Below are 138,219 nucleotides of genomic sequence, written 5' to 3'. Positions count from 1 at the left end.
TAAAGATGCTACAACATTCCCTCCGCCGAGGAGCTGCTCTCCTCTCGCCTGTTTAACCAGCCAGTTTGACAAATCCTCCTCACTCCGCCTCTAAAGAAAGACATTCTTCAGAAGCCATTGTGGACATGTAAAACAGATACTTTGTCAAAATTAAAACAAATCAATCTTTCACTTACCGAGTGTTTTAGCTGCTACATAACAACATGAAGGATGCAGGATGTGAACTCCAGCCTTCAGTGTCAGAGACCTTTGCTTTATACGCCCACCATCCTCTCCAGCCTGTCTGCTGTAGGGAAATCGAGCACTTCATGCTTTGGAGGGAAAAAAGCGTTTCTAGTGATATAACCCAGACAGTTTTTTTGCTTGGTCCACATCGTGTTTGGCAAAAAAGTTAATAGATGTGCTTTTCAGTAGATAGGAGACTTCTTCTAATTCCCTCTCCTCCTCCTCCTCCTCCTCCTCTTCACATCACACTCCTACTGCATCTCTCCACCATTTCCCAGCCAGTTATTCTACAAGGACCTCACCTGAATACTGTTTAACCAGTCTGGATGTTTACTGTGTTTTGCTGCAGCCCAAACACCACCCTTTCAGAGTTGCCCACACCACTGAACTAGCCAGCGTGTTACATGACACAAAGTTAGGCTTTCATAATCCTTTATCTAACGCGACCTTCCACCGTCTCCTTCTTTCCGCCCACTTCCCCTTTTCCCAGTCGATTCCCTCACCCTCCGTCTCTCCCGCTCGCTCCACGCCGGTCCCCTGGGCAGATGCAGCGCTCGGTGCCGGGCCTGAGCTCTTGCATGGCTGGCCCTGCCAGTGTGTATTTTAAGACAACCAGCATGTTCCTCCATGGGTATAGAGGCTAGGTATGACTCACAAATCAGATATTTGACCAGGAGAGCCACACAGTAGAGTAGAGCCGAGGCGTGGGTGGAAAGTGTGGATAGCTCACAAAGGGAACCTGACCGACCTCCATCTTTCCATCTGGTAAACAGACTGCTATTTCAACTCGATTGGTTTTTCAAAGTAATAATCGTTTCCCAACACCAAACACGCTGATCAGAGATGAGTCTGTCGCTTTGACGGATCCGTGTTTTGCAGAGTAAAGGTGTAGAGTCGCTGCTCAAACGCGTCATAAAAAGGAGCCTTAAAGGTGTTGCCTTTAAAGCCGGCGTGACAGTCGCGCTTTCATTCTGTCGCTTGTGACAGCTATTTTGCTCAGATCCGGTTTTTCTTTAAGTCATTTTGCAAAGCTTCTCCTCGGCTTCACACAAAGCGAAGCCCTGCAGAGAACAATGGAGATCAGCAGAACAGCCTTGATCATCGCGGCTGTGCTGCGTGCTCTCTCCAGGTGCGACGGAAAACTCACAGAGTCACGGCAAGAATAAAACATAGCCTGCAGGTTTATGACTAAGTGTTATCAAATGTATTCCTTTATATCCACGGGGTCTCACATTACAGAGGGCTGTATCGATTTTTCCAGACTGCAGAGTGCACTGGACGCAGCTTTGTTTTTCCTCTGCTGTGTTCTTTATTTGCAGCATGCATCATAACTTTATTTTTCATTCTGCGTGAAATATGAAATATCAATAAACCCCATGCTGAAATATGCATTCCATTATGCTCGGGAAAAGTGGAAAAACAAGTCTATTCTTCCTGCAAACACAAACGTCTGTGTTTACGTTTTGGGAATTATTGGTGTGTGCAACATCCTTACATCTCTGCTCTGCCTCATTGCGTTTTCCAGTCTGGCTCTGGCGCATTATTCACCACAGAGCGATCATAGGTACATCTTTTTTCCCCCCACCTACACCTGGAGCATGCAGGGTCTGACACATTCTTTGTCAGCCGTGCACCTGCAACACTCTGACCTGCATCCCAATGATTCCCTCTGTACTCTCCCCCTGTGCAGCTCTCTCCTCAGCCTCGACAGAGCGTCATCACCGGGCCCATTTCTCCCCTAATAGTGCAGACAATGCGGGTGAGCCTCCTTGATCTTATCTGTCCTCCTCTGTCGGCTCCTCACAAAGAATTCTTTAGCAGGGCCATGTAATTACGGAGTGATCACAGCGGTGAAAAATATCACAGATATCCTATTCCTCGCGTCTGAGCCTGCACTTGATGTCGCGCACTTGAGATATACGTACTGGTTTAGAGCAGAGCAGAATGTTTTACCAGAGAGTTATCTGCTTGCTTTGGCATCGCCTGCAGTGCTGCCTTGAACCGCTCCCAGGGTTGAGATTTTTTTTGTATCTTATCACAAACACCTGCATGCGCAACACACACGCCAAAATCCTCTGTCATCCCGCGTGGATCTGTGCGTCTGCGAGAGAGGTGAGAAATGTGCAGATGCATACGCTTCCCTGCAGAAGTCTCGAAAACTTACTGAAATAGCTCAAACCGACGTCCCGCCTGGTGTTTTGTTTTTACATTATGCTGTGCATTGCAGTAACTGCAACGATTTACACAGGAGGGGTTTGGAGATGAAGCTCTGCAGACAAAGTGTTATTCATGCAGGCCTGATATTCTGATTTGACAGGAAAATAGGCAGAATGTGCCGCTTAAAGTACCATTCACAGTAAAATATTCGCTCATCTGCTGGGGCTTTAGAATACTGGCATTATAATAAAGAACATTAAAATCTATTAAAAAAGCAATAAAATGCAAGAAGCACATCCACGAGAGAAGTAGTTAAAATAAAATGGAAAACAAAGAAGGAATAAATGAGTCACAGAAAGAGATTAAACTTTTAAAACACGGCAGCTTAAAGCGTGACAAGACAAAAACCCGACTATAAAGGTGATAATAAAAGACAACCTTGAGTGTCGTTTAAGCTAGGGCACTTCACTATCAACACAGGAGTTGATTTGAGTTTAGCAGCACAGGCAGACCTTCCTCCAGGGCTTTATACAAATATCACCTCCATCGCTGCGACTCTAACCGGCCCTCACATCGACTATCTATAACCCGAAGCATCTGATTGTTGGAACTTGATGGTGGAGGTACATAGCGGCAGCCTGGGAAATAAAGTCCCCTCTCCTCTGCACTCAGCTTTTTCTTTCTTTTGTCAAGAAAAGGGACGGCCAGAACAGCCCGAGGATCTCCGGGCGAGTGTGACTCATGAGGAAAGTTCTGCTAGAGCCGCTCAGGCCGCGGCTGTATGACTCCGAAGTGGTCAGGACGTCAGCAGGAGATTAACTTTAAATCTCGGAGCCAATGAGCCGACGGTAAAATCAAGAATGTATGGTCTCGTAATGGATACGGCTCTGACTGCTGCATTTTAATGAGCTGTACGCTCGAGGCAAGAATACAGAAGGTGAAAAGATCTCTAAATGTAGGAGGCTAAATGTCGGAGAAGAGATGAACCTGGTTAGTTTTTAAACTGCAGTTTTTCTTTGAGCCACTTGCTCGTGGCATGGCCCAGGGGGACAGCAACATCAGTAGTCAGCCAGCAGTCCGGCACTTCCGTCTCAGACTGATATATCTTTACAATTGTAGAATAGATTAGCCACAACATTTTGAACTCTCTTTCTTTGCAAGGAAATTTGTGTAAGATGAGGATTCACTTTTTTCTCTCATATAATTGGGCTCATAACCACATTCATATTTACATGGTATTCTGCTCCTTCATTCAGAAAGAGTACTATTTAACATGGTGCACTTCGCCTGTAATATAATGATAGTATAGACTGGTGGAGTGATGTATCACAGTTGTTGGTTGGTGTTGCGTTGTCCTACGTTTGAGATGGACATTGAAGTGACACACAGCAGAAGTTGTGCTCGAGCTTTAGCAAAAACTCAAAGGTAGAATTAATTAAATAAGTTTATAGTTTATGTCATGACTTATTCATGTTTTGTGTTTTGTTCAGGTTTCATTTCCTGTTGTCTCTCGTGTTGATCTACTTCCTGCCTTTGTGTTTGCTTATGAACCTGCTCCTTGATTAGTCTCCCCTCCCCAGTGTTTTCACTCTTTGTCTCCCACCGTCTCCGTCGCCTTCGTCTATCTTTGTGAAACCTTTGTCAACCCTGCTCCTAGTTTCCTTGTGCGTCCCCGTGTGTTTCACCTCTTGTATTTTTCCTCTGGATTATTTTTGTCCTGGCTCCCTCAGTTCATCTTCTGCTCTGCCTTTTGACTCTTTGTTCATTATATATATTTTTTGTTAAGTCTGCATCTGGGTCCTCTTCCTTTTTGTTAAATCTCAAACGTGACGGTTTATAGTTAACGCTAGAACACCACAGTGATTTACTATTTAACAGCATTACATTTGGGAAAGTGCTGTTTAGTGCTAATAGGCAACTGTTAGCATGCTAACATGCTAAACTATAAAGAACTTGGAAAAACATGACCTGCTAAACATCAGCATAGTCATTGTTAGCATGTTAGCATGCCTGCTTTAGCATTTAGCTCAAAGTGCAACTGTACCTACACTACAGCTTCACAGAGGCATGACGGTAGATGCCTCGTCTTAGTAGATATTTTTTTGGGCTTATTCTCGGGGTATTTTTACAAACTACAACTGACTTATGATTTAGGCCGCTTATTGCAATCTTTTGATTAATTGCACATTAAAAGCTCACGAGAGGATTTAAAAGTTTAAGCCTGATTACTACAAATCACGACGCTGTGACCTCTGCTGTCCTCTATTAACTTCTCTAACTTATAGAAATATATAAGAAGACTCCTGAACTTTTGAGTTCTCCGATCCAACTCAGCGGACATCAGGGCGGCACTGTAATGGTCATGTTATAATGTAGACTCTCTATATCGATCAGCACTTTAACATCCTACCCCATTAGGGATACTCACTGATCCTTATCCTTTGAAAGATGTATACACACTACTATCGCCTCCACTAGTACTATGGGTCAGAAATAGCTCCTGAGCAGTGACGTATAAAGAGAGGCAGCTGTTTCATAAGCTTCAGTTCAAGGTTTTTCTGGTCTCTGTATGTGCTACCTTGAAACCCTGCGGTTCACTCTGATGAAAACGATCTCGCGTCCAGTCGTGACCTGGCTTTTCATTGGCTCCTCGCTGATGTAGTGCATCTCTGAGGGCATCTGACCTGGTCGTCATGTCAGCAGCACGCTGGCTGGCTCCACTGCACAGCCCGAACAATGGACGATTGTCCACTCAACGAGCACAAGCATCTCTACTGGCGTATAAAATAAACCTGCCAACTCTGGAAGAACTGGACACAATCTCTCCGATGGAGCTCTTCTGTGTAAACAGACTCTCATTCTCACTGAGATTATGATTCATCACAGCAAGTGTCTCGACTAATGGACCGAGAAGATTTATGTGGAATGTGTTTTTGTGACATGCACATTTCGCATAACTTCCTCTCGCAGTGAGACAAAGTGTCAGCAGGCTGCACACTGACATGTATTTCAGAGCCAGAATCAGAGATGCGAAACAGACGCCAGATCAGACAATTACCCTCAGACAAGTTAACCAGCCGAAACAGGAATGGGCACGGTTGAATACAATGGAACTGTCACACGTCGCAACTGAAGGGTTATCTTTATTTTCTAAAAGAAAATAGTAACATGCAAGCTTCTCAAAACAGCTCGCGTGGATCTCAAGAGTGCTAATAAAAAATCTGTCAAAGGAGCTGAAGGAAGATATTTAGAACGTCTGAAAGCCAAGTTTGTTCACTGATCATCCAAACGGTTCGTGTGTTTCAATGTCAGAAATGTAGTCCAAGTAGCCCCCCCAAAAAAGGCTGTTTTACAAGCGCTACATGTAGCCTAAACAGATACAATGCTAATATCATTGTAGTGTGTGTTGGTGCTGAAAAACGCATCAAAGTCTGTCAGTAAACGACGCTGTTCGAGCCACTTGTGCTGCGACTGGCAGACTGAGTGTGCCTAAGTGCCACGTGTCTAATCAGTGCTTTATTTTATATTCATTAGAGCACACACACACGCCACTGTTTGCTTGGTTTGTCTAAATAAAAAGGTGTGATGTGTTTCCAACTGTGCACTGGAACTGGAAAATTGCTTGAGCACTGAGAGTGAGGGATTATTGCCACTCTAAAACACACACACGCACACACATTTTATGACTTAGGAGGACATTGCTCTCGACGTACACTTATACCCCGGAGGATTAAGCCTGCCCTCAACCCTTCCTCTAAACTTTACCTAATCGTAAGAGTAGCCTTTAAGGATATTATGATAAAACAATCCCTGTCAATCATCATTTATGAACCACTAGTGTGTGCTGCTGTCTGTATCTGCAGGCAACCTGCCAACAGCCTTACTCTTCTTATTTTCTTTGTGCCGAGGTTTATCGCCCTCAGCCAATATAAGTGTGCAGGTCAGGAGTCAAGTAAACATGGCGACGAGGTCACACCGCTGTCTTCATCTTTTGCCTCTCAAAGAGGCAGAAGGAGGCTGGAAGGAGGAAGCTTGGATTCACACGACATCCAGCGGCAGCATGGTGTTGCTAATATATGGGCGTTCTTATTTTTTGCTTAAAGGGCCAGTTCGCTTATTTTCAACCTCAGTCCCATCATGCTTTTATGGGGAGCTAATGCCATTATGGTGGGAAATACAATACCACTATCCGCGTCTCCAATTGGCCCAGGAAAACCTCCGCCAGATGATACGTTTTATGTAGTCTGGCCAGGGAGCTCGCTAAACTACACTTCCTCAATCGATATAGGACGCCCGCCTCCGATGCCTGCAGTGTTTAGTTGAAAAAAATCACATACCGTAAAATATAATCATTTGTTCCGAGGTGTCTTGAAACGCTGCCTGCTCTCCTGTTCTCCCTCCCAGAGACACTTATAACTGAGTCATGTCTCGTTCAAAATCGGCAGGTTTGAAAAGTAGACTAAAGTCCCAAAGGTTTTTTTAGACCCTCGACCGGTATATTCTCGTCGTATTTCGGATTCTGTACCGCTCTGAGACATTGCCTGCAGCGAAAACAGTAGTATTTTACTCCAGCGTCTCTCGCTGGGCCGTTCCTTTCAGAGGGAGGGGCGCAATGCACGCTGGGTGTTGTAGGAATGTAGAATAGGCGAAACCACGAGCTGTTTGTGCGACTTTCTCCACAGTTTTGGCGCCAATTTAAAATATTATTGCTTCTATCGATTACAGAGAACACCAGCTTTGACTGACAGTGGCTTTTTCCAGGGGTGAACTGCTCCTCTAAGAACCTAAATGTGACAAAACAATCAATATTACTATTTACCTGACTTATTGCTAGTTCTTGCTAATGCCACTCCCTCGCCTAACTCACACACTAGCTCACACAACCAACCCTTTATTTCCTCACAATTGTTGAGCCCAAGAAGAGCACCCGACTTTGAATGGAGCATTTACAAACAGCATGTGATTAATCCTACTAATTCTGCCTTGGACCAAAATCTGAATCCAACAGCTAACAACGTGCGGACCAGCTTTCTGTCCCAAGAAAGGCAAGTCCTTGTAATGAAAACTGCAAGTGTGAACACACGTTTTATACGGTGATAGGTGGTTTGTTCTGTTAAATGAGTGTCTGATTGTAGTGCAGATTGTGGATACAGAAGACAGCTTTAAGTAAGTTTAAGAAAGACTCAGTAGTCTTCTGGAGCAATAAAAATCAAGCAAAGACATCTCTACTGCCGCTCTGCGTCCTAATAAATTAATGTAATCACGACAAACGCAAAGGGAGAAGTCTCAAGTGTCGTAATGAGAAAGGTTAACTAGGCAGTTAATCTGGATATAACTCAAGATCTATTTTAGAAGTATTTTTGTAGCGCACAGGCACTCGGCTCGACTCAAGGGGATGAAAGAATGTAACAGTGACTGTGGGGAAAACCGATAAACATGCAGCCTGAACAATACAACACAATACATGTGTCAGGGGCTGCTGTGGAGCCGTCAACGTATGAAATCTGACACTGTATTATTAAATCATGACCCAAGGCGTAGGTGTCTACGGCAGGGCCACAGTTGGCCCTCAAACATAAATCATGCTTTAACATCAATTCTCTGGGGACTTGCCCTGACCTCAACCACAACCGATACACCCTAACCAACCCTTACGCTCACCTCAACCAGAAACCAGATGAATCCTACTGGTTAACCTTCCAGTGAGGTCTTACTTCAGGTCCTGAAATGTGAATAATTGAACAGACTTATGTCCCGACGGCGCGATGATCCAAACAATAAACACATACAGGCTTTCAAAGGAGAACCGTGGACAATAGTATCAAAGAAGACTTATTTTGCCTCCTAAATCTAACATCCATTTTAGAGTTGTATCTTCTGGCAGCATAATGTTTGACTGAAGCAAGCAACACATGGATGGTTTGGTCTCCCAAACGCCTGAGTATATTTATGTGCAAATATCATTTGATTGGCCTCTGACCTCCAGGTAGAAGAGCGCATGACAGCTCTATGCATAATCCATTGATAAATGACAGGCTATTGATCGTCCCAGCCTCACATGTGAGTGCTCACACACTGATAAGGCAGTTAAAAAACACTATATTCTGTCATCGGTAGCTCCTGTGTGGCGCTCAATCGGACTTTAAGCAATCCTATTTGAAAGGAAAGAGCTTCCCTCATTTGCGAAATGTCAATGGTGATTGAGGTCTTCCCCCAAATCAATGTGGCTGTCAGATGCAGAAGCTATTCGGAGAGCACTTGAAATCTCACGGGATTTGCATCTGAAAACAGCTGTCCTGTCAACTGATTTTTTATGTATGCGCCGGCTGCAGCCGCACTGTATACATTTCAAGCTCAAAAGAGCGGAGACACACAAAATTGTTCAAACAGCGCTCACACACCACTGCACAGCAAGCAAGAAGAACAAAAAACACGCACACGCTCGCCAAACATCATCTCAAGGGAAATACAGACAAAATGAAAGTGAAGCTAATGAAACTGCAAAGTTCCACTCTTTCATTTCCACATTAAAATCAACAGGTGTTTTAGCATAACTACCTGAGGCCCTGGCTGCACTCTAATAATTTAGTCTCTCTATAAAGGTCCACACTGTGCCGGCTGATATCATGGTTATATATTACCTTTAGTGTCTTTTGTTAGCAGCTGATGTACCCTCAGGCTCTGCTGTAATAACACAAGGACAAGGAATGAATCCGGATCATGTTTATAATTCACACTGCGAGAGCGCACACTCGACCCTGACATCGCTGTGCAGGAGTGAACTCAAACACACGAGCACGCTTTAACACAGATGTTCAATTTAACATATTTCATACGAATCAGTATCACTACAAGAGGAATCTATCGAGCCATGGAGATTTGGTTTGGTCTAATGTGTAAAGTTGTAAAATATCTGTAATTATTATGTGACTAAATACAGCTACTACAATCACTATAAATATCAGTACTGTACTAAAGCATTTAAGCTGTTTAATCGTTTCGTATAACCGTGTCAGAGGGTCATATTGTACTTCCTACTTCAGTTTATTTATTCAAAGGTTCTAATTACAGCGACATAACTTATTTAAGGTCTAAAATAAAAGGCATTATAAAATATGGTTCTGTTTACATAGATTTAAACTAGACAGCAAAATATAAAGTAGTTTAAATTGTCTCCACCTCCACTTGCTAATACTGTTAAATGCTACCTTAATAAATGACACATCAATGCTTCATAAGTAATAATCCCACAATGTAATACATAACAATATAATGCAGGACCAGTTTTTCTTCATTATGAGTACTATGTGTGTTAATACTTCAAATGCCTGCATTTATGTACACCTATACTGCTGTATAAGGAGGTTTTAATAGATTATAGATTATTTTCTGCAATGAATAATTTTCCACCACTGTCTGCCACTATGATGTCTGCCTCCAACCCAGTGACTGATTTTAGATGGACGCCGTGTCTCCATCTGCTCTCATTGTACAAAAATGAAGCCAAAATACCCCCCGTGACGGGGGCTGCCATCTTGCGATGGTAAAGTCATTTGGAGCCAGAGCTGCGCAGTAGCCATCGGCTGGCAGAGCCGCTGTAGCCACCTCCGCTAACCAAAACACACTTAAATTACCGAATAAGCAGGAACAGATCGGCTGCAGGAGCCGTATTTGTCAACAGAGCTGTCAATCATCATTTGAACAGCATCAAATAACTAATTAAAAATAAAGTTGTCAGAAAAACGAGTGCTTGGACATAAATCAGCATGATGATAACTAACTATAATGACAGAAACCATGTTTGAAAAACATTTATTTGGCCTGTATTTAGATTTTATAGTTTGCCATTTCTCATGTCCCATCTGTTAACATGGAGGAGGCGGGCTTTATGACTTAAACTGCAGCCAGTCAGCAGGGCGAGCTCGACATGTTTTGGCTTCACTTTTAGGGAGCTGTCATGTCGTCCATCTTTTTATACAGTCTATGCCCCAACCCCAAACAGTTCAGCTGGATAGGATTTTCACTGTGGTGCTGACTGCATTACCAATGACCCTTTTTAAGGAAATCAAGAATTAATATCTCTCTCCAGAAAAATGTTGGCACATTTATATAAGATGACTTCATGCCTCGCTGTCACTCGAGGTTACTGAGAAAATATAAACACTATATATAGAGGGACCATTGTGCTTTCTCTTCCCTCTCTTGCAGCTCAAGCTGGCGTGCGATGACTCCTCGTCTATTTCTTGCAGCTCTTCAGTGACATGACTGTCTACATTAGAGCCCTCACATGGGCATGCAGTCTAAACAGAGCCTCGTGCCACCGGCCTACAGGGACAGCACGACGGCCATGTGAGCAGTTCACCTCCTGTCCCTTTTAACTTGTTGGCTGACTGCACAAAGTTGATTGTGTTCTAAGTGTATGGTTGCATTCATCTTTGGCATACATGTGGCCCTGAACAGTCTAATCAGTGTGAGTGAGACACTAAAAGTGTTTTAATCCATGTAGGAAGATGGATCATTAAGCTACTAATTATTAGCCATGCTAGTAGCATTGCTTCAAAGATGGCAATGTCTATCTAGCAATTCGGTTCACATTAATATAGATCATTCACATTCTGATGGAATTTAGTGATTCGTGGTCCCAGGAGAAACCCTCTGTGCTCCCCTGACTTTAATCTGGCCATTGTTGTGTGTAATTACTCAACAGCGTTTTTATGGATTACGGTGTAATTTGGAACACACCTTTGTGTCCCCCACAGGATTGTAATGACTTTTGTGATCCCCAGACGAATCCTCTAGGGCCAATATCTTGTTAAAAATTGCTCCAAGACCAAATAACTGCAACACTATAAAGGCATTCCAATTAACCCCAGATGTACTTTGTTTCAAGCTATAGTTATATTATCATGCTAACATGCTAAACCAAGATTGGGATTGTTAAAGGTAAGCTATACCTTCCAAAAAAGTGCTTTTTTGTGCCATTGTAATGTTGTTAGCCTGCTGTCATTAGCATTTAGCTCAAAGTATCGCTGTGCCTGACTACAATCTCACTGAGCCGCTAGCATGGCCGTGGTTCTTTCATTTGTGACAACAGCTTTAGGCTATCTGTGGTAAATAGTGGTCAACTAGTCATGCTTTTGGAGGTAATGATAACATGCTAAACTAAGAGGGGTATCATTAAACATCAGCATGTTAACATTCTTCTATTGTTTAAAAGTTGCCATGCTGATTAGCATTTAGCTCAAAGTATCACTTGTGCCTAAGAACAATCTCACCAAGCCACTAGCATGGCTGTGCCTCTTTGATTTGTGACAACAGGTTTAGGCTAACTGTGGTAAATAGTGCTAGCATGAGAGCATGCTAAACTAATAGGGATAATTAAATGTAGGCTTTAACCTCTAAAGATCAGCATGTTAACATTGTGCCATTGTGATGCTTGCTGACGTTAGCATTTAGTTCAACATATCACTGTGCCTTGGTACAATCTCACAGAGCTGCTAGCATGGCTGCGGCTCTTTGATTTCACAATGGGTTTGGGTCTGTTGTACAGAGTGGTCACTCGTGTTTTTAGAGGTAATGAGCAAATGATAGCATGATAACATGCTAAACTAAGATGGTTACCATGGTGAGCAGCAGCATTTTAGCACTGCCACTGTGAAGCATGTTCACAAGCAGTTGTTCACATTCAGCCGAAGCACTCTCCTACTGTACAGCCTCAGAGCAAATGTAGGCACTTAGCCTTGTTATTTCCTTTTGGCTCCCTTTTTCCTTAAATTCCACCATCTTTTATGTGTTGAGAGGGAATTCTTCCCGACAAGTAGATCCACAGGATTAGTCTTAAGTGCAAAATAATTTCGAAGGTGCCGTGTGATTTCAGAGCGGAAAAGGGAAAGTGTCGAGAAAGCGATAAAACAGAGAACAAAGCACAGAACCCAGGTCTAAGAGGAACCACAGCAGATGTCTCCTTTTGAAGCGGCAGACACGCTCACAGGCAGCACTGAGAGAAGCCTTTTAACAAATTCACTTAACTCATTTAGCAGCATTTGAGGACCTGTGAGAAGAGTGGAAAATGCCTGGTAAGAACAGTCCACATTGATCTATGGAGACGTTTGTGCTTTTGTGAAGACTAGACTTGGATGTCATTTAGTCATACAGCTCCACTATGGCTGAGTGACTTTGTAATCCAGGCTCTGTCCAAAATGCTGCATGGAAAACACATCACTGCGTTAAAACAAACTACAATGAGCCCTGTGATAATGCCTTTCAGCCCACACTGGATCGTTTTCTCCTGAAGCTATGGGGACATTTTCCCTTTTTGGAGGGATAAGCGAAAGGCCGACCAGCAGCCAGCAGAGACCTCCTCATGCTTCTCCACTCATCCCCGTAAGAGGATCGGACGTAATGGGGTTTCCTCTTCTCTCGCTCCTTCTGCTTGCCAGATTAACTGCAGAAAACTTCCAACAAAGTCTCAGAGTGCTATTCTAGTCACATTTTACAGTCATACCGCCAACAAGTTTTGCAGGAACACTGTTGTGACCCCAGTGTGAGCGGAGCTAAGCCTTTAAGCAGGTGGCCTCTTCCCTCCTACGATGCTGTGGGACAAAAAGGGGGTAATAGCCTGAGTGGGAGAGACAAGCTCCAAACGCATGTATAAATGAAGGACGGCACTTCGTTAACGATTCTGTATGAATATTTATTCGCTTTATGTGGAGACAAAACAGAAACAAAGTGGAATAAGTCTGAAAACAAGTGAAGAATGAAGTCAGAATGTTCTTGCGGTGTTTCCATTGGAAAACATTTAGTCATACAGTCTTGCACGCTATTATGGAGCCGAATAATAAAGTGGACCACCCCCTCCAGTCCTGTGGGAATAGCCAAGACATTAATATCAGGCGCGCATGGTTTCTCATATTCTCCCTGTGGCAGGCTGCTGACCTAATGACCTCGTGTCAGAAGCAATGACAACACGTCTAACACGGGGATATTTTATTCAGTTTATTAATATTGCATCAGTAGTTCACACAGCATCGTGTTTGGGTGTAAATATACACCTGCTCCACTGCACACAAGCGCCACAGCGCTCCGTCACAACACAGCTCCTCTCAAAAAAAAGGCCAAAGGGACGGACATTTCAAATATCACACTCTCAGGCCACATTTCTCTCGGTAGTTAGCAGCTTAATTGTTGCCTTTGTGGGTCTGTATTTTTCCTGGAGTACAGTTCAGGCTTCTATTTTTTTAATACCCCAATTAGAATTTAAAAACACTCATGGCTGCCGTCCCGTCCAGCCGGATCATTTCATTTAAATGCATTCATCTGCATCCCAGGTTTACTGCAGCAATCACGCCTCAATTCACTCCACATCATTTACAAACAGTGGTCCTGTCACCAATTGATCTTGCCTTGTTCGCTTCTCGCACAGTTCAATCTGATTGAACTCTGACCTGCAAAAATAGCGTCCCACTAGTGACCAGATGATTTAAAAGAGCAGGTGGGATTGACCTCTCCTTAACTACATATTGATTGTTTGCATCCTTGTTTGTTTAACTGCATGAAGAACAGAAGCAGCAGGTGAAGGTTCACGCTGTGTGAATGGCCATTAGTAAAAGGACAGGGATGCTGGAGTAAAAAAAAAACATATATAAATATATATTTCTCAGCTTGTGGAACGCTATTATTAGCCTGTTAGCCATGCTAACACATGCAGCGAATGCTTGTAACCCCGCCCAAGTTATTTCCTGCTCCACCTGCTTGTTACCGCAGCGTGTGAGTAAATTTCACCTCGCCAATTCTGGTCTTACCGGGGCAGAAGCCAGCATCAGATTAAATGGCTGGAATTGAACCAGCAGGGTTTGGGTTAGGGGTCAGTCTCAAGGACCAAAAGTGAGAATCACTGGACACTGGACCCCACAGATAAAATAAAAGGTACCTCAAACTACCTTCATCATTTCTTCTTAAGTTTATTGTAATATTTAGTTTTGCTTGATTCTATAATCTGTTTCTGCACAAACCAGCACAATTATGTGCGACTGTGCAACTGTTTCAACCTCAAATTGTCCTCCACAGGGACTCAGGCTTTATGTATTTTTAATGTAATGTTGTTGTGATTTTATCTGGGAAAGACCGATAATGCTTTAATGATATCATGTCAATAAGAAATAGAAGGCAAACTGGGAACCAGATCGCAGTTTGTGGGTATTTTTTGTTGATTTTGCAGATGATTGTTGCCCTGCTAATACTGAATTCTTCTCACTGTGCCTGCGCCTCCTGCACAAAGACAAACAACTCTACAGTATCGTTTGTCTTCATGAGCGTAGGGGTGAAATCAAACTTAAATCAAAAGCCCTCAGAAAGCCAGGAGGGGAGAACATTTGGACTCTTGTTCAGTATTTCTCTTGTTCTACCGTAAATAATTCAGGACTTGAAAGAAGGGTGGTGTGCTGATCATTTTATTAACATCATTTATATTGAAGTTTTACATTTTCCATCTACAAGAAAAATCCCCCGTGCTTTCCTCTAAATCTTACATTGAGAGAACTTCACACTTGTCTTCCTCTGTTCTTTGTTTTATTTGTTATCCGGTCGGACACCTTTTTTTGTGTGCAAATATTTAGCCCAGCTTTCGTGACTTAAGTAGTCGTGTTTATTCACTTTACTTGGACGTGTATGCGAGTTATTTGATTATAGATTATAGGAGATTATTACAAACTGCAGCTGGCCTCAATGACAAAGCCTGGAACCAGGAAATACTTACTCTCATACTCACTGTCGGTTTGTATATCATTAGTGTTCATATGAGGATGAACACTACAAGTAAGTTAACTGTACAGTCTTTATATTTGATTAAATGAGTGACATTAACGCACATTATTTTGGATTATTGTCTCTGCACACTTATTAACTTATTCTTTATGCCTTATACAATAAACACTTGCACACTTCCTGGTCATCATTCTGCACGTTCCATGCTCTTTATTCAGTCCTCTTTTCAATCTGAAAACAGATGGATTTGAAATATTTTATTTATTATATCTTCTTTATGATTCTTTTGTTGTTGTTGTTATTAAAGTTTTTATTTACTTTAAGATATACAAACCGACAGTGTCATAACTTTGAGTTATAAAATATTTAAAGCCTGTGATAAATGTGCACAGACAAAACAGCCAAAATAAACAAACATTAAGCAATTACAGTAATTCAACTAGATCCCCACAGACGTCCCATGACCTCTTAAAGACCTCACCATCATTAATTCTAGTTAACATCTGTTCATATGATATTATTTCTAACATATATTCCATCCATTTTTTAAGATCCGGAGAGGATGTGCTTTTCCATAATCTGAGGATCACTCGGGCAGCCGTGACAACCCCCACCATTATGTTACAATGTAATTTAACAGACGCTTTTGTCCAAAGCGACGTACATCTGACAGTTAATACAACCCAAGCAGCGATCGAGACGGGAGGGAACGCAGTCAGTGAGAGCCAACAAACAGCTTCAAGTGCGACCGGACACTGGTGCCGACAGGCCGTGTAATGATCATCATCAGCAACATCAACAAGTTCAATATAGTCATCCTCATCATCATGAATATCCTAATCAACAACATCCTCAATACCATCATCATCAATATCATTAAGGTCAGAGGTGTTCATAAAGAGCTGGGTCTTTAGCTTCTTCTTAAAGGTGAAAGGGACTCTGCGGACCGAGTGGAGTTTGGTAACTCATTCCAACACCAGGAGACTACTGAGGAGTCTAGTTGGCGACTTAGGGCCCTGTTGTGATGGGAGAACCAGGCGCCTTACATTGGCAGAGTGCAGTGGGCGGGAAGGGGTGTCGACCTGGATGAGGGCGTTCAGGTAGGCAGGAGCCGTTATCATTGCAGTGTTATATTTTGATATATTGGGCAATCATGCAACAAAATACCAAGGCAAAATCCTTCTATATATGAAAACCTGCTTGGCAATAAACCAGTTTTAAGTATGAACATTACATCCAAAATCAAACTAACTCTCTCCCACTATCAGCAACATCATCATTATCATCTTCACTTTCTATGCAATTATATGATTCTAACAAAAACTCAAATCCATTATTTATCATTATTTCTGGCTCTTCGTGAGTTATGTGTTTACTAAGCTGCTGAACCTGGTTAGGAGAGAAGTGTCAAGTCGGATGAGAAAGTGGAATACCTTCCTGCATCATCCGTGTGTCTGATGCTTGTTATAAAGTTATAATGTAGTGAGAGGGGTCTCTGTGTCACACTCGGGAAAATAGCCAATTAGCAAGTGATGGAGAGAAAATGCAAGAGGCAAAAGCACTGAGACAGTTTTCATTCCTTCAGCTTTGGGTGGGAGTTCTTTGTGTGAGCGGGTGTGTGTGTGTGTGTGTGTTCACATGCCGCATACTTGACATCCAGGCCCTGTCTCCTATCATGGGGCTGAATGCAGGACTGGATATGTGACTAATTGACCCGAGCTTCTGCATGCATCAATGTACAAATGGCAACCGTGTTTAGAGAAACAGCCATAATTAACCTCTGCCATTTTGTGTCACTTTGAGAGCTTGTTACGTAAGACACACACGTACACTAACACACACACACACACACACACACACAGAGCTCTCATATTCCTCTGGTGTCCGTCTTTACCAGTGTCGTTGAATAGATCACACTGCAAGGCTTCAATCTCCTTCAAATCAATCACAGAGATGATTCTTTGAAAAAAGCAGAGATAAAAAGGCGACCGCAGCCTGTCAGGGCTGTGAGAGGCGAGGACGTCAATGCCTCACTTAGACAGCTCGTCTGAAGGGGCCTCTTCCCCAGACAGGAGGACAAGACCGAGTTCACCTGCATTCAATACAAAGTTTTTGCCTCTTCTATGGGAAAAAGAGATGCGACAGAGAATAGCGTGCCGGACTCCCTGATGTAAATGTCATCTGGAGAAAAATCAATTCCATGATTCATTCAAGAGGCCAGGACTTACAAATGGACAAAGTCGCTCCGTCTTTTCAACCACGGAGTCGTCCTCCTCCCGGAGATTGACTCATAAGCAAAGAGTGAGGATTGGGTGATTCTTCAAAATGCGCTCAACATCGTCGCTCCTGGTAACAATTCAAAAGTTTGGATAATTGATTTTTCTTCCCCCTCCTGTGGCATTGTTGCTTCTCATTTCCAACACAGCATGAAAGGCAGTGAAATAAAAACATCTTAGCAGCAAATCGGCCTCACCATGGAAACAGTATCGATCAACCCTCCTGGGCCCCTCAGAAAAATCCATCCCCCATGTCAATTTCCCTGCATTAACAGTTCAGCAGCTACTCGTGTCCCGAATACACCGCCATGATATTTAGCGTCTGGCAATAAAAATCTACGATCACTATTTAGCTTCCCTGATGATTCATTTATCGCAGGGGTGAGACACCAAGTGACCTGATGGTATTCGCCGAGGACAAAGCAGGAAGTAGGCCAGGAGGACGGCAACGGGAGAGGTCAGTAGTGTAAAGATTTAACTTCAAAGCTTCTTATATTGTGCAGTTATGGAGCATATCCAATCATTAAATATAACTTTGTAAGGAGCTCTATCTGCTTTGATTAAAGAAAAAAGGGCTTTGCCTCTTTAATTATACCTGAACAGGTCTTTCTTCTGAAGCTCTTGACTTGAATTATGTGATACTTGATGGATCGCAGTTAAAAACAATCTCAGAAAGTTGGAATTGCTGCCACACACTAATCAAATGCTGTAAAACTAATGAGGCTAAATGGGCTGGGAGCTCTCACTTCTGACACGTATTGATTATACACTATCATGCAGCCTCACATTTAAGCCATCATCGTTTATTATCAGCTCTATCATCACCACTGGAAGGAGGGAAAAAAAGCGATGTGCTGAAGGGCAAACGGGAGCTGGATTTATCTTGCGTGCAGATTTTTTTTTACTGTCGTGATTAAATCCACCTGTCTGCCAACACTTTGGGGAAATGAGAAGAAATGCAGAAGTGACGGATGGAGCCGCACGACAACAGCTGTCAATCCACAGAGCTCGGATGCAGCATCACACATGGACTACACCTCACACTCCCACAGCTTTACGCTTGCAGCAGGCTGCTACACCTGGCGTGAGGAGCAAAGAGGAGAGAAAGGAATCCTCGCTCTCCCCTTAAATCTTTTAAATTCCACAACTTCATACATGTTAATGTTGCACAGCTTTGAGAAAAGGGAAGTCTCGTAGCGTTCAGCAACAAATAACGAGCCTATTGAGGATGCTTCAAAGTATGACTCGAGGGTTTTTACCAACTTAAGAAGATAAAATATTAATTGGTTAACACAGCCTACAAGGAGGGAAGAGGAATCAAAGGCAGGGCGAAGGTTGTGGTGTGGACCGTCACTCTAATTGTCCGGCCAATGGAGCCATAAAACCACAGAGGATGACTGCTGTGTAAAAAACAGGAGTGTTGCATGCTTCAGTGTGAGTGTGTGTGTGTGTGTGTGTGTGTGTGTGTGTGTCTGTGTGTGTGTGTGAAAACAAAAGAAAGAGGATGAGGGAGGAGGAAGGGAGGGGGGGGCTAAAAGCATGTTAAGCACTTTGATGGTCTTCCAGTTGCAGTTAAACAGCTACTTACAGCCAGGCCCGTGGTTTGTCTAATTGAACTGAGAGAAAACACACAAAACGACAGGAGTGTGTTACAACGTGCGACCACAAATCATTAGCACCAGCGCTGCAGCTCAGAACATCCTCCCCGGGTGTAACACCACTGTCCTCACATGAGAACAAACTGCACAGAAGTCTGCACATTTGCATCCGAGTAATTAGATATTTTGCTATGGAGATGATGTGATTTAAATAATTAATCGGCTGTATTGGTGCCCTGCTGTGTTTCCTCATTCCACTGCAGCAGCAGCAGTGGGTCAGCTGAGACTCAGCCAGCAGACAGCAGAGACGTGCTCCTGTAGAAACGCAAGCTAACTCATTCTGAAATTAGTAGTGCAAATTTATTTTATTTACACGCCGCCAATCAAGCTCGATTAGGGTGCAAAGAGTTTGAAACAAGCTCCTTATCTTTAGAACCCAACCCTCGCCACCCCCTGCAGATAAAAGCAACTCAACCATAAATCTCAGCCTTCACGTTCAAAACAATTCATAAAAACGCCCGCAGTCTCTCTCCCGTACAAGGGGCTCATATAATCATGTGCAATCACATGAAGCGGGGCCTGTTATTCTCAGGAGGCGGTTGTTGAGTTTGGGTGTGATTGTGTCAGGCTGTCAGTGCCCACTCATCCAGACTCTGGAGTGAGACTGGAACAGACGGGAGCTGTTCTTTCAGCACCACCGGGGACAAGCAACAGCACACTCAGCTGTCTCATTCGCACTGTGAAGCGGAGGGGAAAAGCACCCAAACTCACACCACCTTTTCTTTTATTGCTCAATTTCAAGGTAGAGAAAGTGTGAGACTGCGAATTGAGGCAAAAACTATGTTACATCACCTGAAAAAAGAAGAGATTTGTTAATAAAGGTGTCCCTCTATCGGATGATTTTTCTGGTTGTTTACTACTTACAGCATCCCTGTTACATCTGCTTCCCTAAAAAGCGGATGTAACCAGCAGCATGCAGATACATCAGTAAAAACACTATTTCAGAGCCACAAAACTATCCCACACGCTCAGAGACTTGCCTGAAAGAGGCGTAGGATGTTGGCAACCATGATCGATACTGAACTCGCCGAGGCTCCGATGACTCCCACCACTTTTTCAGGCTTGACAAACACCGGTGGCTCCCCGTTCGTGCACCTCACGTCGGAGGTGTCCTTCGTGATCAGGGCTTGCACGAAAGTTAACGATTGCTCCAGTGCGTAGGTATCCCTCGAACAAGTGTCCAGCACGCGGGCGCCTAAGGTGATGTTGGGTAGGAGTTGCTCGTCCTGGTTGATCTGGTCCAACGCGTACATCATGGCCTCGAGCCTCTGGATGCCGTTCTCCTTTTTCAAGTCCCCGCATGGCATGCCGTCCGCTCCCCTCGCGTGCACCGGGAAGAGTCCACCGAGGGTCAGGTGCCCCTCAGTCCGTATTGAGTGGGGTGCATAAGTCTCCTGAGGCAGCGCGAAATCCACCACAGTCCTCATGAGCCAAAACACTCTCCAAATAGAGCCCAGCGTCACGCGCACAGCGGGACGAGCCATGATCAACTTTTAGGGAAGGGTGGAGAGTGCAATCCGCGGAGAAAATAGACCCAAATAGGCAAGGGAAGTTTATTGAAATAAAGCCATTCTTCTTTGTCACCAGGGAGGAGATTCAACAAGCTGGGCTGAAGAAGCAAGACGCAGAGGATGGCTCAGGCAAACTGCGCCCATCGCTTTGCTGCCTGGAGTGAGCGCTGCAGCTTGTTGAATAGTGAAGCGGTAATTCAGTTCCTTTTTAGAAAGCGAGGCTTCATCCACGAGTCAGAAAATATCAGAGCAAGAAAAATGAACAGCAGCCGTGGATGAACTGGCCTGATTTTGTCCATTTATGCTAAATCCAAACGCGCGAGAGGGAGCACAATGAAGCCGCAGCTGAGAGCCTAAAGAGGACAATGTGAAACAAGAAATATAGTATTTTTTTAAGGAATTATCTCTTAAAATCAATACTTAGATGTCAGGACCGGCAGAAGTGGGTGACATTCTTCTTGCTCACACGAACTCCATGGGAGCGCAGGGATGGCTCGGTCGGCTGTCTGTCTCCCACGGGTGCATATCATCTCCACAGTCTCCATAAAAGGAAAAGAAAGAAGGAAAGAAAGAGAGGAATGGACCAGGGCGAGCTGAGATGCGTTCTCCGAGCAGAGGACTGAGAAAAATCCAGCTAATTAAAGCCCCAGCTCTTTCTCCGGCGCTGCAACCGGTCGCATTTATACAAAATGAATGAGTCACAGCGAGGGATTCACTGTGTGCGCCGAGTTTTCAGCCCCCTTTCCTTGCGAGACGTCATTCAGCAGGCTGAGAGAGAGAGAGAGAGAGAGAGAAAAAAGAGGAGCACCACTTCGTGGCATGGTTTTCAGGAAGTTGGCGTTCAGTGTCTACAGACATCAACTGAACGAGTAGGTAAACAAGGCGAGCAAATGCACTTACAGACTTTAATAGTACGACAATTGTTCCTCTGAGTGCCTCTCAGCGCGCTGCGTCTCCGCATTCATAATCTCTTTCTCTCCTTTCTTCTTCCCCTCCTCCTTCCTTTATCTCCTCGCACAAACACAGAAAAAGTGTTTCCCCTTTCTCTTTCCTTTTGATGTAGACGGAGCCAGGCGCGAAATAGAGATCTGTGGCATTATGAGAACACAGCAGAGCTGCAGGTTGGAGCCTGCCGACTGGAAAAGTGGATTTCCTGAAATAGTTTTGGATTCATTACTGATGCACCTTTAAAACGGAGGAGGAGGGAGGAGGAGGAGGAGGGAGAACAGACACGTTTGGAGGGGTCCAGGCTGGTCTCCCAGGCAACCCTTCTTCAGAAGACACTCCTGATTCATCCTGTGCACACACACACACACACATCAAGCTGGCACACACACTGGCACACAGGCTGGTGAGAATTAACCACACCTCCAGGAGCAAAAGGAGCCCTCACATATTCCTAACAAAACGCTATCATCATCAGCAAACTATTTAATTGCACAGATGGTGCTTTTACAAACAAGCAGATTATGATAATTTGCTTTCGTGGGCAGGCATTAGCCAGGGACTCGCTTGGCAATTTTGTGGAAATTAATGTTAAAAAAGGTGTGCACAAAAAATCCTATATTGGAAAAAAATGCAGCGTTAAAGCATCTACTGGAGTCACTCGGAGTGTTAGAGTTTGATAAAAGGTGCCAACTGAGCAGCCAGCAGATATATAATTCATGTGTAAGCTTCTATTTTCAAGTTACCTTAGAAACTGACCACCTTCTCAACCAGCCGCCGCACATCCAACAATAGCCTCCACAGGGGCTGCTGCTGTTGGAAAGTTAGAACAGCGCGCTGAGCAGTGAATGGATTACGGGATAAATCAGCTCGTTGGCCTGATCTTTGGGTAATAAACAGCCTGCGAGAGTTATATGCTGAAAATGATTATGAGGCATAGAATCCCAATTTATGAACATGTTCGTTCCGTTCGTCTCTGTTCAATTAAAAGATTAGAAAAGGCGATGAAGGCCTAATTGAAACATGTCCTATTGACACTACAGGCTCGGATGGACACATTTCTAATTAATTAAGTTGAATAGAGATTAATTCAAGCCTAATCCGGCCATGTAGTGTGTTTATCTCCATTAGCTGCTTTGATTGCATGAATATCTTTCAAAGGGGGAATCGTCCATGTCTGAGTCTAAGGGTGTTGATGTGGTTTTAGCGGGAGCACAAACTGCACACTGGGGCCGGAAATTCATGAGATGCACCAAAAATACATTTGAGGAAAGTGTGTGGGAACTGCCGGGGAAGAGACTGCTGCGGAGAGAAATGAGGGATGTGAGAGGGGAGGGAGGCAGATGGTCTCCACGACTGTGAGCAGGCAGGCAGGCAGGAGAAAATGCAGCAACAGCCCCTACAAATGACACCCTGAGAGACTGGTGTCGCCACGCAAGACACTAATTCCACTGGCCGCACTGTACGGTGAGAGCCTGACTCCCACTTACACTGTCAACGGAAAGGTTACTTTTGAAAAATGGGGCCCTCACTGTGATTTAATTCACTGACTTACCCCGGGAAAGAGGGGCCTTTCCCCATGGGAAGGCCGGGTGATTTAGACTGAGATTACACTTCGGTTTGGATCTTCTCCGTTTGCTCCATCCTCACGTCCGCACAGTCACGTGCGCGCACACACACACACACACTGGGATGAATTCCATTCCACTTTCATCATTGGGTGAGCTAGGAAGCAACAAGAAGAAGGAGAGGAGTGAGGATGGATCCCGGAAGAGGTTCCGTTTTCAATATACAGCCGACCGAACCAACTAACACAGCCAGTTTCCACATGCCAGGGGTGCACTACATTTCAATGCATCCCACTTGGTAAATAATGGACTGTTACGAGAGGCCTGAGCTTTTGTTTCAAACATTCAATAACACGTCTGCTGGATGCAGTCTTCTTCAAGTCAATTACATGGCAGGCAGCGCGCACGCACGACGAATCGCAGAACAATAAAAAGTCAACCTGCAGGACAAGAGGCAATAAGGTTTCCTTTTGGGCTGACACCAGGCACAATGGGCTCTGTCTGTCAAATTAATTAACCTGGAAACCTGTTTAATTCCCGGACTCAAATGAAAGGGGCTGCCGCATCCACGGGAAAGAAATAACTCCAGAGCAGGAGGTAATTGCATGTCTAGGTGATTTGTTGGAAATAATGCGGGGCCACCAGCCTGTTTGGAGTCATGCATACTCTGTGAGGGGTGAGGAGTTAATGTTAGATCAATGTAGGGGTGATGTTAGATTAGCAACATGAAGGTCACTGAGCTGCTGGGGCCCCTTGTCTCATTTTGCGCCATCTGCTTTGGAATAATAAAATCAGCCTATACACGCTTTTTCTTCGTCATTGTAAGCAGAAAAGAAAAAACAAGTATTGTAATTCTACAGGCGCGCCATATGAAAAGACATATCCTTACCTCCTCTGCTGTTTATTCCAAAGACAAAGCAGGTGCACCGCGGCTAGACTGATAGACTCTCCACGCTCCCAGTTATGATTGTAATCCATCTGTCATACCTGCTCCTTTCTAATTACGTCTCTGTAAAGTTGCCGCTGTGAGCTCAGTGCCCATTCACTCTCTGAAATGTGAAAGATAGACAGATAACGCACAAGTGACCACTGGAATATATAACTGCAGCAGGCAGAGCCCTTTTTTCTCCCCGGGCTGTCTTTGGAACGGGTTATATGACAATGAGCCAAGCGTGAATGGTTGTACAATTATGTGGCCTGTGAGACGAACAAAAAGTTAAAGCGAGAAAAAGGAGAGCGAAAAGAATATTACCCCACGACTGCCGCTGTTTTTCTTCCTTACAGATGTGACGAGTAGCTGCCTCTGATTGGGAGCCGGCCTGGTTTGGATAATGATCAGAGGTATTATATGTGGCAGGGACGGGGCGAAAAGGTGCTGACCTCACACCCCCGTTCTCCTGGAATCATCCTGAGGCCCTATTAGTGTGTGACTGGGCCTGTGTTTTGATGGCTAACCTCATGGTCCACTGGACTTACGTGATAAGTGGGAGCAGCTGTGTTAGTTAGCCAGAAGGACTTTCGCCACAAATTTGATTGTGATAGCAAATGTCTCCCGCCTTGTGTCTGTTAATTAGCCGACCTTCGCAGCAGCTCTGGACCTCTGCGAATTATTCTATCACAAGTGTCTTCATGGAGCATTGTGATGGAGGAGATGTTATCCACTGTCATTGTGAATGACTCATAACAATCCCTCTCTGTGTGTGTTTGTGTGTGGGTGCACGCTGATGTACATGCCTGTGTGAGAAATACAGATGACTAGAGCACCTTTCATAACTACTTATCTGCCAAAAAAGGAGAAATTTTAGCTCCAATAAATAGATTTCTAAACTGTTTTATTGGTAACATTTTACATATGATTCAATGGTGGTTAGCAAGAAACAAGCGAGGAGCTGGAGGAGATGAAAGATTGGCTCTGCTGTCATGTCCGTATGGTTTGTATGAAGCTACAGCCAGCAGCTGGTTAGCTTAGCTTAGCATAGAAACAGCTAGCATGGCTCAGACCAAAGATAATAAATTCCGTTTAGCACCTCTACAGCTTACTTATTAGCAATTTTGAAGTGTAAAAAGTGAAGTGCAAAGACGGGGTTATGACTTTTTCTCTGCTGGGTTCATTAACTTCCTCGAGTCGTGTCATCGCAGAGAGGTTGCCGAGCAAGCATGCAAATAAGAATATTTACTCCAATTTCAAACTATTCCTTTGTGGAATTGTGGAAGATTACAGGGCTAAATGGACGGTACTTATATAAATAGGCTGTACTTATATAGTGCTTTTCTAGTCTCCAGACTCCTCTAAGTGCTTTTACACGACATGTCACATTAACACTCACATCTACACACCGATGGCAAAGGTTAAGTGCCAATCTCCAGTCAGGATCTACGCACATTCATATAGCCATCGGGAGCAATTTGGGGTTCAGTGTCTTGCCCAAGGACACTTCGACATGTGACTTTAGCAGTCAGGGAATGAACCACTGAGCAACAGCTGCCTAAGGCTAAGAAGTATTAAAAGTTGATGTTTAAAGAGCAGCTCCAGTCATGTTTTAAGACGTGTAAAATGCTCTGCTTGAAATAATAAATTGTGTCTGATGTGTTTTTTCAGAGTTTTTTTTGTGTGCAAAAAATGTTTAATTACCTTGTAAAAATCCTCCCAAAGCATCTCCTCCTTCTCCCTCATTAAAAATGCATGAATCTGCATAGTCCCCGCCCACTATGCACATTTACAACCGCACCAAACACGTCTCTGCCATCGTTTAGTGGCAACTTGTTGAAAGTTAGCTAGCTTGAAATGTAGTAATTAGTAGTAATGTTAACGTTAGTAGTCAGTAGCGAGTTTGCAAAAATTACGATGACGGTTACAGCTGGCGAAGTGGTTGCCATAGGTTACATAATGATATGCATAGCGTCACCTTGTCCATTAACGGGATTGGCTCCTTAGGTTTGTGACGTCACAAACCTGCCAATCTGAAAACGTGTTGTTCAGCCTGTCCTTGGTACACTGCAGTTTAAAAGCAGACAGGCCCAGCCATGGAGATGACTGCTTATGTTGTCCCTGATATGTCTGGTAGCACCATGAAGAACACCACATGGAGATGTTTTCAAGGTTAAACACTTTTTTCACTAGAGGGGGGCTTTAAGAAAGAACTATCCTTCTAACTTTTAGCAAACAGGCAAACGAGTAATTCTAAAAGTCAATCAATCATCAATCAATTTTAATTTATAAAGCGCCAAATCATAACCAAAGTAATATCAAGACACTTTATTAAAAGAGCAGGTCTAGACTTGTTTTAATATTATTTACATAGACGCAACATTAACTCACCATGAGCAAGTGCTTGGCAACATTTAAATTGTCTCACTATCAAATATGTTCAAAGTAAAACGTCTTACTACTCCGTCAGTGAAACTGTTTAATATTAAATCTTAATCAACGTACTGATATGAATCAGGGGCTGAACCCTCCGTTTAATGTAGAGTCCACATTTCCTTCTTCAAAACAAACCGGGGACAGAATATTGAAAAAAGGAAGATAAACATAAAAAAAGATGTGGTAAACATCAGGAGATTTTTTCCCACACAGCCGAACTGTTTTGATCTACGATTACCATTTTTATTCAACAGTGGCTTGTTCTTGTTTTGAATTGATTTCTCTCTCCATGGTAAACATTTTCCTGAAATATAGGCATTTTTGTGAAGTACAGACTGCGGCTCCAAATATATAGTAGCTCTGCGCGCGTGACGGCACATAAATTACAGCTACACTGAACTGGAAAAGAGGCACACGTGCAACAAAGTGAGCGTTAAAACGGATCAATTTGAGCAGTTTAAAATCTTCATATTAATGAGAGTGATAATAGTCAGGCAACGCACATGCTGCAGATGGACATCATAACACCATCATCATTTCACTCTGGCAGGCAGACCTCCTAGTTTGTAATTCATGTCAATTTATGTTGTGGCAGCTGGTCGCAGAACCTCCACAGTGACTTAGCGTGTGACGTATTTGCATCGCCTTCGAACTTCTGTTTTTCTATTATGAAAACACAAATGAGCTCATTCTTCCCTTTTTTCACGTGAACTTTACTCTGGGAGAAATGTTGCTGCCGTTGAAAGTGTGTGAGTGGATTACGCCTGTGCTGCTTGAATTAACTGCAGTGCTGTTTGTGTTGCAAATAACACATTTTCTTCATCTTACACAGCTCATTACCATATGGAGCTGCTAGCGAGGACTGCGGTGGAGGGCAGGCCTACTTATTCCAGATAAGTGCCCCTGCAGTCTTTACTAGAGTTTGAAAAGCATCCATAAAGGTACACACACACACTCACACATTTGGAGAAAGTATTTGCTTAGCCTGACTGCCTGCTGCTATGCAATCCATCATGCACATGAATTAATCTTTCTCGCTCATTAGGTGGAAATTAACTCTTCAAAGAATAACCGCACATAGCTATCACATAAGGTGAAACAATAAATCACCACTTTTACGTACAAAAGCCGTCCGCTTAAATTGACACTCGTGGTGTCTGACTCATCCACTGTACATCGCCTCCTTAAGCTGGAGGCCGTACTCAATTAAAAGAGGTTCAAGCTAAACCGCTCCCCATTTTGACCATGTGCGAGCCTGAGGAGCGTGCAGTTTGACAGTAATCCCCTGGGTTTATCTGTTCCCTGAGCTCAGTGCTTCCTACAGTCCCTCCTGTCTCTCTCCCAGCCACGGTCTGTCTCTCTTTGGACTTCCCGTGTCCCACAGGACCCCTGTCCCTGGAACTGTGGGTCACCTAAGCCGCCTCCTCCCCAGGGCCTTTCCACTGTTTTAACACTGGGTGCCTTTTCTGAGCCATTCCAGCTGATCTCTTCAACAGAGGATGAGTCAAGGCGAGGGAATGCATATATTCATGCCTGCTGGGTTACAATATCATGGCATGTTTTGAATGCACTATGTAGATGAGGGAAGTCATGGTCAAGTCAGGGTGCCTGTCCCTAAATGACACCTGCTGCTGAGGCATCACAGCTCAAAGGAAGGGCGAGAAAAAGAGAGCACACTGTGCTTACAGAGTTTGGAAAGAGGAATGATTGTGTATTGTAGCGTTTAATGGGTGCCCGCCAGTGTCAAGTGAAAGTGAGTCCTGTCGACACAGGGCACAGCACAATACAGACAGAGCAGAATGAGACTTCTTATGGCTGCTATGGGATTGAATAAAGCCCAGTTCATTTGCTGCATATCACGTTTTGTTACATGGTTGCCAACAATTCCTCATATTTCATCCATGGCGCCAGCAATGGGAGTTTTATATCCTTCCTATTTCCTCCACCTTTCAGCTCGCTTTAAGCTCCACCATGTCATGATGGTGTTTTTTTTTTCCCTTGTTGGAATTTCTCCCTTTTTGCTTTCAAGCTGAAAATCAAATCTATAAATCAAAGGCAATGGGAGAAAGACACGGGGACTGAAGGGCATTTAAATCCTTTCAGAGTTCCCAAAGCTTCAGCGGGCGAAATAAACAGGAAATTAAAATAGAGCTGGAAATGGTAGCAATCCCTCTTTTCAGGGGATTGAATCCAGGTGCATTTCTTAACGCGTCTTCCTGCTTTATATTCTGTTCTGTTGGGAATGGATCCTCATCTCCCTTATTGCTTTACCTGAAAGAGGACAGGAATTGTTGTCTTTGAGAAATGTTGAAATACCAAAAAACAGAACTGGTTCTTCCTGCTGAATTGTTTTTGATAAAAACACTTTCATGCATAATGTGCAAATGTACACATGATGATATTACATTGTATCCCATATGGGCTCAGACATCAGGCTGAACATAGGCTCCAACTGTGCTCACCTGGTGCCGTGTTGTACTGAAATACTGCTGCTGATTTAAGTTGTTGGCTGACCTTCAGACTGAACCTCATTTGCATAAAAGCATATGATTAGACTCAGGGCAGCCACCACCGAGAAAACTAATTTGTTCACACTTGACACGAACAGACAAAATCTATGAATGGGTGACTGACCACAATTTCCCACCGAAAGGGCAAACCTGTGGTAACAGAACTCTACAGCCACGACAGCACCTTGGACCAAGTAAAGCTTTTAGTTTACACGTTTACCATATTTGTTCAGCGGATTATCATGCTAACATTTGCTAACCAGTGCTAAATACAAATTACAGCTGAGGTCGATGAGCATAGGAAACCTGATGTTTCAGCTAGACTTAAGTCGGATGATTGATGATGCAGACATTCAAATTCACCTGATGAGGACATGAATGTTCGTACCAGTATTATGGAAATTCATCCAATTCATCATTTTCACACAGCGGCCATTTTCCTCTGACACCAAGCTCAAGGCAGGAAGCTCAAATGTTGTAATTATTTCAAAGCTTCCTCACTGATCAGAAACTGAGAAGTGAATTATGAAAATCCAGAGGGTCATGTGCCAATATTTTAAGAGAAACTAAATCTTTGCTAACCCATTAGCTAAAGTTAGACTGCAGCTAATGTTAGCTAGCTAACATTACCATTTTGTATTATTTCACGATACGATAGGAAAGGCGTAAATACATGCTAACATTAGCTGTTGTCCAGGCTAATGTTACAAAAGAACAACTTTCTAGCTAACATTACTGTTTTGTATTGTTACACGATACTATAGAAAAAGCGTTTTGCTAACATTAACCATGGCCAGGCTAATGGTACAAAAGAACAACTTTCTAGCTAACATCACCATTTCATATTTATACATGATACTCAAAAAAAGGTGTAAATAAGCAATACGATAAAAAAGTTGTAAATAAATGCTAACATTCCCTGTTGTCCAGGCTAATGTTAGAAAAGAACAACTTTCTAGCTAACATTACCATTTCATATTTATACATTATACTCAAAAAAAAGGCGTATATAAATGCTAACATTAGATGCTGTCAAGGCTAAATGAACTTTCTAGCTAACATTAATGTTTCGTATGGTGACACAAGACGATAGAAAAGTTGTAAATAAATGCTTACATTACTTGTTGTCCAGGCTAATCTTAGAAAAGAACAACTTTGCTAATCAAATGCTCACATTAGCTGTTGTCTATGCTAATGTTAGAAAACAACAAATTTCTAACTAACATACGGTCTTAATGCCTTTCCTATAGGTTAGTGTTACACTGCCAAACAATGATATTAGCTGTTGGCTAAGGGTAGCTAATGGGTCATCACATATGTTGTTTAAATATGGCCCAATTTCCCTCGGGATTTTTACTCTCCATTGTATTTTCAAGCGATGAATACCAAAGCATCAATCAAAACTTTATGGTTATATGAATGGACAACCTGATACAAGGCATTACGACATTAAATTAGCATTTAAGCTTCCCATCCTGAGTGTAACAATGGGTAAAAATTGCTGCTATATTAATATGTCAAGATATTCACTTAAAACCACAATAGCCATCCTCATGGTGATGCTACCAGAAGAGCCAGAAGACCAGTAAATTTAATAGGGCACATTGGGTACTGGGAACCATGATTGTCAGGATGAAATTTCATGACAATCCGTCAAATAGTCGTTGAGATATTAAAGCCATGGACTGACATATTGACTGACTGATATTGCCTTCTGGAGAGCCAGGAGGCTAAAAATGACACAGCTGGAAATCAAGTTGCTTTAAGAGTTTGCACTAATATTGAAGCATCTGATCCTATAAGTCCAGAATTTTAGGAGTTATATTTTTCCTCTTTGAAAGGCATTACAAGGAAAACACTGAGACATTAAGCTGTATGACGGATACAGATGAAACACAGGAGTCTAATTCCTCCATCTGTGCAGAGAAGGAGGCCCTCATCATCACAGGCGAACAAATGAGACATGTAATTCTAAACAGCCTCTTTGCTGAATTTTAATGAAAGCCTAATGCCTACACATACATCACACCCTCTTTGATCACCCACAATCATGCTATTGATGAACATCTTACCAGCCTTTTCACGTAATGTCAAACTGGTGAGGATATTGAATATTAATTTCAGACAACATTTCTTCATCAGAGAAGAGACAGGAGCCATAGATTTACTGCCCGCGGTGCACTGATCGATACTTTTTCTTCATTGTCTTGAGCTGATGTGTGAACGAGAAATTCGAACCTCAAACATAATCACATCAAAACGACTGTTGTATGAAAAATGATACGTCTGGTTCTTTTCTTCTAAAGACTCTCACACAATAAACTGCACACCATCAAACTGAAGTTATAAATCACTGCACTCTGTGGCAAAAGGCAGGCATGAGAGGCATGCTTTCTTTTTAAGTGGGGGCTTACAATTGAACCTCAGGCACTAGAGTCCATAAATCGCAGCATCAATTATTAACCCAAATCTGTTTTAATGTGCCAAAAGAAACCCCAGCGGGCAAGCTAATGCAACTGGCAGGAAATGAGGAGAACAGATAAAATGACCAGTGTGGCCAGAGTCGGCCCCTTTTTACGTCGGAGCTGCTCGAGAGTGCAGGAAAGCATCAAACACGAGCCCATCCTGTCAGACTTTAGGGGCCATCAGGAGCCGTATTAGCAGCTAAATAATAGAGAATTCCATTCATCTGAGAGTGGAAATATGCTGCTAGTTGAACCTTGAGGACTTAATTGATGAGGGCCTCAGAGACACTGCAGAGCACAAGGGACGGACAGGCAGCAGCAAAGCATCCCCCTGCTCTGTCTCAGGAAGCTTTTAGAAAGCATGTGCGTTTGTGCTAGCAGCGGTTCACAAGGTGATACAAGTGATTGGAAAGTGCAGTGAAAGTAAATAGCAAACCATTAGGAGACGACCTCAGCAATCACAACGTAGCTGCAGGGATGTGGGTATATCATGATCACAGGCTGAGACAAGCAAATAGAAAATCATTCCCTTCAGGGTCAGTAATTTTCTGGGCAGTTCATTCTGCAGTAAATGTTTTTCGGCGTTTCATTAACGTGTTTAAGGCTCATGTGGTCAGCTGCAGTGCAATGAATGGAAACATCTCGGGGTACTCTTGGGGGAAAAAGGCTGAGGTAAATTCAGGTAAACATCTTTTCTCTTTTATCTGTTGCGTCTGTAAAATGCAATCACAAACGGCACAAAGAGATGAAAAGGAGCAGGTTAGTGACGGGTGTTTAAGCTCCAAAATGAACAAATTGTACAAACTGAATACTAGAAGATATTTTTCTCCTTTTACACTTCAGGAAAAATATGCATATCAAGTTGAGGCACTGATGACATTTTCCTTGCTTCCACGATTTATTATTTAATTATTCATCATGTTTTCTGGGGAGAGAAAGGCGTGCTGATACTGGAGCAAGTCCTAATTTTGAAAAGTGGATGCTTGCCAGCAAACAGCAGCAACCCAATTGCCTCCGCTCTGTTTACACGCCGCAAAACCTGTAACTGGGTTTGATTTTCACACATTAAAACATTGATGGGGGCAAAATATACTGCTCCAGCACATCCAGCCAGCGAGCCAGTTGTGTTTGTTCTTTCTTTAAGAAATCAGCTTTATTTCCACCCGGTGATCACTGGGGAGGCTCTCCAGGACGCGCTCAGATCTCTTCCTTCATCTGACAGAGGAGAAGAGGGGGAGTGTGCGCGATGAACACTGAAGCTGTCTTATTAGTGCTTAACTCCCCTGCTTAGGCCTTCAGATTGACAGGGAGAAAAAAGAAAAAGTGTCCATGCAGGCTGTGCCATAAACAGTGGCAGTGATAAATATCTGCTGTCACTTCCAACATGACTCACTTGTCTGAGTCTCAGCTTTACTGCACACAGAGGAGGCCGGAGCACAGCAAGCAAACACTGCTGCTAAATCTTTATCAGATTACACATAATAGATGCACTCTGTAAAATAGCTTATATTACAGGAGAGCGAGCTGAAGCGGAACACACTTCTGCACCAAATAGTGAATAATGAGCGTAATTCTATAAAAGCACACACAAGCATTGATACAGGTACAAAGCCATACAAGCCCTCATCGCTCTTCCAAACGCATGGCCCATTTGTGTCGTTTTATGTCGGCTTCAGTTGGTCACTCCTGTCCTTGTCTTCAAAGTGGCCACTCCACACCAGATACAGTCACAGCAGACCCGCCCGTGAGTCAGATGAGGTGACTCTGTTTTTTTTTTTTTTTAGTTTGCAGAGGAGGAGGGGGAGGGTGTCACGCCTGGAGAGAGTTGACTACAGGAGAATAAAGTTAAAGGCAAATTAATATGGGGCCTGAAATTCCCCTACAGAGACCCAGATTCATATGCAGAAGATTATATTATATACACTTACATTATATAGTTCCCTAACAGCGGAGGGGGAATTACTCTGATTCATTGCTTAGTTAAAAGTAACAATTATATCATATAAGTGCAAATTAAAGTCCCTCATTGAAAATGTCTCTTATGGGAAGTGAATTTTAAGTATTTCTACTTAGAAAAAAGTTGTTAAAGTATGAATAGTCATAAATCAGAAAAGAGCCACCTCTCCTCCGAGTAATATTCATATTTAAAGTTATGATCTCGAAGATCTCACTTTCGTACTCTTTGGCGGCACCTATGGCGATAAACGGTAATTGCGGGAGCACACTTCCCAGATATCCAAACTGTTGCACGGTCGGCTCCCTTTCTTGTTGTAACTCTTGATTTTCACACCGTGTTTGTGCTGCAGGTGTACTTGTGCTGTTTTTGGTTGTGCTTTATTGCATTGCAAATGGTTTCATTGAGCATAAAAGCTTGCGTCTCCTCGTTTATGTTTCCTGTAACAGCAGCACCTCGTCCCGGTGCTGGTTAATGATGTGGCTACATAAACGGACAGTTCACGGTGCAGACGTGCCGCTGAGTGTTTACTCTTAGCGGTTACACCCGCAGCACACACACGGCGTGAGGTTGTGTGTGCGCCAACAGGAAGTAGGAGACACGAGCTTTCATGCTCAGTTAATCCATTTGCAATGAAATAAAGCACGACCAAAACAAGCACCAGTTGAATCCCCTCCATGCTAACAGGCTAACTGTAGTGTCGCACTCCTACTGGACTGCCGGTGTAGTGCAGTTACTTTTATTGCTTCTCTATACGTCATTGGTCTGATTTGCATAATCTTTCTGGTACTTTTGGTCGAAAAGCTCCTTAATTCTGCAAATGCAAAGGCTTTCATCAGCGGGCCATAGGCTCAATCACCATTGTGTTACCTCGTTCGGAGATAGATAGTGACTTAACAGACATTTATTTAAATGAAATTTTGACTTTAATAAGACTACTGAATTATTATAACTGATGCTTTCATGTTGAAGTAGCATTTTACTGTCCTAATGGGTGGGAGTGTAATAAATACAAAAGGCTTCACTGTTGGGTGGTTACATCTAAAGTAATGCATTTAATTTGACAAACTCATTGTATGTTTAGTTTGTGAAACTTAATCAGAAAGTAACTATCAACTAATGCTGTCAAACAAATGTGGTGGAGTTAAAATATTTCCACCTAAACTGTGGGGGAGCAGAAGCATACAGTAAACACTGATGCATTCAAGTACCACAAATTTGTACTTGAAGAAACGTACCTCTGGGTGATTGATCAATTCGGATGGGCCGCAGAGTGTCAACTTATGGTTGTATATTGCACTGGCTACTTATCAGCCTGTATCTAAATGCAGCTTGTGTACAAGCTAACATCTGAATACAACAGTGAAGGAGTTAAACGTTTCTTTTGATTAATTTGGAGATGTGAAAACTTTGATGTAGCTATAGAAAGAAAACCTGAGAAGAAAAGAGGGGGGAAAGTACTGATACTTTGGATCTCATCAGTCTTGTGAGCTAAACGGCCATGTCATTGGCTGGTTAGCTCACTCGTCCTGTTGTTAAACAAACTGTCAAATCATATTAACTCTGCAAAAGCAGCCGTCCGACATCCAGCAGAGGCCTCTATATCCTCCAACTCCTGATAATGGCCTCTTTGTGAGGCATTATCCCTTACTTAAATGACAATCCACCACTGTATTTCAAAACATCTGAAACAAGGATAATGTAAAGGAACTTTGGCGGGCTAGTAAAAGACTACAAGGGATTATTTAGGTTAGTTCTTTTGATGACCTCATACATGCCTGTCACATGTTGTCATGGGATTAACTGACATGTCAGATTTAATCATATTGTCCTGTGCATGTTCATGAGGCTTTTCTCCTGCAGTCTAAACACATGCAAATCAGGCGGATTAATGACTCTTAATTACCTTTAGGTTGACGTGTGACGTATTATGTGAGTCTGTGATTGCTCTGTGATAAACTAGCAGCCTGTCTGGGCTGTTCTCCTGCCTTTATAAACAGAGAATGATAAGGAAGATTTATCAGGCTCCTGAGTGAACGTTTTGTGTGTCGGTTTTTATTGTAGAATCAGAATAAAAAACAGAATATGTTTTGTTATAAATTACTGCCAAGCTAAGGACAGTTTATAAGGATGGAGTCTATTTCACATTACATTACATTAGTTTACATTCATTTGGCAGATAAATGCTTTCAAACTCATATTGCACAACAGCTGGACGTTAGATGGACTAAATTACTACTACAAAAGCTAATGCTGCTAATGATGCTTTAAGCTTTATTATCTCACATTAATTAGTGTTTTATAGATCAGTAATAAGCCATGAACAATGATAACAGTTATGAGTATGAACACCAGCCATTTCCAGGTTTCCAGGCTGTAAAGAATCCCATTGGCTGCTGCACATCTCACTGGTTTTGTCAGTTAAGCTCACTTTTAAATTATTCAACAAGAACCTTTTAAAGGTGGGGTATTATGCTAATTTCAAGCTTCATATTTCAATCTGTGATACCTGTGGAGTACCTTAGCATAATTTACAGTTAATAAAACTCCTAATTTTTCTCACACTGGTGCTCTGTGCAGGCCATCATACAGCCTTTGCATGAAACAAGTCGGTCAGCTCTGTCCCTTTAAGAAACCCCGCCCCTACAAGCCCGCTTTCTTCTGATTGGCCAGCTCTCTGAAACCTGCCGAGGGGCAGAATTCATTGTACCCTGTGGCCGTTTTACAGAGTTGTCAGCAAGACTAAACTTCACTTTTTCGATTTAAAATTAATATCTGGTGCTCTTGTCCTTTGGAAAAGTAACCACTGATGTCTTCCCTTCACAGCCAAAGAAACACTTTCTCCAAGACACGCTTAACCAACTTGACGAGCAGAGCCGTTGAGCAGAGTGGTGGAGTGAAAAACATTTCTGAGGCAGACTGAGCTGCTGGGCGGGCGTGTCCTTGAACCGTGCCAGGGACAGGAAGTTCTGCTGTGTCTCGGGCAGATGCCCAAATATTCCTCCACTTTGTGACATCACAAAGTGAAGCATCTGGAGACGCCTGTCTGAAAGCAAGCGTTCACAGCAGCCTGCAGACTGAGACTTTTTTTAGTAGGGGATTACTCCGACATACTTTTACCTGCAGATTTGAAAACTTCACCCACGTTTAGTCCGACATTGTGACATTACATATATCTGTGTTAAAATGTGAAACAGCATAACACCCCCTCTTTAAAAAGAACCAACTGACCACTTCTTCAGGAAAAATAGCTGTCCAATCCAAAAACACATAATTAACCAGACTCGATGTCTTAGAACATTGGACATGTAGCTAGAGACAGCAGGAGACTTAAAAAGTTGTGATTATGTACAGTAATGAGAACTTATTTTCTTTCCAGGCAGCCATCAAGTCTGCAGAGGCATTGATCGACATGAAAAAAAAAAGGTGGGTAGACATTTAATAGAAAAACCTGCTGAGAGTCCAGAATTCCTCCTTATCTTGGAAAAGGCTATATGGAGGATTAGACGGCGCTTTTTGGCAAATTAAGAAACAGAATCAAAATAAATTTGCCTTAATTAAATCTTGTTTGCTCACAGCCATAATCATGATTTATCCGTATTTTGTTGGGAAAAAGACAGTGTGTTGTTTCCACAGTTCATGACGGCTAAAGTTTACCTGTGAGTAATTTAGACTAACGATCGCTCATAAATGTCAGACGCAGCGGGGGGAAATTGGCAGCCCTTTTGAATTCCTCCATTTTTATTTCCCAGTACAGCGACTACATGCAGAGCACATATGCTGCCAAACAGCCTTTGCAAAGAAAAACTTAAAAATCCTCCAACCTGCACACAAACATCTCCTCCACTTGAATGAACGGAGCAGCAGTAGAAACAGCACAATAGCCCTATAATCTTACCGCTTTTTAAAAGCTAATGTGCGAGCGCGCTCCCCTGTATGCAATAAGCCACTTTGTTTGTTGAAAACTCGCCAAGTGGCAAAAAAGCAGCTGCTATCTCTGCAGTCTCAAGGGGCTAGTTAATTTTAGAAAGATAATCTCCTGCAATATGCTGAGGGATTAAGACGTTAAAAGTCTCAGCATGGGAAGATGATAAGGCTGCATAGTCACGGAGAGCAAAAAGCATCCAGTGCATTTCAGGAACAAAGAAGTATGTTGCTTCTCATGCTAATCAGCATGCGAATCAGGAAAAGCAAACACCAGTTGTTCAATGACATGTCTGTGCAATCTGCCACTACCCCTCTGTCTGTGAGCCACAAATGATGATGATCTTGATGACGGCAGTTCATCTTTGGCTATTAGCATTGTCTCCCTAGGCTGTATATTGCAGCACTTTCTCCAGAGATTACCTGCAGGAGAGGAATGCCACACCAAAGCAGGGGAAGTACTGTCTCTGGCTTAATCAATGTCATTTGCATACGCAGGATAAAACTAATCCTCATCAGAGGGAGGTTCTCCACCTGAGGCCCTTTCTTGTCCTTTCTAAGCAATCCTTCTCTTATTAAATGATCCCTTGACGATATTCACCTTGCCAGAGAGAACAAAGCGCGCTATCACACTGTGTGCCGAGGGAGAGGAACACTACAGGGATGTTTGGACTCGCAATGAAAGTGCAAAGTGAACCAGAGCATAAAGAGTTAGAAGTGCGCACACGGACCTGCAATAATGCTGTTTGGGTCTTGAAGTCAACCAAACAGCAAGTTCCAGGTGAATAACAATGTGTGGATTTGCAGGAATCAGGTTCAAAGTCTTCCAGAGCGCAGCGAGCTTGGCCTGGCCACCCGCTTGCTTCCTGGGCTGCTGCCAAGGTTTTGAAACACCCAGCCAGGGGTAACAGCCGGGGTTCCCCTGCTGCAACACATAACATACAGGCAGAAAAATACAACTAATGTACCTGATGCAAGCAGCGGATGGAGAAGGCATCCCTCTGTTGGAGGGATTTGTGTCACATTAGAGGGATGCTGAGCAGAAAAGAAATGGCTTTCAAAAGATCCCTTAAGGCCCCGCACTGTGGAGACAAGCACTTCCCTCTCACCGGATCCTTTCTGTATAAGATAAGCAAATTTACACTGGCATACAAACGTGACATTTCTCCTCACACAGGAGCCGCTTAAGAGCAGGCTTCATAGGTGGGCACGGCTGATAAGACGACAGCCGGGGTTTGGAGGGGGCTGGGAAAACCAGCATGAAAAGAAGATGACAGCAATCAGAGAAGGTGGAAGACATCCCACCTTTTCATTTTCAAACGTTTCTCATGCAAAGATCCACAGAGTGAAGATCGAGCAACGCTGACCTGTCGCACAAGCATGGTGCTACTCTTCATGCTTATGTCTGTATGGTAATGTCTACCTCGGGGTGCTGTTTGGCTGTCTTTCTTGGCTGTGGCTTATAAGAATCTCACCCTGTTTATAGGCTATCAAATGGATTACAGACTCATTATCAACAGTGCTGTGTGGCCGCAGAGGTGTGTCGTTTTACCCCACATTTCTACTGTGTCAGCCACCGACACCAAGTTTCACGGCATGGAGTTGTGTGTGGTTTATTTGTGTACGCGAGTGTGTATACGCGCGTCGCTGGAAAAACACAGCGTGGAGAGAAAGCGGCTGCATTAAAGGCATGGCTGATCCGCTTTTGCACGGTGTCTCATTTCTGAAGTTGGAGCAAAGTGATTGGCTATTGACTTTACCGACAGACTTAAAACTTCATGACCATGGCGGGGAATTACTCTCAGATACAGCGCAGCAATATATAAAAAATGAAAAGCTATTCCTGCTTTGGTTTTCTGCTCTATTTTTCTTCCACTTGCATGAAACCTTGATATCCACGGAGGCTGCAGAGTGCCGTGGTGAGGCACGTCGGCGTGATGTAATGCGATGTGAAGCTCTCTGAAGGTCTGGGCACGGCGACGCCATACATGAGACAGTTTAACATCACCGGCCATTAAGAATTTACCTGCGAAAGGTGAGGGGAGAAGAAACTAGTGTTATTCAGCTTGGGAATGACAGCATTGGCTGGACAATCTCTAAATCAGATTGATGATCCATTTTCCCTGCCCCGGGGCCACAGTAATGTAAGGGCCGGGGATCCACCGAGGCTGCACGGAGACAGATGGGACCTTGTCTGCTGTGACCTTGCTGAGCTAATATTTCTCCCAGGCCTTGTCTGTTGCCTCATCATTAAAGGTGCCGTGGCTATTAACATTAGGGGGAATACTTCAAAGACACTGTTTACTTGGACAGAAGACAATCCGGGCGAAGAAAAATCACAGCAGTAGAGTAACGAGGCAAAGAGTGATCGTTTAATGGCGAAGGGTGTCGTGTTTGTGCCGTGTGTGTCACAGAGGACTGCTTGGTAAGATTTGTACAACCTGTGAAAGACACGCAGAGCTGTGCACAATATACTGCACAGGTATCCAAACAAACTACCGTCATTACTAAACAGCTAATACACGACACAGAACTCATACTTTATAGCACAGCTGAAATTATGTGTCAACAACAATTTTATCTGTAATTAATTTGATAAATTTCATGTTTTTCAGCCTCTCAAATGTGGATTTCATTCAGCCTGTTTCCTCTTGTATGATAGGAAGCTGTGTGTCTTTGGGTTTTGGGACTGTTTGACTGTTAAAAAAGGATTATGAATATGTAGCCTTGGACTCTGGGAAACTATAATGGGCCTGTTTCTGCTCTTTCTGAGAGTTTGAAGACACAATGAATAATCATTTAATCAAGAAAAACAATCAGTAGATTATACTTTAATGAAATAATCATTAGCTGCAGCCCTAATTAAGAGCCTTTAGAAATGATGAAAGTGCTTCAGCCTTTCACTGATTGTTGTGGGTGTTTTGCAAACAATTTATTTCTTCATATTTCATAATGCTTTTTAAGTCTCTTTTATTGTGAGCATTTTGTGGTAATAACATGCGTCTTTTGGATTATTATGTCGTCTGTCAGACGGACACTTAGTATAAAGCAGTGGTGCATGATGGGTGTGCAAAACCTTTTCTAAACAAGTTTTTCATTTTAATAAATTAGTCACTATTTATCGCAACACAATGGTGATTGAGCCGATGGCCCACTGATGAAAGCTTTGCATCTGCAGCATTACAGACTGAGTGTCTGTGGCGACTTTCGTGGGAAAAATCACAAGCGGTGCCCAGTTAGTGATGCGTTTTCCATCACCCAGCAGTGGTTGGTCTGCCAGAGAGGGTAGGCGGAGCTAAGCGGCTGCTTTTCAGGTCTCTGCAAGTGTTGCTGGTAAACAGTAATCTACTATGGCTGAACAAACAAAGAAAAGATCGATGACTACAGATACAACTTCAAAAATAAGTGAACATACAAAGAAAAAGAAACAAATTCGACGCTCAAATGAAGGCAAACAGTCTAAAAAGGAAAGAGACCGTCAGCGAGGAAAATCAAGAGTTATAACCGTAACACAGGGAGCCAACCTTGGTTGTCGGCTGTGGTAGAGTCGGTCGTCTTTCAATTGGAAGGTCAGAGGTTCAAACCCCAGCTCCCTCAGTGTACAGGTCGAAGTGTCCTTGGGCAAGACACTGAATCCCAAATTGCTCCCGGTGGCATAGCCAAGACTGATCGACTGACAGTTGGGCACATTACGTAGCAGCCTCTGCCATCAGTGTGTGAATGGGTTAATGTGACACGGAGTGTAAAATTAGCTTTGAGTGGTTGCAAAGACTAGGAAAGCGCTATATAAGTTAAGTCCATTTACATTTTCTGTCTGGTTATCTGGGACGTTTGCACCCACAACACAAAATATTTTTTTGCTGGTTTCACAAAGATAATTGAGACTTGTCTGTAGTGCTACAGCAAACTTAACTCTTAGCTCTTAAATGTTCCTACAGTAAGTACGACAGTGCGATAGAAATAAAAATTTATTTCTAACATGGAATATGTTAAGAGAGAGTCTGTCACATTCAAGCTGTTATGAAACATGTTTGCACAATGCTGATTAAGCCTATCACTGCCAGCTGAATATCTTGCAATACTTGGCAGGATACTGGAATGCATATGTGGTGTCTCTGGCAACATTTCTTAGCTGGTGCAACTGTAATGATGCGTTTCCTGCATCCAGGATTCAACTTTTCTGACAGTAGAGTCAGCAACTAAGTAAGACGGATCCTATGGTGGAGAAAAACCGAAGAAATGTTCAAGAAAAGTTTCTGGTGCTCCAGACAAAAAAAATCTGCCGTGTTCAGGGGGAGGGATTACAATAAAACAAAGGCAGGATAAACACAGACAACCTTCGTTGTAGATTCTTTGTTTTGGGAAACTGTGAAGGTGAAAGAAAGGAAAAATCACAAGCACACTTTGACATTGTTTTGTGTTTACTCTCAATGCCAGTAGCGGAAGACAAAAGTTCTGCGCTGCAGGTTTAATTTTTACAGCATAAAAATGAGCCACTTCGCACCCAGAGAATTCAAAACTAAGAGCCATGTCCTCGTGCTCACATTCAGTGGCATCTGCTGACCTGTGTTTTCATGGTAACTATCTGCTGACAGGTGGAATAAAAAGGCAAACATGGCTCCTAATTTGAGGTTTGCTAACATTTTTTAGGGTGAGTAATGAGACCGGAAAGAGGTTTTAAAAACCGCAGTAACCTATAGGAAATAAAAGTGGGGACGTCGTCTGTCATTCCCATTTTAAACTATCCGCTGTCTGACTGATGAGTTAGCAGAGGTGCTAAGACTCGCCACATTAAGAAGCCACAGTCTCTTTGCTCTGCTGCAGGTCTGCACTGCAGAGAGATTTTATGCTGCTGGATGTTTTTCTGTATTGTTACACTCTTTGCTGAATTTCCCCAGCAGAACGTCTTTGTAATTGTTGAATTCTTCCAGAAGGCAAACATTTTCTGCTGGAGTAAATTGAGCTGAGCGCCGTGACACAGTTGCTCAGTCAGCCATGTTGCCATGTTTTACTGTGAGAAAGTCTTAAATAACCCAGAATCCATGAAAGATAGACAGGACTTTAGCTACATCTCACTATTAGTTTAATCAAAGTGTACCTGTGTGAAAAAGCCTCAGGTGCCAAGTGTGCGACTTTATTTACCATTTCACTTTTGTTCGATAGCAGCAGCTTAAGTGATATAACACAGAAGATAAGATATTTAACGACTCCACACATTCACATTCATCCCTCTCATGGCTGCATGTCCGCTACATGTTCAACACAGCAGTTTATTTTATCACTTTCCTTTATTGTTAAATCATTCTGGTGCTGCTTTGTGGGATTTTAAGCCTCACAATAAATCCACTGACATTAGGAAAGGATTGCGATGCCGGAGTCAGACCAGGAAATATGGTCTAGGAAGCAATCCAGCGGGTCACTGTTACTCACAGCCCGCCAGTGAGAGAGAGATAAGGAAATAATCAAAACAGAGAGGCAGGGGCCAACTTCAGCCAGACTGCGCTGACAGATGGGCTCCTACTTTTATTCTTTCGTACCCCTCCTCTCTTATTTTATCCAACCCAACCAACGCTTTCTCTGTTAATACACGCCGGCTTACTGGGTCTTTTATAACCTTTCGGCTGCTTCCTCGCTCAGTTTACAATAAAGCAAAAGAAAACCCTGCAAGCCCGAATTCCCTTATCTCCAGTCTGTTATCTCTCATTAGCGTTGGGCTGTGATGAGTGTTGGGGGGAAATAATCTATTGAAATATGGTTTCATTTTGGATAGACTTTATCAGCAAAGCAATTTAAATTTTGATAATGAAGAACATTGTAAATCCCCCAAGTGCCCTTGTACCGCCGCGTACACATAGCACAACAGTAAGCAGCGGGCGGTAATCATTGTGTAATCACTCAAACAACGGTGCACATCCGAGCCCCGGAGCCTGCAGCCGCTCCACAGCCTGCAGCCCGGCCCCTGATGCTCGCCGGGCCTATGATTTGTTCTGGGATCCAAGCAATAAGAAAAGCCTCCTCTTGGCCTTGTAGCCAGATTGAATTGCAAAAAACATGTTGCACCTGGTGCAGCAGGAGAAGCAGCAACAGTGTGTGCATTCTCTATCTGATGGCTGCAATCTTATTGAAAACCTGATAATTATATTTGGTGAGCCTAATGGTTGCCCTCTGCAGGATGCAATCAGTCTCACTCAATCTTGTTTTTCGTAGCCCCCCCCATCTCCCCCTTTCTCTTCTTCATCTTCTGCTTCACTTTCACAGCGTGCGGCTGACAGAGAGGAGGGATGATATACGGCTGCGTCGCCCTGTTTTAGAACCGGCGGCACTGCATCATTTTTTCCTTTGCGTTTTGTTTTCAAGTAGAATTAGTGTCTGCGTTAGTGAATAATCAATGAGAATCACTGCAGGTTATCAACACAAGCCTGTCTGCTTGTTGTGTTTTATTCTATGGCTCCATTAGCCTCAGATTCAGGCGCTGAAAGCAGCTCCGGCGCTGGTATGGATTCCTGCTCAAGGACACTTCAGCAGAAGAGTTAATAATGCAACAGAGGCTTAGACCTGGATTACATAATTAAAGTCTATTTTTCCCTCATACTCCTTTATATTAATATAGGATGCAAATACTTAAATATGTTCAGAGCTTCTCTCCAACATGAAGCTGCAATGCCCCATTTTGCCCACAGGGAACATTAAAGTTTCATCTAATGCGTCCTTATGGAGTCACACAGACGTTAGTGAAAGGCAGCGTGCTACTTCCCTGCCGTGTCTATCCGCTGCCTTTAACAGGAGACATTTTATTAGGTGTTCTTCCAGAAGCCTGAACAATACATCACTTCCGCTTAAATACCTGCAGGCTTTCAAGCCGCATTGGCATTTTCATTGTAACACATTTGCAATAATTAACAGAGCTAACTTTTTTATTGTGATTAATAATGGAGAAGAAGATAGCATTATTGAGCCGCCCATTAAATTGCGCTCATTAAACCGACTTTCCTGAATGCACCATCTCAGACTACTAAGCAGGACTGCGGAAGGTCAATGTGATCGTTGTACAATTCAGCGGGAGAACAATTATGAAATGGCCTAATAAGAGTGATTTCCAGTGCGTGCTGTGAGAGTGACACCTCCTTCCCTGTGGAGCTAATTGTCCAAATGTATTTTAGAGCTTTTGTGCGACCTCAACATGTTACTTAGCCTGTTTTTAATTACAGAATTCAATGATGCTTTAATTTAGGTGCAAATCTGAGGTACTTTAGCTATTTTATACGTGTATTCCACGACATTTCAGAGGGAAATATAGCACCTTTTAGCTGTATTACTTTTAATACTTCAAAAACAAACAGCACCTTTAAAATACAATGCATAGTTAAAGGACTAGTGCATAAGATTAAGGGTGAATGTATTGACAGAAATGGGGTATAACATTTAAAAGTTACTTAATTCTGATTGGTTAATTGCGGCATTCCGAGGTCTGCTATTTCTCAATAACAGACCGTTCCTATGCAGAACAGACTGTTGCTATGGATGCAGCTCTAATCACACAATCCGGAGGACTAACTGTAATCATATCAATCCGCCGAAAGAAGTCCGTTAAATTTGATGTTGGTCTGTTTACAGGGGCAAAAAAGAAAAGAGTCCAGCTAACCCTGTCGGGTTTCCAATCCACGACAACACCCTGCTCACTATAGATTATCCCTTACATAATCACCTGATAATAAGATGTACTGTGTTCTTTTGGTGTAGACCTACTCTATGACTGTCAAACAGGGCTGTCTCTCCTCAATGGAAATTTGATGTATCTTTCGAATCTGCTTTCCAGAGTCCCAGAATGCTTTCACGCTTAAAACAGCATGCCTTGTATTCCAACAGATGGCGATAATACGCCGCCTGCTAACGAGCCAAGCCGTTGTTTGGCTTTCCTGCTTAGCATCCTGCTAGCATCCCGCCCATAGGCGGAAAGCACAGCAGGTGGGGTGTTGTTCTGCTCCAGAGCCGAAGCTGTAGCTAGCACGGGAGCGCGGCTTGAGTCTTGAGGAGTCGTAGGCTTTATTATGCACAAACACAACCTGAACTGTACATTAGTTCTGTTGTTTATACAGCCACCGATCGCTCTTTTCTCAGCTCTTAGCTACTCCAGTCCCCGACACGTCACGTAACTCGTGCACACTCAATTGCGTTCTCTCTCACTCGGTCTACCACCGCACCTTCACGCACTTAGCTCTTCCCAAAACAGAGCTACACTTCTCGTATAAGACCGTGCTATAGAAATGATCATCCCAACACCAACGCACCTCAGAAGCGCTGTATGTATCACTACCTACCCAATATGTAGTCGTTGTTTTTGGCAAAAAGGTATTGAGAGGAGGGGGTGTTGATGTTGCTGTTGGAAATTATTCAAGCAAATTCCATATCACGTTGAATTTGTTCGAACTTGATTAGATTTTTACCTCTTTGCTGACCATGCCACGTTCCTTTGTGTGTATTATTCTACAAAGAAAAATCTTCTCCTGCTTCCATTTCACTGTTTTACATCCTACATGATGTTAAAGTGATAGTTCGGATTTTTGGACACCAAGTTTTATCAAACACTTGCTAGTAGTGTGGTGGATGCAAAGCTATTAGCACACTCACACTCTTGCCGGTTCTGAACATGGAATAAGTATTTCCGGTGAGATGCCAGGGTCATGAAACCCAAAAGTTTTACCCTACAAAAACAACACGCAGGCAGTGGTGATCCATTTTCAACATAAAATCATCATCGTAGGATTTCATATACTGCGCCATTCTTTTGGCACTATTTTCTCTCTTGAACAATCCAGTATCACTACGCCTGCTGAAGGCCGGTATTTCATACAACAAAAATACGAACTATCACTTGAAATTTAGCCGGGGAAATGCAAATTAAGGTTCTTCAGGGTGTCATGAATCACACACCACAGCTGCAGTGACAGGCGTTACAAATAACCATACTGTGCTGCTACTTTAACTCTGAAGTTTGACTCACGTAGTTGCTCTGTTTTTATTAGATACCCTTTAAGACCTAAATTTGATGTGTGGATTGTGATTTAAAAAATGTGCTTTGAAGGTTTTGGTAAATTCAGTCCTAACACAGTATTTTCCCTTCTGTGCCTGAAAAGCCTTTATACCGTGGGGGAAGAGTTAGGAACGGTTCCAAGAGAGCAACTCTCCATTTTGCTAGCTTCAGCACTCAATAGCTCCATGATTAAAGCCAGTCTATTCTATTGATTGAAAAGGAAGGAGAGAAAACCCAGAACCTTTCTCCTCTTCAGTCTCCGCTTCTCCATGTGTAAAAAGCGGTGGAAAAGCCTCCCTTGACCATGTCCAGGCAATTTAAGTGGAACGAGCCTCTCCTGTTGCACTCAGTGACTCCGGCCATGCTCTGTTACCTCATCTCATCAGCTGGGAAAGTATTTGTGCTTGTAGCTCCAGAGAAGGCGGCCACGAGTTAAATTGAGTTACCTGTTCAGAGATGGTTTCATTTTCCGCGGATGGCCCCGGAGATTCCTGATGGAACTGCTAACTGCTCATCACACCCCATGTCCCCGAGTGTCTGTCTGAGCGCGGAGAGCGGCGTCACGGCAGCAGCGACGTGGCTCAGGTGCTGAAGACAGCTGGCCGCTGGATCCATCACGCGATTTCAACTGTGAAGTGCAGTGAGACAAACATGCGCTGTGTTATCTCTCATCTGTGTCTGCTTCTGCACTTGCCTTATCTTTGTGTTACACATGTATGGATCACAAACCAACACAAACTTCCGTCTTCTTTGGCGGATTCTCTAAACTTCACTCACTCTTTACAGAACAATGAAGGTAAAATAAATCATTCGCCTTCACAAGGACACACGCACATAAAGACGTTTCAGGTGATATATGGGCAAAAGATTCTGTGAGTAATGAGATTATGATTAATTTTTCTGCCTGTGATTTATGTCAAATCTCTACATTATGTACATTAATGCTTATTGATTGGAACATAATGGATTTTCTAAGATATGTCAATCCAGCGTAAGTGATGTGGAAGGGGAAGAGGGTTCGCTTCACGTCCCGTCTGTCTCTGTTGATAACCACAGGGGCTGCAGATGAAAGGCGGAGAGGAGAGGTGTAAAAAAGAAAAAGAAAAAGTGATGCGGGGAGATAAGACTTGAGAGGATAAACCAAAGGAGAGGGGTAGGGGATGAAGAGGAGAGGAGATCGGGGAGGAGGGAAGAGAGGAAGGTTTAGTGGATGTGAAGAGAAGATATGAGGGTAGAGGAGAGAAACAAGAGATGACAAAAAGGAGGAAAAGAAGAGAAAGGAGATGAGACGACAACAGATAAAAGAGCAGACAGCCTGCCACCCCACAGTCACGTCATACAATTTACTACGTTCTGGCCCATAATGTTTTATAGCACAATCACTGATAGCACAGTAGTCAGTAGTGATCTCATTTCACAACCCATATCCTTCAGTAATGTGAACACAAAGGGAGAAGCAGGGCCATTAGCAGCGTCCAGTACTCTTCCACTGCTACTCATGCATAATTGGCTTCCATGGACGGAAGCAAAAAAAGGGTAAACAGCGTGCAATCATATTAACTCCTGTGAGTCCTAATTGAAATCCGTTAACAATCAGCGCGTATGACAGAGGCGGAGGAGACGTGGGGCTTTTCATACCCCGAGCCCTCTTTGCTGCACGCTGCTCTCTGTGTATCGACACGCGTGAAGACGTGCGTTTGCATTATAATCATGAGTTATTCCTGATTCCTGTGTTCATATAGTGAAAATGCAGCCGTTAAACATCCACACATGTGAGCATCTGGCTGCGCTTGTATCTCACTCTGGGGATTTTTTTTCAAATTAAAATCTGTTCAGGTAACTGCCCGTCTTATAAACTGTTAATCAAAGGGATTGGAATGGAAACATTTCCAGGAATGGATGCAATCAAAAAAATAATCAAGTAATTAATCTTAGAAGAAGTTTGAAACTTTGGGAAATACTTTAACGCGCCTTCTCGTTGAGGTGTAAAGATCGATACCACTCTCATACCTATCGATAAATATGAAGTTACAGCCTATTAGCTTAGCTCAGCTTAGCTTAGCATAAAGACTGGAAGCATGGGTAAACAGCTGGGTGGGCTCTGTTTACCTGCCTCACACCTTTACAGCTTGTGTTAAATGTTTTATGTTTACGTCAGAGAAGACTTCAATCCAGGTGCAACTTTATTCTCAATTTAATTTTGTGTGGATGAAAAAATGGCTTATAGGGGATATACATATACAGCTGTGGAATAAACTAAAGACCAGCTCCAGCTCCGTCGTGAAAACAAAACACGTCTCTGCCGTCGTTTAGTGGCAACTTGTTGAAACTTAGCTAGCTTGAAATGTAGTAATTAGCAGTAGTAACGTTAACGTTAGTAGTCAGTAGTGAGTTTGTAAATATGACGATGGCGGTTACAGCTGGCTCGCGCATCACCAAAGTGGTTGCCATAGGTTACACATAATGATATACATAGCGTCACCCCATCCATTAACAGGATTGGCTCCTTAGGTTTGTGACATCACAAACCTGCCAATCTAAAAACGTGTTGTTCAGCCTGTCCTTGGTACACTGCAGTTTAAAATCAGACAGGCCCAGCCGTGGAGATGACTGCTTATGTTGTCCCTGATATGTCTTGTAGCACATGAAGAACACCACATGGAGATGTTTACAAGGTTAAACTTGATTTTCACTGGAGGGGGGCTTTAAAGAACATTTTTGTGTGGTCTCTTTCCCGAGCTGAATTTGGTTGCTGAAATGTATAAGAAATTCAGTTCAAAAGTAAGTTTAATGTGGTTCAAATCCATGGTTCTCAACTGGTGGGTCGGGACCCAAAAGTGGGTCGCGGAGCGGATGTCAGTGGTTTGCGGAAGTGTGCTTGAAAAAAAGGCATTAAGTCTATGTTGCGCTTTTATTTTGAAGGACATGGGTTTCCTCTGACATGCATGCAGTAGTAGTGTAGTAGTATACACTCCATGTATCCATTGATTGGGTAATCCCAGCTACAGCTACATTCCTGAAACTTGAGCCCTTTTATCTTAAATAAATTTATTTATTTGTTCTTTTCTTTAATATATTTTTTGGTTTCTATTTATTCTCATTTTTTCATGCATCACTAGTAATAGTGCTTGGGAACTAGTGCATTCACCATTCTAGCTGAGTAACCACTAGATGGTGTGCTTGTCTCTTCACACTTGCACAACGACACATCCACCAGATGGATTGAGTGAAGAAAAGCTCCTACAGGAAAAGATAAAGTCAGATTGTTTAGGAGCATACAGTGTGTTCGGCTCTCATTGCGTAACATGCAAAAACACCAGGTCTCACCAGGTTTCAGGGGTTTAGATTAAGACGTTCTCAAATAATACACTGCAATCACCGAGCGTATGGAGCCGCTGTGCAGCTCCTTGTGACGAGCAAACAGTCGTGCACTGTCTGAAAGTCCTTTTCAACAGAGAGCTCATCTCCACTGCAAATTCACCCAGGGAGGGAAAAGAAATAAAAGTCAATCCTCCGGATCTTTATGCAGGCACCGGCTCATTCATATTTGAGAGTCTGGATGTCAGCCGTGCTCACAAAAAGCTGTTGAGAGGCTGAATAAATACTGAACAAGGGTGTGTGTATGTTCAGGTTCAAGGGTTCATAATTGGCAGACGGAGGCTGTGGAAACACTCAGTGCTGCAGGGTTTGCAGAGTTGCTTTTAGTCATGTTGGGTGTTTTTCAGCGCATGATTTTGGCAGGCAGGGTTGCTCTTGTGTCTCCTGTCAAATATTTATTCAATAATTAACATTGAGCTTGACATCGTTTGTTCATTTTATCTTCTTTTTCACATTGCTGTTTGTTTTAAAAGGAACAAATAAAGCAGCTAGTTGGTTTTTAAGCCCATCCTGAAACTGCATAACATAGTTTTAAGACTTCTTCACGAGCCGTGCATTCATTTTCAGCATATAGGGAGAATAAAAGCAGAGGAGGTCTTAAAAGTCAGTCTGTGTTTTTTACATTCCAGCGCCTTAATGTTCAAAGAAAATATTCCACCTACATCTGAGAAAAAAAGCTTTTTATTATTGACTCTTAGTGAGCTTCACTGCTTCTCAAGGGCAAGATAAGAGCAGACATTTCCCTTTGCTGTTGTGCGCTTCGTTTTTTTTTCCTTCTTCCTCTCTTCTGCAGCAGATGGTGAGGAGAAAATCACTTTCTGCTGGGGGCGGGATGCATCAGGGTCAGGGGTTTAAGCTTTGAGGTCCACTCTGAACCTGGCTGATTTGACAGCAGTATTTTGCATACGCTGAGTCCAATCAAATATATGCGGGCGAGGAAGGCGGGATTTGCAAAGCAGCTTGATAAGAAAGATACTGATCAGATTAGGGATTGTACAGAGCGGCAGGATGGAGCCGCACTGGCGAGGCAGACAACAGACGCATACGGGAACATGCAGATGGATTTCTGTTGGAAAGAGAGGCAATAAGGTGCAAATATTGACATTCCTGATCACCTTATTCTGCTGGAACTACACTGCGTGTTGAGAGGCAATCGGCAGGAAAAGGAAGAAATAATTGGCTTACAAATTAAGTGAATAAGTCTGCATAGGAAGTCCAGTCTCCCTCCGTCCTGGTTACCTGTTCATGCTTTGATTGAACAGATCTCCGAGGACAATGACTAATGGTCGCACTCGAAAAACAGCAGGATCCTTTACCGAATGATCAATACTGAAAATAATGAAAGCACTGAAATGTTCAAGTTGTGTCAACAGCAGCAAAAATAAGGGCTGTGGGAGAAAACGAACATGTTCCCGGCACAATTATACTGTAGCTAAAAACAAATGCAGCCACTGACATCACCCTGGCACACGAATACACGGTTATTTTAAATGCCTCATATGCTCATTTTCTTCTGAGCTCACCAAACCATGAATCATTACCAGCTTATGCAGATGAACACGCTGGTTTATAGGTTTTATGTGATCCGTTTACAATTAGGGACTTAGAAAATTGTACATACATGATTGGAGCAGTCTATTGAACAAGTTGTTACATAATACTTTAATGCAATCAATGCAGCATGAATATTTAATGAGCCATTGGGATAAAGGTTCTCTTTGCAGTGGGACAAAGTTCAATTTACAGGAAAACAGACGTTACTGAGAGGCCGTTTGAGCCCTGATATAAGCCCACATAAACACAACACCTACAAGGATGGCCTGCTTGAAATCCTTTTCTTACATATCTCAGATGTACGTGTGTGGGCGAATATATTTCTTACATGTACCAGCCAAGCTGATGACTAGCCTTGGGACAAGATTGTGTGTGATGCCACAATGCCAAAGATGGTGATGGCTTTTTTTTTTCCAGCACAAATACATCAAAATGTGTTTTCTTACCTGCCTTTCTATTCTTAAACACAGAAAGGAAATACGCTAGAATTGATCTCAAAGCGAAACCTTACACCTCACATTCACCCTTCACTCGACTTCTGCTCCCGTCAAGCGCACCTTTAAAGATGCGAACCCCATCCTGCGAGCACGAATCCACGCGGGAATCGGCGATGTGCCTCTGCAGAGTGAGTGAGTGAGTGAGTGGGAGTCAGTCAAAGCCCCGAGCACTTATAAGAAGGGGGGGTCGACGGGGGGTGGCAGTGAGGAGGTGGCTGCTGGGAGGCAAAGCTAATTCACTGTGACAGAAATCAGAGCTGTCAGGACCACCATGACCAAACAGCATGGACAGCATATATCCAGTCAAACCCACAGCCGAGGGGAAGGGAAGAAGGGATGTCGGGGGCTCCGAAAGAAAGGAGGGGATGCGCTGATTAAGGCACTTAGAGAGAAAGATTTGGTGCAGGGCAGGAGGCAGGCAGCGTCTATCCACGGTAAAACAGAAACGACAAGGTGAGGAGGCTACACAGGTAAGAAGAGACCTTGACTTTGAACACAGATGCTGACACAAAACAAGAGAACATGAAGACGGATGGATGGGCTTTGACAAATTGAAAAGAAGACCGAGAACAAGTGTTTTTACAACGATAATAACAGAGACATCAAGACAGAAAATTAGAAGCAAAGTAGGAAAAGCTCAGTTTCAGACCTCTGGGATTACTGGTGAAAGGTAACTCTATAACACATGTATTATTCACGAGGAAAGCTCCTATGGTTCTACTAATCTGTTCATAAAAACATTAAATGTTTAATGGAATTGAATATCAATCCAATACTGTGAGAAAACTGATATTGCTGAGAGAGGGAGAAACAAGGACAGAGAGCGGGAAGGGCAGCCACCAGCATCATTACTTAATGATGAGAGAGGGAGACACAAGGCTGGTCTCTAAATGACACAGAAGAGGAGGAGGGGATTGTGGGAGATTAAGTAAGCTCTGTGCTGTTTGCGTTACACCGCAAAAGCACTGCAGGATGTTTGTTGAGCGGCACTCTCATTTGGGGCGAGGAGAAAGCCGGTAGGGGGACCTTAAACTTGGCTGAAGAGAAACGGCTCAAGCATTGTTCCTAGAGCGCCTCGGGAGGAGGATCTGAGGAGGAGATAAGGATTAGACAACAATGTTGTGGGTATTCACTGATGGGTACAAGTTCGGAGAGGAAAAAAGCTCAGGAAAGTTGGAGTCTCATGTTTTGGCTGAGCACTTTGGATAAGTGTTTTTTTTCTCTTTTCGGAGGGGAGAATGGGATTAACTAAGTGAGCCAAATTCTTCGCTTGTCTGGAAGTGGTTGAACTTTTCCCCTTTTTTGCCTCAACTTCATAAAGACTTACAAGTCAGCAGCGGGAAGTTGGTTTGAACTGATCTCTGATGATGCTGAACTACAAATCGGCTTTTACTCACTGAGAAGAGACACCTTTTTTGAAGGTAAAGTATCTTCCTGTGTGAGTATGACTTTCAAACAAAGATCCCATGACCTGTTTTGAGTCATGATTTGGAGCTTCAATAACGTAGTCAATTTACAGCAAACTATTGTATCATAAAATGAATCAATTTTTAAGATAAAAAGTCCAAATTCTGTAGAATACTATCTATTTGTTCCTATCTTCAATAATATTGATCTGAAGATCTTTAGGTTCTGGACTGTCTGACGAAACAAGACATTTCTAGACGCCACCATTGGCTTCGAGAGGAATGCGGGAGACATTCCGACTTTTTTCTCACTTGTTCCGTCCAATTATTGATAATACGATAATAAAATGTATCATTAGATATACCCCGACAAACATTCCTTCACCAAAGATACGTGCACACAGAAGAAACATCTCCAAATAGTCTGAGGTGATACAAAAGCCTAAAGGATTTTCTGGGGCTAAAGGGATTTGTCGCCTCTGCATTCGAACAATTTTTCATCTCCTGCCATGGATACTGAGAGTTCCTGTACAGCATTAACCTTGGAGTCATATTATATGTCTGTTGAGCTGCTCAAACAGCATGTGGGTGAAAAAAGAATAGGTTTTTAATATATCACGCTGTTTCTCATTTGATTCTTATCTGACCAGGAAGCGCCGGAGGGATTAGAAACCTTGAAGGATCCGACTTCCAGAAACATGACCTCTGGAATGTATCCAGGCCTTCTCCTGTTGCTGCTCTGTCTCCTCCCCGGCTCTGAGGAGACATGTCCGACAATTTGCCTCTGTCTGTCTGACACAGTGAGCTGTAGCTCCAGCGGTCTGTCCAAGCTACCTCTGTCCCTGCCTTCCTTCTCTGCCACCCTCGACCTCAGCCACAACCACCTGTCCTGGCTGGGTCCGGGCAGCTTCAAGTGGATGCCCAGACTGGAAAACCTCCTGATGGCCCACAACCAGCTCAGCTCCCTTGGTGTTGGGGTGTTTCACAATGCCTCCGGGCTCAGGCACCTTGACCTGTCCTCGAACAAGCTGCAGGTGGTGGAGCAGCACTACTTCCAGGGGCTGTGGAGGCTGGAGGAGCTGCTTCTCTACAATAACAAGATCTCTCAGGTGGAGGCCAGCACTCTGATCGGTCTGAGCAGCTTGAAGAAGGCCTACTTCAGCCTCAACCTGATCACGCACTTCCCGTTCTTCTCCATCCAAGACCACAGTCACCCTTTCCTGACCATGCTGGACCTCTCGTCCAACCGGATGTCTCGCCTGCCCTGGGAGGATGTAAAAGCTTTGCCCCGGTTGGTGCAGCGAGGACTCTACCTGCATAACAACTCTCTTATCTGCGACTGCTCCATGTACAGCGTGTTCTGGCACTGGGATCTGAGGGGTTACGACTCGCTGAGGGACTTTATGGATGAGCACACTTGCACCATCTACGGGGACCAACGGGCGTCCATTCGGTTCCTCCGACATAACCGTTTCTTCCACAACTGCTCCGTGGAAAGAGCCGTCTCGCTGCCGTTGACTGTGCTCCTCTCTAACGTGTTGGTTTCAGAGGGAGGAAGAGTACGTCTCGACTGCCAGACGTCCCTCACCAGCACAGACCTCTCATTTACTTGGCTTTCCCCCAGCAAGGGGTACATCACCGAGGACAGCATTAATGACACGCTAATTAGCCTGTTTCCTAATGGTACCTTGGAGATTCAAGCAGCCAAGGTCAATGACTCAGGTCTGTACGTGTGCACAGCTGTGGATATTAAACAGGCACTGAACGCAACCCGGGAGGTGAACGTGACGGTGCTGCTGCCTGCAGCCGAGTCCTTCAACACCGGCTACACAACGTTGCTGGGCTGTGTGGTGACCATGGTCTTCATCCTCGTCTACCTCTACATGACTCCTTGCCGCTGCAGCTGCTGTAAACAGCCCAAACCTGCAGTTATCCCCATCGCCACCTACGACCCCAGCACCCTGACTTCTGTCTTCTGCCCCGCCGGACGAGACCAGGCCAAAGCCCAAGCTAACAAGCACGTAGCGTTCATGGAGCCGATGTTAAGTGAAGAGGGAACAGAGTGGACACTTGAAAGTTGATGTTGAACAGAGTTCTTTCTTGTCCTTTTCGCTGTGGAAACAGATGACCTCTGGAGAAAGAAAAACTCTTTACTCAGGAATTAGCGACCAGACACAATAAAAAAAGTGAGTTTTAAAGCAGTAAATGGAAAAAAAGAACATCATGTCTCTTTCCTGACTGTCAGCTGCAGTTTAATGGCTTCCTGAACAAAAAAAAAGTGGTGTGATAAATCCTGTTTCCATTTCTGCTCCTCTCTGTCATCTGACCCCGCAGTCGAAATGAAAGTTTCAACTTTGGTCTATCATCCTCGGGGTACTGACTTTGCTAAATCACAGTAGAGCCATTATCAGCCCTTAAAATCAGCTAATAACTTCTGCAGGAACTCAGGTACAGCGATGGGGGCGAATATTTCTCGTGGGATCAGGGAAGGAATCTGGCTCACATTTCACAGAAAATGTTTTATAAGGAATTAAACCTTCAGAAAAACCTTGAGTTTATGTCTTTACCAGACTGCAGCCTGTGTATCGTAGTCGAGTCGCTCCACATTAGTTTGGTAGAGACACTAGCACCGCATTAAGATATCTTTGAATATACAACCAATATCGCTTTAATAATTAAACATAAAGCAAATAAAACTGTCTCCAACTCCTGAAACCTTTGTTCCAATAAAGGTCCCTTTGGATTAAACACTCTGTTGAGTCTTGTTTTTCTTCTATCAAATAAAAATAAAGGAATTAAGATGCAGACAGCAACCCAGTGAATGCTTTTGTCCGGCAGCCATGGCTTTAAACAAACATTTAAATTTCTTATCTAGCAGAAAACAGAGGTGTATCCTGCAGTAATCCATCATACATATACATATCTGACAACAAACCTGTTGCATTAATCCAACAGCGGAAATAAAATGACTCTCCATCTGCGTCCTGCTTATCTGGCAAATAGTGAATACAGAAATCAGGAGTGTCAACAAACCAAACAGCAATTGCACTTCTCTTCAAAAGACAGCATCTCTCTGATCAAACACAGCACAGCACTTTGAACAATGCGGAACAAACAGAACCACAAAATTTGAACTGAAGCGACAAACACTTCAAGCAGCTCCGACGCAAAGCCCGGAGGGGCGCGTTTTTTTTGTTTTAATTGAGTGTAACATGCTTCGAATAGGAGAATTACACACTGAAAAACACAACAGGGATGAATGTAGATGTTTAAGAAGGACTTGCATGCTCTGCCATGACTGAACATAAGTGTGTGGGATGAGAACATTAAGTCGATGACATGAAAGCCCAAAGAGATCACACGGGCGGTCGGAGATGGAGGGTTTATTTAAAATCTGATGAGACAAACAGTAGCCTCAAACGAAGTAAATCAATTTCTTAAGTCCATAAATCCATTATGTTTGAGTTGTTGTTTAATCTTAATGCAAACACTGGATGGGACAAAGGATTGCATTGAGATTGCATAGGATTAGATGTAATCCTTCATATAATGTCAAAGAGAAGTTGTCGGTAACAGCGCATGCCACAAAGAAGAACATGTCAATAGAGGAGGGCCCTTTCTGAATCCTCAATTAAAACTTGACTTTTTTCAAGCTAGACGACACTAATGTAGCTGCAACTCAAATGTTTATTCACGGACAAGAAAGGTGGAAATCTGAAATCAAACGGTGCAGCCGTGCATGAAACTGGGACAGGCTAGCTCTTTGAGTTTCATCACCATTAAACTCTCAGGGATTAGGCAAAAATCCGTTGGACTGAGAGAGCACTGCAGCGTGATGCAGCACTCAGTTTAATCACGCTACTACTGTCTCGTTATATTAAGCAAAGTTTTTAATGTTTGCAACATTGAAATTCCTCAGCAAAGATTACATAATGTCGGGGTGATGTAACACGTTCTATTAGAGTCAGTCAGGACCTGTTGTTTTTCAGAGACAGAGTGCTGCAGACATTACACGGTGTGATGAGTTGGGGTTAGGTTTGAGGAGATTACCACGAGGATAAAAACCAGGTGCTTTCTCAATTTCACTGCTTTTAAATCCCTCTAATCTGGTTCCGCTCTCTGACACAGCACACGCAGCTAGGTTGGGATTTATTGTTTCTGATATGATTAGCAGACGAGTTAAAACATCGAGGACGTGATGTGAGCATTTCATTAAGGGCTTTCTATTTCACGGAGGGTCCACAGGTGACCCCGGTTATGTAAGCACTCAGCTGATTTAGGGAATCAACCTCAGTGTAGGCAGCGTGTCACAGTTAGAGTGAAGTTTGTATCCCGGTGCCATTTGGTATCCAGCGTTTGATTTTAACCTTGTGACAGCAAGTACTTTAGTGAAAATGCGAGGCCTCTGCAGTGCATTTTGAAAAAAAACAGGTATAAATAGGAGACCATAAATGATACATTCGCTCTAATAAACTGCCACACGTATTGCTGCTCCTTTGAAACGAAAGGAATTGTTCTCATGCCCATTACAGTGTCTGTATCTGATACAGCCTAAAATGCGATATCTGGCCAGTCAATATCCTGTACTCCAAAATATCAACTGGTTTCAGGTAAATTAGCGTGTGACGATAACAAACAGAAACATGTGCAGTGCTAGCAGAGGGTGTAATGCTAGTCGAAGCAATCAGTGTTTTTTCACCAATATTATGTACATTTTTCGTATCGCAGTATCCGAGGGGTACTCGGTATCGGCTAAAACTTAAATCTAGGTATCAGAATTAGTATACCGACATATCGTATATATCGAGCAGGAAAAACATGGGATTGGAACAGGTAATTGCGGGAGCACACTTCCCAGATATCCAGACAGTGCCGCATGTGTGACGTCCACAATTGGCTCCGTTTGTAACTCTTGATTTTCCTCGCTGACGGTCGCTTTCCTTTTTAGACTGTTTGCCTTCATCTGAGCGTCCAATCTGTTTCTTTTTCTTTGGATTTTCACTCATTTTTAAGTTGTATATGTAGTCATCGATCTTTTATTTTGTTCTTTTTGTTTTCTTTTTTTTCTATTGTTTGTTCAGCCGGTAGATTACTGTTTATTCGCAACACTTACAGAGACCGGAAAAGCAGCCGCTTAGCTCCGCCTACCCTCTCTGGCAGATCAACCACTGCTGGGTGATGGAAAACGCGTCACTAACTGGGCGCCGCTTGTGATTTTTACCGCAACAGGTTGCCACAGACACCCAGTCCATAATAATACTATATACTGCAAATGCAAAGGCTTTCATCAGTGGGCCATAGGCTCAATCACCATTGTGTTACCTCATTCTGCGATAGATAGTGACTTAGCAGACATTTATTTAAATGAAAGTCTTGGAGATTATATCTTTAAATATTCTAATACATAGTCCTCATAATTAAACTTTAAAATAAGGCCTCACGGCTCAGTCTTTCAGTAAATAATCCTGATCCGCTCAAACAAATTACCCAAATGTAAAGGCAGGACTCCTTGATGCTATAAAAGATGCCCTTCTCCAAAGCACAACACTCATCAAGCTTCAATTAAAGCATGCACTTCCCTTTCCAGATTAATTGTTTTCCCCTGGTTTCCGTGGTCTCCAAGGGATTCGAAATCATCTTATTCAAGAATCTAATTACTGTGAAATGGGGAGTTTTACTCTGAATAGCACAAGTTGAATTGCTTCCACCAGTGGATGCCTGCCTCGACTGTCAACAGGGGCTATTACTGAACTGTCAAAACAGTCATCAGGCAGGAGTGGAGGCATCCAGCTGTGGCAGATACATACGCATCTTTCAGACGCCCACATACAAGAGCTGAGCGGAGGCCCAATGTCACCAAACCCACTAAAACTCTTATTTCATTCTAATTGGACACTTTACTAAGAATATGTGCTCTCAAGATATACACGCAGCAGTCGTTGCAGAACAGTCGACACACTGGCGGCACTATACTGCAGGTTCTTTTTCAGTAGGTAGGCTGGTTGCTTCCCGAAAAAGAGTGAAATAAATGTGGACTGCTGCACACATGACAACAGGCTGTTCATCATACCTCTGCACCCAATATGTGCGCAGGCCATGTTCTGTGCTTTTCAAGCAGCTGGACGCCCAACAGGATTGTGGTCCCGGTCCGATCCCTGCGGGGTGTGTTGCACATAAAAGTCTCATTAATCAAAAGTATAGATCTATCACGTTTTATTGCAGACAAACAAAGAGCATATGCAGCGTAACACCCTGATAGAACCCATTGAGCAGAAGAAGGATTCTGGCTCGCCGTGTCTCTGGGGTCGTTATGTGCTGCAGTGAGTAGAATTTAGCAGCATATTATAAGATCTGACAAGCACAATGACTCAAAGTATTTTAAGTTTTATGCTGTGCTCGTGAACACTCTCCTACAACATCTTCTTTTTACTCTTCCTCAGTGCCCGTGTCATTTCTCCCACCAGCTTTTTATTGTGCCTTGTTGGAACAGTGCTTCTCTTATTATCCGTCACACTTTTCCACTAAAAAGACCAGAATGAAGTTTGATGACTTATTGCTTTATCATTTCCATTAAAAAAGGACTTTTACTGTCAGAGACATTAAAGGTACCCTATCCACAATGTGTTATAGTGCCTGTGATGCTCAATAATGTACTTTATTGTTATATTTCTTTTTCGCCATAACAGCGGCATGGCTCTAGGGAGTCAATATCAGGCGGACCAGCACTTTCGTCTAGACTGAAATCTCTTAACAACTATTGGATAGATTGCCATAGGAAGACATTTACTGACTTTGGCAATCCGGCAGGTGCACATTTATGGCTTTTAGTAAAATATTTTGACAACTGTTGGAGGCACCGGCACAAAATTGGATAAAGACATATATCATTATCAGATTAATTCTGGCTTTGTTTAGATACTTTCCTTTAACTTTTGCGTGTGGTTTATATCGAATGTCTCAGCAACTGTTAGGAAAATGGCCATGAAACTCAGTAGAAACATTCATGTTCCCCTCAGGATGAATTCTAATAACTCTGCAACGTTGCAACGATTTTTTAGCCTTATCTGAGATAACATTTATGCAGATAAAATGTCTGCGAAGTATTTCTGATGGTGCAAAATCTGATGTTCTTTGAGCCATCAGCGCCATCATTCTCACATCATCATTTGGCTCAGAAGAAAAACAGGATATTTCAGCTGGCTTTCTACTCTCTGCCTTTGTTTGTATTACAAATTAGCAAGAAACAACATCACTAAAGTGAAAATGGCATCCCAAACAAGCTTATAAAGTGTAGTTTATATTACTACCATGCCTAATTAAATCTGGAAAATGACTACTTACTAAAGTAACTACAGCTGTATAATAATTGCAGTGGACTAAAATTACAAAATGCTTTCATGTTGTACAAAATATCATAAATTAGGAGGGTTTTTTTTATTGCCTCAAAATGGGATAAAGTAGGATACATTAGTCAGAGCATTAGAACTCAATTCAGCTCATTGTTTTCATTTAATGGACAACAACCTGTCCTCATTAGCCTCTTGTTGCAAAAATGCTCTAATAAACCCACTGTGTGCTACCTGCTGAGCACCTAAAAGCAATTAGCCAAAGTTAGCATAGTTAGCTTATGGAGTATTCAGCATGAGTTGCTTCAGAGCCAGATATTTCCCCTTAGGAGTTGGGGAAGAACAAAAAGGAGAAAGAAAATTGGACTTACATTATCTTTTAGCCAGAAACATGACTCCATGAATGCTAATGTTGCCCCTATTTGTCTGCTGCATTTGTTAGCAGACAAGAGAAAGCTAACAGGTTAGCCATATCTCCTTAAAAGGTCATATGTCAACGTCGCGTTCACGGCTTGCTTCCGGTGCCCCCACGTGGCTAGAAAAAAAGGTACAGGTAAGTTTGTTTAAAAAGCAACATTTTTACCTTCTTGCAATTAGAAACAGTTTTAGACAAATCGCTCAGGCTATACATTCCTTGATTAATTTTTAACAAATTAAACACAAAATATACACAGCAGACTCTTATGTTTATTAGCGATGACTCACTTATATTCATTATAGGCTGTTATTGTCTATTGCATTTCTGTAATAACTTTTAATATGGTACATTTTATTACCCTTTACAATCCAGACTTCAGCCAATTATGTACAGTAATTGAATAAATGTTTAAGTGTCATTAAACACAATGCTCCCAAGACTTTATTTCTGTTGGGTATTCAAGGTTAATACCAGTTAATGTAAGTCAGTGTGTGGGTGCTATAAAAAAGAAACATCTTGCTCGGTGTTTGTGTTATGGGTCTTAGCTTCAATTGATTAAACGGGAAAAAAATGTTCTCACAGTTTCCAAAGTTACCATGGCGGCATATCTTCTGCACAACTGGAATGAGGCTCTGGAGATAAATGTTAACCTATTTTTCACATTAAAGGGAAATGGCGCCCTCTGGTGTTTTTTTATTTCCAACAGATGCATCCACTGAGTTAATGAAACAAAACAATAAAACCCACACAGAGGACATCAGCACTCATAATGATCCTTGAGTGGCAGTAGAGTTGAGGGGCAAAAGGCACTCAGCATGGAGTCTCTAAAGGATTTTAGTGCTGCATTTCCTGCAAACTGCTCACCACAAGCACACAGCTTACCCTGCTGGAGAGAATAGATTTAACTGATTTCTACTGCAGTGCCCTGCTCCGTCTGGCATGCTTAGGAAATAATTTTGCCATAGTATGCAGTAGTTATTTTTAATGAGCAACAACATAAGCGTAGTTAACATAGAAATCTGAACTGCTGATTTGGATGACAATATTTTAATTTCATATTTTCTTTATGCATGTTTTTAAGCTGTTTATGCATGTTTTTCATATCTTTCTATATTTTGGACTACTGCCTTTTGAGGGTTGAATAATCCATCTTCATAATGCACATGGCAAATGTAGGCAGCTGAATAAAACTAAACTGAAATGTGTAGTTTCAGTGAAAGGACAGTAAGACAGCTGTGATTTATATTTTTAATAGTTTGCTTGACACCGTCTTCAAACTGGTCACACAAACAAGATCTGAAATGTTTTTATTTTAATAGAATTTAGGACAACCAAATATGTAAAATAAAAAAAGAAAAACCAACAGCAAAAGTGAAATTTCATTCACTAGTTTTTTTTTCCTTAAAAAAATATCAGCCTTTCCCCTTGTTCACAAACCGTTTCAAAACCGGACAAACAGAAAAGAAAAAGATAAACTCCGAGAAGCTGGAAGGCCATTAACATTTGTTGGCAAATATAAATATAGTGGTTTGGACAGGGTCTCAAATAGCTCACATGGAAAGAGTGTACATACAGTTCACACGACAGTAGGACACTCGGCACTGCCTGTATCAATTTTATTAATGTAGAAAACCAGGAGCCTTATTTATTGATTTAAATCAAAGTGTTTATGACAAGGAAATATGTACATTCAGCCAGCTCTGTTAGTCTCTGCCCGGAGTATGGCGTTTGTGTTGCCCCTTTGATCGTGTTGATTGTCTATTCAGGGGCATAATTGTGAGAATATGTGTAGTCCGAATAGTAATCCTGTGGCCCACCCCTGCCTGCTGGGTAACCCCAAGAGCAGGGTCCACCTCCAGTCCCGCCCCCCCGATCATGTCCTCGTCCTGGCCGAGGCCAAAGTCCTACAGGTGGGGCTCCTCTCCCTCGATACCCCATACCACCCCGCATAGGTCCATGATCCATCTGTCCAGGGATGCCACCTATACTGCCATAACCCAGCAGATGTGGAGGCAGCTTAGGTCTGACTATAGAGCCCCCCCTGGTGGCCACAGAGGGAACTCCCATAGAAGGTCCAAGTTTGTCAGAGCAATTCACCTGAGTTCTGCACCCCTGACCGCCAGGGGTGCTGCCTCCGAGGGTTTCCCCAGTGTTTAGGTGCCCACTGGTGTCCACTGGGCCAGAGGTGACCATACCCTGGCTGATAACAGTCTCACAAGTGCTGGTCCCTGCTGTCCCCCAAACCCCCTCCCCAGGTCCACTGAGTGTCCTGTCCTGCAGCGTGGGGGTCCCACTAGCACTGCCAGCCATGTAACCAGGCTGAGGTGAGTCACTATGGTCTGTGTAGGGGAGGGAGGTGGTGAGCGGAGAGTTTCCAGCAGTCCGAATTCCTCCTGTGTCTGAGCCATATGTGTGGCCCAGCATCATGAGGTGAGGTGGAGGGGGAGGTTTGACCTCCATGGGGAGGGAAGCCAGATTGGCGAGAGGTCCTGCCGAAGCCATGACGGGTGGGGTTGGGACTGTGCCTGAGGCTGCCGGGCGGTATTCCTGTTCCTGGGTAATGCTGCAGGGTGAGGCGGGGTAGGCCGGGGAGGCTGCGTAGCTAGAAGAACCGGTGTAGGATGACCACGAGGCAGAAGGACACAAGAAGCTCTGATGAGGATTCACAGGGAAACCTCCCGGGGACAAACTGCCGATGTCTGAGGAGCCTATGCCCATCTGGTTGGAAGCTTTGAACTGAGAGATGGCCGTTTTGAGAGCGCTGTAGTCAGAAAGTGTGGGAGTTCTGTCAGGAGTGGCCTGGTCTGGGAGTGGAGGCCGAAACTCGTCCGCTTCGGGCGGGGGCGGCTGCGGAGGCTTCCTCTTCTCATCGTCCGCTTTCTGTTCCGATGTGGTTGGCGGCTCACCATCATCAGAGTCTAATGACATGTCCTCTTCTTCCACACACTCATCATTCACTACTGGGAGGGCAGCCGAGGGCAGAGAGGGAGAAATGGAAAAAGTGGAGAGGAAGATATCATCAAAGAAATGTTTTACAGACGTATTAACAGCATCAAACTCTGCAGGGGAGAACAGACGTCTTTAACGGGCGAGATAACCGTACAGAACAAAAAGTAATTTAGCAAGCAATTACACGACAGCGAAATGACATGAAATCCCATGCGTTTTGGGTTGGGTCCTGCTGTTGATGCTACCCACCAGTAGAGGGCGGTGTTGGAAGCTCATTCTGATTAATGGAGCCAATAAGGCTGTGGAAACCGCTCATAACGTCGTCGATGCTCCCAATCACGATTCCATTTCTGGAGTACTGCAGGAACATCTCAAATGGCCTCTCTGTAAAAGGAAAAAAAAACACCACAACATGAGAGACATTATCTAATATCTCAATATCTTAAATTTCTCAATTTTACACTTTTTTTTGCTTGGGTCAGAAGACTGTTGAAAAGACGTGGCCTAAGGAAACAGTGATGAAGATACCTGTGAGGAAGATAAGGTGCCGCTGCTGTGTGTTCTGAGCTTGGAGCTTGATCAGACACTCCAGATCCGGAGCCTGACGGGACTGGGTGTCGCACTCGTGATACGGCAGGAACTCGACAAGGTGCTTCTTCTGATAGGCTGTAAGAAGGTTCAGCAGCCCCATGGCGTTGGCGTTTAACCTTTAAAGGGAACAACAGAAGATCCAAACAATTCCATTATTTATTCACAGCTTAATTTTGACTTAATAATAATAATTGTAAGTGAGAAACTGACCTCCCCAGTTCTTTAAGCTTCTTCTGGGACTTGCAGTGCACCTTCCACTGCCAGGGGTGTTCGGGGGTGCTCTGCTCCTCCAAGAACTTGAGCAGCCCCTGCAAACGATCTGGGTAAAAAAACAAAACACTCAGAAGTCTCATCCTGCTGACATTTCGGTGAACTGGCTGAGCTGCCACAAAGAAAAGTCAAACTTACCCTGCGTGATAAGGTCAGGGTTGAGGACAAACTCATCAGACACCATAAAGCCTCCGGACACAAACAGCTCATTATAAGTGTGGTTCTTGACGTCGTCCAGAGTGTCCACTCCAGCGAAGCTCACTGAAGGCAACTTCTTCAAAGACACCAGAGCCGGGATCTGCAGGGTCACAAGATGGGAGTTCTCTTACTACTTTATTACACAAGGTCATTAAGTCTGTGGAACTACAGACTGAAGTGAGACGAGTAGAAGAAAGTGGAAGGAGGCGATCGTACCTTGTGCACGTGTGCGGCGATGTCCTCGTTCTGAATGATGATGAGGAGCTTATCTAGACTGCCGCTGTTTTCCAGAAACGTCTGCGGGCTGCACTCGCTGTTGCCGAGACTTTTCAAGTACTCCTTTGAGACGAGACAGGAGGGACGTAATTGTTACAGACAGACAGATGAATGTGTCGTTTTCTCTTACTAGTACGAGAACTGACAGATACAGAAAGAGCTGAGCACTGAGACATGGGACACGTAGTGACAGAGAGGAGCTGCTGGAGCACTTCACACTGTGGACGTGCATTTCAGCTTGTGTGTGCCTGTGCTGTAAACAACTGCAGAGAGCAGTGAAGGCTCTTTGTCTCCAGTAAATAAAAGGTTACCTGGGGTTTTGTGTTACGTTTTACAAATTATAAAACCTTTAATCATGTACATAACTTCTGCCACTCTACTTTCCAGACTAATTTAGAATCTCGTACTGCACCTTTATCTCCTTGCAGACGGTGCTCTCCTCCCCCTCGTCCCCAGAGTAGATGTAGAATTTCACCGTGTTCTTCGTGACATCCTTAAAGATCTCCACCAGGCTGCTGAACACCTCCGGCTTCAGCTGACCGATGAGGCTGCCAGTCAGCAGGCCGGACCCGCTCCCAGAAGCAGCGCCCGGGTTCTGGGAGTTGTGCTCTGGAGAGTCAGTTGTGACTTGGGAGGGAGAATAAATATCTCCCACCAACTCTGTTGACTGGGCTTCTGTTTTAGTCTTGGATGCTGTGTCTTTAACGGGGAGCATTTTCGCACTCTGAGAGGAGGGGGCAATCTTTGACAGGGAGGGCTCTGCTCTAGTTTTCGGAGTCTGAACCGGGGTTGGGGGTGGGGTTGTAAGATTAGATGTTGTCACTGGGGGAGGTGGTGAAGTAACCTTGGGGGGAGCAGGTGGGGATGGGATCAACTTGTCCATCTTATCGCACAGTGCTTTGACATGCCCCTGAGTGGGGACGGGAGAGACGTAGGGAACAACAAAGTCCGAGAAGTAGCTGTTGGGCAGCCAGAAGTTGCGTGGCTGCAACCGCGGGGGTTTCTGCGACGTGTAGCAGATGTGGTGCGTCTGCATGATGTTTTTAATGTCAGAGGTAAGACTGTGAATCTCCTGGTTGAGGATGGTGTCCAGGCTGATGGAGGGCCTGAAGGGAACTTCTTCTGCGACTGGTAACGTGGGTGCTGCAGAAGCCTTTTTTACTTCCACGGCTGCGGGCGTCTTCTGCTCCGAGTAGCTGTCCGCCGCTGTCACAGCCTTTGGCTCAGGTTCAGGCTTTGGCTCAGGAAAAGGCTGTGCTTTGTCTGGAGAGAAGAACGGAAACTTATCAAAGTGAACCAGATCTCAACATACAAGGAAGAAGTCTATGTACGGACTGATTTGAGGTACCTTCATTGGCTGGGTTAACCCATGTTGGGTCATCTGAGGTGTGAGCTTGTTCTGGTGGGGAGCCTGGGCTGAGTGGACTGCCAGGGCTGCAGTCCATATCCTCCTAAACAGATAAAACAGCAGCTAATTATTTCAAGTCAGTGCACAAATTTAATGTAGGGTAAAATATTCCAAAATAATCCTAAACCCAGCTGTTCTTCTCTCACCTCTGTGTAGTTTGTTTGTGACGCCGGCTCATTTTGCTTCCTCAGATCTGGGTCAGTGAAAGCAGGCTCCGTCCTTCCCGAACCGGTCGACGGTTCGCCGTGGTTCGCCGGCACCGACATCGAACCTTGAGCCACCGCTTTGTTGAGAGTAGCCAGGAGGATTTTGAGCAGGCGCTGGGTCTCGTTGACTGCCGAGTCGTTGGTGTTACCTCGGGCCCTCAGGTCAGTGTCGTAGATGCCCATGCTCTCCATCACTGCTGTCAGATTGTCGTTCTGTGCGCCCTCGTCTCCCATGTCATCTGCTTGGGCTCCTGGCAAGATACACGCAATGAATTAATACGAGCTAAATTTGGAACTTTAGTGTACTAAAGCAGCCATAGCGCTTTAATGACCAAAGCTTTGATGCGTCATTTACAGAGAAGGTGAAGGATGTGTATCATTGCAAATTTAAGTCAACTTGCAAAAGAGGAAACTACCTTATGTGCAAAGGTTGTTTGCAGTTTAGAAGCTCAACAATGCTCGTAGCAATTGTTAAGTAATTGAATCTAAATTGCTGAAATAAAGCTATAAGTTCATTTTGATGTGAATTAATACATGTGCTCGTTAAGTGGCTGAAGGCAGCAATGTTTTTGCAATGCAATTACTCAGAACTAATCGGACTGTGTGAAACTAATATTTAATAATATCCATTCTTTAAGAGCTATTTACTCGGAGGCAGTAGGTGGAAAATTCTCAGAGGACAAAAATCAAATTAAACCATTTAAATCAAGTTACACAAACAGCAGCCGCCCTCCTCACCTCTACTCGGCTCCCCGTTGCTCAGTGCGTCGGCGCGTTGCCGTTTGTTCGTGCCCACCCTCTCATCTCCCTCTAACTTCCTCTTCAGATTGTTCTCATCCCAAGCCCCGTCCTCTCCCTTCTCCTTCCCAGGATCCTTCACCAACGCCTTCTTGTGGAGTTGGATCAGCTTGAGCAGCTGTTTCATCTTATCCTTATCGTACTCGTTCTGAGACAGCCGCAGCCTCTGAGGGGGCTGAGGCTGGGCGTCTGTGTGGGGCTTGTGCTGCGACTGGGCCCCGTTAGAGTGCGCCGTCCCCGACCTCCGTCTGCTGCTGTCTGAGGGGGGCTTTTCCTGTGCTGCCCTCTCTGTGGGTGGTCTCTCTGAAGCCGTGGGTGGCTTCTCCTGGAGCCTTTCCGGAGGTCTCTCTGCCCTGTCCGAGCCCCTATCCGAGCCGCCCCAGTCGGAAACGGGGCTGTATTCCACTGGGGCCGGAGCAGGTGTGGGTATAGGCGTGGGGTTCCGTATTTTCTCAATGACGTCCTTCGCCTTGTTCAGAGGTAAAATGTAGTTGGCAGGGTTGTGGACGTACGTACGCAGCACGGCATCCATGTTAAATTTAGGTCTGTGCACTTGAAGCGGGTTGGTCCTTTCGTCCACGTTATATTTGTAGTCGGGCACAATGAACGGCCGCACCGTGCCTGAATCCATACGAGTTAGGTAATCTGTGGCCTGGCGCTCCACCCCAGAGCTTAGGTCCTTGCCTGGGTTGGGGCGCAACTTGAAAAGGGCGTAGTGCAGAGCAGGGATGAAGGGTTCTACAGAGGTCAGGACAGCAGGCTGGGGCTCCGACGTCAGCGGCTCGGGCTCGAACAGTCTGGATGCTACGATGAGGAGACATATGTCAGTGTCATATAAAAGATGCCCATCTGTTGTGTTAAAGTCTTCCATGAGATTTATAAGAGCCAAAACAGAAGTCAGAGTAAAAACATGGAAGGTTCTCAACTCTATTTTTGGTTTTAAAATAGGAAAACTTTCAGGAGATCTTTGTGATATCCAAACCAGCTCTGTTTGCTAATAAAACATTCCTGCTCTGAGCATCACGCAGATGCTGCCACAGGGGCTCGGTCAGAAACAGAGATGGAGAGATAGTGAATAATACTTACAATACTTGACAACCATCCTTGACTCCTGAAAGATGAATAATGCTTGCAGGTTCTTCTCCACCCGCCCCCGCCGCTCTGGAAAACAAACAGCAACTCTTTTTTTAAAAGCTGAACCCTCACCGAGGGGAACAAGTAGGTGTTCAACTGACACAACAGAGAATCATGAGAGGAGAGTAAAAGCTTTTTGGCACCTTTGGACTCGACCATCTGAGCTGAGGACAGCAGGAAGAGAAAGCCCCTGTCGAACAAGGACTTCACCAGCACCTGAGTAATGAGAGGAGACACAGCAGTCAGAAACAGAGTACAGCAGAGTGTTGGACTTATTAGATAATGTGAGTGATTATAACAGCCGTCACTTATTCCTTGTGCACACTCGTTCTGCATTGACAGGTTCTTTATGTATTTGCTTAAGGCTGTGGCGTAAACAAGAATAGCATGACAGTTTGACACTTTTAATTACATCAAGTGATGACACATAAAAAGTATACACATAAAGTATCTTAGGTGAACTGATTCAGTTTCTTTCTGGGGGTTTTTATGCATGAGAACCTGGTAGGTAAAAGCTACACTGTGACTCACCATCCTGTCCCTCTCCAGTTTGTGGACCAGCGCTGCCAAGCTGCCGCTGGTTGCTTTGCCTTTCCCATCCACCACCTCAAAAAGGCTGCAGGACATCCCACACTTCATCACTGCGCACAAAGAAAAGCAAGTTGGAATACAAAGCAGAACCACAACTCATCTGTGTTATTTTTACTGTGTGCTCGTTTGTATCTAAAATAATGCAGAATAAGACAAACAGATGCAGCATATGCTTTTAGAATCGCTTTGATAATTCCATTTGAAGCGATGCATTACTGCCAATGTCCTCAGAACATTTCCCTATTACTGCATTTTGAGATACACACACGTGTGGTCCAGACTGACCTTCCCGTGATGCGCTGTAGGTGTCCCAAGAAAAGAGCACAGAGGGAATCTTTCGCTTCACCTGATCCAGCTGCATGCCCCGACTCACCTCCAGTTTCTCAGGCCTGCAGGGAAGCACACGGGAGATCCATCAAATGGCAAATCATTACAACTTCCAGAAAAATTGTATACTGCACAACTGAATTTTCACTTCCATGCTTCTCCTACAAGATATGTGAAGCCTTAAAGGTCAGCACCTAAAAATCCATGGCAGCAAAATGTGTCTTTTAATGACTAACAGAGGGAATTCTTGTAACGCTGTGCATGTTCAGATTCACAGACGAAACGATTACTCACAGTTTGAAAGGCAGGTAGGGTCGCGAGGAGGATCGTAAACAGACGGGGAATAGCTCCTGGCCCTTGTTTACTAGTGGACCACTCCACACAGTGTAGCAGCTTTTCCCTGCAACAGGATCAGCAAAGGTCAAAGGTCACACATGATGCAAAGAGAAAACAAGGTTCAAAAGTTGTCAATACTGCTCTTGACACATTAAACTGTGAGAGTCTTAAATCATCACCTGAACTGCACTAATCTAATCTGTAAGTGACTTTTAGACCCTAAATAGTTAAAGTAGTAACACTATGACGCTAACACGTATTCAAAACATCAAATAGAAGAATATTTGCTTCATTGCATATTCATTATAGACATAATTTGAAAGTATTTACCTCTACTTCCTTCAGGGGAAATTGTGTTAAACCTGTTGAGGAGAGAAAAAACTCTTGTTTACAAACACAGAACACTATGGAGGTGTGAGCATGGAAACTTACAAAAACACCATTTCCTGCAGGAATACGAACCTGTGTGCAGTCATAGGAGTCGCTGCAGCTTCCTTGCCTTTGTACTGGAAGGAAACCACAGCGTAAGGGCAGACGTGCCTGGGACGCGCCTTGATCTCTTCGAATGCAAACTCGAAGAAATATTGCTTGAAGACAAAAAGAAAGACATTCAAACTTAGAAACTGTCTGAGCAATTAAAGAACGCATCACGTTACTTTGATAACATAATACGTATGATAAGAGAATGAAAAAGGAAGCCATGTTTACCTGTGTGAGCTCAAAAGCTCTGTAGGACAGCAAAGACGTAACCCTGTTGGCACTTCTGGAGAGGTGACAGTCAAACTTGGGTGTAGGCTCGATAGCGTTCTTCGGCATGTTCTCATGGATGTGCTTTATTCGGCCCTGCGAAACAAAACATGCCGGTGAGCTTTAAATCCGACTCTATGAGGAATCTATCAACCTGATACTTGAGAAGAGAATGGAAGCCTTACCCGCATAACTTTAAAAACGATGATGTCCCCGACCGAGCCCACATCCAAGGGATTGATTTGTAGCAAATCTGAGTATTTTGAGAGATAAACACCTAGAAGACAAAAGGACTGAATTAGAAGAGAAGTCTCATTATTATACGCAATTAAAATTAATTTGAGTATCATATTCACACTTTAAAATGTATGTCAAGGATGTGTTGATATTCTGAGAAAAACTCCAGATCCTCATTCATTCCTTGAGTGAGTATTAGTTGTGAATCAGAGCCGTTCCTAATGAGTGATGAGGCATGAATTAACCGTCTTCAGTTATAACTTTCGGGTTAAAAACGCCTCTCAAACATCCTCAAGTTTACCAATAACAAAGATCAGGAGTGGCATTAATCCAACTAAACAGGCTGGCGAGCCTCCAAAACTGTCATGGGAGCAGCAGCAATCCACAAACATGATTCTGTCAACAACAACGTGGTGTCCTTTGACGTCTCTTACCGACTGATGGATTTCCTAGTGTTGTTATCCTCGAGTGTCCGACCGACAGACCCTTCTCGCAGATCCACTGGAGCTGGACACACAAGAGAATTTACTGAGCTAAGGATCGTGTAAAGAACACAAAAACCCATCATGCTTTAGGACTCGTCCACCATCAATACCTTGGATTTGTCTGGATAAAGGAAACAGTAGGACTCAGTCAGTTCTTGTTCCGTCCGCCCCTCCTGCTTCATCTCTCTCCGCTTCTCGATGAACTGATGAAAAAAAGGCAGTTGACAGCAAATAAGATGCAGCAATAGAACTCTTACATACATACACATAACAAGAGCTACATGCTGAAACATCTTATCTAAACGTGCTAGAACAGCACAAACTATAAAAAGTTCCTCTAAAGAAAAAGGAGCAACTTTAATGCTCATCTGGATTATGTTGGGTACAGGACGACAAAGACCAACCTCCTTCTCCAGCAGCTCATTGTGAATGAGCCTGGCTTTGCAGTAGGAGAAGGTTCCTCGTGATGATGAGTCCAGGTAAAACGAGGAGACGATCTTCACAAGGTCCTCAAACTCCCGGCTGTCAGGCGGCAGAAAATTGTACAAGCCTGCACACAGAGGGAAATCAGTGCATTAGCATATAGCATCTGCAGCGTAGCACTGTGTGCACATGAAGGAGGATTGGTATAAGAAGTAGCACACCATATATTTTTCTTTGTTAGACAAGAAGAGGATACATATGCCCTTTGTTTACACTGCAACTCAATGGTTAAGTCACATGCTCTCTTTTAATAGACATTAAGTACAGGGTCAAGTGATACACTGAGCGCTTGCAGGCTAATTTTCTTTGTGTATGTTTGTTTGAGGTCAGCAGGGTCGCAATGAAGCAGCAGCATCCTATGCTTAACTTCATTCTCATGTGCTAAAGCCTGCTCATCACAACATGTTAGTCATGTGAGCTTTGGGAGTTATTATGGTTGTAAAAAGCACTGATCAACAACACTAGCTACATAGATATCCCTTACATAAACAAAGCACAATGATGGTGACCAAGCCTTGCATCTGTCTGTGTTTACATACGGTTTATCATGTCAATCAAAACACATGAAAAGAGAAACATCCACTAAATGAATACAGACATCAAGGATGGAGAGGTAGCAAACTAGTAAACTTTCCTCATGTAAGGTTAAAGGACTTTGACTTTGAAATTTTAGCACATTAACAGGATATGGGCCAATGGAGTGCATGAATCCCGCTCACAGCTGTTTGGGCAATTTACATTTACATTACAACCTGCTTCAGTTCATCTTTCCATGTATACAAATAACTAATATACCACAACAAAGTTTGTAACAACCACTTCCCATCTGCCACTTTGTTCAGGGTACTTCAACCTACTGGAAACGGCATGTGACTTCATAGAGAGCACTGCACTCTGAGGAGTATTGAGGTGAGGTGTGAAAGGGATGCTTCAAGCACCTGTGCCATCAAGCTGGGGCAATAAGTGGGCAGCCCTGCCTAAGTGTCATGGTACTGTGATAACATTAAAAGAGACTGGTGGGGTGGATGATTCCGTGCCCTTCATTGAGGTCAATGAGACACCCACATGTTGTCAGGTGATGACTGCAACACACTCATGACACCAGCAGCAGTATTCAACGACACTATGGTCCCATGAAAAGGTGATGAAACCATACAAGGTGGGCTTTCAAACGGCCAGTCCTCAAAGTGCTGCGGTCAGGAGTCCCTTCCAGGGAACGGACGTCAAGTTAGCCGTTAACTTGGATACCTGAGCATGACAACCAAAGCTATGTCTGCTAAAACAGCTCATCAATCAGAACTATTCGTGTGCTTACAACGTATTAAGTGGATTCAATTTAAACCTAATAATGTCGGTAAACATCTTCCTTAAACTCGTTAAACTAGCGGGATCAGCAGTTAGCTAGCTAACAGGCTAGCAACATGCAGCACTAGAATTAACGTATGAAAGACAGACAGGCTCTGTTCATGTGCAGGGATAAGGCACCACCTTTCCGTTCTCGTATCTTCCTCGGGATTTGAAAATTTTTCCGTGGCAGCTCCTCGCTCGGTCTCTGGCCTGGCAAGGGAGAACTGCTGAAGCTCCGGGCGTCCGCCTGCACGCTCCTCCGCCGCTCAGGGGCTTCTTGTTCGGGCATTACACTGTCTCCACATCCAGGCTGATCGCCATTTTGGTTGGTTGTGGCCGAGGTGGCGGATGAATTCTTCGGGGGTACGCCACCGTCCGAGTGCAGATCGTCCGTCTTGGTACATTCTGAGTCCCTTTTCCCCACCGCGCTGGGGTTCAGGGCCATTTTCGGGCACCGTGCACGTAATACGGGCAATGTAGCTCTAACGATTACGGCGCCGCTTCACACACACACTCTCCTCCTCACCCAGCCTCCGCCATTGTGAAAATGACGTACACGTTCTTCTCCACCACTGCAAAACGCTGCCGTCACTATGTTTACATACGAGGGAATCCGCGCCACCCAGCGGCGGAATGATGTACTGCGTTAATTAATGTACTAATTGGATGTGTAAGCTAATATGGTGGTGAAGCAGTGCTTCGAGAAAAATAAATTAAAAGGGAGTTTTTGGGGGGGTTGTATTTCGAGATTAAAGTCGAAATTTCGAGAATAAAGTTGAAATTACGAGATTAAAGTCGAAACGTTGGTAATAAAGTAGAGAAACAATGTTTTGAATAGAGTCGAAATGTTTAGAATACAGTCAAAAAACAATGTCGGGAATAAAGTCGTAATGTGGCGAATAAAGTCGAAAAACAATGTCCAGAATAAAGTCGAAATGTGGAGAATAAAGTAAAAAAAACAATGTCGAGAATAAAGTCAACTCCTAGACCTCATCAGTCAGTGTCAGATTAAATGACTACAGAATATAAATGAGTTAAATGTAACTCCACTTTAACCTGTTACACTTCAACGAGCATCAGGCATGATGATACCATGAAATAATATATAAATATCAGATATCTGATGGACCCGATGAGTTTATTTTATTCTCGACATTTCGAGTTTATTCTCTTTTCTTAGTGGGGCCGTAATACTCCTTCGTAATAATAACATGTCACCTGCAGCCAAATAGGAAAATTCCTGCTGTGGAGTCATGCATGACCCAACTGGATATAATTACTCTACTAATAATAATTTTATTTTTGTATCATTATGCACCACTTTTTCCACACACCTGTGCCCCACAGACGTAGGTGGCTAGTAGATGAATATTGATCAACAAACTTATTGAAAAACAGCACGTAAAAGAACAATTCACCTCTCCAACCACTCCTGTAATACTTCACTCCCCCACCAGGTGGTGACAAAGAAGCGGGGATTCTGTCATTCCTCCATTTCGGATGTTTCTGATTACATTGACAAGTTTTCATTGGGTTTTGGTCTTATTCTTTGATGCCATCTCTCCTTAAGATTTTATTCTACTATTCTGTATTCACAGTGTAAGACTGAGACCTCCAATTACAATAAGACTTTGAGTGTAAAACAATACAGTTATCATAGAAAATGTTTGAGGCATTTAAACAGATACATCTTTACAGGAGGGATTTACAAGTCACTGTAGCAATTAGAGGAAAGAACACAAAAGTATGTACTGTTGTAGAAATAATATTGCAAGGCATAAAGTACATAAAAGATGTTCTGGGAAATCAACAATGTCCACGACAAAAATATCAAGTCAAACAGACAATAGATACTGATTGTCTTTGTCCCTCTTTGACAGTGGTACATGTGTTCTCACTGCAGGCTAACCATGCTGCCCCTGCTGTAAACATCAAACTCTTTGTAACGTAGGTAATCTTTCAGCCTGGGAGGAAGAGGGAGAAAGTTGATGAAAACTGGGGCTCTCAGGCGCAGACGACTGAAATGCTCCCTTATCTGCAAACGGCACAGGTGCTTCAGACTCCGTGCATTTCCTGCATGAAACCGACATGTTAAGTCACTGAATGCACACAACGTTATCTATGCACAAGAGCAAATTATGGAGCAGTGCTTACTTTGAATGTGACAGATCTCCTGCCACTGTTTCTGCTCCTTCAAGGTGTCCTCAAGTTTGGTGCAGAAGGAGACATGGTCGGTGTAGTCGAGCATGAGGCGCACCACCTGAGCAGATATGTGCTTGAGCCAGGAAACAGTTATCACCTCACAGAACTACAAAGAGACAGACACATGTAGAAAGATTGAAGTGTTACTCCACTGTGGAATTCATTCATATCTTTTCAATTCTTTACACAGTTTTTCTCTGAGACAAGCCTTGACTCACCACCATGTCTTTGATGATGGAGGTCGTCCAAGGAGCGTAGTCATGTGAACTATCACCATAGGGACAGTCAAAGCAACGCTTCACATCATACCCACTGTTAAGAATCATCCTCAGCATGACCTCATCTTTTAAAGCGTACTGCAGCGCTGAGGGGAAGTGGGTGGTGTTCACTCGGGAGTAGTAGTTCACATTCGCCCCGGACTTCAGCAGCGTGTTGATGAGTTCATAGTTGCCCTGTCGGAGAGCAACCTGCAAACAGTTGATAGGATCCTGGTTCACCATCGCCCCAGCCTCCAGCAGCAAGCGGGTGCACTGAAGGTCATTGTTGGACACAGCAAAAAACAGGGCAGACCTTCGCTCGTCTTCGTAGTTGCGCCGCACCCTTGGGTGCAGCATGAAGTTTGGATCATAGCCGGCTTTGAGGAGCATCTCCACACAATGTGCATGACCTCCGGCGGCTGCAGAATGGAGAGGACTCATCCCGCTCTCCTTTACTGCGTCCAGCTTCGTCACAGGGATGAGGTGCTCCAGAGCCCTGTCAGAGAGGAGTCATCGTGTAAGAACACAACAGTGCAAAGTTGGGAAAGCTGCATGATGTAACATAGGTATTCCTCACAGTATGTGTCCGTGGTAGGCCACACGGTGGATTGGCAGGTGCCCACTGTAAAGAGGTAGGTTGGGATCTGCTCCGTGTTCCAGCAGGAGGGAGATTATGTCTGGGTTTCCTGATGCTGCTGCTTCAAACAAGATAGTGCCTGACTCTGATTCACACCACACACTGGCTCCTAAACGGAAAGGAAATCAACAGCTCTTAAAAACAGATTGAAAACAAATAATATCAAACTGCAAATAGATCCTTCTATTCTGTCTTTTTGCACCATCATGTGTCAGATCAGCTTTATAATTGAGGTCATGAGACCCAAACCCTTTTGCAATCCTTTCCCTTATTTCATTTACCTTTCTGTAACAGGACCTCCACCACATTCAGGTGCCCATTCTGTGCAGCCAGAGCCAGTGGAGTTTTTTTCTTGATGTCACACGCATTGGGGTTGGCACCAGACTCCAGGAGCAGATACACAAAGTTCTCCAGGCCTAAAAAGGAGGACTCGTGTAGCGCTGTCCTGTTCAGTGGTCCTGTCTGGTCTGCACTGGCACTGTAGCGAAGCAAGAGCGTGGCCAAGTCGTACTGGTCATTCAGAATAGCTTAGAGTATAAGAGAGAAGAAAGACGTTGGTAAAATAGGCTGTATGTGTAAAATGAGATGTGTTTTGTTCTCAGGTGTCAGATACCTGCCACTAAAGGTGAATCCTGCTCATCGTTCTGGAGATCGGGGCTTGATCCGTTCTGTAACAGGAATGTAGCGCTCTCTCTGAGTCCATGAACCACAGCTAGAAACAGCGGCGTCTCACCCTTCAGGGTACGACACTGGAGTGCACCCGGGGGTGAAGCTGGAGCCAAACACACGACCAATCAGCATGTCAGATTTAAAAAAGTAGTCTATACAGTCACACATAAGAGTCATGCTTTTAATAACGTCACTACCTGAGAAGATAATCTCCAGTATCCTTTTATTGTCCTGCACTGCAGCCTCATGCAGAGGGATCCATCCTCGGTCATCCACTCTGGACAGAGTCTCCGGTTGCACCGTCATTCTGCGCAGAGCATCTTCATCACCTGAACATGAAGACAGGATGTAATATGAGAAATTGTGGCAATATTAATTTAAGATAAATCCCCTTTTTATAGGTGGAAGAATCATATCTGTTTACCCTCCTTGATTGCTCTGAAAATCTCATCAGGGTCTTCACTCAGCTTCAGATCACTATGGAAAGAAAAAGTGCATAAAAAGATCAACAACAGAGACGCCATGCACAAAAAGAGACATTTAATTCAGGGCGTTTCAAGATCAACCTTGGATTCAATCCTTTCAGCTTTCTGTACTGAAGAAGACTTTGTTCAATTATGTATTGAGTTGCCTCATCTTCATCATCCAAGTCGTCCTCCGATTGATAAAAGTCATCCTCCGTCTCTGTGTTCATCTGTCAGTCCAGAAAGGGTCAATGCACTCAGGGCTGCTCTGAGGAGGCACAGGCATAGGGGTAAACAAGACCATTAAATCAGGCACAGAGAACTCGCACACAGCTTGTAGCCCTGAATACCAACGGGGAGAAGTTTACTGCCGCACAGTAAAACTAAGCACTGATTAGTTGCAGTCAGTCTTTTTCCTGTTGTTGAATTAGATGAGTTTAGATGCTAGTTTTGATACTAAAATGCATTCAAGCTGTTGACCTATATATCAGAATTTTACAGCACCTGTAAGAGCAGCTGTCCTGCAGAGTATTCCTCTCTTTCTGTAGTCGAAACAAAAGCATGCAGATTCATACAGCACGATTAGTGTGAGCATTTCTCAACTATGACTCTTAAATTAGCAAAAACATGCGGCAAAGAAACGTTAGGCCACATCAACACATTTCTACAGACACAAGTGCTGTTCAATGACCTAGAAATTGAACAACACATCCTAAAAATAAACAGAAGTGAAACAGCTTGTCTATACTCTGAAATTACATTACATATTACATACTGTCTGCTGTTTACCTTCAGTGAAATGGCCGTGCACCTTCGCTGGCTTTTACAACAGTAGAACCAGTGGGCTCCTCAGTACACACACATGCTGCAGCTATTTATATCTCTCCAAGTATAAATGTCAGATCACGGGGTCTTCACAGCCGGCACCTAGCTTTGACCCGCTGAGCACAGCAACAACTGCCACCACTCGGCTCATATGTACATATTCACTCATAACACACACATTTATTAAAAAAAATAGGAACATATCTTTGCGGATTTTAATTTGATTAAATAGATTATAAAATTTGTGCAATTCATTGAGTCATGATCTTAAATACCGATTCCAAGATGCATGAGATAGTAAGTACATATTCCCACATAGTGCATATAGAGTTCAGTGTTTAATCTATAATTAATTGTAAGAAACTATTTTTTATTTTTTTTGCAATGTGTGTTAGATTAGCATGTGCTTTAGAATAAAGACAAAGCAGAGGTGTTCACAAGTCTGTAGACAGAATCAGTTCACAGTGAGGGATGAAGAGACTCTTACAGGTCGAGTGGTTCAGGAGCATAGAGAATATTTACACAGAAGTAGCTGTCTGTAAGTAAAACCATTAAGCTTTGACAGCAGCAAAGTTCCTTGTTATAAAGGTTTCAGGTTCTCATTACAAGCCATCTGTTCTGTACTTTAGTTATTTTTTGGCCACATAACTGTAACAGTACATGACTGAAAATGTGTTCCTAAAGCCACATTTGGACTCCTGCCAAGAAAGGACTCCTGTGAACTGGTGTGAAAACCTCAAAAGGCAGAAGTGTGAGCCTGAACAGAAGCTTGTATAATAGGCGGATTTATACTGTGGGCTCACGAGGGAAATAAACATTTATGCTGTGTGCAGGGTAATCAAGAGCTGCATGCAATATGTTTCTGAGGTTTAGTTAATGTAATAAAACGAATGCTTTCAGACCCTTTTCAGTGGATTTTGTTTTAGAATCAGCTAAGGGTCTGCTTTCGACTGAAAGGTGTATTTTCCTTTTTAAAAGTCAGAATGTGTCTGATGCACATTTTGTTACTTCCATGTGAATTAAAGCATTTTTAGTTCAAATCTTTTTGGAGAAAAATGCTTTTATTTTGTAGCAGCAAATCCACCATTATGGATAAAGATTACCATGCACCATTCCATGTACCTCTCCATAAGTATCCACAAAAAATTTCATACTGTGAATGAACAGAGAACAAGTTCAATCTGTCACAGTAGTGTGCTTTTATCTTGTCTGAATTCAGTCATCAAGCTGGCAAAGCATGGCCACACCACGCTTGATCCAGTGCTGAGTGCGCCTGCTGGTGGGCAACATCATGGATATGACAAAATTGGTGGAGTGGCCGGTGGTGGAGAGGGTTCCCTTCCTCTCACTCGTCTTGTAGAGAGGGCAGACAAACAGCTTCTGAGGCTGATCGGTGTTCGTCTTTTGAGCTGCAGGGGAGAGAGGGAAGCAAAGAGACAAAGGAAATAAGAAGCAGGAAGTCAGGAAAAGAAAGAGGAAATAATATCAGGAGGAAAAACACGTATTCTAAACAGAAACGTAACAGAAACCTGAAAACATGAATTACATGCACTTACAGGGTTTTATCCACATGATGGGCATTACGTCAAACAGGACTTTAGGATGCTGCTCAGCCAGAACTCCACTGAAGACAGGAAGACAAACATTTGTTAAAGCTTTAATTCTCCTTAATTCTTCACTATCATAATAATATATATATAAAATATTTCTCGACAAATAACTCTGATATGAACATCTACCTTTCTTTGTCCCATCGAGCTCCATCCAGAAACAATCCGTTAACGTAAACACCGTCCTCAGGCGATGTATCAGACTCATCAATAGGAAGAACCTGAAGTGTAACCACAATGAAAATATAGATCAATATTCTCTGAGGACTATGAGAAGATATTTAAGGTGGAAATGGAGGGATTACAAATTGTGTCTTTAACCTCAAAATCAAAGCCAAGCAGGTCAATGGGGACGTGGTATTTCCTGGCGTAGTTCTGCATAGCGCCTGTCAGGAAGGCCTGGGTGAAGAAGAAGCCTGACAGCCAGAACACGTTGGGTTTACTGGAGTCATACCAATCCTGCAGGCACACAGAGTAAAATGGTAAGTGGAGTAACACACCCAACAAAGCTTCCATACAGTCATTTATCCTTCCTAAGCAGTCTCACCTGCAGAAACTTGAGCCTTGACAGGAAGTCTGTAATGTAGCTGCCTAAAGGCTTGAGGCTGGGGTAGGAGCGCTTTGCCCATTTCTCTGGAACTTTGCCCACTATCAAACTGCCTGCAACTGCCTCCAGCTCTGCATCCATCACCACCAAACCCTTGATGGCCTTCAACAGGTTCTGTAGACTCACACGGATCGTACTACAGAGCCTGAGAAAAAAGGAAGAACAGCAGTAAAGAGATTTAAAATCTGTGAAGATGTAATGTGTGTCTTTAAGTTTGGCACTGTACTTTTTGTCCGTACGTGTTGTAGCGCTCCATTTCTTGGACGAGCACAGTGTTCATGCTCTCCTCATAGAGCACTGGGAACTTCAAAAGAGCTGCTTCGGTGTCAAAGTTAGCTGGAAGCTGGGGGAAATAAGAGTGTTAGTTAACAATAAACAATGAAGTGTATGCAGATTGTAATCAATCCAAAAGGAAACGCTAACAGAAATTGACACTACTAGAAATCTGCACCTGCACTGGTGCCATGAGAATCTCCCTCCAAAAATTAGCTAAATCTTTAGAATATGTTAAAAGTAAGTTTACAAGTTAAAAAGGATGAGGGAGTAACATGTTCTTATTCTCTCACAGCAGACAAACTATGTATCTGTACCTATGATGGAAAGCTAATAGTCTACAGCAATGCTAGAGGCTCTGCAAGACTGCATTTAGGCACACCAGTATTTTGAGCTAAGTGCTAATGTCAGCATGCCAACAGGCTTACAGTAGCTATAACATCTTCCCATCTTAGTTTAGTGTATTAGCATGATAACATGTACAAATTAGCAACACACACTAAGGCAGATGGGAATGTAATTATATTTGCAAATATTTGGTCATGAGTGTATTGGATATAGTCAAACTTTAGGCCTGATGATTGCAGTTAATAATAATTATGGGATCAGCAATGTGATTACGATTCACCAGTGTTGCGACCGAGTCATCTTAGCTCAAATCCCAAGTAAGTCTCAAGTCATTTGGTCCAAGTCTCAAGAGTCATTTTTTCTTGGGCAACTCAAGTCAAGTCACAGGTTATGTCAAGTCAAGTCGAGTCCTTAGTTACGGCAAGTCAAGTCCCCAGTCAAGTCGTTTCTTCCACCCAAGATCACACACTCTTACCTGTAGTATCCGGTCTTTATAAAGAGAAAAGACAAGGTATTAGTAGACCATCTAATAATGATATTATTGGCCAATTTATATAACGTGTTCAAAAAGTATGACAATGAATTGTATTTGTATTATCTTGGCACAGACGCAGCCATGATGATGGTCTGGTCTGAGACCGTATTCAGTAGTAATGAGTACGACTGATGAGGCTTCTCTTTTGGGAAAAACATCAGGTAACGGGCGCTTTGATGTTGCGTGTTGCCATAGCGAGGAGTTTGACTGACATGATGATCACATACCGGGGAGCTTTTAGAGTCGTCCAATAATGGTTCCCAGTTTTGCTGCATACATATCATTTTATATCTAACAGCTAACATTTAAACTTATGAACACACACAACACAAGTCATCGGAGTCATCATGCCTCAAGTCAAGTCAAGACTCAAGTCATTTGTTTTTTGTCAAGTCAAGTCACAAGTCTTTAAAACAGTGGCTCGAGTCGACCCGAGTCCAAGTCACCAAGTCTCAAATCCGCATCGCTGCGATCAACCCTGATTGTGTATGGGATATGAATAATTGAAATTCGTCTAATAGTTTTGTCTGGGAATCATGAAGTAGATGTTGAGATATTTCACAAGACACGTGAGAACCATAAGCTGCTGATGTCACAAAAGGGAAACTCAGGGGAACAGTAGGATTTCTCCTCTGGGGACCATGAATGTCCAAAATACAAATACAAAATTCCATGGCAATCAATCAAATAGTTGTGGAGATATCTGGGTCTCAAAGTGTTGGGCAAAGAGACATTAGCATCCCTAGAGACTTGTTCCTAGCATGGCTAAAAATTGCTGAATGAATAAGAGATGTAATCAGTTTGTACCTTCGTGAGGATGTCATTTGCTATGTCATACAGCGTGTTGTCACTCCCAGAGCTAGCACCGCCCTTAGCTCCTCCACCCTGGGTGAGCAGCAGAGAATCAAACAGCAGCTTTGTCTGCTGAAGATCTTTAGAAATGTCGACATTTTCATGCATCCCAAACACCTCGGGATGCTGGCTGAATGGAAGCTCCTAAAACACAACAAAGGGTGTTGCTCGTCAGTTGGAAGTCATGTTGATAAAAAACAGACAAATACATATTACTGCTCCTTAGTAAGCGTCTTTACCTTGATGAACTCAATGTAGTCCTCGTAGATAGATTTAGGTGGAGCATGGTATTCTCCGCTAGGGGAGAAAGGGTAGCGAGGTTTCTCAATGATGTCCTTGTTATAGAAGTCTGCTAAGATGGTCATCAGGAGCCGCCTGTCCCAGTCGTCTGTCACACGGCCGCCGTAGTTACACTCTCCGGTCAGGTACGTTATGGCCTCGAAGGGCACCTCATCGTATTCATTCACAAACAGCTAAAGAGGAGAAACTGTTAAAGGCATTATGGATTCTTGTGACAGTAGAAACTTGGCCTCTGAGACTCTGATTGGATACCTGCAGCTGTCTGATGCTGATACGCAGGTCAGATTCATTGAAGCCGTAGGGAATATTCCAGCCAAGAGGACCGAACTTCTTCCTCTCCTGAACAAGAGCATGGAAGAAGCACAGGCCATACAGGAGCTTCTCCCAAATCTAGTGGAGAAGTCCAAGAGATACACAATGTTTTACATATAAGAGACCGATCTGATGAATAAATGCAAACACAAAATGTAAATTAGCTTCCCAGCAACTCACCAGCTCTTTATTGGTGCAGTTATTGAAGAAGTTTGAGTCAGAAACAGGATCTGACAAGTAAGACTGTAGCAGGTTCAGACGGAGTCCAGTGGGAGGCTCGTTTGTCATTTTCACCCCGTTCTGCAGGATGGTCACTGGAAACTGATATCAAAAAGGATTATAGTCATAACAAACGCTTGTAATTTGTACACGTGCTGAATAAAAGCATGAAACTTTACCTTGGATGAAGGATAGCTTGTGAGCCAAAGGCGGAAGTCTGGGTGACATGTTCCTGGACTGAAATCCTCACAGATTTTCTCCAGGGTGGACATCCAGGAAACAGCCAGGTGACAGTTCTGCAAACACACCCACGTCCCGTCCTGCATGGCGGTGGATATCATTTTGGCAGCGATGGGCCCCTGGCCCTGCCCAAGAGAGATTGACTGGAACTTGGCACCACCCATGTTCTTGTCACTGGCAAACTTCAGTAAGCCTGTGGAGGGATAATGTTATTCCTGATTATCTTCAGGGGAAGCATTCTTGATAGTAAATAACTGGGGCTTTTGTACTTACTCGCCATGGGATCGGCTCCTGGAGACAACACAAACACCAGAGGGATGGTGGAGTTTGAGTCCAGATAGCTCTTACTCAGGTCGAAGGGAGGCGGCTGGACAAACTTCTTGCCCAGTTTGCCGGTCACGTATTTAGTCACAGCTGGCACTATCTTATCCGGCCTGAGACAGCGAACAATGATCATCTTCTGCAGCTCATTAAGCCGATCACACCAGGGAGTGGGCAGAGGAGTGTTGCACGGCTCTTTGCTGTCATAAATGGGTTTGAAGTCTCCTGGGCTTTTGATGAAAGCCTCTCTGTGGAATAAAATACAGTTATATTCACTCCATTAGTTTAAAGGAATATTTGGTTGAGTGCGTTTGTGTGTGTTTGGTGATGCTATTTTACTTTATTCCTTGTAAGCCGGGCAGATCACTGGCTCTACAAATCTCATCCCAGCTCTTGTCCTGCAGCCAGCTGGGGTCAGGGTTAGCAATGGTGTTCTGCAGACCCACTCCTCCAGTCAGCAAGAACATGAAGTCAGAGTACTCAATCTCCTGTTTTGCTCTAGGTGGAAATAGAAGACGATTAAAAGCTGAGATCAAATTATCATAACATATCTCATACCAATTTCCTCCCCCATGAGCTTTAAAGACTTACAGAAGTAAATTGCAGCACAGGAGGAACGAAAAGAGGAGTTTGTCCCTCTCAAACAGAGAGCGACAGACGTTACAGTACAGGTTATAGGTGAAGTGATCAATCAGGTATCGAAGCCGCCGCTCCAGGATCTTGGACTTGTTACTGATGAATGCAAGACAAAAAACAGGAAGCTTCAGAACACCATGAACCGAACCTGACATCTGAATAGAAAGCAAATCATTTGTAACAGTATTAAATGTGCTCATCCTGTGCGTTTACGCCGTACGAATAGGGAGCAATGTTCTATGAACTGTCCGGGCAGATTTGACTCATTGCATCACCTAATTTTGGACACTGCAGATTACACTTCATGTGCATCACCTACCTGTCTTGAATAGAGTTGATGTAGAGGTTGACAAACCAGCTGAGAGAGTACTGGTACATGGGGTCTATGTTGGTCAGATCAGCAATGCTGAAGAACAGGATGGAGGAGTGCTTGGCGATGGGTCTGTAACCCTCTCTTGACTCCGCTATCTTGATCTCTGTTTTCTCTGCAATCTGAAACAAACATATAGAACATCAGATCTCCAAATATCAGACTTGTCAGGTTCACGATTCAAGAGTTTTTTGTGCCTTGTCCACACCTGCTGTTTCTTGGTAATCTCATTAGACATGATCTTTGCAGAGTCCAGAATCTGAATGGCACTCTCATCCTCCAGGATATTCCCCTCAGACGACTGCAGGGTCTCCAGGATCTTGTCCTCAATTTCCTTTAGCTGCCTCTTATTAGCAGCTGACTGCAGGATAAGTGCATTCCTCTCCTCTTCCAGTTCCGGCCTGTAAAGTACATACAGCAGAAATTATGCTCTACCAAAGTGATAAGAAGTAATTCACTGGTATACCCAGATGATCAGTTTATGAGCTCTACCTCTCCTTAGCGACCACAATCCCCAGCAGCTGGTCCTCCAGGCCCTCTGGGGTGATCATGAAATTGAGCAGTGACACTTTGGTGGCCAGCTCTGGGAGGTAGTGCGGGTTCCTCAGCTTGGTGGTGATGTAGAAACGGAAATCACGGGAGTACTCAATCACACTCTCCCCCAGCCTGATGCAATCCACACCGCCTAGGTGAAACAAAACATTACATTCAATTTTCTGTTTCATTTTAAAATTCAAATTTTGATCATTGCCATTCATCTCACACTCACAGCACCTTGTTTGAAGATTTGTTTGAGCAGCAGTGGCTCCAGTGAAGGATCCAGCTCCTCTCCTACATTCTCTAATAGCAAAGGTGTTCCAAACTGAATGCAGTTTTCCAAAGTTCTCATGTAGTCCCCATCGGTCAGCTTGATCACACTCAGGTTGTTGTCTTTCTCCGAATTCTTCACCCACTTGTTGGCCTGACCCTGAGGGTCAATCATCAAAGGCCTGCACGAACAAAACACTGAGCATGAGATGAATCTTAGGTTGAATTGTTGACCTTCTTAATTATTTCATTAATCATATTTCACTCTGTGATACCTGTGGAGTAGCTTAGCATAATTTACAGTGAAAAAAACTTTCTCACACTGGTACTCTGTGCAGGCCCTCAAACAGCCTCTGCCTGAAACCACTCAGTCAGCTCTATCCCTTTAAGAAACCCCGCCCCTACAAGCCCACTTTCTTCTGATTGGCCAGCTCTCTGAAGCCTGCTGAGGCTGCACTTTGTGACGTCGCAAAGTGCAGCGTGTAGAAGAAACTGTGTGAAACCTAGCGTTCACGACAGCCTGAGCTGAGAAGCCTGGGGGTTACTCCAACATACACCCACAGATTTTAAACGTCACCCATGTTTAGTAGAGACATCCAACATTGTAACATTATATATATGTCTTAAAATGTGAAACAGCATGCTACGCCCTCTGAAGTAATAAGTAACATAAGGATATATGGATTTACCATCTGCGTGAATTACTGACAATGACACCATTGTCGATAGAGAAAGAGTCACTGGGAAGGCCTGCGATATTCCAAGCCCTGATCTTAATGGGATCTCCCAGGGTCTTGCTGAGTGAGAAGTCGTCTGATGAAGGAATTTTCTTAGACTACAGATATTAAGGTAGGGGAAAAGAAACATAATAAACACTTGAGTGAGTTTGAATGAAAAGAAAACAGCAGATAAAGTCTAAATAAAGAACTAGAAGACTGTTACCTGGCAGAGTTTGGTCCATGACTTAGTGCAGTCCTGTCTGAAGCCAGCGGTGAAGGCTCCCAGGTAGGCGATGACACCAGCAGAGATGAGAACATCTCCAGTAAGGTTGTCATACGTGTTCTGCAGGTCATCTGCTGCCTTAGACCATCTAAAAACGTATTCAGTCAGTATATTAGCAGAAATTTTAACTTAATATTGTTATACTTCATCCTTACCTGGTCTTCTCTCCACCCAGTCCACCAATGAGTTTCTCCGCCCTCTCCAACTTCCTGGCACACAAATCCACCTGGAACTCCAGCTGGGCCTTCTCCTCCGTCTTCTCCTCGAACGTTTTCTGGAGTGCGGCCAAACGGTCCTCGACCTCCTTCAGTTCAGCTCTCTTCTGGTCCAGCAGGGCCATGGTAGCAGCCAGGGACTCCTGCGCCTCTGCCAGATTGGCCTTTTTAGGTGCCACAACCTAAAACAGAGATAAAAGTTGAAGTGTGCATGCATGTTTCAACAGGAGAAGTCAAGAGATAACAGTCTATGCAAAGCAAAAACCACTCTACTACCTTTGCCACTCTGTCATACACCTCCATTGCTTTGATCCACTTGCAGAGACCCTCAGCTGCAGAGGAGGCCTTTGCCACTATACTGGGGTCAAAGTCAGGATTAGTCATGTACTCACTGCGGATTTTTTGCATCACAGGGACCTGCAGGGAAGAAACAGAGGGGTTAGTCAGTGGGTACATATTAAATAATACATTTAGAATGATGTTTTCCTAACACTCGCCGGAATATTGTCCTTGTCGTATTCTCTAAGATCTCGTAAAAAGTTCATATCACCCAGTAGCTTCTTGCTTGGACCCCAGTAATCCAAAACCTAGACAATGCAATGTTAAAATGTTTTAGGTAAAGTTAGCTTTGGCTTTATTTTTAGTGGCAGACAACTTTGATTACTTCACAAAGTATGACATCCTCTGTCTAACCTTTTTTCCAGTCCCAGCAGGGTCAGCTATCTTATCCGGCTTAATCTCCTTCATCACACACACAGCTGACATCACCAGCTTCACCCCTGACGGAGGATTTTTCATTGACTTCACAATGGTGACATCAGAGGGCTGAAACGAAACACACAGGTCAAGATGTTACCAAACTGTTGTTGATACAAAGTTAATACAAAGAATCAGTGCAGTGAGACGGTGCTCACCTTTAAAGTGTCCAAGGCTGAGAGAGCAGCCTCCAGTGCGGGGATGGCCTCAGCCAAGTCGCTCTCACACTCGTTCTTCAGAGCCTGAGCCTCATTGGCTTTTACTGTCGCTGCCTCCTCATCAACACGCACAACTTTACTTTTGGCTTCCACCTCCACAGACTCCACTTCAATCACCTGGAAGCAGTCACGTTTAATAACATTTTGTATATTTAAATAGACTGTAGGTTGATGTTGCAGCTGAATTAAGCCGTTTTTTCACCTTCATCATTTTGTTGTTGTCTATTTTTGCCTGTTCCAGTTTTGGCTGCAGGTCTACAAGTTCCTTCTTCATCTCACCAACCTGCAGAGGAACATTGTTCAAATGAGCCGTGCAAAGGTACGCTGAACATTTAGTTATAAAAAGGGAAACTACATTTTCATGCAGAACTCGTGCTGCGCATACCTGAGATTCAGCAAAGGCTAGTTTATCTAGACCGTTGGTATACCTCTGTTTAGCTTTCATGACAGTGTCTCTATTCTGAGTGAGCAGCAGCCGGAAAGCTGCAATCAGCTCCAGGTAGGATGTGGGTGTCACGTAATTATGGCGGCCTAGCTCAGAGAGGAATCTGCGAGAGAATCAACAGTGTAATTAAGAGCTTATTCAAATACTTAACCTTTTGAATATAGAAGTCATTAATAACCATCAGTCATACCTGTGTGAGAGTTGTTTGGCAGAGGTGTGGAATGTTTTGCAGATGGGTATGACCTCCTGCCTCTCATTTTCACTCATCTCCAGTGACTCCAGGAAGGAGTTGGCTACCCGCTCAAGAGCCTCCTCTGGCCATGGCTGTCAGGGCAGTGAAAAGAACAGTGTCTATTAGCAAACCCCCTTTTCTACTTTCCTTTTCTGATTGGCTGACACAAATACATAAACAGTTTTCTCTGTGTCCATCATATGCAATAGATTTTACTACAAATAAAAAACAACTAAAGCCAGTTATAAAATGAATGCAGTACCTGGAACCAGTCAATGGTGCAGCAGTTGATAAGAGATGGAAATTGGCGCAAGCGATTTCGAAAGGCGTCTCCGATCGGACTGAAGGCTACAACAATGTGCAGATTCTCTCTGCAGCGCGCCACGAAGAAGGCAAACAGAGTCAAAGGACTCAACTCCAAATTCTTATTACCGGCCTGGGCAATGGGACGCACTGTCTGAAGAAAGAAGGATGAAGAGTAAAAATAAGCATAAATATATAAGGCTTTTGCAGATTAGGGGAATACATGCAGTTTATGACAGCTTACCTCCATGATCTCTTGTTTCTCGTCGATGGCAAACAGATTGGGCACCTCCCCTGTGTTCAGGACGCTGTCAACGTCTTCCAGAAAAGCCTCATCTTTGATCTGAGCATCAGTTAACAAAAACACTGTCTTCTGACCTTTCACCCCAGCATTTTTCAGCAGCATCTAAAGTATAAATAAAGGAGGGAGACAGGATGTTGTTACATTTTTGCTCTAGTTTGAAAATGCAAAAGTATCACGCACTGAAAGGTGTATGAAAAAATATATGAAATACATTAGACACAGGACAGTGAAGTCCGATAACAAAGTTCTCACCTTCAGGTCGTCTCTCCACTCAGATATGCCGTAGCTCTTAGAGATCTCAGGCTGAAACATGGTCATGTGGGCCATGGATGTAGCCAGACGGGTGATGGACTGGCGTCCGCTGCCTCCCACCCCCACTAGTAGCGCATTGCCTCCTGGCTGCTTCAACACACGGCTGATACGAGACAGGTGCTCCAGGACATAGCTACAAAATACACATTTTTATCAGATTTTTGAGTCTATAAATCTTTTCTTTATTATTTTTCTATAATTTAACCTGTATTACTTAATAGTTTAAGAGCAATATAATATTCAATGCAGTGCATCAAGCTAAATTGACTGTAGAGCAATTCACCGAAAGATGACGAGGTTCATGTGATTCTTGTGCATCTGGTTGTATTCATCAAGACAAGACTCCACTACTTGTGCAAAGCTTTCCATTGACGGCACCTCAGCGTACAAGCGCTCATCATCCTCCAGGTCAGGATTCATGTAGTCACCAAACAGAAGATTATGCATGTCCTCTTCAACCAGCTGAGAACGGAGACAAATGTATCGCTTAAATTAAAACCTTAGATGATCCTATTTGTATCATACACATGTACATACTTTACATTAGTGGAGCAAAAAACTGATGTTTCATATGCTAGTAGAAAACACGCTCATTAACATATTGTGATACATAATAAGGTTCTGCAAATCTAACCGAAACTTACTTTACTTCCTTGTTTCAGGTGATCAAACACCTGGTCAAAGGATTCCTTAAAGTGTACTCTGAGGATGCCGTTCATCAGCTGGTAGAGCCATGCTCGATCTTTATCATCCACCAGGCGGTCATAGTAGACGCGGAAGACCTCGTGGACAAACAAGCGTATCATAGTGCGTTTGTTCTCCAGGGACTGCTTCTTCAGCAGCAGGCAGCCTTGGATAACACGCGAGAAGTCTCGCAGGTTGAAGGTGTAGTGAGACTTGGCTGGAGTTGGAAGCAGGTTTTCCATGGCTTTCTTATACACCTTTGGGAGTGTTAAGAGAATATGAATATGATTTATAAGAATGTTTTACATATACAAAAATAATATTTATCCTCTCATTTGATCAGTTAATGTTCATTTCTCAGGGGACTCACTTCCATTGTAGCTGTCACTATCTGGCTACCAATGGTGAAATACTCAGGTGGGAATTCATTGTTTTTGAGATAGAAGGCTACAATGCTGGAGAAGATGCGAACCATGGTGTCATCACTGAAAGCATTAATGCTAAAGATGTTAAAGTGCCGCAAGAAGCGGGATGTTACGGCGTTCCTCCCACCACCAGGGGGACCCATAGCTGCGACAAGCTGGAGGTCCACAAGAGTGATCCTGGAGGTATCCTTCAGGTCATACCTGCCAGAGCATAACAGAAAAGGTCTGTATGTTCACTGAATAATGCCTTGGCTTCTCTTGTGTAATAAATATAGTAAATTTTACTTTAAGTTATGTTTGTAAAGTGGATGATACATACCAGTTTCCATGGTCTATATACTGCCGAAGGAGTTCCACAGGAGGCTGTGCTCCAAATTGTTCCAGCGCAGGCATGTTCATGTCATCAACAAAGATGACACACTTCTTTCCCATGGGGGGCCCAAACACCCCCTTCCTTCTCTTATCTAACCTGGACATGATGATACTCTGGAAAATGTGATAGATACAGACAAAATAATTGTCAGTTCTTGTTAGATTCTTATAACTTATTATATATTTCTAGCAATCCAAACATATCTGCAAGAACAGTTTTATGCAAAGCTGACCTGAGTTTGGTTTGCGCTAGTCCGAGCTGAAAAATTGATGAAGAAGGGTAGATAGAGGTCTTTGTCCAGATTGTTCATCAGCTTCTCCTTCACATACACTGACTTCCCTGTGCCAGTGGGACCAACAAACAGAAGAGGCCTAAGGAGAGAAATTCAGGACATGTTGCCAAAAAGTCAGTTTAGTTTCAGAAGAAATGTGAATAAATCCATTCCAATATGAAATGAGAAATACTTTATTTTATCTGACACGGGTAGAATACTAACACTCCATATCTGATGCAGAGGTCCATGAGGTAGGTGTAGCGAACTGTATCTATAGTGGGAACAATGATCTCTTGCACTTTGGTGTTTTTGTCCCCGAGGTTGACGTTCTGGATGCCGTCATTCCAGTGAACCCAGTGGCCTTTTCCTTTAAACTGTTCAAGAGGCTTCAATTACAACTTGTTTAAATGCAAATTAAACACCTCAAAGCGATGTTATTACACAATACCTCATAGAAATAGTCATACACCAGGCCTTTCTCATCCATTGGACACTCCCATTTCCCCAAAGTGGCAGGGATCGGATGCTCCTCCTCCTTTCCCGTCACAATCCCCCTGAAGAATTCACTGAACCTCTCCCTGCTGTCTGCGTCACAGCTGCCACCCACAGACCACACCAGGGAGAAGGCGAAAGCCGCCTGCAGTCACAAAGGAAGAGAAGGTGTCCAAAAATATATACTTTAACTGAAATGGTAATGTTTGCATGAGCCAGATTGAAATCAGAAATTAGATGACAATATTAATCAGAATGATAAATGATTGAGTCCTTTTACCATCATCCAGGTGCGAATATTTTTATCAGCAGGACTTTTCTTTACAGGTTCAGTAAGCAGCATCTCAAACAGTCGACACAAGGACACGACAGTGTTACTGTTGCTAGTGGAAACGACTTCCTGCAAAAGACAAAAAAAAACAGTATTTCAAATGTAATGTAGTTTTTAATGTATTATTGTTCTACAGATATCTGTGTCTGGATGTTTCAGGGCCTGGGGCCACTCACTCTGCAGTGTTTGTGCAGCATCCTGAGAGCAGGCGGCAGGAGCCAGTGGAAGAGCTCCAGCAGCAGGGTGCGGTTCTCCGGGCTTTGCAGAGAATCAGGAAGAGTGTTTATCCAGGACATCACTAAGGGCTCCCAGCCTAACTGAGACGGTTCCATGTAGATCATACCACACCTGCTGACAGTAGCAGGCTACAGGGGAAGAAAACAACCAAAGAAAACCAGAAAAAAAATGATAGCAATCCTGTCAATCAAGCAAGGTACATTGTTTATTTACATTTACTAACTCTTTACTACGATTGGATTCTAACTGAATAACTAACTCACCGAGGCCTGTGATAGATCCATGGCTTCAAAAATCAGACTCATCTGATTGGACATCTGGATGATCTCACCACTCATTAGGCACAACTGTGGAGGAAGAGAAAAGCAAATAAAAAAAGGTCATTTGAAAACCGAATAAATGTAAATATAACAGGGTTTCACTGTGTAGTATGTACCTTTTTGTTGTCATCCAGCACAGTGTTCATGCTCTCAATCCACAGCGTATCAATGGGACCATCAAACACCACCCATTTACGGTCTGGTGTGTCAGCCGATGCAAACTCGCGAAATGTGTTGGCCACAATCCCATCGGTCCACTAAAAATGAGGAAAACAAACATCAGTGAAAAGACCAAAGAGCCACCTGTTCTACAGCTGCACTACATACACCATTCCTGGATAAATATAAGAGAATCCTCGGCACAGGTCTACCTCATGGGAAACTAGGTCAAACTGTCCAAAGAGCTGTCCCATGGTGATGGACTTTGGGTTCAATGTCCTGAAGATGACTTTCTCCTCCTCACCGTACCCCCTCTCTTTCATGAGAGTCAGCGTGTCAGCGAGAATGTGAAGCACTCTGGTCTTCCCAGCGAAAGGTTCTCCCACCAGCATGAACCTGATTCACAAAAGGATAATTTCATACTGTATCAAATATTCACTCGAAACCATGTTCCATTTGTATGAAAACTAAAAAAATATATAATAAACAACAATACAATTAAATGTAAACACAACATACCCATGCCTGACTATCATCATCTCATAAGTCTGGATCATCTTCTCTAAGAAAACCTGGGTCGGCTGCACATTATGATTTTTACAGCACTCTTCAGCAGCCTCCAGAAACAGCTGCCAAGGATATAAATAAACACAGATTAAAAATAGTCAACAGCGATAAATACAATACAAAGGCCTTGTAAGACTCAGGATATCTGACCTGATAGTCGGCCTCAGGAAGGGAGATGCCTGGGAACAAATCGCTGGTGATTCCATTGAACAGTGGAATATCGTGAGAAAGAAACTTGGGCTCATTAACATCTGTTATGGACCTCAGGAGCTGCATGTTACAAAATGCAGAAAAAATGAGCCAACTAAGCCAAACAGTAATAATAAGCAAATGCATTCATTTCAGCACACACACCAGTATGTCCTCATTCTCATCAGGATACTTGAGCTTGAGATTTCCTGCAGCCACGAGCACAGCTTTGACAGCCCTCATGCCGTAATCATAATGGAACTGGGAGGACAGCTGCTCTGAGCAGAGCCTGTAGGTCATCACAATCTTTACTGACAGTGGTTTGGCATTGAGGAAGCCATAAGAATACAGAGAGATCTCTGCTATCAATGCGTAGTTAGGGACCATCATGGCAACTGTTCGGAACAACACCTGCACAGAGAAATAAAAGAAGAAGAAGATAATGTTTTACTGCCACTGTTCGGTCACACTCTTCTTGCTGGGTGTAAAAGCAACACCGCTGCATCACAGAGTATAATTTGCAGCTGGCAAGCAAACTAGAATGATTAAAAGAGTTGAGATCAATAAAGCAGATCAACATCATAAACAATGCAACTCACTGCAAGCGTGATAAAGTAAATAGTTCACTGCTTAGAGACCTTGAGGTTGTCTGGGAGTTCTGAGCGTCCTGCATAGCCAGGGTTCATTGTGATGGACACGAAGCAGTTGGGATTGAGTTTGAGCATGGTCCCTTCAAAGTCAAAGTACTCCAGCTTCAGCTCAATGGCCCTCTGGATGCACAGAACCTGCTGGGCCACCACAGACAGCACCTCCAGCTCGATGCGGTTGAACTCATCAAAACATGCCCAAGCACCAGATGACGCCAGACCTTTAAAAAACTGTGAGGGATTGCACCAAAGTACATGTTAGTTACTTTGACATTACAATTAAGAATATGAATTTAAAATGTCCTGCTGGTGTTACTTTGCCCATGGCGAGGTAATCTAGTCCGTCAGAACAGTTGAAGACCACACACTGCACAGCGAGAGCTTTGGCTAAATCTTTGGTGGTTTCGGTCTTTCCTGTTCCAGCTGGACCCTCGGGTGCACCACCCAAATGCAGGTAGAAAGCCCCGATCTAAAACACAGGGAGAGCTTTGAGCTTTAATGTTCTTGTCACTCAGAAATATTCCAATAAAAGTGTGAATGTATTTTTTCTATGAAGGGTACTTGTCAGATATTTTACCAGGGTTCTGTAGCATCTGTCAGTCAGTGGAGTGATGACCAGACGTGGTGAGTTTCCCAGGTACTCATAGGCGTACTTAACGTCACAGTTGATTATGCGAACACGAACATTCTCGTTACTCCAGTAGTAACGGAGCTGGGCTAGCCATTGGAAGTCGGTTTCACTTGATACACCTGTTAGAAACCAAAAAACTATTATTTTACTGTCAACCATACTGTCTTGGTGGTATTTCTAAACAGAGACATAACTCTGTCACAGTCCACTCAGTGCTCAGAGTCACCTTTCTCAATGAGCTCCATGACCACATCTCTGGCGTGGACATCGATAGTGACCAGAGCTCCCAAAGTGATCCGTGTTTGCTTTGGCAGTTTCCCTCTCACCAGCTCAACAATGTCATTCAGCTGATTCTGGAGTTGCTGATAGTAGTTCTTCAAACCCTACAGAGACAAAAAAAATTCCCATTTTCTATTTCCAAGGTGATGCTGTTTCTGTGTCATTGTCATCAAAAGTAGAAAACTGGTCAGTTGGTCTGGAGTGAGATTTTTTTGTACCTCTACAATATAAAAAATGAATCTGTAAAGCAATATTATTACCATGGATCAAAGTATTTTTATGTGGTAAAAGAATAATATCTTATTTTAAATAGGTATCTTCACAACTTCTTATATTAGGAAAACACAATGTTCAACGAAAAAAAAAACCTACATCAGGCCCTGCTCTGATGGCTTCATGAACCTCCAAAGTCCAGAAAATCTGGGAGGTGCAGAGCACCACCTGCCCAGGCCACTCCTTCACCCACTGGCCCCGTGCAGTGTCCGCATAGGCCTGTCGATACAAACACACACACATTTATAAACACGCATAAGAGAAAACTCTAATTATCCAGATGCAGAATATGATCCACACACAACATGATGTTATAAGGTTAAACAAAATACAACACTGTGTATGTTTAAGGTAAGGGCGAAACACTGATCTCACCAATCTAGAGCGGGCTACTACGTCTCTGACACTGCGGAGCATCACATCCTCCACCTGCACCAGCCACTTCTCCACTGCTCCTTTGGCTTCAGACGTGGAGATGTTCTGGATTAGTTGCACACGCTCCCCCTCACTACTATACATGGCCTAGGGAAACAGTATTAATAGGTTTAAAGAGCATCGACCATGTCATTTAACATAACAAACGTGACTATCTTACCTGGATATCCAGATTCGGCAGGAAGTCAAGTTTGGAAATACCCTCAAAGCATTTCTTCAGATGGGGCTGAACTCTCAGTGGGTCCTTCGTCTCAGACAGGATTTCCAGCATTTCATCGTTGGACAAGAAGAAGAACCTGGCAGAGACATTGACAGCAAGTATTAAAATCTGGGATATTAACGAAGGATTAAACAAAAAAAGCACTGCAAAAAAATAATTCTTACCGTGGAAAAAAGAGACGCTTCTTCTCCAGATAGGCATTCAATCCTTTCATGATGTTTTCCAGCAGCTCGTTAGAATCTTGCAGTTTCTCTAACAAACCAGGCAGCGAGGTCGCTGGCAGAATCTATGATTACAAACCGTCAACAGTCAAGCTTTATAGAACAATGTGTCTGTCTAACTTTAATAAAGACTACCTTTGGGTCCTTAATGCAGTGCCTCATGACTTCTTTCCAGTTTTTGTCAACGGTTTGGAAAAGCCGTCCCTCTTCTGGAATCTGCTGCATGATGTCCTGAGAGGAGAAGATGGGCTCTAGATAAAGCCACTGGGCCTGCACCTTCAGCCATTCATCTATAGTTTCCTGGATGCGAAGCAGACGCTCCTCCCATCGCTGAGGTCAAAGAACAAACGGTTAAATCTCTAGGCAGAGTCAGGATTACTCCAACCTGGTAAAGCTTCTCCTTAAAATGTGCATTTAGTCGTTTGAGTGAATATTATTTCTTGAACTTGAAGCTAACCTTGATCTCATTTTCAAAGGGTTTGATAAATGGTGAGCCCCTCATAGTCTGAGTCTTCACTATCTGGTCATCGAGCATCGTCTGGATCTCGTCCAAGGCTGTCAGGATGGACACTCCGGTCTCTCTGTAAGGTTGATGGTGGAAAGAAATGCCATCCCAAATGTGCACCATGGTTTGCATAGCCTTCTCCAGGGAAAACTCCTGTAGAGATAAATGGTGTGGGTGTTAAGCATTCATATTAATTATTTTAGCAAATGTTGTGGAAGTAAACACAAAATTTCAGACTTTCTCACTTTACTAGCAGCAGCACTGATAGACTCAAATTCTTCCAGGTATGGAGCCAGGTTTTGTTTGAGGACTTTGCGTAGTGTTGTACCAGAGTCAGGGGTGAGGTCATACCCCACAATCTCAGACATCTGGTCCCAGTGGCGGGCTCTGATGCCCGGATTACACAAGATGGACACTCCAGGGATATGGTCCTGTTGACACAAACACATATCACATGGTTATGCATTAAAGGAGCAATTCGCCCCTTGAAAAAGCCACTGTCAGTCAAAGCTGGTGTTCTCTGTAATCAATAGAAACAATAATACTTGAAATTGGCACCGTAGCTGTGGAGAAAGTTGTACAAACATATTGTGATTTCGCCCATTCTACATTCCTACAACACCCAGCGTGCATTGCACCTCTCCCTCTGAAAAGAACGGCCCAGCGAGAGACGCTGGAATGAAATACTACCGTTTTCCAGTCAAGGACATTGGTTGCTGTTGGCAATGGCTCAGAGCGGTACAGAATCCGAAATACAACCAGAATATACTTCACTACTACAAGACTTAATTCATGAACTTAATTGAAATGCAGTTACATACGCTACCTTGAACTCTTTGATCTGCTCCATTACAGTGGAGCACAAAAGGATCGTGGGGCTTTCCTGCTTCCTCGGACTATCCACACTCTGGCGCCGTCTACTCGTCCCGGTGATCTTCTCCTTCTCTTGCTCAGCCTTATTCTGTTTCTGCTGGAAAAACTTCAGCATCTTGAAGATCTCTCTGAAGAACTCATCCACTTTCCCTTCCATGCTTTCACCATCTAAGTCCTGGAAGGACCCGTCCATCCATCTTTTTACAAAAAAGATAAAAAGTCATCGGGGGAAATGTTTCAATTAAAACACAACATGCATCAAACTTAGATCTGACCTGTTCTCTGTGCGCTGCCACTTCAGTACAAGTCCAAACAGCTTATGATACGGTTCAATGCTGTCTTTGATGACCCCGACTTCTGGGTAACATGTTTGGTCCCATTTGTAAAAGTCCTCTTCTTTGTTAATGAAGGCAATCGTGTCCTCGGCCTCCTGGAGAAGTTTCTGAACTGTTCTTACATCCGTTATATACTGCCCAGACAAGTGGAAAAAAACAAATGATTATTTTTCTATTTTATTTAATATCTTTATGTCTGTCTCCTGGTTAAATCCTGCAGATTTAGACATGCTTTTAGGCGGCTATTGTTACCTTTGTAGCGAGCAAGGGTCACTGTTTTAACCTGTTTTAGTTTCTATGCTACGCTAACCGGCTACTGGATGTATCTTAATATTGCAAGGGGCGAATATGAGTGCTATTGATCTTCTTATCTTATTCTCAGCAAGAAAGCAAATTATAGTATTTCTGAACTCTGAACTACCTCTTTAAGGTTATCCAAAAGGTGTAATTACACTGTACCTGCTGCATCATATCCAGCTCAGAGCAATGTGGGAACTCCTCTGTCCTACGCCCTAATTTTTCCAGCTGTACCATAAATCTTTCTCTTTTAACAATCAGCTCTTGTTCCCCTTTCTGCTTGGCCTTCTGCAGCACCTGGAAAATTGACAAAAAAACCCCATCTGGGAATAGGTCATCCTTGAAATCACAACCATGATATAATGTCGCCGGTGGAGACAAGAGCGTTACCTCATCACTGAGCTCAAAGATATGGAGGATTTTTTGTGGCCAGAGAAAGACGGTTGAATTGAGCTCATGATCCTCCGGCTCAATGATGTGGACATCCAGGAGGTAGATCAGTCTACAGTAGGCTTCCTGTCAGAACGCAACATGGCAGTAAATTAGGTTACATTTATTTGACTCACATTGGGTGTAAGATACAACAGGTAGCACCAGTCATTCAGTTACTAACCTGTATTTTCTCGTTAAGCTCTGCAATGCCCTTTGTCTTAATCTTATTAATGTAATCAATGATCTGAGCCATGTCTTCTGTAGTCTCTGGCACTTTCAGAGCTTTCTCTCTGATGGTTTCAAACTCAGAGCAGATCCTTTGAACAGACACGAAATAGATTGTTAGAAAGAATGAGCATTTTGAACACACATGGAAAGTTTTTATTAAAGAATGTTAACAGGAAGTGACTCACTGTAGATTTAGCTCACGATGGCTGCTGATGAGTTTCTTCAGAAGTATTTCTGCATAGTTTCTGGCTTTGTTGGCCAGGCCCTGCTTCAGCTCTTCACAGTCCAGATGGACCATTGTAAAGTGGGCTTTGGCTGGGAGGCTGACAATCTCCTTTGACAGAGCATGAAACTCCTCCACTTGCTTTAAAAAGAAGTGACATTACACACTGACTGTCATCTGAAAAACTCATAGCAAGGCAAATAGAGAACTATAACACATGAAGCATTTTTTTTCTCACCTTAGTGTACTCTTCAAAAGAGTGCTCCTCTCTCATGAACTTCTCCACTCGAGCCTTTGCAGAACCGTTAACTAGCCAATCATAGTTATTAACTGCAAAATAAAGCAGAAAAAGTCAGCATTACATTCAATTAAAGTCAATCAGGGGATGATAGGACATGATCAGAGTTTGGAAGGATCACCGTAATTCTGGAAGTGTTTGTCAGGTCCTTCTAGATTCATGCATAGAGAAGTCTTCACAGTGGTCTTAGCCCAAGCAAGGATGTGATCGGCCACCTCAGCATCCAAAAAAAAAGTACTTTGTACCAGCCATGACTGGACGGTCTGCACTTTCTGTGGGTCAATGTCAAAACATCAAAACTAGCTCAAAATACAGCTTTTACACGATGAAATAACAAATGTAATGAAGTGGCCTTTTTCCTATAAAGGACTATTTCACATAACCTCACCTGCAATGTTTTTGTGATGGCATGAAGAATCTGAAAAACAACAGCTTTCAGATCCTGTAACGTGGGATATATTTCCATCTTTTCATCATCAAAAGTCAGGGCCATGCGAAAGACAGGCAGGCGGTGAGGATTGCTTGGATCAAACACGCTGACAAACTCCTCCACACTTCTCTGCAGCAGAGATTTCAACTGGGAATTTAGGGAAGACAAATGTCCATGAGTCTAAGTTTTCAATAAAGAAACATGCACAGAGAATGAATTCAAAAAACACGGCAAAATGATTTAAGTACTAAATTAATATCAAGATCAGACTGCAATACAGTAGGCTATGCAGTACATTCATTGCAGTATGACAAAGTTGTAATTGTAAAAGGTGTTTTAGTCTGTTCGATGCCAAAATTACAACTTTGCATAGTTTAACACAATAAATACACTTGTGTATTATTTTTGGTGGAAAATGCTGTATTTAAACAACTCTTAATTAGAGATAGACCGATATGTTTTTTTTCAGGGCCGATACCGATAGTGATTATTAGTAGTCAAGGAGGCCGATAACCGATATTGGAAGCTGATATTTATTTGCAGTAAAAGTGAAAATATTGGCGTCAAAATTTTGAATAAGTCCAACACTTAACTTTGTTTAAATGCCTTTAAGCATATGCATCAGAGCCAAAATAACCCAGTTTTAAATTGATCTCTTATTGGCTGTCAGATTAAAAAACAAAACAAAACAAAAAAAAAGGCCGGTGCCGATATGCGTCAAAATGCCGAATATTGGCAATAATCGGTCCGGCCCATAATCGGTCTATCACTACTCTTAATTGTTAATTGTAACTATTTTCAGGCCAAACTGAGGTCAGCAATATCTCACCTGATTTGAGATGAGGGTGGAAGCACAGCTGAAGAAGGAGTCCTGCTTCTCCTCTTTAACTCTCCTCAGTGTTTCCTTACTCGTTAATAAGCTGACCACTTTGGGAAACCAGGTATTCATGATACGATCTTCCGTCCTCTTACATTCCACGGCCAATTTGTTCTGTAGGCTCTTACAGTCTATGGGTCCCGAAGCCCTAAACCGACAGCAGCCAAAAATACATTGGTTAGAAATCTTATCCATCTATTTTTGCAGCGTCATGTTGCATTCATGGTGTTATTCCTTACCTGCATTCAGAAAGATCAACCAGGATCATTGGAGAAAATGTCATGTAGCCAATATCCAGGACAGTTTGCATTACTGGATGAAGAATGTGCAGATTTTTGTGAATCATCTTGCGGCTTCTGATAAAACTATCATGCCATGGTTGGGAGAAATCAAGAACTCTGCAAAAGATAGGAAAGGTATTTTTAAAGGGTACTTAAAAGCAGACTAACTATATATTTATTTGTGCATTAAACCATTCAACCAAGTGTACATTAGACACTCACTTTGTTTGGGAAGCTATCTGTTTTTCAGAGTTAAGTCCTTCCTTCTGTGGATTCTTCAGTACGGTGTCCACTAAAAGGGGTGAATATGACATAAGGAAACATTGTTCCCCTGAGCTGCATTCTACAAGCATAAATACCTACAAATAATCAGCAATACCTGTGTGCCTGACAATCACATTGTGGAAGTCGTCGCTGACTTCCTTGCAAAGCTCCTGTAGCAGTTTATTTGTCTCAGGGCTCTCCTTTAGTTTAGGCGGGACTCGGGCAACAATGGAGTCCAACCACTGTTGCTGGATTGGAGTGATTGGGCTGCTCTCCACACATTGCTTTAGGAACATGTAGTTCATCTGCAAATGGGATCAAAGAAATATAACAGAGGTATGTCATAGACATGGTGTTTCATTTCTTCAGAGGTCAGATTTAATACTAAAATGTTAACTTACCCTGCGCTTCCGCTCCTCACTCATCATCTGTAATGCAATTATTGAAATCACATTATAGCAATATTTTGGTAAGAACGTGTATTTCAAATGTGCGGATAGGTAGAAAGATAATTGTCATACAGAAGGTGGAAACTGTGGCTCTGGTGAATGTCTGCGTACTGCTCCCATCTCTTTGCTCTGTCTGTAGGCCTCCACTGCTCTAGACACCCTGTAATAATCATAATGAGTTATTACTTTAGTTAGATACTGGGATCATTCTCTTACTTTTGGTAATGACAGAGTAGTTGCCATTGCTGAGATGAAACATACAGTATCTTATGGAGCTCCTGTTGTTGCACTTTACTCCTTCTGTGCCTCAGCAGTTTCTTCTGAACACGTATCCTCTCTGCTATCTCCTCCTTTGCTGCAGTGGCCTGTCCAACGTCATCCTGCTGTTGCGTGCCTTCAATCGGGGGCAGGACTGGAAACTTTGACATGCCCTTCCCCGCTGTGGCTTTTAAAACTCCGGGAGAGGTGGCCATCTCCAGTGACAAGCCACTGAAAGAAACAGAAGTAAAATATCTTAGGTTAAGTCACACTTGTAAGTTTACGCTTCGCTAACTTACTACAGTTGAGCTAATGTATTAGTGCTACTTTTGACGTGCTAACGTCATTTCGCAGTAGTAAAAGTTAAAGGTTAAAGGTTGATTGCAATGATTATTAAAAGGCTAATTTACCCATTCGTTCATTCAATATCTTCTTCCGTGTGGTGTGTTAGTTAATAGTTAATGTAAATAGGCTATACGAAATGTTGCATCTGCAGGGACCTCTGTGGCTAAAGTTAGCAGCGTCGCTACCATGGAAACAGTAAACTGGGTAATCGTAGGAGGGAGGCGGGGCTTGTCATGTTCGCACCTATTAGGCAAGAAGACATACATATTATACATTCATGCATTAATAACATAATATAGTGATGATCATTTGTTTTGGCAAAAAAACTTGCCAATGATCTTATTACATAACAAAGAACATGTTTCAAATATATTTGGAACTTCATGGTATCTCACTGCAGTGAAGATATGTTGGATTCAACAAACATCCATTAGGGAGCCAGTGACGCTTTCTCACTCGGCTTCCTCCAGAGTTGGTACAGGGAGGACGGTTAGCTGAACTCCTTATATTTTACTGTTCAATGGACACAAAACTGATGTAATATAATTCGTCCATTTCTTGCCCATATAAAAAATAGGATAAAAAATACAACCAAATTGGGTACATGTTGCCCACTAACTAATTAACGTATAACACGTAATCATGTGACAAAATTAAAAGGAGAAAATAATGCTTAAACCGGACAAATAGGACACACCCCTTTATTTTGGATTTATTTATTTTTTTGCTTCTTCCATTTTTTATAATAAAAATTTATGTTTTTTTCTTCCAATAGCTTCCATGTCACGGATCCAGCGTCCTTAAATCAATGTCAGATGTTAATACTCTCTCGGACAAATAAGACACACCTCATTATATTGCATTTTATTACTGCTTATATTTTCAATTATTGTTTTTATGGAAGATTTTATGTTGTTGTTTTTTTCAATAGCTTACATGTCATGTGACACAGTGTCCTCAAATCACGGTTAGATGTTAATACTCACTAATCTAAACTAAAACATTAAGATGTGGAGGTTATTCAAAATAATGTGGTGATTGATGGTTTTTTTTCATCTTTTAAGCCGTTAATTTACTTTTAAAAGCAGCCAATTTTAGTGTAAAATAGATATACAAATTTTAATCACACTACTGATATTTTTCATCCTATAACCCCACCAGTAGAGGTCCCTTTAGTCCCTCTTTTTTCTCAGTCTCATACTAACAGTTGAATCTAGTAAATTGTTAAATTGAATAATGTATAACAGAAACCTGGTATAGGCCTACACATACTATACATAACACACACACACTGAGACTACTACATAGCCTACATTAAAAGAGAAACAGAGGATGCGAGGCATGATTGGTGATTTAATATGAATATCAAAGCCATTCATTAATTTAAATACTGTACTCAAGTACATTTTTGAGGCAGTTGTTATTTACTTACGTATTTTGACATAATGATATTTCAAACAATACATTTCATAGGTAATTTTATTTTTTTATTTTTTCCCAAAAAAACATTTGTTTGATGGCTATATGACCTTTTTGGGCTGTGTCTCCACACATTAAAAATCTTGTCACATTTCACAATGTTTAGTATCGTTTGTGGCTCAACCTAGTGTAGAACGATTTAGCTTCTTAACTTCTAAACTGATTTTATTCAAATAACTGTTGGACAGGCCAAGGATGCAAAACTCTGATACATTTCACAGTAATATGATTAGTAAGTAATTGATTTTGTGTTGGAGGGGTTTTTAACGTAGGATTGCAACTTCTATTTACTCTAATATACCATAAGTAATTTTAAACCATTTGAAGAAGTAAAAGAAAAGTTTCTAAGGAATCTTAAAATTAAAACAATTTATGGCCATAAGTTCAGGCAAGGAACACAAAAACCTCAGGTCCAAAATACATGCAATGTGTTTTTATTATCTGAAGGGGGCAGCAGTACGTTCGAGCGTGTGGTTTACAGAACCGGAAAAAGAAGAAGAAGAAGACGAGGCTAACGTCCGTTCGCTAGCTAGCTACTGCTGGGAAGTAGCGACATAATTTTCAGGTAAAGTGAATTTATTAACTATTGTATTTGCATTGCACTTTAGGTGTATATTAAGATACAAGATAATAAAAGACATTACCACTAATTCCGGATGTGTTTATTCGATATAACTACACCGAAAAGGAGAAGTTGTCTTTGTTTTGATGTGTTGTGGAAAGTCAGGCTTCAATGTTGTGTTTTTTATGGAAGGCCCCAACTGTTATGATTTAGGATTTCTGCTGCGGTGTTACTGTCAAACCGAATAGCTAATTACCAGAACCTTTCTAAACATTAGTAATGATTCTTTCCACGAGTTCAATATTATTTGTGCCCGAATGACGAATGCCGAATGTTGTTGCTGTCATCTCACAAGATAACCGTTTTGTACTCGTTTAGGATCTAATCATAATGAGTTATGCTGAGAAGCCGGAGGACATAACAAGGGAAGAGTGGATGGATAAACTCAACAATGTCCACATTCAGAGAGCTGATATGAACAGGCTCATTATGAACTATTTGGTGACGGGTAAGCTATCGATCTATTTGTTACTCAAACTTTGCTGTCAGTTGTCAATGTGCAGGATTTCACCACAGTTTCTGTCTAACAGAGGGCTTCAAGGAGGCGGCGGAGAAGTTCAGGATGGAGTCTGGAATAGAGCCTAGTGTGGACTTGGATTCCCTAGATGAAAGGATCAAGATCAGAGAGATGATCTTAAAGGGACAGATCCAGGATGCCATCGCACTGATCAACAGTCTGCACCCAGAACTGCTGGATACCAACCGTTACCTCTACTTTCACTTGCAGGTTAAACATCACACCAGGCCTCTCATTTGGATTTCACTTTTACTAAAAATAATTTTATTGCCTGACTAAAAGCCTCTGTTATTTTCACTCCCTCTTGCACCCTATGGCATTTTGCGTTTGCAGCAGCAGCATCTGATTGAGCTGATCCGTTTGAGGGAGACCGAAGCAGCCCTTGAATTTGCCCAGTCTCAGCTAGCAGAGCAGGGGGAGGAGAGCCGAGAGTGTCTGACCGAGATGGAGAGGACACTGGCCCTGCTGGCATTCGACAACCCCGAGGAGTCACCTTTTGGAGACCTGCTCAATATGATGCAGAGACAAAAGGTAGTGTCAAAGCATATCTAGTAAAGCTCATCGAATTAAAAGTTGTTCCGTTCTCAGCTGCATGAGGGCACTGTTTGGTGTTAGTGGTGCAGGATATGGTTGACTATTTTAGGATTTTTTTTCACACGATTTCAAATTTCTACATAGAAACTTCTTAATTTGTGTGTAAGTGTGTAGAGCTCCGTGTCTGTGTTTTATCTACTACTCAGTGGAAAGTTTGCAAAGAAATAAAATGCCTCTGTCTCTTCCTTTCAGGTATGGAGTGAAGTGAATCAGTGTGTGCTAGACTATGAAAACAGAGAGTCAACACCTAAGCTGGCCAAGCTCCTGAAGCTGCTGCTGTGGGCTCAAAATGAACTTGACCAAAAGAAAGTGAAGTACCCCAAAATGACAGACCTCAGCAAGGGAACCATCGAAGACCCAAAATAAGGACCCACAGTGAAAACATACCACATCATTACAATGGACACATTTCCTTTATCTATTTATACCCCAACAAACTGACTCATATAGAGTTCAACCTTTTCTTTTTTGTAAGGGTTGCTTTTTGATACTTTAATAACTTAGGATGTGCAGACTGGATTGATGGCATTTTAAAATGACTTCTCACACTAAAGTAACATGCAGACCATTCTTTTACTTGGTATTATAATTTACATATTTGTTTATGTAAAATTAGTTCACTAGTTTTTCTGTCTGTTGGCAGGGAAAGTTGCTTGCATAGGAGGGTGTGAATAAAGCCTAAATTAGGCTAAGTGACCACTTAGAAGGGGGGGCGCTTTGATATGTAGGGAAAATGGTTGGCTCGGTGTGCACTGCCACAATGAATAAACTTTTTCCTTACAAAAAACAAATATTTCAGCTAGTTGTCCATTAGCTAGTGCTCTATGTGACTGCAAAGCAAAATACTTGGGATGTTTTAAACTACTGTGACACTGAAAGTTAAATTCAGCTTTAAATTCATAATGCATTATTGCTTGAAACATTACAAAAACATGCAGATATAAAGGAGAACAAAGAAAATATATACTTTTTAGCTATACATACAGCAGCAGTTAACAAGTGGGGCAAGAGAAGATTGCTGGAATGATGAAAACTTCAGCGTACTGTGACTGTGCAAGCTTAAAAGGCAGCCTCAGATTCATACTGTTATAAAATCACTGATGATGTTAAAAGATGTGAAAGGATACATCTATGTCCACAGACATGGAGATACTTTTACAGATGGATTATTTACATGTATGGAATAAGTAGCTCTTTTTGCTAAATTTGATGTGCTTTTTTTGCTGGGATATTATTTTGCAATAAAAGTGAATTTTTAAACTGCGCAAGTCATAGAGGACTCGAAAGCTTGGTGTGTTTTTTAATTCTACAAATTTCAAAGTGGTGCAGCAACAGAGGAAAGAATGTATTCAAGTTATGCAATTAGGTACAATTTTAAATGACTCAAGTGTTTCCATTTAATTGTCCTTTTTAACCCCCTCTACAATTATCTTAGTTTTTTTCACAACACATGATAATTTCTTTCATAATTATAATATGATGCATTGTTTTGACCTGAAACTACCCACAAGTAGTAGTATTTAAATAAGCTCCACTATGACCAGCTACAATATGGAATGCTGTTTGCATGTGAATGCATCAGTAACAACAATCCAGTAACATGAATATTACTGCATGTGAAATGTAGATTCTTAAGTAAAAGTGTTACCAGTGAGTGGTACACTATTATATGATGTTATATTCTATCGATGTAATTTGTAAGTCACATTTTACATTTGTAGTTGGAGCAGGAGGGGCTATCTTTTGTTTTTTTTTACTATTTCATATGCTGTTGGCTATTTGTAACTATTTTATACACTTTTGAGTAGTGCATTTAATAGCTGTGCTTCATATTCAATCAACTTAGCATATAACTTGAATGATTTCTACCTGAATTGTTGTGGAGTAGGAGGATAAAACTGTTGTAGAGGAAAACTTAAGTGGCAATAAGCCTCGTAAAAACACATCTACAAGTCATGCATCAACAATGTAATCTGAGTATCAGTCTCTTATTAAATAGCACAATGATAAACCTGTGAGTAACTAATGAATGCTGCCAGATAAGTGGTGGGATACTTCAGTTTATAGTAGGAGTAAACATGAGTGTGAAATGGAAAAACTTAGTACCACAATCTCAATTGTGTACCAAGAGTTGTTTACATCCCAACACTGTACTGCAGTTTTTTTTTATGTAAGTAAAATAAATTACATTCATTATTTATATTGGAGTATATAAAATTGTGCTGTGACTTTAACTTGAGTAAAGGATGTGAGAGCATCCTCCACCATTATCCTGAGAGCAGCTAAAAGTTGTGCAGACTGCAGAGTATTATGTAACGATGCCTGTAAACTCAAATAACCAGGGGCAGATGGACTAGCAACCTTGTAGGCTCTGACTGCGCATATTTGTTCCCCACAGCAGCTTCTCCTCAGCTCGGGCTCCATCACTCCTTCATCCGGCAGGGACGGGTCAGGAGGAGACTACATCCTGGTGCTCCAGCTATGCTCCTACAGATACATTTTCTATAATGCACCGTCATGATGGGGGAGAGGCCGGAGCCAGAGGAGTCTCTCCGGGGCTTTGAGAATGATACTGTGATGGATGAATCGGCTGAATAGGCAGCTGGAGGAGCAGGGTTTAGTAGAAAAGACTAAATCACTTCCTGACTAACCCTACCGATCAGAAGAAGAACTGCGTGGCTGGCCAGCCGGAGGAGGCTGGGAGAGAAAAACTGACACGTGGATTACTCCTCCTAGGGCATCAGGAAAAAACAAGACTCCCTCCTCCAGCTCGGTTTCGAGATCACATTAGCCGTGTGCCCGTGAGTCCAGTCCTACAGGTTATGGTTTCTATATAGTAAACCCGTGATGTGATCGCGCCTTTACTTTATAAAGAAGGTTTGGTTTGTCTGTGATCGTTTACTTTTCTGACTGATCGACCGGAAAGAGCCGAAGCGGTTGAGAGGAGGCTGCTGTTTCCTCGCGTTGAATGGCAGTAATTCAAAAATATGGCAAGAACTATAGTCCAGATTTGCTCTGTCACAAGGAAAACCACCCGCCTGACAAGATCGGAGCCCCTGGATATCACAAGAAGTGGCCTGAACACAACACCAACTGGTCCAGGTAAGAGATAGTTTATCCCTTATGGAGGTATAATGTTATCCTCCAACAGTGCTTCTCCTGTTTACTTATATCTTAGCAACTCAAATAGCAAATTAATCTATATTTGGCTGCAAGCGACGATAAAGAATGTGTTAAAGCTAACTCAATATTGTTACTTTATTGCGGCTTTTCATGCATGAGGAAACATCGGAGGTAAAGAAGGCGCCTCTGTATCTGGCAGTCAAATGACACGTATCATCTACGGTCATTCATGGGTGATTCCACATAAGTCAAAAAGTTTGTGAAGAAGGAAGTAAATCGTGCCTCCTCTATCAAAGACAATGATTATCATTTTGTTTTGACCCTATGCTATTAAAATTGTTCACTTTCGTTACAGACTATTGCACTTAAACCAAAGTAAAGCAATGACTGACACATTTGACCATAACTTTAATGAGGAAGATGGAGATAAAGCCTCTTAAGCCAATATTTAATATTGTAAGAGTGCAACCATCAATTATCTGGTTTGCTTTTGTAGGTCATATAGAGTAATCAGAAGTTATTTCAGTCTGTTTCATAACCAACAAAAAACTCCTCACAGGGGCTTTAAACACTATGGATTAAGCCAAAGAATAACTTACAAATATGAGCTTACTTTAATGAAAGATGAATATAAGAACCACTGAAGCCTACGTTAACTGTTAACCAAGTTAGGAGCAGTAGTTCCCTCCCAAAGTTATATAAGACATCCCCTATCAGGTGGTTTTAAGTCCAAAGTTTGCCCCCAAATGTTGCCTTCATTCAGCCTAACCCAGTCCTGTCTTCTTCCCTCCTGTGCAGGCCGGTGGCGAGGGTATGGACAGTGGTGCTCCTGCTCGGGACGTGCCTCCTGTACTGCGCCCGCGTGGCGATGCCCATCTGCGCCGTCAGCATGGCGGAGCAGTTCAGCTGGAGCAAGAGGGAGTCCGGCATGGTGCTGGGCAGCTTCTTCTGGGGCTACTGCTTCACCCAAGTGTTCGGAGGCTACGTCAGTGACAGGTGGGGAACGTTTGAGTTCAAATAGTAGTGGAGTTGTAGATCAAACTAGGTGATGTTGGATTCTTTTGTGTCACACGGATGTCATCTTGTTCGGAATGTTGACAGTGACGCTGCTCGTCTGTTGGCACCTGATTTAGCCTCCTGCTTGTCAAGTGTCATTCACTTGAGATCCTCGCCTGCAGTGACGCAAACAGCCCTTTGTGTTTGCTTTGTCTCGAAAGATAATGAAGTGAAGAAAGCTTGATATTTCCTTTGTATTATCAAGCTGTTAACTCGTGTAGGCTCACAGTGTCATGAACAGATAAGCTTTTTTTAATCTAGAATCAAACTTGAGCAGCGCCCTATCTCACCATTCAAATGACATGAAAGTGAAGGCTAAAACAGACATGTTTTTACTCTGTGTTACCAGGGTGGGAGGTGAGAAGGTCCTCCTGTTGTCTGCAGCGGCCTGGGGGTCGATGACAGCCTTCACTCCGGTCCTTGCTCACTTGTGCTCACAGCCAATCCTCTCCATGACGCTGGCACGCTTCCTCATGGGCCTGTTGCAAGGTGAAATAAACATCTTATAAAAGACTTTGAATGGGATTAATTGCATCCTATTATTACATTAAATGATGTTACATGTTATTTTGAATCATTTAATCTCCTGTGCAGCCTTTTTACTGTATTTTCTTGTTTCAAAGTTTCATCTTAAATATCTTAAGAAACTAAAAGTAACCTGTTGTGAGAGGAAACATTTTTATATCAGCTGCTTTTTTTCTTAGTGAGAGGGTCATCCCAGTAGGCTTTTAAGTTTAGTGTCATTTAGGATGTCGAAATAATATTTGTATTTTATCTAAAGAGGAAATAGATGAGTTATTGAGAAACCATATGACATGTTAAGACATGTGATGGTGCCAAGTATGACTTGGCTGTTCATTGGCTCTAGAACAAACATACACAGGCGGGGTGATTTAGGAGTGTCTCTAAATTAGTTTTTAACATCAAGCATGTTGACTTTCCCATGTCTGAATGAACTGTATGCCCCTGCCAAAGCGTTTGCTGTGTTATTCACTCTGCTCAAAGATTCCCACTTTGATTTTTAGCGCCTCAGCATACATGGAAAATATAAACCCTGAGCTCTGTCACCCTGTTTGATTTTCTTTCTGATTCGATTTTGTTTTGTGTTCTGGTTTTAGGAGTTCATTACCCCTCTCTGGCGAGTCTGTGCTCTCAGAAGGTGGTAGAAAGTGAGCGAGGCTTTCTAATGAGCACTGTGGGAAGTGGCTCCTATCTGGGGTGAGTCAAGTGTTGTGCAATAAATGGGGGAACAATGGGAAAGAGAGTGTTTCTTCAAGAAGATCACAGTCGTTAAGTGCAAAGAGGAGGAGTGAGTTTAAAAGCAGAGTCTTTCCTTTACCTTCAGAAAAGCTACCTACAGTTTTATTATACCAGCTGGATATTTGTTTCTTTTCAAAGTTCACCTCAGGCCAAATCAAGTTCTTTAGTATGTTGAAACATCTAATTATATGGGTGTGTGACTTGTCTCATCTTGTCGTGATCTTGTTTTTACAGCACTCTGGTGATTGGAGGGGCTGGCTCCCTCATGTTGGACCTGTACGGCTGGGAGGGTGTTTTCTATGTGCCCGGTCTCCTCTCCGTCCTGTGGGCCTACTGCATGTGGAAGTATCTGCTCAAAGGAGAAGGCAAGAGAGATTATGACTGCATGCAGTGTCACTGCTGTGTCTTATCTCATAGCTGCCTATTTGTATAATTGGAGTCTCTTGTGTGCTTACGTGACCTGTAGTTTGCCTGTGTTTGCAGGGCCTATCATCACCCTGGAGTCACTGGGAAGCGGTGGGGCCCAGTCCAAACTGTCCAAGAGACATTGGTTGCGGCTCCTCAAACAACCTGCAGTCTGGTGAGATCAAGAGAGAGGAAGTGTGTGTGGCTGTGCGTGCAAGTGAATGTGCAAACCACTGGGGGTATGAGTGCCTTTTGTACTCTGTGGAGCTCCTTCCTCCATAGGCAGAGTTGTTTGTTTGTCCTCAAATCCAGAGGATTGTGCAGCTGTTATTCAGCCTGTCTTCCAGAAACAGGAAGTTCTTCTACATTTCTGTAACTGGCTTTTTCATAGAAACATGAAAAACTAATTATACTAATTATTAAAGACAAAAAGTATGAAAATATCTCAGTCTTACAACCGTTTTTTAGTTTTTATATGTTCCAGGTTTAAGAATAGCCTAGTCTCTGGTTGCCTCAACTGTTAATGACTCAGATATTGACCTCCTCCATGTCCTTCAAGTCTCTCCTCATGGCTTTGATATTTATAAACTGTAATGCAACTGATATGCTCCATTCCCACTGACAGAGAGAAAACCTTCTGTAACGTATGGGATCCACACCGATAGTAACAGATACGCTGATAGTTTCACGACTGCAGGCTTATGCAAAAGGAAACAATAGATTTCAAACAAGCAGACGAGATACAAGCTTTTGTAAAATCATAAGACAATATTAAGCAACCTTTTGTTGACCTTAAGTATCAAATTGAGTGTACAATGCACTTACTTTCTTTGTTTCTCTCGCTTCATTCCCTGTCCAGTGCCGTGATTGTTACACACCTTTGCACAGCCAGCACCTTCTTCACTCTTCTGTCGTGGCTGCCAACGTTCTTTAAAGAAACTTTCCCCGAAGCCAAGGTAACAAGAATACTGGTACTGCCTATTTCATCCGCCGTTCGTTCACATGTTTAAATTACAGGAAAATAATTAGAGTTAAACAGCCACATGGGGTCAAATACTGGAAGGAAAGCTGGAGTACCCGTAGGGAACCCAGGCATGCACGGGGGGAACATGCAAAATCCACATAAAAAGGCCCACTATGTCCAAACCGGGATTCAAACTAGGAACCTTCTAGCTGTGAGGCGACAGAGCTAACCACTGCACCACTGTGCAGCTCATTTAAAAAATATTCATCTGAATTGGATGAGGCTCTAGATCAATAGACTTGACTTATAGACTCGACTTCCCATGATGCTTCTGGTCGAGTCATTCATTGTGTTGTCCCTCCAGGGTTGGGTGTTTAATGTCATTCCCTGGCTTGTGGCGATACCGTCGTCCCTCTTCAGCGGCTGCCTGTCTGACCACCTCATCAGTCAAGGTAGGGCATCTGAGGATCACAAATCAGAATTATTATTATTGACAAAGCAGCTGCCAATCAATCCTAATTCCTGCCTTGATCCCTGCAGGCTACGATACAGCCTCTGTGAGGAAGTTGATGCAGGTAAAACATTTATCTGTTGCTTTATTATTGTCTGTGTGGTAGTTGTCGTGTGTCATTGTGGATTTCTCGTGTGTGATTGTTTCCTCTGTACACTTCTAATGAATTATGTAAGGTTTTGATTTCTATGTTTCTGTGTGCATTCATTCCTCTGTTAGTTTTTCTCCATGGGTGTGTCCAGTGTGTTTACCCTCCTTCTATGTGGCAACACCACCTTCCCCTGGGCTGTAGTGTTTGTGTCAGCCACCATGGGCCTCACCACCTTCAGTCACAGGTACTGACACCTGGAATGTCCTCACACCTCTTTTAGATTTCAAAGCGCTTCCCCAGGGTTTAGTGTGTCAGGTTTGTGTTTCATATTGCTGCTTTGTTTTATATGCCCCCTCTTGGTGATACCATTTCATTCATTTTCATCTCTGGACGGCAAGACAGAGCAGGCTCTTAAAGTCGCACACATCCCGCCACCTCAAAGAAGCGACTGAGCTTATGATAGGGCTAGCAGTTGGGAAGTTGGAAGCTATTTGATGCACTCAGTGCCTCTAATTCATTGAGTTTTTTATTTTGCAGTCTTGCTTTAACAACTCTAGCAAAAGTAGGACCTTATAATGCTTAATTTATTGTTAAAAAGGTCATCCCTGCTACAAAAATGTTATAAATATGGACTTCACCAGACTGATCCTTTAAACTGTGAGCGTGTGTCTTTGACTTCTTGCCAAAATAAATGCAGGGTAGCATTCTAAGGAAGGGCGGGGAACAATAGTGGGTGGATCACTACAGAAGAAAAAACAAACACAGAGGAAATATTAAGTTAGAGGAAGCTGCTCACAGATACATCTGTGAAACACTAGTTTGTGTCCATATCAACATATTACAATATGATTTCACAATCTAATATTAGAAGTACATATTAATATTAGTTGTAGATCAATTGTAAGTAATTACATAACATAATATTACATAGTTAATGCTTTAAATGCTGGGAAAAGCCTTCTGATGTTAAAGAATCCCCATATAAAAGTACTGATATCTCTAATATCTCCGACTTGCCATGATAAAATGTAGGTTTTACATCAGTGGGGTCCTCCCATACTCACTGTAACACTTTTTTAAAAGAGGGGGGATTTTACAATGTTGGATGTCCAAACTAAACGTGGGTGAAGTTTCAAATCTGTAGGTAAAAGTATGTTGGAGTAACCCCCGGGCTTCTCAGCCCAGTCTGCAGGCTGCTGTGAACGCCAGATTTCACACTTTTTTTTTCTACACACTGCACTTTGTGACGTCACAAACAGGCTTCGGAGAGCTGGCCAGTCAGAAGACAGTGGGCTTGTAGGGGCGGGGTTTCTTAAAGGGACAGAGCTCACCGAGTTGTTTCAGGCCAAGGCTGTATGAGGGCCTGCACAGAGCAGAAACATTAGGAGTTTTTTTTAACTGTAAATTATGCTAAGCTACTCCACAGGTATCACAGAGTGAAATATGAAGCTTGAAATTAGCATAATTATTCCCCTCTTTGATGAGCTTACAGGCTCAAAAAGGCTATATATATACAGAAAGGTCAGCAATAAAGATATAGTTGATTAAAGCAGGCGAGGAGCAGAATATAGACGACACTTGACATGTTTTTGTTCTCACTTAAGAGTTGTTATAATGTGATTTTTCAGGTATAGGTTGTTGTATATGTTTTTACTCCGAGGCTATTCAGAATAAAGGAGTCACTTCTATGATCTAATGATGAAGTGTATTTCTTTTGCAGCGGTGTGTCCGTAAACGTTCAAGATCTGGCTCCTTCCTGTGCCGGAGCTCTGTTTGGTAAGTTCATAAATATTTCAAGAATGATCAAAAAGCATATTTATGACATTTTCATTAACATTTCAGCTCTGTGCTTACATATCGGTTTTTAAACTTTGAAACTTCAGGTGGAATTTTAATCAAGTTTTTAATTTTGCATGTGTGTCTGCATTTCTGTCTACAGGTGTTATGAATACATGCGGTGCTTTCTCAGGTGAGTACAAATGCCTGTGATGAATCTTTCACCAGCTGTGGTTAGAATACTTTTTTTTTTTTTTGCCTTCAACAATGTATAAAGTGAAATAATTCATCCACTTTGAGCTGATGTGTCTCCTGTCAGTCATGCCGGCTCCTATGTGTCATGCATATTTTATCAAGGGAGCGTTGTGGAGTTTGTGAATAATAGAGGGAGCAGAGGATGACAGTTAGCGGTCCTGTGAGGGATGTGTAATGGACTGTGACATTTTTCTCTGCGGAAAACTCAACAATCACATGTAAAGTGCTTTGTGCTTTGTTATAATGTGCTTTTAATGGTGACTCTACATCATGGTGTGTGTGTTCTTGTGCAGGCGTCCTGATGGTGTATTTCTCCGGGTATCTCATCGAGTCTACAGGCTCGTGGGCGACTGTGTTTGCCCTCATCACTACAGTGAACCTGCTGGGCCTCTGCACCTTCCTGGCCTTCGCTGAGGCTCGGCGGGTCGACATTGACTGCACTAAGGTGCGCAACCACCACATCCACATTTAAACCATCAGCCCTCAGAGGAGCCAGGATGCTATTCCCTGGGGAGATACGACCTCAGGCAACAAGCAGATTGGAGAACACTGGAGAGCTAGCCAATGGATAGAAGATGCACACAGATAAATCCAGCGTATAACATCTGGAAGACTTAAATTGACTCTGCGCAACAGTCTATGAAAAGCACAAAAGACAGACTTCACAATGTTGCTGAAAAACCCCCTAAAGCTGCAGTGTTGACTCCAAGACAAACACAGCTGTGTTGGAGGATGCTCTGGCACTTCAAGGTTACAGGAGAGAAAAAGTCTACACTACCTCCAGGTCCCAGCTTGTGCAGCGTAAGGTGGTTTAACCGTGACTTGGACACTGTTTACATTCGTCTTTTCCTCCAGAATGTGTTACTGAGAAGTCATAGACATTGTAATCAGGCGTGTTAGTGTGTGAGCAGAAGTAGCTGTGTGAGTGATGGATGTGTTAGTCTGACAGCTGTGACACACCAAGGTGGTGTGTTCTCACCCTGCGGGGATGGGGGAGGCGGCGTGGCCACACGTGGGCGACGCAGGGAGAGTCCAGCCTCTGTTATCTTTTATAAGAACGCCCCACTCGCCCATCACTGGGAGAACTGTCTGAGTGACACCTCATTACACAGCCGCTAATTACTCTGCGGGCGCGCTACTAATGTCCTGTACGATTTACCTTCTACAATCCCCACCTCCACCAGTACAAGCTCATCTTGTCGTTAGAGTTCGGAGGGAGCGAGAGGGGTCAACAAAGCTTTCACTGAGTGCGTGTTTTTGAATAGGAAGACCAAAGGTTGTTTATCATTTTTATTTTCTTTCTATGTTTTTGCATGTAATATAAAATACCTCACTTAATTATTTTGAGTACTTATATATTTATGTGGCTTTTCATTTTTTAAATTAGAATTTTTTTTAAAGAAAAAGAAATATATTAAGTTAGATGACAGAGAAAGAAATATATTATAATTATAGTAAGTTATTAAAATTTTGATGCAGTATGAGTTCTTCCTTTCTGACCGGCGTAAAAAAAATAGTCCGAATCATTATCTTCCATCTTTCTTTGTGTTCAAAGATCCACTCTTATTATCGCACTTGACATCTTTGTTACTTTGGCGCTAGACAGGAAGTGATGTCAGCATCTGTAAAGGAGACAGTTAGCACAGGATTCACTTGTCATGGTAGTTTTTAGAGTTAGTGTTTTTCTCTACTCTGACATGATGAATGTTGCGTGACAGGTTAGAGGATTAAAGGTGATGTCATGGGTTCAATACAGTTGAGTTACTGGAGGATATATTTAGCTTTGATGTTACTGCAAAGTATGTAGCAACATTAAGCTAGCAGCATAGATCTGGCTAAACGTTGAGTTTTAGCTTCGGCCTTCACAGCACAGTTTTACATTTAGGAGATTTCTTTTTCAGGAGCTTACTTAACATGTGAATCTTAAATCTATGCATTTATTATTTTGTGCCTAATTTAAGCAATGAGAAAATAAGATGCTCACAATATCAGAGTGTCATTTAGCGATCATTGTACGTCGCTACTTTTGCCTCCTCTGTTATGGTGCGGTTGATTCTTTTTTATGCAAAGTTACGCAGGCTCTCGCCTCTGAATGTTTTCTTTTAACATCTGGAAATGTATACTTTTGTTGAATATTTCATCAGATTTGATTTCTAAACTGTTCAATATGTTACTCGCGTTGCCATGGCTACATGTGAGAAAATGTGGGCTTAAAAGAATTGTATTTATTCAGACTTTTACTCTGTTTTTGAGGGTAAAGGTGCATTATTTGTGTGTTACAGAGACACGTAAACCTACTGACTATAATAGAGAATAATTTCTTTAGATATCTGATCTAAAATCTATGCCAAATGTCACTTTGAATCTGTATTTATTTTAGGTTTGTAGTGATCACACACAGATTAAAAACTACCTAAAACTTATAAGTAAGTTATTTATGTAGAATCACTACACAAAACACTCAGCCTTCCACTATTACATCTGCTTACTTAGTCAAACCAACAGCCCACATTCACTAGCTGTTTCAGCAGATTATTTATAACTGCCTTCATCACTTGTCTTTTTCTCCGTTACTGTGACATCCTGCAAAAATCGAGACATTAACATGGGAACTAGCTGGACAGTTTTTGATATCCTAAGAGAAATTAATGATGAAAAAAATATATTATTGCAAGAAAATGCAGTATTCTAATGCTTTTAAGATATGTTGTATTTAAAAGCTGATATTAACTTTGAATAAAAATCTATTTTGTCAACATGTTTGTGTGGTTTGAGTGTTCTGCACTGCAGCATGTATTTTCTCTGCAGGGCCACAGAGAGGCAGCACAGCATCAGGAATGAGGGGAGCACATGGTACCAGGAAGCCTCTATATACAAACGTTTTCTATAGTGTAGAATTGAGGCCTTCTGTGTAGCCATGTTAGGAACTTTGAAGTTAAAGCAAATATTACATGAAAGAGTATTTCTATTCAACTTAAAGCCCTTCCTACTTGGAGATTGAGGGTTTTTTTGCAATGAAGCTAAGACGAATTTGTCCGTACACTTAAATTCTGCACATGTATCAGGTTCTACTTCATGTCTGTCCCGTTCACACCGGCGGCTCACTACAGGCCCACATCCCCAGTCCGGGCTAGCAGGACGTATGTGGTGGCACCATATGGCAGGATGCTGTGTGCCATGTTGGCTAGCTGGCACTGCCCACGTGCGAACGGCCAGACGCTAGTCAACCCAACCCACTCCTTCTTTCTCATGGGACCGAGCGGCTCAGGTTGCCATGGAGACGGGCGGCTTGTGGCTGCTGTTGTGGCAATGAAAAAGAAAGGGAGGGGTCACAAGTAACAAGTCAGATAGAAGTCAGCGGAGAGTTGGCAGTGGACGTGGCTTTTGAAGCGGAGTTCGGTGTTGCAGTGGATGTGGCTTTTGAAGTGGAGTTCGGTGTTAAAGAGGTGGTCAGACTCTTATTGGAGTGCTCTCCCTGACAGAAAATGATGTTGTAAAAGGCGACATAATCATGATGAGTGGCCCACTATTTAATTAGCAGAGATGAAACAGTGTAAGGGGTGAGCAGCAGAGAGGAGAGGCGAGGGGGGGGATAAACCCTCCCCCAACTTGTCGGCTGGTTAGAGTAACCCGGTAAAGGCAGGGCCCCATCAGAGAGCCAGAGATACATGTAAATGAAATCGCCCCATTAATTAGTAATTAACATCAAGTTAATGACATTTCACTGTGTCGCCATCTCATCCTATGTCCTTCCTCATTGTGGTGGAGGGGCTGCCTCTGCGGTCCCCTGATCTGAATGCTAATTAGCGCAGAGCTAAAGTGCCATATAGGGCTACCTAATGATATAGAGGCCCAGTTTAAGAGTGGTCATTGTGTGGGGAGGATTAATCACTTTGTAGTAGTAGATCAGGAGCTCTATAAGTCTGACACTCCTTAGAGGGCTGTGATATTGAAGGCCATTGACAGGTTTTATGTGCTAATTGCGCTGCGCCTGTTAGCCTAATGTTGGGTTATCCCTCATGGCTCAGAACTACTTTTAACCATTCTCCTACTTTTCATAAAATCCAAGAAATATCTCTGTTACACGAGCAGAAAATGGTTTTTGTGCGTCAAATCTAATTATTGCCGTGTCTTGCATGGTTTGATTTAGTTTGAGGGCCCGGCGCTGGATAGACTTTCATTTGTTTTGGGTCCCCTCCTGAGCCTAAATCCGCTCTGTGACAGAGGTAATTTTACATGATTTGACTGCAGCCAGGGACAGTGTCTCTGTGAAGCCAGATGAAACATGAAGTTAGCGCTCTGTACACAGCGGTGTTCCTGGACTGGACAAGAATGTCAGCTCCAAAATGAAGGAAATGTATGCACACATTGATGTGCAGGGTTACGTCCTGCAATGCTAAACTGTGCTTTGAGTGTGTGGCTGTTTCCCGCATCTCCATTATGAATTCCTCTTGTCTCCTTTAGCTGTCAACATCTCTCTGTGTCTGTCTCCGTCTCTCTTCTCTGCTGCCCTCGTCCTCTTTTCTTCTCCTTTCTCTCCAAACTCTGTTCTGATACATAATTGACCCTTTAAAGGGATCCCCTGATGCCCGAGCATATTAGCAAACCAGCACACACACACTCCACACACACACACACACACACACACACACCACCAAATATGTTGATTTCTGTCAATTAAACCCCATCAGCTGTTTGCCTCCTGCTAGACATATGGCCTGTGTTAAATCTAAAGAGCAAATGGAGCCACCATTGAGAGGGGCATCATTTTAATGGAACCCTGAGGGACGGGACCCACACCTGCGCAATAATAACATTAAACCATGCTCAACCCACTGGCCAGATGAGGACAGCGTGTGCGTGTGTGTGTGTGTGTGTGTGTTTGCACATGGCATTTAATTCAGCCCCACCAGCGATAGGAATATGAGTCTAACAGAACAAAGTAATATCCCATTTTTGTCTGCTTCCATGGATCCACAGGTACGTTTGCTTCATATTTTCTAAATGTTTTTTGTTCTGTACTCAGAGTTGCAGCAGTAGAGGGGCAGCTCAGGCAGTTTTGAGCCTCTAATATTATATAAGGCAGGAAAAAACAAAGACTGCAAACCCTCTCTCCCCTGCAGTCACAGTCAGAGTACAGCTTTTTTCTGATTTTGCCAAATGAATGCTTCGGAGGTTCACAGGTCCTTAGTCAGAAATGGAGACAAATAACTGAACAAATGTTTAGAAATATAATTTTAGACAACAATATGGTGCTACGCCTTTGGCAGGGAGCGTCAGATGCTCAGTTTTAAGACAAATTAAATACTCTCACAACTGTGCAAACACAGCAAATCTCTTCAAACCACTCACGACTATTTCTGTCCAATCTGAATGTTTCTACAGTATATTGTTGTAGACTGTGAAACGCGCACAGGTCCAACAATTACTAGATTTGACATTAATGTCTTTAGTTACTGCAACTGATAGTTATCTGCATGGTTGTTTGATCTAGTCAGTATTTTCTTAATGAGTCATTTGGTCTTTAAAATGTCAGAAAAAAAAACAACATTCAGATTTCTGTCAGTCAGTTTATCATCACATAAGACAAAGAACAGAGCAGCATCGATCATCTGCTGGAGCCACATGTTCCACATTTATACTTAAAAAAAAGTAATAATTGAATAACAAAATTATTGCAGATTAATTCTCAGTTCAAAGCTAAATGTTGCAGCTCCTTTATTAAGTAGCTAATGTAACATGCAAATACAAGCTAAAAGCTTTAACACGTGAAGTATATCTTTGCTATCTGAATGTATATTGGATGCTTTGAGGATAAATCAGAAGTGACAAGAATCACTGTAGTTTATTGCTTGTTATTAAAGTATTTTATTCTGATTAACTGCTGTGTCTCAAAAGTATCTGATAATAAAGAAAAAATGTTCCTCAAAGTTTTGTAGAATCCAAGGCGAGTCCTTCAAATTGCTTTTTTTGTCCAAAATCCTTTAACATATTTAGTTTGCAATCCTGTTACACAGAAAGCAGCAAATCCTTAGATTATAAAAGATAAAATCAGAGAATATTTGGCCATTTTTTCTCTTTTAAAATGACTGAAACTGTTCAAACAATCACCAAAAGATTTTCTGGATGGATTAATTTATCGTCTTAACAATCGCAGCTCTGAGCTGAATTTTCCCAACTCTAAAAGAAACACCAGAAATACTCGACAAGCAATCACTTCATGTTAACTAACAAGGCTACAGGGTGTTTAACACTGTAGACAATCTAACTGATGAAATGTGTTTGAATTGTTCTGTCGGTGTTATATTCACTCCTGGTTCCTGACAATCTGCAGCGTTCTGTTTGTGCATGCACGCGAGGAGGTTAAATACCCCACAAACCCACCTCTCCGCCCCCGACGTCCGCCCCCCACTCATCTGCTCCAGCTCTCCCCGGCTTCACACCGCTCACATCTCCAGCACCACCAGATCTCCCCTTTTTTCCTGCGTGCTCTTTACTAAAGTTTGGCTGTCAATCAGCAGTGGCCTCAGGCAACAGGCACTGATGAAAAGACCCCTGAGACAAGGAGACCCAAATTAGATTTCAATAAGGATGTTGAATATTCATATCAGGGAAACATCTAAAGGTAAACGCTTTTTGATCTGCGCGCACAAATATCACTTGTGTGCATTCCCAGGTCCTGGCGCTCTGGTTCTGCACTGTTTTCTCCCCCCAGCCCGGTCCGGCCCCGGCCTCGGCTCTGCCTCACTCCTCGGGGGGATGCGGTGGAATAATGATGATGGTGCTACAAAGGAGAAAAGCAGCCATAATGAATGTTTATACTAAAGGGACCCAATAGAAAGGGCATCCGTACTAAGTATTCAGTAATTAGTATTTAGCAGAAGTTGATCGCTGAGTGCGCACACACGCTCAGACACACACACACATCCAGGGCAGAATCACTGAGGCATGATCCTTTCCTGTGTAAACTTTAGACAGGGGAACCTCCCCTGACAGCCGCAGTCAAAACAACAGTTTCATTGCTGCTGTCAACATGTCGCCTTTATTTTTATAATTGACACCACTTAGGGTCTTTCTCCCCAGAATGTCAGCAGAATTCACAACATGGCTGTTTATTTTTCTTAACATACCTGCGTCCTGTTGCTAATCATCACTTTAACGCTCATTGTGCATGAAAATGTCTCCCAACTGCCCCTTTTACTCTCCTACCTTGATGCCTTTTGCTTGTAAACTGTTATAAGATCTTAAAAAGGACCAACATCCTCTAAATACCCTGAAGAAATTGCCATCACTTCCATCTTTGTGGAGATGGAAATGTGCGGGGATGGTGGTGGATGTGGGAGGGAAGAGGGGAGCGGGGGGGGGGGGGGCTATCGCCTGAGGCTCTTCTCCCCACAGAGAGTCCACTCCGCTCGGGAACACACTATGAAGCGAGTCCCAAAATGAGACCAAAAGGACGGGGATGGGTACGCCGGCGCCTCTCGACGCGGGGAAGGGACCGTCCAAGCTAATAGTCCACATCAACTTCTATCATCAATAATGTGTGGAGAGCGGCCATGAGAGTCCCGATCAAGAGACTGTGGCTCATGATGCGGGGAGACAAGCCAACTCCAGCCTTCAACAGAGAGCCATTCTCCTCTTACATTATACTTTCCTCTTGTTATTTCTCTCACTCCGTGTTCCTCTCAACCCCCTCCTCCACCCTTTTTCCTTACAACATGATGGTCAGTCCATTGCCAGGCAATCTGCTCTGTGATGTTGTTCACACCTCCATCCAGCCAAAAAGACGGTGGAAAAAAAATCTTTGACAAGATATGATGACTTGCCCAGGTGGTGTGTTTCACTGGTCTCTTGGTCTTTCAGTTGAGGGCAGCCAACCAAGGTGTGTGTGTGTGTACATCTGCCTACAGTATATGATGGTGTGTTCACCCGGGGCCCCTGTGCTGCGGTGCTGTGATGCCGAGTGTCACCCTGCTCCGGCCTGAGCCCTGCAGCCAGAGAAACCAGCTGTGAAACTGACAGGTTTGTCTTCTGCACTCACCTACACTCTTTTCTCTCTCTCCCCCCCCCCCCACAACACACAAACACACTTACACAACCACATACACGTAATGAGGCACACACAGTTTCATGGCCTGAGGTTTAAGTACACATGCACACACAAGCTCGCCCCCCCCCCTCCTCCCCTCCTCACATCCACACATATCCACAGACCATCACACAAGCTGCAGGCAGTCTCTCTCATGCCAGCTACAAACACGGTGCAAAAGGAATATGCTTACAGAGCTGCGATACAGAGCAGCTACTCGTAACATGAACACATTTTTACAATTTGATGAAAATCGGGAAAGATAGCGAATATCCAAGTGAAGAGGATGCTGTCCATCTCTATCCTTCATTATTTCAGCACCGGATTAACTTTATCTATACGCAAAGTTCTTTATTACGCTTTAAATATTCAAGTGACGGATTTAAGCTCTGACAAAGGCATCAGTTACAAGCTGAAGTAGCACTAAAAAAAGTGCATTGATTGTAATTTGATTCCCTTTTTTCCTTTAAGGTGATATGAGTGAAATTGCAATTCAATATTTGTGTTAAAAAAGCTTTTTTGCTACTTTTTTTTAGACATTTTTAGAAGGATTTTATTGAGGAAAAACTACATTTGTCATTCGACTATATGTTGTTGTAAATGTATTATTTCTGTGAATAAATGACGTCACTATTTAACACAAAAATAAAAAAAGATTATTCTCAGGATGAGCCCAAATCTTTGCACATTTCATCTTCCCTTACAACCTCGATTCCCTGAGAATTTAAATAAGAAGCTCTCAGGAATTAAACCCAATAAAAAAGTATTTTCTTGATCAAATTCGACCCACCCTCCCAGCGGAAAGCATCAATCTTGCAGCTTACACGTGTAGTTTGCGTGCAGGTATGTCGCACATACGTGCTCGTGTGTATCCCGCACCATGTAGGTCAATGAGGACATGCAGCATCGCCACGAGCGTCTGAACTCGTGCTCCATCCAGGAAAAGCTGATGAGATACCCTCAGGAGATGCCTTCTATGGCACCTTCCCCCCACATCTAACGGACACCTAGCGTGCGCACCAACCCTCACACACACACACACACACACACACACACGTGGACTTTGACACAGAGTAGTGAAGGATGCCATGTGTATCCAGGTGTCTGGCTGTGCTGTAGCACCCTTCAGATGTCACCACGACAGAAATCAGTCCTCTGACCAGAAAGTCTGCTGGCGGCGTGCGCGTGTTCGTGTGTGTGTGTAGTTGGGGTTGCTTATTCCTAGAGGGTGGGGGTGAGAAAAACAAGCGAGAAGACAGCAAAACAAGTTAAGAGACAATGAAGAAAGCAACACTGGCACCTGTTTCCCCTCGGTGTGGAGGGCGAGGAGTCCACCTCAGGAGCTACACACTCGCTCATGCTTTGATGTGCTGATGCCTCTAATGACGCCACTGATCATTTCATCTCTGGGTATTTCAGTCCGACAGCATGCACTATATCACCTTTATCCCTTCTTCTAACCCTCCGTAAACACGCTCCTCTCCTAAACACACATGCACACTTTTTTTTTGGGTTCAGTTATGTGGCCAGATGTCCAAGTTGACATAGCGCTTAAGGCGTTTGACTGGATGAAACAGTGCATTGGCTGCGGGTAAAGAGGGATTAAAACAGGGCCTGAGGCACTTGTGTTATATTGAAAACATCCTGGGCTGCTTTGTATGGAGATTTGCATACATTGGGGTCTGTGCGGGCGATGGCCCATCTGCTGAAGTGCATTGTCCCCCGAACAACAAAGTGCGTTTAAATATTTCACATCTCCATCTACTGGGACGCAGGTAGGAGAGGAAGGAGAGGAAGAGTGAGGAGGGAGAGAGGGAGGAAGAGGGGGTGACAAATTAAAAAAAAAAGACAAAAAAAAAAAAAAAAAAAAGGAGTAGATTGGCACAGCTTTGAATTTGAACTGCTCCCAAATGTGCCTCAGTCAGAGCCACAGTAAATAACACTATTGCCGGCCAGGAGCCGGGGAAATGAGGAGAATCTAAATATAATATGTTGTAAATTCGGATTCGGGAGGAAAACAGGGAGGTCTGAAATCAGGAGCGAGGATTTGAAATGTAGGCTTTGTGCTCGGAATATTCAGCTAAATATAAAAATGTTTTTAAAGAGCTGATATTTGAATTTAACAAACTTAGACTGTAAATTTGACGTACATATCCATGCACGCAGTCTGCAATTAACTCTAAAAGTCAGTGATTATGATGATGGATAAAAGCAGGCAAATATCCACAGTAGACAGTTTGTTTCAGCCCGCTCCAGTATTAAGTTATCATCCCTCTGGCCCAAACCCTCTTTATTGTATTAATGCCATAACTCTGGATTTCTGTGACATTTAATGGCACTGTAAAATTAGATAATTACTGTAATATATCTGTGTACTCATGCCCGTTACCGAGGTCAGAAACATAAAAATTAATAAGGAACAAGTGGGGAGAAAGGGGACAGAGTAGAGAGATTAAATGAGTGTGTGTGTGTGTGTGTGTGTGCAAAGTTAGAAAGTTAGTTTTATTAATGCAAAGAGAGCTCGGTCTAAAGTTGCTTTGACATCCAGTGTTGATGCATCCTCTCCCGATCCCCCTGCATTCTTATTTTCCGCTCTCCTCTCCCCGTGTGTCTTTCATTTCAACCAAAACACACATGAAATGAAAAACATGCTCAGGGCAGTGGATGTTGGATGGAACAGTAAGGTGATTTAACGACGGGACGGTTTGTGTGTAGGCTGGACAGCCTGGTGCAGCCTCCGTCTTCACAACCCCACACACACACACGCGTGCGCGCACACACGCACACGTTTACACGTACGCACACACAGACACACACACACACACTGACACCAAATATCTGAAAAAACAGCCAAGATGGACGTGAGGAACATGTTGCCTGCACGGGGGAGGATTTTGGAAAGAAGAGCGTGGTCAATCTGTTTGTTTCTCTGCCACATCCAAGAAGAGTGATAATTTCATTTTCTTTCATTATTTCCTCCCTTTTATTGTACTCCTAATGTCAGATTTTTAAAGCTGCTGAGGTTTATGTTTAAGAAAAAGAGGATATCAGACAATGGGCTTTATTTATTTTGCTACAAAATATCAGTAATCCTGTCTCTGTTGTTCCCACGTAGCCAGACACAGAGACAGAAAAATACAGACAGATGCACTACCTGAACCTCGTACCTCTGCCTCGTCTCCCCTCCGTCTAATCGTGTCTCATAAGCCCGTTCATTTGTGCCAAACCTTTAGTGGTGGAAGGTCGCAGCCTGGAGAGTCTGTGAAAAAGTATAACAGACACACATTAACCCCCATTTAATCAGGATTACAGAGAACAACCGAGCATTATTTAACACACATTACAGAGCATGGCAGCAGCAGGGAATATGGGACACACACACACACACACACACACACACACACACACACACGCACGCACGCACAAATCCAGCACAATCAATCTAATGGTGTGCATTAGTTAACTGCCAAATGTTGGGCTTTTTATGGCAGGATCACCCGTCCCTTGAAAAGATAAATACGGTGCACAGATCCCAGTAATTACAGCAATCCCCTTACAGCGCTCAGAGAGCGGCCTCACTCTGCAGCCTCTCTCCGGAGCACTGCCGGCCTGTAGATTAAGTCATTTGGGACAGTTTTAGGGCAGCGGGGTGACTGACAGGAGAGGAGGAGGATGGAGGGGAGACAAAGGGACAGACAGGGGTGGTGTTAATGTGTTTTGTCTTTACAGTACTCTGGGGGAGGGGTTGCACTTTGTGTCTTTATCGTCTCATTTTGTCCAGCTTGTCGACATTATTATGCAGTCAAATGCAGGTTGACACACCTGATTTATAAGGTATGAAGCACATACAAATACATGATGTCACTGTGATTTTCTGAGCTCGTGCCAAGTATTTTAACCTCCCAACAAATGCATGAATGAATTACACATTAAATAAGTGCATCGTCTCTGTGTGTATAATATTAAGCGAGTGCGCACTGATGACTATATTAAGGTTCTGAATTACTTTGATCCTGCCAAATAAATCCAACCTGTTACAATGGAAATTATATCATTATGTACACATCAGTTTAATTAACATAATGATGGTAATGTTCAGGTTATGTTGAGGCTGTTAGTGAGCTCTGTGGTGCTTTTTTAAGGCCATAGTTTGTGGTCTTAAAGCGACGGAACACGATGCAGTGTTTTTGGTGTGTGTGGCATTTTGTCGAAAATAAAGAGAATTTACAAACTTATTTTTTACTGTTGAAATCAACACAATATAGACAATACGACAGGCTGCCAGTTACATACACACAGACAGAGCTAATTTAGATATTTAAATTTGTCCACCTTAAAATAGAGTCCGATTGTGCATCATTGATTCTGGCTGATGATAGTTGCAGTTGGTACATCGTTGTTAAATACTGTCAAATATAGTTTTTGGATATAGTCTCAACACTATATTTACCATTTTAAGCTCTTGATTGTGTTGCATTAAGCTGCTACAAAATGTAAAGGTGCTCTGTGGAGTTTTCTTGTAAACAAACAAAGTTAACATTTAGAGTTAGCTAACAAAAGGAACTGTGAACATATTTAAAGAGCAGCTCTAGTCATGTTTTAAGACGTATAAAATGCTCTGCTTGAATAATAAATTGTGTTTGATATGTTTTTTTTCTGCAAAATACGTCTAATTACTTTCTAAAAATCCTCCCAAAGCATCTCCTCCTTCTCCCTCATTAAATATTCCTGAATCTGCATAGTCTCCGCCCACTATGCAAATTTCGACTGCCCCCTACGTCGCGGAAGCAGAACACGTCTCTGCCATCGTTTAGTGGTTGAAACTTAGCTTGAAATGTAACTAGTAGTAGTAACGTTAACGTTAGTAGTCAGTAGTCAGTTTGCAAAAATCACGATGACGATCACAGCCGTCTTGGGTTGCCATAGGTTGCACATAATGATACGCATAGCGTCACCACATCCATTAACGGGATTGGCTCCTCAGGTTTGTGACGTCTCAAACCTGCCAATCTGAAAACGTGTTGTTCAGCCTGTCCTTGGTACACTGCAGTTTAAAAGCAGACAGGCCCAGCCGTGGAGATGAATGCTCATGTTGTCCCTGATATGTCTTGTAGCACATGAAGAACACCACATGGAGATGTTTACAAGGTCAAACACTTGAGTTTCACTGGAGGAGGACTTTAAGCTTTTGATATCGTTGCATTAAGCCGCTAGAAAATTTAAAGGTGCTCAGTCGAGTTTTCTTGTAAGCAAACAAAGTTGTGTTCATATTTAGTGTTAGCCAACGAGAGAGGCCTCACAAACATGTTAAATGCCTTTCCTTCCTCATCAGATCACACTCCCAGGAGCCAAGAAACTTCACAGAGGACCTTTACATTATTATTATGATTATTTTTTAAGTTGTTCATGTTGTTTTACCCAATTCTTGTATGCAACAAAATTACATTACAGTCCTTATACCTGCTTATATCTCAAAGAGCTGTCTGGACACTATAGCCTTGGCCTGGGCTACATCTATTGGAAATGGATGTTATTAGTAATCTCTGATGTAGTTTAAAACTGATGCACTTCATTTAGAAAATTTTAACTTCTCAAGACGCCTCGACTGTGTCTGTGCGCGTGGGTCTGTGCACGTGCGTGAGCGTGCGTGTCCGAGTGTGTGTAAAGGGCGGCGATGGGTGCAGTTTAGCAACGGGAACTGAGTAAAGCCTTCAGGCCGCGGGGCGATTGATGTCCAGCGGGCGGCTGAGGAACAGTAACTCACTGTGCTCTCTGACTGCAGCTAAAACTCTCATTAGTGTAAGTGTGTGCGAGTTCTCTGCCTCTGCACCCTTTGGACCACACACGGAGGCAGAGGGCCAAAACCTCCTCGGATCGCTCTCACTACAAGAGAGGCATGCAAGGTGAACGTGCATGTCTGCAAGCACACAGAATTTGACAGAAAAAAACAAAATTTTTGCCAGCACATTAGTCTTTCTGCTTTTTTTTCCCTTGCAGGCTGCATGAACATAACTGTGGGCACGCAGCTTAACAGCAGGGCCTAATGAGGTCTGAAATATGAGCGGTAAACATTTGTATGGACAGATGTGGATTAATGTTCATCTTTTCTTCAAGCCAGAGATTAAACCTGATTTACGGCCTAACAGGTTTTTATTTTTTCTCCATTTGATTACAGGGAGAGGCGGTAAATGAGTGGGAAAGAGAAACAAAGGAAGAAAACAGAGCGATTGTGTCTCTTACTTATGGGGAAGTTGCCAGAAGACGCCAGACAGTGAAAGTGGAAGGAACAAAGACACACACACACACACACACATACAAAAAAAACCTGCAGGATTGGACGGAAGGGGAGGCAGAGGGAGCCGTCAGATGCTCCTCATTCCTGTTGTGGGCTGCTGAAGTGAAGGAGGAGAAATTTGAGTCATGGGGACGGAATCAGAAATGTCAACAGATTGAGTCAGAGCAGAGCTGGGACCGTCTGGAAGGAGAGAGTATCAACACTGACGGAGGGGCACGCAAGATTTTGGGACCGTCACCGGGCTAATGGCAAAATTATTGGACATTATGTGTGTGCGTGTGTGGATGTGTGTGTGTGTGTACGTGTTGCATGGGGGAGGATGTGGGATTGGCTTAGTCTGCTGTCTATAATGAATGGTTAATGTTAGTCGGGGAAAAAATGAATACGGTCACCATCTGCTCTATCTTAGTCTGCGTTCTGTGTGTGCAAGTGTGTGCGCAGATTTGTGTGTATGACAGTCATGCAGACACACACACACACACACACACACACACACACACACACACACACACACACACACACACACACACACACACACACAATGTGCTCTTGGAGAGGGATTTGGAAATATGGAATGGAAGAAAAGGGAGGGCGGAAGAAAGAGAGACATGCAACCAAAAGCTGCAGGAAAGTGGAGAAAGAGACGATGAAAGTGAGAGAAAGAGAAGTGATGCTCATGCAGGCAGCATCGTGTGTGTTTACATGCGGCGTGCACGAGACGCAGATACAGGTGAGCACAAATAGGGCACAAGTCATGAGTTCTGTCAGGTCTCTCAAGCACATGTAGCCCATGGCTGCTGCAAGCACACACATGCACTTAACACACACACATGCACACACCAAAAACATTCACAACACACTGTAGGGGAAAAGAAAGATTTTTATCACCAACACTTTTACGGAAGTAAACAATTTATACATTTACCTCTGTGAATATTATATTATATGTTTTATTATTTAAGGTTTCACTTGAGTAAAAGCAGCAAAAAAAACATGAAAATACTAAATAATTAAATATTATCAGTAAAAAGAACGTGTTGAAATGGTGAGTTAAAGTAGTCCTTTTGCAGTTTGGCTCCTGTAATTATGAAATTTTAATTATGTATGCATTAATGTATAAAGAAAATTATAATGTAGGCGGTGAAGTTGGAGCCAAATCTAGCTACTTTGTGTTTTTGCAATTGGGTTGGTAAATTTACAACAATTATATCATTTAGAATGAACTAATCTGTGAAGAAAATTCAGCTCAGCTTCCAAATTAATGTAGAAAAACTACAATATTTTAATTTGACATTAAGTGAGTTGGAAGCTACGGAAGCCCTTAGCGGACATAAATCAAAACATTTTATTTAATCCGTTTTCCCGTGATAACCAGTTGTTTTCAAGAGATCTCGACTCATTTATCTCTTGAGATAACGACGCTGTGTTACTGTAAGTTAGATGATCATGACTCGTACCCCCAGAGATGCAAAAGCACAAAACAAACAGGCTGAACTTTCCTCATTAGCGTGGGCAATGGCAGCATGGCATGTCCTGGTCTGTAATATCACATGATCAGGAGAAAACAAGCTTTGCTATCTCGAGACAACGAGACAAGTAAGTCGAACTGAAATTAACTCACAGGAAAACAGAGTAAATAAAATGTATGGACACATGTCCGCTAAGGGCTTCCGTAGGAGGCATAAAGGTGCATGTAAAGAGAGATACTCCAGCAGAGTATCATTAATTAAGTGATAATTATCTTCCACTGATGCCAAAACATTGTAAAGACTAACAGATCACTCGAGTGTCATTTCCTGTTTTGAGAAGGTATTTTTTGTAATGGTTTAAAAAATGTCGTTTAAATATCAGGACCAACAAATGAGGACCTCTGCACGGCTCTATTACTAGACTACCCTGTGAACACACAGTAACAGTATTTAAAGCTTTAGGGGGATTACAAGTGTTGAGGACACTGGAACAGTATCATCCCCGGCTGTGCTCACACATAAACACACACACTCTCTCGCCCACTCACACACCAACACAGAACAAATGCATGTCCAGTTTTCTGTTGTCTGTGAACACATCACATTTGTCTCCAAAGTTTAAAACATTCAAAAAAAAAAAATGTTTCCGTGCATCACGGAGCTCTCGGGGAGCCATGACGGAGAGAAAACTGCAGCGCTTGATCAAACATTTGTGATACATCTCTGAACACTGGGTTGATAAGTAAATACAGCCCACATCGATAATCCTCATGTCACTATGCGCTCTGTATTATGCCGAGATCTGCACACACACACACACACACACAGCGCCAGGTTGTGATTAAATTCTCTGTGGCCTATGATCCGCTTCTAAATCTTTGCAATTTTCATTTTATGCAGCTTTAATATGGATCATAGTTGCTCTCAGAGTGCCCCATCTCCTAATCTGGAGCAATCTGAGCTGAGCCGGGCTGGGCCAACAGCTGACGCTAAGCCAACCAGTCACACTCAAACCATCCAGCGAGGCAGCCACAAAGCTCCGGTGCAGTCGGTGGGCCCGAAATGCCACGAGAGGGGGGAAAAGTTGGAAATATATGGAGGAATTTTTGAGATGAAGTTACGCACATGTGAAGAAAATTTGCAGCAAAGAAGAAATGCATGCGTTTGTCTTGTGTAGAAGAAACTAAGAGGTGTAGATCTGGGGGCCAACAAAAGAAGAATAAAGGAAAATGCATGAACAAAGTTTGCAAATTTGCAAAAAAAAGAATAATATCAAAGATCAAAGATGCCTCTTTATTAGTGGCTGCTGATAATGAGTTGTGTGCATGTGCATGGACGTGCAGTATATCTTCATCTGATTGTGCTCTAATGGGCCGGCTGTGTGTATAAGAAGGAGGAGGAGGAGGAGGGGCTGATGGGTAATGTTTGTTGAGGTCATGTAGCTGCGGTGTGTTTGGGTGCTGAGGCACCGTGTCAGGGCATATTAGACACACACGCACGTACAGTAGGTTTTCACATGATATTCAGTGCATGCAAGCGCACACACACACACACACACACACACACACACACACACGAGATGACCCTGTTTTCAGAGCACTGGAGGAGCCGTAAGAGGATTAAGTAATTAAGGGTACACAGTTAAAAAATGTATATTAATATTGTCATGCTTACATCCAGGAAATCCAAATACACTGAACGATCTTTCTCAGAATCATGTAGCCGTTCGTGTTAGATTGTATAAAGATGCTTTTTTAGTATTTCCAAGTAGCAGAAGCAGGAATCTGCATGCTGTTTGTGTCTTGTGTCGCTCAATCGAGATTAAACGGTCACGTTAAAACACCAGCAAGTAACCAGCTGCAGGCTTGGACCAGGAGCAGCCCCCCTGCTGGGACTCCTGTAAATAATACTGCTGCTGATGGGGGGAAACCCACAAACTGAGCAAAGCTAATGCTAAGCTTAACTCCCTCTCTCTGCCTCACACTCTCTCTCTCTCTCACACACACATAAACACACATTATTGTGCTTTGCTTTGTATTTCTAATAGTGATTTAACAGCAGGTGAATCCATCTATCTGTGATTATTATTTATTCAGCTGATTTGTGTAAATGAGCAGAGAGAGAGAGAGTGAAACTGTGTGAGAGGGAGAGTGAACATCAGGGGGAAGGGGAAGTCACCCCTCCACCTCAGCCCGCTTAATCCTCCCAGTGGCAGACGGCAAGACCAGTTAGATATTGGGACACCCTTCTGGACATATTTAGAGCACTTAAACCAGAACACCTTGATGGCTACACAGATTTTATATGTGAATATGGGAATGACAATATAAAGTGATTAACAGTTTAGACATGTAAACTCATATTCAGCTCTCCTCAAAAAGCCATAAGTGTCATTAACGGTTTGGTTGCTTTCGCCTTTTGTGCATTGTTCATGGCACAGTTTATCCTCATGACATTTGCTGATCCTTAATCTGTCTATTATCTGTCTAGGGATGTTCCTCCGACTAATCCATCTTTGCAAACATCACATTAAAATGTTAAAGGCTCCAACCCACAACAAACGCAAGCCGTCAAGACATCCAGCGACCTTTTGAACCCGACACTTTCCCTTCAACTAGTTCAGATGTGGTGGTGAAACCTTAAAGGTTAAATAAAACCTTAAAGAAGAATTCACTAGCAACTATTTCCAGTGTAGCTAAAGCCTAACTATATATCTACATTATTGTTAAAAACTTAAAGCCTATGGAGATGTCGCTGGATTCAATCAAAGACTCGATCAAAGTTGAATGTTTTTAAGCATCAACAAAAATCTGTGGAAAATTATCTTTCAGAGAAAACTGCCGTTTAGATCGTTGTTGATCAAGACCATGTTGGCGTGGCTGAACACTGGTGAGTTAGCAGTAAGCATACGAGTGCACAGCCCCTATTCCTTCTAAAGCTTGAATGCATATCTATTGTGGGGTTAGCTGGTCCCTAACTCCCTTCGGCAACATTCTTTACCTAATCTGAAAAAAGATCAACGGCCGGCAATAAATAGACAACCTACATCGAAACTCAGCGTTCTTTAATAATCACCTGCTAACGCTTTGTGTTGATCGCCAGTAGCTGCTGTGTGATTATTCTTCTTTTTAGTCGCAGAATTCTGGGAAGTCTAAAAAAAATAAGACAAATTATTACTGTACAATTCAGGGTCTGTGACCTGTTAAGGGAACAGTTCTGTGAACTAGTAAGATCATTTTTGAGTTCACTTTTAATTACTAACTTTTAATAGTTAATTTTTGATACTGCTGTGACTCTGGGTAATACAGCATAAGAAGTGTTGAGACATAAAGGAGTGAGGGACTCCAGGGTCTGGGATCAGAAAGAAAAGAATTCTGGGAATTCTTAAAACTACGGAAAATCATAACTGACGAGTTATAAGTAAGTATACTTAAGCCTAAGCTTATACTGTTGCATTGTTCTGACCATATCTTATATCTTAATATATTTCGTATTCATGTCATATTTCTCTTAAACGCTCTGTTCTGAACTGTGTAAAGCACTTTGAATTGCTCCATGTATGAATGCTGCTTTATAAATAAATAATATAACTGAAAGTAGTCCCTCATTAATGCACCATGTCAGCCTTTTTCATGACATTAGCAAAAACTGCAGCCAAGTTCTGTCCGGCTGTTTATATGTCCAAAAATTAATTACATAAAAAATTGCACCCCCTGCTTCCAAGTCTAATCACACACATAGTGCACCATCCTAAAAAATATCTGACATCACTTGAACACTGACACAGACGTGTCCAATCATAGGACGCTCTGTGGCATACCAGCAGTGGGGTTTCACTGTCCCTCTCTGAGACTTCAAGGCTGCGCTCAGGAAGCGGACAAGTGCAGGTTCACCTCAGTGGACATGATTAAATCACACAATAACCTCCTTCCTCTTATCAAATCCTCTTAAGCGGGCTGTATTACATATCTGCCAAACAAAGAAAACTCAATCAGAACAACCAACCGAGCCAGGCTGAGCCCGCCCTGCCAGCTTGTCTGATCCCATTGCCGTGATTAAAATGAAAATGGAGCCGGGACATTACCAGCAATCCCATGTTCACCTTATAAGGAAGATCAGAAGTGTGTGTGTGTGTGTGTGTGCGGACCAAAGGGGATAATATAAATGTGTCCTGTGTAATTCCCCGGCTTGGAACACAAAACACTGTTTTTATTGTTTTGCAATATTAATAGAAGAAAGATTACGCTGATGGGATTGGATTAATGACATTAAGCTTTTCTATTCTAAAAAGTAATAAATTAATTTGTTTATGAGCAAAGTGTTTGGAGGAAAAACATGTTTTTATCGTGCGGTACGGCAGCGCGGGAGCACCTGTGTGAATAATGAAACTCAAAATAACATCACAAAAGAGCTGCTGGATTTTAGCTTCTTAAAATGTCAAGTCAGGCGTTACAGTGGAGTTTAAAACATTAAGCTTTACATTTAAGCTTAGCATGTTCAATAGCTTAACAGTGCTGCAACTAATTTTCATTTTTCATTTTAATCTGGTAACATCTTTCTTGATTAATCAAAATATGGAGCAGGTTTTTGACAGCCCAGTGTGGTTTTGTTTTTATCCACTAACATTTCAAAACCAAAACAAATCAAATGTACTATCATGTATTGATGCCACAAGTTTCACGAGTCCACATCACAACCGCGCCTCTTCCGGCATTCCCATAAATTCAAATCAACCCCTCTCCCCTTCTTTCGCTCGCGCAGTCTGCACCGCTCCCTCCCGCCTCTGCTCTTTTTCTGTTTCCCATCCATAGGGCCCTGAGGGGGCTCGCACTGGGTGCTACAGCAGCTCCCCAGTGAAGCTTCCCCAAAACGCTGACCGCAAGAAGTTTGACCTCTTCACCTCCAAGCATCGTCATCATCAATCTCATTAACCAATAAATTGTTAAAGAGCAGCTCCAGTCATGTTTAAAGACATAAAATGCTCTGCGAAAACAAAACACGTCTCTGCCATGGTTTTGTGGAAACTTGTTGAAACTTAGCAAGCTTGAAATGTAGTAATTAGTAGTAGTAACGTTAACGTAGCCAGTGAGTTGGCTAAAAGTACGATGACGGTTACAGCTGGCTCGCGCATTTCCAAAGTGGTTGCCATAGGTTGCACATAATGATATGCATAGCGTCACTCCGTCCATTAACGGGATTGGCTCCTTAGGTTTGTGACGTCTCAAACCTGCCAATCTGAAAACGTGTTGTTCAGCCTGTCCTTGGTACACTGCAGTTTAAAAGCAGACAGGCCCAGCCGTGGAGATGACTGCTGATGTTGTCCCTGATGTGTCTTGAGAGATATGAAGAACACCACATGGATGTTTACAAGGTTAAACTTGATTTTCACTGGAGGGGGGCTTAAAGTCGCATCCTGTTGATGATGTGGTCCTTGCCAGTGAATGACAAAGAAAAGCATCAAATCTTCACATCTGCGAAGCTGAAACCAGCAAATGTTTGGAAGTTTTGCTGAAGAGCGTGACTTAAACAATCATTACATCATTAAAATAGTTGTAATATTTTAGTTTTTATCGTAGATTTAGATCCAAGTATAGGCAAGTGTTTCCATTTATGCCACATTCTGAAAACTTGCAGACACTTAAATTAGAAAACCGGTCTTGTTTTGTAACATTTATTTTTGGCCACCATGCAGGAAATCACATAAATTTGCCAGCAGAATGTAAGCCAAGATCAAATAATGTTCATTGTGGCCAGAAAAAAACAAGTCTTAAGTTTCAAGTCGCTGCGAATAGATTTCTTTTGCTGTGCTGAAATGATCGGAAACCACCGGGCTGCTTCAAACTGATATTAGTGTGAATTTTGGTCAGTAGTAGTGCAGTAATTAAAGCTCCTGTGAGGGGTTTTTTCACTGGTTATGAAACAGACTGAAATTAATTCTGATGACTCTATATGATCTACAAAAGCAAACCAGACCATCAAAGACAGGATTGATTATTTCTATATAGTTATTTTAATGCCTGAAGCTGCTGGCGGGGGGTAGGAGTCAGACGAATGTTAACTGCCTTTGTTTACATTTTCCAGTGCAAAGATTTAAAGCGAGTGATACATATGACTGTTAAAGAAAGCAGGATGAGATTTTTAGTTAAAAAACACAACTTACGCATTTACGTGACAAAATCAGCAAAGAGATCAGAGGTACGGCTTTGTCCACAGAGGCTTTAAGTATGTGCAGGATTTGTAATTAAAGGGCCAGAAAGTGTAAAAGCAACATGACATGCATCGTCATAAAGATGGCTCTGTAATGAAATATGCAGGTTTAGTGTGCGCATGAGTATTTGTGTTTGTTTGTGAGGGGTGCATCATCCTTTTTAGAACATTTTGTGTGTGTTTTCGTGTGTGTGTGTGTGTGTTAGTCAGAGACTCCTGGGCGGGCTTACAGTAAGAGGCGAGCTTCACATTACTGTTGCTCCACTTCACTTCCTGGGATAATCCTTAACACAACAGAGGGAACGGCAGGTGACCTGGACACACAGAGATACAGTATGGGGCTCCATTAACAAACACACACACACACAAACACATTTCCACACACACAGAAGCATCCATTCATAAATAATATCAATATGACCCTCCCTTCACCCTTCAGCTCCGCTCTTCTCCGCTAGTTTCCTCCTCCTGGACTCTTAGTGAAACATATTGTCGCCCTGCTGCCTGAGATGACGGCGTGTCATTCATCCGTTACCCAAAGTCATCTCCGCCATTAACAGCAGCGTCTAATTAAGGCTGTAAATGACAAACACGTAGACACAAACACAGGCCGTGCTCTAATGGCCGGCGTGTGGCAGGAGACTGATGGGCAGCTGTCTCGCGTCCGTCCACTGTGCAGATCAACCTTGAGACACGAGGACCTGCGGGGCCGCCTATTGGACCACAGAGATAAGGCTCGCAGAGCAATGATAATGAATGATTCATATACATTAGCCTGGAAGTTAATTGATTCATTAACAGAGAACAATATTGTCTTTTAACAAGGTGATGTTTTCCTTGCAGTGTTTGGAACGTCTCACATATGACTTCGTGCCTTTCCAGATATTCATTTTAACAAAACAAAAACAGCAGGGGGACGCGGTGGAAACAAACAAGAGGTGTTTTTCTGTTGTTTGACTCGGGACCAAAAACAATTGGAGAACAATAACCGTCTCTGCAGATCATATCTGGCTTTATTATCCTCTTATTTGCATTCTATGACAGAGGAATA

General features: G+C 42.8%; 6 protein-coding genes across 7 annotated transcripts; 3 read left to right on the top strand and 3 right to left on the bottom strand.

The window, feature by feature from the left end:
• Positions 1-53,883: 53,883 nt before the first annotated feature.
• On the top strand, positions 53,884-55,832 carry LOC138590327 (amphoterin-induced protein 3). The gene has a single exon (XM_069660941.1). The coding sequence runs from the start codon at positions 53,884-53,886 to the stop codon at positions 55,264-55,266; it is 1,383 nt and encodes a 460-aa protein (XP_069517042.1). The 3' UTR covers positions 55,267-55,832.
• Positions 55,833-62,183: 6,351 nt separating this feature from the next.
• On the bottom strand, positions 62,184-73,850 carry tasorb (transcription activation suppressor b). 2 transcript variants are annotated; one of them, XM_069660538.1, is made up of 23 exons: positions 73,474-73,850; positions 71,907-72,052; positions 71,613-71,705; positions 71,452-71,524; positions 70,966-71,057; positions 70,742-70,876; positions 70,496-70,620; positions 70,364-70,395; positions 69,992-70,097; positions 69,656-69,759; positions 69,311-69,420; positions 68,923-68,995; positions 68,732-68,806; positions 67,586-68,449; positions 66,788-67,098; positions 66,582-66,684; positions 65,646-66,496; positions 65,174-65,296; positions 64,898-65,057; positions 64,700-64,808; positions 64,427-64,605; positions 64,148-64,282; positions 62,184-63,909 (listed from the first exon to the last, which is right to left on the bottom strand). In XM_069660538.1, the coding sequence occupies exons 1-23, from the start codon at positions 73,775-73,777 to the stop codon at positions 62,708-62,710; spliced, it is 5,505 nt and encodes a 1,834-aa protein (XP_069516639.1). In that variant the 5' UTR covers positions 73,778-73,850; the 3' UTR covers positions 62,184-62,707. The 2 variants fall into 2 exon arrangements, with proteins under 2 accessions (XP_069516639.1, XP_069516640.1); XM_069660539.1 differs by having other exon boundaries at positions 62,184-63,906.
• Positions 73,851-75,068: 1,218 nt separating this feature from the next.
• On the bottom strand, positions 75,069-77,791 carry asb14b (ankyrin repeat and SOCS box containing 14b). Its single transcript, XM_069660646.1, has 9 exons — positions 77,664-77,791; positions 77,522-77,574; positions 77,295-77,426; positions 77,042-77,200; positions 76,710-76,955; positions 76,369-76,537; positions 75,753-76,287; positions 75,487-75,640; positions 75,069-75,405 (listed from the first exon to the last, which is right to left on the bottom strand). Exons 1-9 carry the CDS (start codon positions 77,789-77,791, stop codon positions 75,227-75,229), a joined length of 1,755 nt encoding a protein of 584 aa, XP_069516747.1. The 3' UTR covers positions 75,069-75,226.
• Positions 77,792-78,603: 812 nt separating this feature from the next.
• Positions 78,604-129,585, bottom strand: dnah12 (dynein, axonemal, heavy chain 12). The gene is made up of 79 exons (XM_069660212.1): positions 129,514-129,585; positions 126,365-126,456; positions 112,337-112,936; positions 111,562-111,683; positions 111,339-111,455; positions 110,193-110,325; positions 102,114-102,341; positions 101,925-102,012; positions 101,805-101,831; positions 101,519-101,708; positions 101,362-101,431; positions 101,098-101,256; positions 100,811-101,006; positions 99,940-100,128; positions 99,673-99,823; positions 99,492-99,583; positions 99,216-99,394; positions 98,984-99,119; positions 98,761-98,886; positions 98,533-98,667; positions 98,014-98,207; positions 97,692-97,935; positions 97,111-97,296; positions 96,818-97,018; positions 96,496-96,690; positions 96,304-96,425; positions 96,080-96,215; positions 95,860-96,006; positions 95,584-95,703; positions 95,159-95,315; positions 94,879-95,051; positions 94,618-94,770; positions 94,293-94,532; positions 93,820-94,065; positions 93,616-93,735; positions 93,418-93,527; positions 93,111-93,294; positions 92,856-92,996; positions 92,683-92,766; positions 92,359-92,547; positions 92,132-92,251; positions 91,808-91,996; positions 91,582-91,733; positions 91,318-91,456; positions 91,032-91,198; positions 90,658-90,913; positions 90,248-90,544; positions 89,887-90,065; positions 89,544-89,736; positions 89,232-89,393; positions 88,947-89,141; positions 88,643-88,776; positions 88,393-88,555; positions 88,210-88,290; positions 87,948-88,124; positions 87,727-87,858; positions 87,531-87,620; positions 87,310-87,450; positions 86,974-87,215; positions 86,759-86,906; positions 86,506-86,651; positions 85,784-85,998; positions 85,502-85,694; positions 85,218-85,410; positions 84,959-85,131; positions 84,595-84,735; positions 84,343-84,501; positions 83,956-84,251; positions 83,622-83,875; positions 83,404-83,544; positions 83,164-83,301; positions 82,851-83,084; positions 82,567-82,755; positions 80,843-80,946; positions 80,544-80,748; positions 80,318-80,455; positions 80,126-80,217; positions 79,943-80,010; positions 78,604-79,795 (listed from the first exon to the last, which is right to left on the bottom strand). Exons 7-79 carry the CDS (start codon positions 102,323-102,325, stop codon positions 79,602-79,604), a joined length of 11,922 nt encoding a protein of 3,973 aa, XP_069516313.1. The 5' UTR covers positions 102,326-102,341; positions 110,193-110,325; positions 111,339-111,455; positions 111,562-111,683; positions 112,337-112,936; positions 126,365-126,456; positions 129,514-129,585; the 3' UTR covers positions 78,604-79,601.
• LOC138589868 (glucose-induced degradation protein 8-B homolog) lies at positions 104,433-106,930 on the top strand. The gene is made up of 5 exons (XM_069660341.1): positions 104,433-104,499; positions 104,875-105,004; positions 105,087-105,283; positions 105,407-105,604; positions 105,860-106,930. Exons 2-5 carry the CDS (start codon positions 104,887-104,889, stop codon positions 106,031-106,033), a joined length of 687 nt encoding a protein of 228 aa, XP_069516442.1. The 5' UTR covers positions 104,433-104,499; positions 104,875-104,886; the 3' UTR covers positions 106,034-106,930.
• On the top strand, positions 108,418-117,809 carry slc17a9b (solute carrier family 17 member 9b). The gene is made up of 13 exons (XM_069660213.1): positions 108,418-108,769; positions 109,589-109,786; positions 110,196-110,335; positions 110,965-111,064; positions 111,341-111,471; positions 111,590-111,686; positions 112,371-112,467; positions 112,840-112,927; positions 113,016-113,050; positions 113,206-113,321; positions 114,798-114,853; positions 115,017-115,046; positions 115,402-117,809. The coding sequence occupies exons 1-13, from the start codon at positions 108,636-108,638 to the stop codon at positions 115,578-115,580; spliced, it is 1,401 nt and encodes a 466-aa protein (XP_069516314.1). The 5' UTR covers positions 108,418-108,635; the 3' UTR covers positions 115,581-117,809.
• Positions 129,586-138,219: the final 8,634 nt, after the last annotated feature.

This window comes from Semicossyphus pulcher, unplaced genomic scaffold (genome assembly GCF_022749685.1).
Source record: "Semicossyphus pulcher isolate SPU_LCO1_2020_fin unplaced genomic scaffold, fSemPul1.0.p SCAF_13, whole genome shotgun sequence".
NCBI classification, from domain to species: Eukaryota; Metazoa; Chordata; class Actinopteri; order Labriformes; family Labridae; genus Semicossyphus; species Semicossyphus pulcher.
This window is presented reverse-complemented; position numbering and strand designations above follow the sequence as displayed.

Coding starts and splice junctions, on each gene's coding strand:
- dnah12 (XM_069660212.1), bottom strand. CDS start 102,325: ATGGCCACCTCTCCCGGAGTTTTAAAAGCCACAGCGGGGAAGGGCATG. Junction 102,013..102,113: donor CAGGAGCTCCATAAGATACT/GTATGTTTCATC, acceptor TGATTATTACAG/GGTGTCTAGAGCAGTGGAGG. Junction 85,411..85,501: donor ATTGTGGTCGCTAAGGAGAG/GTAGAGCTCATA, acceptor TGTACTTTACAG/GCCGGAACTGGAAGAGGAGA.
- asb14b (XM_069660646.1), bottom strand. CDS start 77,791: ATGAACACAGAGACGGAGGATGACTTTTATCAATCGGAGGACGACTTG. Junction 77,575..77,663: donor CTGAAAGGATTGAATCCAAG/GTTGATCTTGAA, acceptor TTCTTTCCATAG/TGATCTGAAGCTGAGTGAAG. Junction 77,201..77,294: donor ACTGGAGATTATCTTCTCAG/GTAGTGACGTTA, acceptor GTTTGGCTCCAG/CTTCACCCCCGGGTGCACTC.
- LOC138589868 (XM_069660341.1), top strand. CDS start 104,887: ATGAGTTATGCTGAGAAGCCGGAGGACATAACAAGGGAAGAGTGGATG. Junction 105,005..105,086: donor TATGAACTATTTGGTGACGG/GTAAGCTATCGA, acceptor TCTGTCTAACAG/AGGGCTTCAAGGAGGCGGCG. Junction 105,284..105,406: donor ACCTCTACTTTCACTTGCAG/GTTAAACATCAC, acceptor TTGCGTTTGCAG/CAGCAGCATCTGATTGAGCT.
- LOC138590327 (XM_069660941.1), top strand. CDS start 53,884: ATGACCTCTGGAATGTATCCAGGCCTTCTCCTGTTGCTGCTCTGTCTC.
- slc17a9b (XM_069660213.1), top strand. CDS start 108,636: ATGGCAGTAATTCAAAAATATGGCAAGAACTATAGTCCAGATTTGCTC. Junction 111,472..111,589: donor GTATCTGCTCAAAGGAGAAG/GCAAGAGAGATT, acceptor CTGTGTTTGCAG/GGCCTATCATCACCCTGGAG. Junction 114,854..115,016: donor CTGTGCCGGAGCTCTGTTTG/GTAAGTTCATAA, acceptor TTCTGTCTACAG/GTGTTATGAATACATGCGGT.
- tasorb (XM_069660538.1), bottom strand. CDS start 73,777: ATGGCCCTGAACCCCAGCGCGGTGGGGAAAAGGGACTCAGAATGTACC. Junction 71,525..71,612: donor TTTATCCAGACAAATCCAAG/GTATTGATGGTG, acceptor TTGTGTGTCCAG/CTCCAGTGGATCTGCGAGAA. Junction 68,996..69,310: donor AACTGGAGAGGGACAGGATG/GTGAGTCACAGT, acceptor CTCATTACTCAG/GTGCTGGTGAAGTCCTTGTT.